General features: G+C 43.0%; 1 protein-coding gene across 2 annotated transcripts; it reads left to right on the top strand.

The window, feature by feature from the left end:
• The first annotated feature begins 39,590 nt into the window (after nt 1–39,590).
• Nucleotides 39,591–126,365, top strand: RYK (receptor like tyrosine kinase). 2 transcript variants are annotated; one of them, XM_075269049.1, is made up of 16 exons: nt 39,591–39,967; nt 70,734–70,855; nt 75,180–75,279; nt 77,080–77,214; nt 79,130–79,189; nt 79,838–79,982; nt 80,859–80,959; nt 84,280–84,333; nt 87,037–87,162; nt 92,053–92,139; nt 101,905–101,974; nt 108,011–108,143; nt 117,264–117,373; nt 117,880–118,039; nt 122,719–122,855; nt 123,878–126,365. In XM_075269049.1, the coding sequence occupies exons 1-16, from the start codon at nt 39,616–39,618 to the stop codon at nt 123,987–123,989; spliced, it is 2,004 nt and encodes a 667-aa protein (XP_075125150.1). In that variant the 5' UTR covers nt 39,591–39,615; the 3' UTR covers nt 123,990–126,365. The 2 variants fall into 2 exon arrangements, with proteins under 2 accessions (XP_075125150.1, XP_075125151.1); XM_075269050.1 differs by lacking the exon at nt 84,280–84,333.
• The last annotated feature ends 17,814 nt before the right edge of the window (nt 126,366–144,179 follow it).

Raw genomic sequence — 144,179 nt, 5'->3', positions numbered from 1 at the left:
CTGCAACTAAAACCTGCATTTCTGCAACATGGAGCCTTAGGCTGAGGCCTCATGTTGCAGAAACACAGCATTTTGTGTTGCAGATTTTGCTGTGGTTTTTTGAGCCAAAGCCAAGAGTGTCTACAAAAGGAATGGGAAATATATAGAAGCTCTTATACTTCTACCTTCTGCTAAATCCACTTCTGGCTTTGGCTCAAAAAACTGCAACAAAATCTGCAACAAAAAAGCAACATTTCCACAACGTGGGGCCTTAGCCTAAAGCTGGGGCCCCATATTGCCCCACAGTGTTTTGGCTGCGACAGAAATGCTGCGGCAAAAACCGCTGCATATTACATTACCTGGAAAGTGGATGGGATTCTGGAAAATTCAATGCACACATGGCAGAAAAAAACTTGCAGTGGAAAAGCATGTCCATTATATAGGACCTGCAGATGCACTGGCGTTTTCCATAGAGGAATAATAGGGACAGAAAAATTCTGCAGAAAAAACGCAATGTGTTTCCACTGTGGTCTTTTCTGCAACGTTTTTAGGCTGTGGCTCACTATTGGGGGGCCTTAACCTAAATGTGTGACTGTTTCAAGCCATATAGCAATCCAACCCAGAATATAAATCCTTGTATTTCTGCATGTCACCATGATAGGAAGGCTGTGCAGCATGTCTCTGTACCATGGCATGCCATGTGAGTTATAAATGGGTCTGTGTACCTGGCATTTAGAAGGAGACATGCTGGGCATACGCTTAATGGTTGCACAACACATGTAAGGAGAAGTTCTGTGCTGGTGTCACAATCACATCATTCCTTCTTCCTCTTCTCGTTCCAGCTCAGGATTCTTTGCATATAAACAGTAAACAGTTCTCTCTTCCCCTCACATACTTCACATACTTGTGGCTTTTTTTTTTTTTCTTTTACTCTTCCCAGAATTCAAGAAAGTCCAGATATTCCTTGTCGCTTCTTTGGACCAATCTCTACTATTCTTTCCCATAACCTCAATGACCTTGAAAGTTTCTGACCAAGGGAAGCAATGTCCTATATCTTCTTTTATCTGACATTCCAGTGTTGGAAAAATGAGTAGAATATCTCTTGTCCTGTTGTTAGACTGTGACCCTTCATACACTTGGGAGAAAGTCGCCTCATCTGCCCTGCTGTAAGCGTAACCTCTCCGATACTCCCACCAGTAGACACGATGGTAGAATGTGCTCCAAGATAAAGGGCTATGGAGTCTGTCCCGCAGACAAGCTGGGATGGAAAAACACAGCCATGGGTTCAAAAGGGAAAAAAGTAGAAAGGATGGACTGATATTATACATCATCCTTTATACATTTCCTTCTGTTCTCCCAATGCAAGTGCATATATGCCCAAGGCTCCACGTTGCAGAAACGCCATGTTTTATTTAATCTCATCCCCACTTGCTTTTTCCAATAAGGCATCATGTTAATTTATCAGGGAAAATGCTGCATTTTCCTCCATAGTCATATGGAACAGGGGGCAAAGATGCAAAACTCTGCAGAAAAATAGTGCAAAAAGCAAGATTTTTCTGTGTTTTTTCATCTGCATTTTTTCCATAGTGTTTTTTTTAGCTGTAATTCGCTATATCTGGTGTTTGCGTATGATATTAATTAAGTTTGCAAGCTGCACAAAGATTCCTCCAAGCATCTCGCAGCTGACACGACTAGATAGGGGCAATAAATTCTCATCCACCGAGTGCAGAAACCACAACCACTGCCATCATATTTATAGATTCTACTACCAGTCACACACGGTATGGAGTTACAGGGCTCCAGAGTCGCAGCTAAGTATATTGAATAAGCTGCTATAAATGGTTAGATAACAGATAGAAGAATGACCCATTACTTTACCTTCCAAAACTTCTGTACAATACCCTCCAAAACCCTGTACAATACAATACACAGCACGGTAGGCCAGTTGTGATAGTTGGCTTCCTTATCACAACAGAGTTGTAGCCATACACATTTAATAGCGTTTTCAACTAACAGTTTTTCTCCTCAATCTCCTCATACATATGCAAACTCAATTGGATGTCTTCAGAATGGGACAAGAGAAGTCAGGTATTGACAGATTCCCGATGACATAGCAATCCCATTGGCTTTCGTTTAGCTCCATTTACAGGGATCAATGTGAATATGTGATCACTAGTACGATTGTTCGGCACCTACAGCTTCACCATCAGGAACCTATCCTTGCGTTGCCAACTATAGGTACATTTTAGGGCCACATAAAATATGTGATCACCCAAGAAACAAGGGATTTAAGACTCTGTCATATTTACAACCAACCTACCCTGTACACCCCCCCCCCCACAAAAAATCAAACATATTCTGTAATAATATTAAATTACAATTATATAAGGCATTATACATAACATCAAATTTTCAGGAAGAGTGTCTGGAGGACCCCACTCCACCATACTATACAGTGCACAGACACCTTTGCCCCTGTCCACATTCCCCGGACCCAAGGGCACCCAAATAAACAATAACTGTTTTACTGTAGCTCCTGCACCGCCGAAACCACCTCCAGTAGGTCCAACTCCAGGTGCACAATGAACAGCTAGGATTTAATATTTCTCACTCCAAGAATGCCTTATGTATTACTCCAACTGTGTTCCTCCAAGGACTCTTCTCCTTCCCCTTCAATTCAACGCCTAAAACAATCCAAACCAGCCAGGCCAAGTATTAGCAAAATGAAACGCCCAAACCTTGGCCCCTAAACTAAACTGCCATGTCACTTCCAACTTCTCAGCCTAATACTTGCTCCCACACCCCTCCCATCAGGTACTTCTCGGCACTATCCCTATCCCATTCTAGAGTCTGACTAGCTTACCAGTGGATCCTCTTTAACATAATAATGGGCCAGTAGAAGGCACCCATATTTGTAGGGTACTATGGTCTATTTCCTAGGAGTTGTTAGAGGGTGAGCCCTGAGAATAATTTTATCTGGTGGACCCATGGAACCTAAGTCGGATACTATTTGGGGGAGAACTACTATTCCTAGTCTCTATATAACCAGTCAGTAATGCTGATCTGTGTGTTCCAGGACAGATACATGGGGGACCTCATGAAGAACAGCACCTTGTGCACCAATCCTAATACTGTGAGCGCTGGTGGCATATGCGCAAGAATAATGACTCTTAATAATTTTGGCAGGTTCCAGGCAGCATTGAAATCTATACTAGTCAGACACTGAAGTATATTTCTACTATAACTCACCAGTTTTCTGTCCTTGAGCCATAGTAAATTTATGAAGCAGAGACATCCCATCCCAGCCCATCTTGTTCCCCATCTTGCTCCATCCACTTTTATTAAAAGTGGCAACCATGTCACAAAAAGGACAATGTGGTGCATTAGTAATATTATGTCATGAATGTCCACCATTAGAGAACACAAACATCTCACCTTAATCCTATACATTGGTAGATATACAACAGTATACAGGTATTGCGATACTCATTACATTGCTTATTCTCTCCGTGGAAGAATTCCACCATATTTGGCAGTCTTGATGAACTAATACGGTATGATGAAATACTATGTACTATATGTTATGTCTAGGTATATAATTGAAATACTTCTACTAGTTCTTCAGAAGATGTAATTACGTAGTGACTTGGTCTGTCCACATTCCCTTAATACTTTCTTTGTAATAGTCTGTAGAATGACTCACATAATCTACAGCTGGAATGAAGATATCGGCAGACATTAGAGATATCTGACTCAAGGTGACGAGGGAGGTTCCAATGTTGTACCTCATAACCCCAAACTATTATACCGGTGACTTCATGAGCCATCGTATGATCTAACTTGAGAATGACCCACATTCTTTTGGAAAGCTTTACTCACCTGCTTATGTAATATAGCATGATATGAAGTAGCGGCATTGTCATCTCCACAACTATGGAAGGTTTCTGTATCACTGTCATTATGAAAAGAGGTCGCCATTAAAATGCACAAAACAGGTTGTGCTGGATTATAGGAGAAATGTAACATCTTATAAAGTATCTGATAATAAGAAGGTTGCAATAATTTTCCATATACTGTAGAAAAATGATATGTGGTGTGCAAGCGTGCCAAAAATCGAGAAAATGACTGTTCACTGAAATTTGATTGTACTGGTCTACAATGGGGGGGGGATTTATTATTCCATCTATATTGTCTTTCCAGCATAGATGGGTGATAATTTCGCCCAGATTTACTACTGTGGATACGACTAGGCCCTGGGCCAGAATTTTTCAACACCATTTTGGCGCATCTTTGGCACAGTGTGGCCCATCTCATGTGCAAAATGGCGCATCTAGTTTGCAAAAAATGTTTCAATATGTTAAACATGTAGGTGGGGGGGTTTTAGAAAAAGATTTGTGGTTTACATATAACAAAAATTCACCAAAATAGTGTTGAAAAATTATAAATCAAAGCAAGCCCGCTAAATGATGATATGAAAGTGCAAGGGTGCAACAGAGTTATCATCCAACATCAGCCACTGTGATAAATCTGGTGTATTTTCCGTTTGCACTGTCTAGCCAGCACCGTACCTCCCATGAGGCGACCTGAAGCGACCACTTCAGGTGGCGCTATGTCAGGGCCCCAGGGAGAGCGGCATTTTTGCTTACCTAAGCCAGTCCAGGACAAGCTGCCCTGGACTGGCTTAGCACCGAGTGGTGGATTGGGGAGGCCGCTGGCGCCGTATAGGGCAGGTTCACCCCTGTTTCTAGCTATTGGTAAATCTAGGCCACTGTGTGCCAAAGCGGATTATGTGCTAAAATGTTGATGGATTTTTATGCCACCAATAGATGGTGTATGCTTAGATGCTCCATATTTATTATCCAATATCAGTCACTGTGATAAATCTGGCACATTTATTAGATACTATTAGTAAATGTGCCCTATTGTATGTACAATTTTGAGTAGATTAAAGGAGGTTTTTCCACTTTGGTCAATACTTATATATTAGAACTGTTACTCAAAAACAAAGTTATTCAGAGGGGAAGAACTTTGCAACAAGTATCCTATTTCAGCACCACCAAAGGTGAAATGAAGCATTACACTGTTCCAGTTAAAATCGATGAACTGTACATGCAATGCATAGAAAGGTCAGGTCCTCCAGAGCAACTGCCTGCAACTTTACTCCTTTGTATGGTGGTAGGTATCAGGGGCTCTTGCTAACCTGCAGATTTTCTGAGTATTGGCTGTACTGTACAGAATAAAGAACTTGAAGTGTCTGGCTGTGACCAGTTGCTGTGGACTGCTTAAAATGTTACTGGCTCAGAAGTTCCAGAAGAAGCAGCTGACTTAAAGGAAATGAATTCAGTCCAAGCTGCTATCACTCATCTACGAGGGTTCAGCCAATGTCAGAGGTATAACTATGGTAAAGGCTTGGCGAGGCTGCGGATACACGCTAAGTGCTGTGATAGATGGCAGGTGGGAGGAAATGTATACAGATTGTGCATAGAAGAACATGGGCCTGGGTGTTAGGTCTCTCCAACTTTATTTTGTCTGCAGATTCATTACTTGGCCTGAGTACTTTACATCTTATTGAGCATTTATCAGCCCCCACTAATCTCCATTAATTTTTGCAATGTACCTTGAACCATTGCAACATTTGTTACTTCAGGATATTGAAGTGTTGGTTGGTTCATTCTTGAGCATAAATACCAGGGTACCAAACACAGTGGCAGCTATGGTGCCCAGAATTGTGCTTTATCCCGATGCTAGGATGTCATAGTGGGCATAATGATATCTCTATATTATATTTGTACTGTACAGGGCAGTACGATGGCTCAGTGGTTAATACTGTAGCCTTACAGCGCCAGAGTCCTGGGTGGGTTCAAATTTGACTATGGACAACATCAGCAAGGAGATTGTATGTTCTCCCTGTGTTTATGTGGGTTTCCTTCTAAAGACATTATTATATCTATACGGTGACATCAGTGTATGCATTATCCAAGTACCATGATGTCACTGTGTACATTATCCCTGTACTGTGACATCACTGTGTTCATTATCCCTGTACTATGACATCACTGTGTGTATTATCTCTGTACTGTGACATCACTGTGTGTATTATCCCTGTACTGTGACATCACTGTGTGCATTATCCCTGTACTGTGACATCACTGTGTTCATTATCCCTGTACTGTGACATCACTGTGTGTATTATCCTGTACTGTGACATCACTGTGTGTATTATCCCTGTACTGTGACATCACTGTGTTCATTATCCCTGTACTGTGACATCACTGTGTGTATTATCCTGTACTGTGACATCACTGTGTGTATTATCCCTGTACTGTGACATCACTGTGTGTATTATCCTGTACTGTGACATCACTGTGTGTATTATCCCTGTACTGTGACATCACTGGGTGCATTATCCATGTACTGTGACATCACTGTGTGCATTATCCCTGTACTGTGACATCACTGTGTGTATTATCCTGTACTGTGACATCACTGTCTGTATTATCCCTGTACTGTGACATCACTGTGTATATTATCCCTGTACTGTGACATCACTGTGTGTATTATCCCTGTACTGTGACATCACTGTGTGTATTATCCCTGTACTGTTGACATCACTGTGTGCATTATCCCTGTACTGTGACATCACTGTGTACATTAGCCCTGTACTGTGACATCACTGTGTGCATTATCCCTGTACTGTGACATCACTGTGTGTATTATCCCTGTACTGTGACATCACTGTGTGTATTATCCCTGTACTGTTGACATCACTGTGTGCATTATCCCTGTACTGTGACATCACTGTGTACATTAGCCCTGTACGGTGACATCACTGTGTGCATTATCCCTGTACTGTGACATCACTGTGTGTATTATCCCCGTACTGTGACATCACTGTGTGTATTATCTCTGTACTGTGACATCACTGTGTGTATTATCCCTGTACTGTGACATCACTGTGTGTATTATCCCTGTACTGTGACATCACTGTCTGCATTATCCCTGTACTGTGACCTCACTGTGTGTATTATCTCTGTACTGTGACATCACTGTGTGCATTATCCCTGTACTGTGACATCACTGTGTGCATTATCCCTGTACTGTGACATCACTGTGTGTATTATCTCTGTACTGTGACATCACTGTGTACATTATCCCTGTACTGTGACATCACTGTGTACATTACCCTGTACTGTGACATCACTGTGTGTACTGTACAATGTCTAAATAACACTACAATACACCTTAACCCAATCAAAAGAGCCATATTGATGCCTACATAGCAATGTTATATAGTGCTCCAACAATACTTACAGTGACCAGGTAACAGCAGTATATAATACCCCATACACTATCTTATAAAAACTAACAAAACTTATATATTATAGATCCCCTTATGGATTGTTGAATCTCTAAACATCATTGCTCTGAAAAGTAGCCCCAAATTTCTTCCAGCTAAAAACTAATTTTTTCCAGATGCCTGTAAATAAATTGGCCACATCCCAGGAATTCAGACCATGAGCATCTCAGCAATGTTTCGATTGACAGTTGACCTAATTCTGCTTGCATGACTCCAGTTTCTGTGCAGGACGTAGAGCCAGAGGTTAGTCATCACTATAACCTGTCAAGTTAATATCAGGCTATTTTTACTCCCCGAGTGGGACAAATCACATTCTGTACTGGGGTACATATGTCTGCTTAGGAGAGAAATGCCTTGAAGTTTTGTAACACTGAAGGATCCATCTCCTTTGCACAAACAGAAGGCCCAAATTACCAATATATGTGTCAGATAAGAACTGCTTGAAACAGCCTTACTTCTAATGTGACCAAGATGCAATGTGGTTATATAACTTAAATAAGATGTCCAATAATATCTATGGAGTTTATTCCTCCTATTTGAGGACCAACATTTCCATAGAAGGTAAGATGTACCAGTATATGTGATGGGCCATGAGTATGTGAGCCTGGTGGGCCATGAGTACAGACTTCAATGCAGCAACCTGTTGGAGGGAACCTAGAGGCTGAAAATAGTAGTACATATAGGGAGGCATGTTGACTCAATGAAATCCTCCAGCTCTCCTCCCAGGCTGGTGCAGAACTGAGAGGGCCTGCAGAGTACCTCGTAAGTCAGGTGGGGGTTGGAGTGCCCAAGATGTTGACACAGGAGATTCAAGAGACTTGTGGTTGCAAGGAAGGGATCACCCAAAAAGGAGAAAGATGGATAGATAATGGATAAAGATGCAGTAAAGCAACCAACAGATTCCAGGTAATGGAGGTTCAGTTCTTATAACAGAGAGAATGGGTGAGTTTGGTGGATAGCTTGTACTTGGATCTGTCTCTGTCCCATTATAAGTGCCAGCCTCTCTACATTCTCTGTCCAGGGTGCTCTTTGAGTCCCATAGAGTGGCAATGTCAATGCTCTAAGGCATGTGGCTATCACCAGAGCTTCTTTTTTCAGCTGAAGACAGCTTAGTATCCCCTGAGTCAGGGCTGCAGCCCAGTTGTCATATTCTCAGTATCAACTCTGCTCCAATACAAATTTCCTGGAAGTTGGAAGAAGACTGTCTCTTCCCAATTTCCAGAACTTACTGGCTGGACTGGCCAATTGCTCAGTTTCTCCCCATTCACATGGACCCATCGATTAAAGGGGCAAGACACCAGATACCTGTAAAACTATGTACATAACGGAATAAGATAAGGCCAATGCATAACAAGCTGTGTAACCTAAGTTTAGCAGGGTCCACTTGGTACTTGTATAGAGTCCACTAGGAACTTGTATAGGGTCCACTTGGTACTTATATAGGGTCCACTTGGTACTTGTACAGGGTCCACTAGGAACTTGTATAGGGTCCACTTGGTACTTATATAGGGTCCACTTGGTACTTATATAGGGTCCACTTGGTACTTGTACAGGGTCCACTAGGAACTTGTATAGGGTCCACTTAGTACTTGTATAGGGTCCACTTGGTACTTGTATAGTGTTATTTGCTTTGCAGAGAACTTCTATTACATACTTTTAACACTGCTATGCATCAAGATAAGAGTCCTCCACTGTTCAGAATGAGGCAATAAACCAATTATCAAGCTTCTCCCCCCTCCCCTCACCATAGACTTCTGTGTGTGACCTGAATACTATTACAAACTCTATATGAACAAGGTTTTTGAAGATAATTAGATGCAAAGCAGCCATCTAAGTGGAGAAGGAGACAGATTTCTTCAATAAGCTATATTACAACGTTTCTTATATTCATCTGCACTATTCAATGAGAAGTTGTTTATAATTGTTGATTGGCCTTAAGGATGGGTTTACACATTCAGGTTTTTGGATGCAAATTTTGAAGCCTTCGCCAGGAATAGATTGAAAAATTAAAAATACCATCTGTCCCTTATGTTTTCTTTCACTTTATAATCCACACTTTTGGCTTTAAAATTTACATAATATTCACACAATGTAGGCTCAATATTCATCAGGGAAAATCCAACATGAACCCATCCAGCATGGCCGATCTGTACAAGAATAAAGTCTTCCGTTAGCCACCTGTGAACTACCACATCTACATGTCTGGTTCACAGCTATTCAGCAGCCGAAATGGCAAAATTTTCCATTTTAGGTGACAAAAATCTAATTCTGTATACATTTAATAGGTGAAGGAAGGAATAGGGGAAAATGCAGCAAAAACTCTTAGGCTCAACCCCACGTTGCGTACACGCAGCTTTTTATTGCAGATTTTTTTGAGGATTTTTGTGCCAAAACCAGAAGTGGAATAAGCAGAAGGTAGAAGTACAGTCCTATGAAAAAGTTTGGGCGCCCCTATTAATCTTAATCATTTTTAGTTCTAAATATTTTGGTGTTTGCAACAGCCATTTCAGTTTGATATATCTAATAACTGATGGACACAGTAATATTTCAGGATTGAAATGAGGTTTATTGTACTAACAGAAAATGTGCAATATGCATTAAACCAAAATTTGACCGGTGCAAAAGTATGGGCACCTCAACAGAAAAGTGACATTAATATTTAGTAGATCCTCCTTTTGCAAAGATAACAGCCTCTAGTCGCTTCCTGTAGCTTTTAATCAGTTCCTGGATCCTGGATGAAGGGATTTTGGACCATTCCTCTTTACAAAACAATTCAAGTTCAGTTAAGTTTGATGGTCGCCGAGCATGGACAGCCCACTCTCAAATGATCTGAAAACAAAGATTGTTCAACATAGTTGTTCAGGGGAAGGATACAAAAAGTTGTCTCAGAGATTTAACCTGTCAGTTTCCACTGTGAGGAACATAGTAAGGAAATGGAAGACCACAGGGACAGTTCTTGTTAAGCCCAGAAGTGGCAGGCCAAGAAAAATATCAGAAAGGCAGAGAAGAAGAATGGTGAGAACAGTCAAGGACAATCCACAGACCACCTCCAAAGAGCTGCAGCATCATCTTGCTGCAGATGGTGTCACTGTGCATCGGTCAACAATACAGCGCACTTTGCACAAGGAGAAGCTGTATGGGAGAGTGATGAGAAAGAAGCCGTTTCTGCAAGCACGCCACAAACAGAGTCGCCTGAGGTATGCAAAAGCACATTTGGACAAGCCAGCTTCATTTTGGAAGAAGGTCCTGTGGACTGATGAAACAAAGATTGAGTTGTTTGGTCAAAAAAAAAAAGGCGTTATGCATGGTGTCCAAAAAAAACAGCATTCCAAGAAAAACACTTGCTACCCACTGTAAAATTTGGTGGAGGTTCCACCATGCTTTGGGGCTGTGTGGCCAATGCCGGCACCGGGAATCTTGTTAAAGTTGAGGGTCGCATGGATTCCACTCAGTATCAGCAGATTCTTGAGAATAATGTTCAAGAATCAGTGACGAAGTTGAAGTTACGCCATGGATGGATTTCAGCAAGACAATGGTCCAAAACACCGCTCCAAATCGACTCAGGCATTCATGCAGAGGAACAATTACAATGTTCTGGAATGGCCATCCCAGTCCCCAGACCTGAATATCATTGAACATCTGTGGGATGATTTGAAGCGGGCTGTCCATGCTCGGCGACCATCAAACTTAACTGAACTTGAATTGTTTTTTAAGAGGAATGGTCCAAAATACCTTCATCCAGGATCCAGGAACTGATTAAAAGCTACAGGAAGCGACTAGAGGCTGTTATCTTTGCAAAAGGAGGATCTACTAAATATTAATGTCACTTTTCTGTTGAGGTGCCCATACTTTTGCACCGGTCAAATTTTGGTTTAATGCATATTGCACATTTTCTGTTAGTACAATAAACCTCATTTCAATCCTGAAATATTACTGTGTCCATCAGTTATTAGATATATCAAACTGAAATGGCTGCTGCAAACACCAAAATATTTAGAACTAAAAATGATTAAGATTAATAAGGGTGCCCAAACTTTTTCATAGGACTGTATAAAGACTTCCTATATATCTCCTATTCCTTTTGTAGACCTTAATGGTTTTGGCTCAAAAAACGCAACAAAATCTGCAACAAAAAAAGGTGAGTTTATGCAACGTGGGGCCTCAGCCTAACATTATATTTTTGCTGCTTTTTTTCTGCAGAGTTATCAGCTATGTTTCATACATGAAGCCTTAGCCTCACCTATCTTTAGAATCCCCGCACCTAGTAGAAGTTTTATATAATCTGTTTCAGATTTTAGGATTAGGAATTACGTAATTTCAAATTTTGAAACCAACAAAAATCCTGAATGATGGTTTCACTGATGTATAGACACAGCATTACATGGCTGCCAATGGAGTCATTGTATGTAAAAGAGATCATTAATAGATTACCAGAATTAATCCAGAGGAATCTCTCTCATTACCTGTCAGACACACGTATCTTCTGGATTTGATGGATTGTCCTCTCCCTCGCATACGATTAGTAAGTTATTGTTATGATTAATGATACCAAACATTCCTCGGATATTTCCTGCACTTCCAGCACCATTAATAACACCATAATCACCCGCTTTGCTGGATTGCATTGACCTGGATTGCTATGTTATTCAGCTTGGAGGAATGGATCTTTCACTGGACTGGCCGCTATGAGAAAGGTGCTGATTCCAGGCCCAGGTATTTCTGCATTGGGCTGGGCTCTGCTTTATTAGGCTGGCCTGGGACATTGTTAAAATACAACACATTCCTTTACTGGATTCTTTTATTGCTTCTGCAAACATGATAGCAGAGCAAGTATGTTAACCTATTCACATAGCCCTGCTATTCCAGGAGGCCCCCAGACAAGGCTTTGTGGAGGCCACTGGGTAAAGCACAGTGTGGGGGCCCTGCGCCTATTCTTTTTAGAAGGAAGGGCAGGAAAAATAGTTACAGAAAGGAATGTAAATCAACAGATAACAGAGCTGTAATAGACAAAAAAACTAATAAACCATAAAATACAATATAAAAAACATAATAAATGCTAAGTAATGCCATAATTATAATACCGTAAGTAATAAATAATCTTTATAATATCACCATAGAGAGATTATGTAATACCACTACTCAATATCAAAGAAGAAAAATGACCAGCATCACAGGGGAAACATAAAAAATCCAGTTGTAATCAATCCATATAAAATGATTTGTATAGCATTGGGTAGGAGCAGTTATCTGGCAACATGTTGGTCAGCTGGTTATTGACTTGGGACAATGTCAGGCACTGTGTAGAAAACCAATGCATCCTATCCTATCCTATCCTATCCTATCCTACTAATACTATAACAAAAATGGCTGAACTGATTTGAATGAAATTTGGCACATAGATTGTAACCTAATTATTATTATTGTTTATTTATATAGCACCCTTATTTCCATAGTGATATACATTATTATATTAATTCCATGGTGCTGTACATTATTACATTATTTCTATAGTGCTGTACATTATTATATTAATTCCATGGTGCTTTACATTTGAGGGTTTACATACAGTACACAAAATATACAGACATATATACTAACAATGACCAACTGGGACAGTGGGATAGAGGGCCCTGCCCGCGAGGGCTTACAGTCTATGAGGGAGAGGGGTAGAGACAGAAGTTGAGGGTAGAGACTGTACAGATGGTGGTGTGGTGACAGTAGTGTTATTGGGGGTTGTAGGCCTTCATGAATAGATGAGTCTTCAGAACCTTCCTGAAGTCTCTGATTGTGGGGGTCAGTCAATAATAAGAGAAGTAGGAAGCTAGCGAGGACAAAGTCACAAAACAGAATCAAAATAGCCAGCAAACCTGTGTGGGTGATGACCTGTATATAGGAAGTCCAGAATCTGCCCCAGACTCGATTGGTAGACAGGCTGTCAATCACTCAGGTAAGGCTAAGATTAACTATTAGATGGACAGAGGGAAACAAGATGCAGAATATGGATGTGGTGGAAATTCAATTACAGAGAATTGGTAATAGAGCAGTGTTCACACAGAGCAACAAAAAGCTCTAAGCAACGTATCAAACTGAACACGCCTCCTGCGCCGCAGCATGAGAGCGGAGGATGCGCAGAGACCCGAATAGGGAGAGAATTTACAATGTGACTAAGATTCCTGTCTGCCAGCTTGGTACTATGACTTGCTATTAACAAGACTTCTCTAAGGGTAGTAACCTGGGGAATCCCTGTGGGAAAGTCCACAATCCTTTACAGGAGTTAAGGGTGAAGAACGCTGCTCCCTGTTTAGCCCTAAGCCAAATCTGTCGGCTCCGCATCTTGTCGATCATGTTACAGTAACAGGCCATCAAATGTATCTCAGTAAAATTTGAGGCTTATGGAGGTACAGTAGGGCTCTATAGTCTTCTATGTGTATGCGTCCTAAAATATGTAGGTAAAGCAGGGTAACTGAATATGGAGAGGGACATTTTCCTAATGTGATAGGTGTATAGCCACACATTAAGTCTTACTCAGCCACCAGTCAATAGGAACTCAGTGATATAAAAGTATATATAAATACCATTACGATTATGTAGGACCGGAGGTGTTACACCTTCATTGCTTTCACAATCCAAATGAAAAAAGTGGAAAGCTGCCGTGTACTTTACTGCTCCACTTGCATGCCGTTGCTCATCACTGGTGCATTCCGGAGGTGTGGGAAAATTTCATGTAAAGCACATTTAACAAGCTTGGGCGTATATCCCAAGTAACCTGGAATCCAAGCAGTTACAAGGATTGGGAGGAGGCTACTCCCGTATACCTTATGTAATAAGGCACGACTTGGAATCAGCGAATGTCCTCTTATGTCATGAGATCTTTGTTACTTCACCATCCCCAGCTGTGAACTTTTAACATGCGGCCTCTCCCTGGCATCCCAATTATTACCTCTAAATTGTAGGTGTCCATTTATTAATGTCTTTATAGTGAATGGTCCATTCCAGTAATATTATGACACCATCTCATTTGCATAGGTCAATAGAATTAATATGGGTTCATATCATTGTGTAACTCTGTCACAAATACTTGTCATAGTCTTCTGCATGCTAAAAGTTCAAGATCTTGTTATGGGTGAATAAAGTATGGTTATTATAATACTGCAGCTTGATAATACGGATATAAGGACACTTGTGGACTTGTAAATTAGTAAAGAAGTTGTCCAAGATATCAGGGTATATTATGGGTTATCCTCAGGATAGGCCATAAATATCTGATTGTAGGGGCTGAGGGGTATGGAGCCACTTTTTGCACCATTTTGATACTGAATTGGCGCTAGGTTCACATTGGTACAAGACAACGTTAACCATTCCACTTAGAATATGCAGAAACCCAGCGGACCCCATTATAACTGAATTATTCTGAATTTTACTATGAGGCATGTCAGGATGTGGATACCATCTTTTCAAGGAGGCAGATAAGGGGTACCTCTTCTAATATACCATGAACAAAGTGTTTAAGTGAAGATCTCAGTAAAGGGACTAAGTCCTGGTAAGAAGTTTCTTTTATCAAATGTCCACTGATAACATAACCAGAATGTGATACTAGTTCTACTTCTTGTATTTATCTTCCTTTACTAAATGTTCTTCAGAACCCAAGACGCCTGGCACGATGAACTTGTGTGCTCACCATTTAGTAGCATAATTCATGTGCATAGAAACTGGCTAGTTCTTGTGCTACCCTTCAATATCCCAATTATGGTCATTTGTAATATATCATGTCAGAGCAACACGCCTCTGTCTCCAATTTTAGGTTTCTATACCCTACGCACCTTTTAAATTGACATTCTTTGTAAAATCTCTGCTGAATCAGTCTTGGTAACCCAAGATGGAATGTCAAGTTACAGGTTAAAGAGAATCTGTGACCAGGTTTGGTGCCCCTAAACCAACAACAAGTCCTTGTGCTGATGGGATTTGGGACCCCATATTACATGATCCCAGTCACACCTGTGGCTTAGTTCAGTAGACATGTTAAATTGTAATCTGCTGCAGATGAGTTATTAATAGGGTTGAGCCGATCTTGACTTTTCAGGATCGATTTTAAAATCCGATTTCCGATCATTTTTCATTCAAACCCAATCTCGACCATAATGCAAGTCAATGGGATTTTTTTATTAATCGGAGATCAGATTTTAAAAGCAATCCTATTCACTATACAGCATGGAATCTAACAATTGTTAGAATCCACGCTGTGTAGTGAATCACTAAAGTAGCCAGAGGATTTTTTTTTAATCCTCTGGCTACTTAGTCCCCCCTGGTGTCCACTTACCTCCAGAGATGGCTGGTCCGGTGCCCGGTGCCTTCCTTCTTCTTTGCCTCGCTGCCGCTGCACGCTGCTCTTCTCGCTTTGCTGCCCCCTCCCTGCCAGGTTAGGAGAGTGTGAGCGGGTTAGGAGAGTATGGGCGGGTACTGGGAGGGGAGATGTCACGTCTCCCCGCCCTGTACCTGCCCACACTCTCCTAAGCCACAAGCCCCGCCTACCTAGCACTTTAAACACTAACCTTGGAGGCGGGGCAGTGAGGCAAAAAGAAGGAGGGCACCGGAGCAGCCATCTCTAGAGGTAAGTAGCTGCTAGAGATGTTTAGTTTAGCCTCCCATTCGAATGAATGGAGGCAGCCGGCGCACAGGGGGTTAAGGCTGTGTGCCGGCTGCTTCCATTCATTCCTATGGAACTGCAGCGGAGCCTTCACACTGAGTATACAGCGTATACTCAGTGTGAAGGCTAAGCAAAGCATTGTGGGAAAAGATCACCGATCTCGATCCCACATAAAAAGATCGTGTTCGGAATTCCGATGGCGATCGTGAAATTTTCTCGATCACCGATCGGAATCCGATCTTTTCCGAACACGATTGCTCAACCCTAGTTATGACTTATCTTCAACTGAAGATGAAGATGAGTTTAGGACACCTACATAAGGACATGATGCTGGTTTAGGGACCCCAAACCTAGGAACAGGATGCCTTTTAAGTATCAAATTACATGCTGCCCATAGAATGGAGAGTGAGGAGGAGGAACGTAGTGAAAGCGAAGCTAATAGTAAGTTTTATATTCTACCTCTTGCGCCTTATTAATATTGTTCTTGTAATCTCCTACTTGTTGCAGTTTCTCAGTGAGTGACAGAGTTAGGGAGCAGAAGCTCCTGTTTTGTCCAGTATCTGCCTATGGGAGATATCATAGCAACACACAACAGCTTATTATATGAATGTGCTTAGTAAGGTTGTTAAAGATTTTCGTTCATTTCAGCTGGCCCCATGCTAGAGGGCATGTACGCTTGACGGCTTGTATCGCAAGCATGCCTTACTTTAAAAATGTTATTGTTCACGTTGACAAATGATGCCTACAGCGACTCAAAGCTGACTATAATGTAGTGGCTATATGTGTATTGTGCATAGGAGTACCTTGACCTAACTTATCTCTTTAGTCAACATAGCTGGAGGTGTCCAGTCCAAGGACCGCGTTTTACTCCTAGAACACTATGTGCAGTATTTGACCTTCCGCCACCAGCCTTATTATACTGCTAACAGTGTTAGCTATGTGTGGTATTTATCTTCTGTTCCTGTATTTAGACTTTATGCATTGCTTTGTGGATCTTGGCTTGTCTTATTCCATTTTCCAATTTAATATTATTATTATTTTCTTAGGTTTCTCAAAGTCTCTTCTTTCTTGGGTTATGGAACAATGAAAGGTATTACCTGAGTTCATGCTTGAAACTTATGAAGGAAATATCAGATCATAAACACGATGAATTCCTGAACTTTCCTGTTCTCCGAGGCTAAGTCACACACCAGGGGACCATGTTATCTGTGCCATAAGCAGGGTTCATACAAGCATCGGTGTCCGACAGCTAGTGTCCGATGCCAATGTCCGCTGAAGATTTTAGAATCGGACACTAGCTTTGTCCCTTTGCAATTTGCATGATTTTAAATGTAGTGTCCGTGGGTGTCCTTAAGTGTGCATTTACCAAGGTATCCGATTTTTCAAGCAAAATCCTACATGCACTCAGAACGGCACATGGTGGGTGCAGGACCCTATTACAGAACATGCATTTTGCCCAGAGAGTCATGTTATACCTTTCTCTAGCTCTCTAACTTATGACTGAGCTAGAGTTTTGCCCAATGTCGGTGCACACTTTAACTTGTGTAAATATATGCATGCAGTACATTGTGCATTTCCTCACCATATGCTTTTGGTAACCAAAGTTCATTGTAAGGAATTTGTATGTTATCCTTGTATTTGCGTGGGCTTCCTATGAGCACTTCCTACAATCATAAAGTGTAATGCTAGGTCAATTGGCTTCCTATGAAAACAAGCCCCGGACTACCTGTGTGTGTCTCATATAATCCTTGAAATTGTGAGCCCCACTGGGGCAGGAACTGAGAATCGGGATTGCGGTATATGTCAGTGCTATTGATAATACACTGCTTTGGACATTCGTTGTACATAAACACCAGTTGTGCCAATTCTTCATGGCACATGGAATATGAAGCCATCTGGAGGCTTGTATACAGAGGTGGGTTCTAAGGATTTGCATGTTACAAGGGCAGTAAGGATAATAAACTAGTTGCAGGCGTTTTACAGCACTTTTCGGGGAACCGCATGTATCGCTATCATTTGGAAGAAGAGGTTTTGCTCATAAACTAAGAAGTTACAACTTTGACTCGAGAAGCAGAAACTGTTGCGAGCTGCAGGGAGGCAAATCCCTGTATAATGAACCCACAGAGAAAGCTGGAACTTATTTTCCAGTCATCTGGCTGCTCAATTTTTTCTCTTCCTGTCTTATTTCATTTTCTTAGAATTTCCTCTCTCCCATTACAGTCCCCCTCGCCTCCCGCCTCGCTCATATTTGGGATTACACAGTGAAAACATTTGAGGGTTTCCACGGCAATGATTTAAAAACTTCCAAGGCTTATATAACCAAATGGCAAGAAACAGAAGGGACTGGATAGGAGAGAGCGATACCTTAGGATGGAGCGAGGGCTGCAGAAAGGGGAAAACCGAGGGAAGATATGGAAGATTTGAGAACGTATTCCCCTACGTAAAAAAACATTAAAAAAAAAATTAGCAATATATGTTCTAAATTGGAATCAGTATGGTTGTGGTTTCAGTAGCCAGCTGAGGATGGTCATGCGCCTTTAAGAGCTGTCGGATGAAATTCGCGCTCTTTCAGCTGACGGCTATGACTCCCAACCCACCCAATTCCATAACACGTAAACACTCAGCTCGCCCAAGTGTGCTTGTGTTCTCATTGGAAAAAATGTGTTTTAAGACACAACTTATCTCCCTTTAGAACAAAAGCATTGGGCATGTGGAAATCTAACATGTCAACCCTCTGTTGCCACAACTTCTGCCTATGGTTAACAGTCGAGCACCTACATACACACATAGATGTTTGCCAACTTCATTGAGATCTATATGACCAATATAGAAATGTCTGCCCCATGTGTGGATTAATAATCCCTCTGTAAATAAATATTCAGAGTGTGAATATACGTTAATAATCCCCTTGTGACCTGTATTTGAGGCCATATCCCAGTAAACCAGTGGTGATGGCCGGTAGAAGTACGTGTGATTACTATGGCCACATCTTTGCATGAATAATGAAGATCCAACTGCCCCATTCTTAGTGAGGTCGGTATAGGGTAAGGAACAAAGAAGTGTATTTGGCCCACAGAACTTAGGGTACAAGTGAGTTGCCCCTATCACTTGCACAGAATCCATGTAATGGTGGCTCCACATCTTCTTCTGCCACACTCATTTCTCTGACAACTATTGCTACCAATCCATTAGTAGCATAGGCAGAGGAGATACCGTAAGGGAACCCTTCTGGTGCCAGACCACAACCCACGACAGTTGAGAAATACAGGATGTCAGTACAATTTATTGCGGAGCTTAATACATGCAATTCTGTTAGTGCCATTGGCAGACCTGTGCCAAGTGTGCCAAGGCTGGAGCCAAAGCCTACCATTACCTTGTTAATAGCATGAGGTTGAGCAACCCAATAAAACATACATTTCAGGGCCAAAAGCAAACCACAAATATTGTCAGGCATACCAGCCATTCTGGAAAATATCATAGAAACCTTTGTTTATCCCTAGATCTGCTACCGGGGATGGAGCTACAGTTCAACATCTTAGAAATTTGGAGGGAAAAATCCTACAGGAACAGTGTTGAAGTTTTTCTATTTTTGATATGTATGGATATTGTGGAAGCACCAGAAAAAATGTACAGAGATCACGTCACTTTTACTTAAAAGGACTATTTAAATTCTAGGACCTCATGCGCATAGTGGTATTTTGGACATGGTATGTCCTTAAAGATTTCTATGGACCAATACTATACCATTTGCATGTCTTAGATCATGGCATGTTCCATCACATCATACCGGTATTAGTATAAATAGACTTGACAGGTTGGTCAGGGCTCGTTCACACCTGCGTTCTGCTCTCCGTACTGCAGGTTTCCGTTTCCTGCATAAAACAGAGGCAGGAGACGGAAACCTGCAGGAGTCTTTCTTACCCATTCATTTGAATGGGTGAGAAAGCTGTCCGGCTGTGAGCGGCAGTGAGCGTTTTATGCTCTCCGCCGTGAAACCGGGTTTTATAATCCGGACACAGTGTCGGACATGCAGTACGCTGTATCCGGATTAAAAAAACCGGTTTCGCGGCGGAGAGCATAAAACGCTCACCGCCACTCACGGCCAGACCCGGTCTGTGGTTTCCGTCTTCTGGCATGCAGAAGACGGAAACCATAGAACGGAGACCCCGAACGCAGGTGTGAACCTAGCGTTAGAAGGGCCAGCTCTGTCCTGGGGAGCCCCCTGGACCCAGTGCAGGTGGAGGGTGACAGAAGGACACTGTCCGTGGTGAGCTCCATGCTGGAAAACCACTCCCATCCCATGTATGAGACCATGAAAGCACTGGGCAGTACTGTCAGTGACCGACTGCTTCACCCCAAGTGTGAGAAGGAACGCTATTGGAAGTCCTTCCTCCCAACCGCGGTCAGGCTGTATAATCAACATCAGGCTAAGCGAAGATCACTGTGCACAGAGAACTAAATGATCCTGAGTCTTCTTTTCTTCCTAGTGCTGTGACTCCTAGTATATTTTCTATCTGCTATGAGCTTGTATGTGTTTCTTTCTTGTAACATATTACTGTATTATCCATTCCATGCTGCTCTAACACACTGAATTTCCCCAAGGTGGGACTATTAAAGGATTATCTTATCTTATTACAGTACCATAATGGAGCACCATACAATGGCACATAGTATGTAGAGTCTATGTACAAATTATGGCCTCTGCAAAAACTTACCACCATTGACCCTGACTTCCACCCCTTTCACTTAGACATTGGAATGCCTAAAATTCCAGATTTTTTGACAACTATGGTTAAAAATTTAGTATATGACTTTGTTCTCCGCTGGATTTCTAGACATCTGCTACCAATGTAAAGGGTTTTCCTCTTCCACAGGATATGCCATAAATATCTTAAGCTGTACTGAATATTTGCACCACTTCAGAAGGAGAGGTCACCATGTTCAGTTCTCACTAACATTTATATGGGGGGAGGGGGGGGGGTAGAAAAAAGATGAGTAAACATATTTGGATGTTTTCAGAACTCCAACAGAAGGGAATGGAAAGAGCTGTATAGGCATGGCCACCTCTGACCCCCTTACTTGAGATAGTAGCGGATCTCAGGGCTAGGGTGCATATTTATAAAACATATATTGTATGCCTTAGGGTTTTGTCATAAATATCTGATATAGGAAAACCCTTCAAAGCAGTGGCGTAACTACCGCGGAGGCAGCTGCCACAGGGCCCGGGACATTAGGGGGCCCAGTGACACCCGCTACCGCTGCGTTTTTTTCTTTTTTCTTAATAGTCCGTTACCGGCTGGAGTCCAGCCGGTAACTGGCCCTATTTACTTACCGATCCTGGCTGGGCCGGGATCGGTAAGTGACACCGCGGGCCCCGCAAAGACTATCATTATACTCGGGGGTCTTTGCAGACCCCCGAGTATAATGATCGGAGGCCTGGGAGAGGTAAGAAACATAAAAAACTGTGTTACTTACCTCTCCAGGCAGGCTTCAGCCTAGTTGTCTGACTTCTCTGACATCACATGAACCCGGCCTGCTTCCCAGGTCATGTGACGTCCGACGTCATTGAAGAAGGACAACGGCGGAGTCCGACAGCGTAGGAGCCGGGGGACAGGTAAATAACAGTAGTTTTTTATGTTTTTATTCCCCCGGGTCTCCGATTATTGTACTCTGGGGTCTGAAAAGAATCACTGAGCTGCAGAATTTGTGAAAGGATCATCTCTCTTCTCTTGTAGCACCATCAGGATCCAAGATGCCAGACCCCTAATCAGAATACTTCCTAGTAATATTGTCATAATCCTGGTTTAATAAATTTCATTGCATATTCTTGCAATAGAAGAGCAACCTAAATCTACATGGACCCGTCCAGGATTACATCTGGGATCTCATGTGGAAAATCTTCGGCATAACAGAGTAACATTGAAGTCAGTGAGATTCTGAATATAGTAATGTACGCCATGCAGAATTTATTGCACATATTTTGACTTGCCAAGTGGATTTGTAAATCTGCAGTATTTTGATTTTATGTTGTGGATCCATTGCAGATTTTATACAGATATTTTACATTGACTTCATTGTAATCCACATGCACATATCTACAATGAAACCTGCATGAGATCCATACATACAAGTTCAACAATTGACACTAAAATCTACAAGGTAATGTTGATTTGCTGCACAGAATTCCATGCATATGTCTGCAGATTTTGACAAGGCCATGGTGGGCCCTGTGCAAATGTTTCATAAGTTCACCCCCCTTCACCACCATTTAGAAATACCTGACCTACCTGCACAAATGATAATGCCCCCTGAATGACCCTCATGTAGTATAATGCCCCTCAGTGGCCCCATACAATATCATGTCCTCAGTTGCCCATCACACTGTCAAACTATCCCCATTGCCGTGGCCCCTCATACACCCCCCTCCATGGCCCAAACATATTATATTATAATGTCATCTTCCAGTTGCCCCCACATTTTAATGTCCCCCTCCAGGTTGATCCCGCAGTTTTATGTCCGCCATCCAGGTTGCCCCAACAGTATTATGTTCCCCTCCAGTTGCCCCCATTGTATATATCAAAGAAAATAAAAAACCTTAATACTCATCATTCCCCGTTCCCCTGTTCACTCCTGTTTCTGGTCCTGGAGTTGCAAAGGAGCAACAGACACAATGTAAGTGACATCAACGCTTCACACCTCCGGCTCCAAGGACGCTAGGAGCAGATGCAGCGACCAGATGGTGAACATGGAGCCGATGAGTTGGGGACAGTGGGACATCAAATACTTGACTGTCCCACGGTGGACCCTGCAACCATAGGACCCGGTATTGGTCCTATGGTAAAAGCAACCCTGGATTTTGAACAGATTTTCTACACTGGCATCTTGAACATGTGTATATAACCTCAAGAATGACATGCTAGAGACTTCTGGTGACTATCTATATACAAAGACAGTAGTAGATGTTAAGAATGATGAAGGTCAGAAAGGTTGGGTAGACCAGCAGCGACACTTTAGGACTCCATGAACACAACCGTACTGTTGCCGTATATTATTCGCAATTGTGGATCTGTAATTACGAAAAATATATGAACCCATTCATTTCTGTGGTCCGAGACATACAATGAGCTGCAAAAGGTTCTATTCCTGTCTGTTTTTGCATCTTGGTGCAAAAGTGTATGGGTCAGTAAAAAAACATGGAGGGCTCATGGATGCTGCACACGGGGCCCAACATGTGCAATGGCTTCCCCTGTTTATTTACATCATGTGAATAGCGTCCTTTCATCATGGGATAGATTTATTTTTCAGTTGCAGATGTTGCCTGGAATGTAAATATAAAGTTCTTTGCCTTTTGTTACTTCCATTGAAATCCATTTCCCCTAAATGTATCAGTCATTTGACGTGTAAAGATATTTAGCCCGGATGAAACGCTTCCCACCTGCACTTCACATGATATCGTCTTACATAATTATACGGCTATTTTTAGTTGTTTATTGCCTTTATTAACTCTTGTAAGTAGTCGGTATTCTTCTGAGCACTCTTAGCTGTACAGCTAAAATATTCCCCTTGGTGCAAGAAGCAAATGGAGAGATCAACTAGTATAATACTGCCCTCTAGTGGAGTGTAGGAAAACAGCAAAGATTGCTAATAGTGCTTTATCCACATGGCAGCTTCCAGTCAATATTTTGGATCACTATTTGTAAACCAAAACCTAAATATGGAATGGGAGCAAATGTTTCCATTATACTTCTCTGTTCCACTCCTGATTTTGGCTGACATGTACTGATCCAAAACACTGACCAAAAGACTGCTATCTGAACATGTCCTTAAACGGGTTGTCCAGGATAAACTGAGAAATAATCCCTAAACTAACCCCCCCCCCCCCCGCCTAACTTCTAATTTACATCAATTAAAAAAAAAAGTATACTTAACCATCTCCCTGGAACAGTCATGTGACCACCCTATTCCAAGGACACTTTCTGATAATCTGGTGAGGTTCTGTTTCACCGCTTCCGAAACGGAACTCTTCCCTCCCCCCATCAATACTTACCAAGCCATCCTGTGTCTGTGGAACGGCTCCTCCCCTCTTCCTGTCTGATAGTAGTGGGCGGAATAGGTTAGCTAGGGAGAAGGGGGGAGTGTGAGAGGGGCTAGTAATGGGGGAGATCGCTAGTCTTAGGGTATGTTCACATGGAGGAAAAGGTCACGGAAAACTTTTCTGCCTTGTGAACATTCCACGTGGCTAGCCACGGCGGGATGCCAATGCAGCATCAGCATTCCGTCATGGTGTTCCGCTCCTCATTAGGCCCGAATAAATGGACCTAAACAGCAGCGTGTCTTGAGCCGCGGATACAGTGGTTGAATCAGCTGCGGAATCCATAGCAAGATAGGTCATGTTGCTTCTTTTTTCCCGCTACTAGCTAGTGGAGAAAAAAAGGGAGCGGCTCCCATTGAAGTCAATGGGAGCCATTTTTGCAGGCGGAATTTTAGGCAGATTCTGCGTCAAAATCCGCCAGCAAAAAACTCCATGTGAACTAGCCCTTTCCCTTCTTTCACATCTGTGTTTGTATTCCGTTTGGGGAAGTCCGCATGGGACTCCCCGAACGGCATACCAAATGCATTTGCAAGCGCTGTGCAGTAAAAGCACATGGACCCCATAGACTATAATGGGGTCCGTGGGCTTGCTGCGAGAACTCTGCACGAATCATTCTGTGTGGAGGTCTGGCGGCAAGCACACGGACCTCATTATAGTCTAGGGGAATCTGTGTGCTTTTACTGCACAGCATTTGCAATTGCGTTTGGTATTCCATTCGGGGGGTCCCCATGCAGACTCCCCCGAACGGAATACTAAAACAGATGTGAACCAACCCTTGGAGAGACAGGGAGAGTTTTGTAACAGAGTGAGAGAGGAGGGGAGCTGAGTGAGGGGGAGTTCATGTAGCAGCTAGACAGGAAGCTACACCAAGTAAACAAAGGCAAGACGATGCAGCAGCAACCAGAGACACCAAGAGATCACTCCAAACAGTGCTAAAGGTATATGGGTGTACTTATTAACCCAATACTCGCAATAACAGATCTTTCTTTAAAAAATATATATATATATTTTCTGCCCGGAAAACCCCTTTAACTTACACCTACTATTTCTGAAATGTTGTGATAAGACTAATTATTACCTATCTAAGCACACGTAAGCATTATGTAGGTTGTTATAATAAGTGGTATAAAGCAAGTCTATTAGGTCTAAAATGTCCACCAAACCAATAAAAGTGCCATATAGGGGCATTTAAAGGGATCCTATCATTAAAACACAATTTTTTCTGCCTACCATGTAGGACTAGCCTTAAGAAAGGCTAATTTTCTACCTTTAGATGTCTTCTCTGCGCTGCCGTTCCGTAGAATTCCTGGTTTTCGTCGGTATGCAAATGAGTTCTCTCATAGCACTGGAGCGGGCCTCAGTACTCAAACAGCACTGGGGGCATCCCCAGTGCTGCGAGAGAACTCTCCAGCGACGCCTCCATCTTCTTCAGGAACGTCCTCTTCACGTGACGTTCTTGAAGAAGGTGGAGGCGTCGCTGGAGAGTTCTCTCACAGCATTGGGGACGCCCACAGTGCTGTTTGAGCGCTGGGGCCCGCCTCCAGTGCTATGAGAGAACTCATTTGCATACCGACGAAAACCAGGAATTCTACGGAACGGCAGCGCAGAGAAGACATCTAAAGGTAGGAGAAGAATATGACTAGCTACGACTAAGAGAGGATCCCTCTCGAAATGCGTCAGCTAAAAACCAGTCACACTACCTGGCGTTATACCATCTTTGCTATACCATTTTGTGTCTATGATCGAAGCTGTATTTTTAAATTTTTTGTGAAAATAGAAGAATTTTAACGAGAAAGGGTTCGCTGGACTCCAACCTTTTATTGTATACCGTTGATGTGTTATCACGCTCCTAGCCAGAGGAACTTACCTGGATAGTCCGTGCAGCAATCCCCCCTTACGAAAGTGAGTGTTCCTAACTTAAAAAAAAATCACCAAGCCTTAAAGGGGTTTCACATAAAACAAGTTGCAGACTCTTCTGCTGCTCAGACCCCACTGCCCAGGAGAATGGTGGACTCTTGTTAGTTCTGAATGGAGCCATGGTCAGCCGGACTAAAACATCTCCATTCATTTCAATAGGAGCACTGGAGAGAGCCCAAAGATGTCTGGGACCTCTGCTGATGGAATTGCAGAGGAAAGTAGAGGCGAGATAGGTCTTATGTACGTGTCCACATTTTGTGGAAGTCTGAGGTCCGTGACAATCATGGACTGCATTTGGACACATTTCTTTTTAATGGGCGTATGGAGACCTCCATTCATATTCTCTTTTGGTCTGTAGACCATGGAGCTGCCATCCTGAATCCCATGCAGTGGCGTGAGGGAGACCATTGCCAGATCATTGATCTCTGCAAACAGTATGTAAGCAGGAATCTCCAACCTGGATTTTTCATTGTCCTATGATTTTAAGGACCTTTAATAAAGATGATCCTACAAGACCCCATCTCATGATCAGAAGCTCCTAAACCTACAAGGACATGAAGACTCCAAACACTACTGGATCCACATCAGGCCAGGGAGAACCTACGTTTATCTACTCCATTCTAGCATCTACCAACTCTGGACAGATTGTGCAAGAAGGAACTGTGTAAATCTAAGGGTTTCTCCTCTATGGACACTGCACACTGTCACTTCCATCCTGTATATAAAAAATACACTGGTTTGATTCTTCAAACACATTAACCTTAAATGCTCTATGTAGATAGAAAATATATTATTGCTACACCTCGTGCACTTCTGTACCCAACCATTTTTTGCTATGGGTTGTACCCCATAATATCTATGTCTGCCCCTGGTCAACTGCAAGTCTTACAACTGAAATCTACAAGATTATACAGTACATCTATAGTGTAATCACAGGGTGCAGAGTAATAGACAATTCTGGGCCCCAGATCCTGAGAGGGCCCTATAACACATTAAATATACAACTATCCTAAATGAGGGATCTCATTACAGATTTGGCATTGTGGCCCAGGAGCCGATCACTGATTGAAGAGACTGACACACTCACAAGTGCTACGTCCTCTTATCTGAGGGTGATGGTATAGCTTCCCTGAGGGCACATCATAGCTGTTGGAGGCCTCCTTGACCCTGATGGTCATTGGAGTGCCCATGATGATTGTGCTGAAATAGGTCTCAGGACACAGGGTGTGTAGGTGGGGGTAAGGTGATTGATGTAACTCCCTTTGACAGTCGGAATCTCTTATTGGTGCAGGCTTCCACTTTTACTAGTGTGCAATATTCTCTCTCATATACTCTCTACAAATTCCCAATTGTAGGTTGAAGATCATCAAGGTTTCCCTGTCTGTCCTGGGCCTGCATAGATTACACTTGACATATACAACTGTGCAAACAGGCTTATGTATTTAAAAAAAAAAAAGAAGAAGCTGTTTTTTTGGTGTTTCCATTGGGGCACTGAAAGTGTAGTTGTAGAGGCTAGAAAGGCTAAAGGACCCTTGGGGACATCATCACAAAAAATCCACAGATTCTTCCTCAGGAGCATTCTGTAGTGTGTTCTCCAAATTCCTGCAGCATAAACCTCCTGACTTTTGGTGCATTTGCTGTTGACCATCTTTCAATTTCTCATTGCAAAGCTTGAAATCTGCAAGTAAAAACCCACAGTAAAAGTAGGGCTATGTTCACATTTGTGTTGGAGACTTCATTGGCACAGTACACACTAGAAACTGATGAAGGAAGAAGTCCTCCGGCGGCTTCAGTTCAAAAAGTACAGACTCTCTGCGCACCCGATTATGATCTCTGTGTAACTGCTGTGTTAGTGGTACGCCTCGCCGTTGTTTGGGTGTCTCAACTGATCCGAACAAGAAAGAGGTGACACCAGTGTGAACCTAGTGTAAGAGATAAATAGCAAAATAATATATAGTAATAGAATACAAGTAAGGCAACATGCATGCATCACTAGGCCATGATGGATTGGCACAGACATCACATGGATGACATCTGTGTGCCGCCCATGTGTCCACAGCCCCATTCATTAACCACATGAGGACCTCCGTACGTAAATTTACGGCCTCATGTGCTGGTACCTAAAGACCGGACTATTGCCGAAATACGTCCGGCCTTTAGGTACCTTTCTGGCGGGGGGAGGGGTGCGGGGGGGGGGGCAGGGGTTAGGTGTTACTAACACCTAACCCCTTCCTCCATAACGTCCAGTCGGAACTGAGTCCGACTGGACGTGTTAACCCTTTCGATCGGCCGTCAAACATCACGGCGCGATCAAAAGGGATCCGCCGACAGGTTAACCCGATCGGCACCCCCCGCGGCGAGATCGGGGGGTGCCGATGTCAGTACAAGGTAGTCTGGGGTCTGGCCAGTGACCCCAGACTACCGGAGCCCCACATACCTGGTGATCCTGCCAGGCGGTGGAGGAAGTGAGCGATGTGTCTCACTTCCTCTGCAGCTTACAGGACACGAGCAGGCTCATGTCCTGCTCGTGTCCTGTCTGCTACTGTGCTGAATCAGCTGATGCTTTCATCAAAGCATCAACTGATTCAAGTTGTCCTAAAGGGACACATGAAAAAGTAAAAAAAAAGTTTAAAAAAAAAAAAAAAAGTGTATGAAAAAAGTAATAAAGTTCTAAAGTCCAAAAATCCCTTTTTTCTATACAAAATGAATTATATAAAAAAAAAGCACTAAAAAATTAAAAAAAGCAATGCATATTTGGTATCGCCACGTCCGTAACAACCTGTACAATAAAACTGAAATAATATTTAATGTACACGGTGAACGTCGGAAAAAAAAAAAACGGAAAAAACTCGCCGGAAATAATGATTTTTTGCCATCTCATCCTACAAAATATGCTATAAAAAGTGATCAAAAAGTCATATTCACCCCACAACAGTGCCAATAAAAAGCGCACATTTTCCCGCAAAAAATAAGCCCTCAACCAACACTGTCAACCGAAAAATAAAAATGTTACGTCTCTCAGAAGATGGCGATGCAAAAAACATTGATTTATGTCCCCATATGTGTTTTTGTTCTGCAGACTTAGTATCGCATAAAAAAATAACATAAATGAGGTATCGCCGTAACCGTACCGACCCGCAGAATAAAGGTCACATGTTACTTATACTGTACGCTGCATGGCGAAAAATTTAAAATGTAAAACTCAATGCAGGATTGATTTTTTTTTTTTAAATCCAGCAAGAAAGAGTTAATAAAATGTAATCAGTAAGTTGTAGGCACCCAAAGATGGTGTCATTACAAAATGCATCTCATCCTGCAAACAACAAGCCCTTATATGGCCATGTCACCAGAAAAATAAAGAAAATATAGCCTCTACCAATGTGAAGGCAAAACCCCCAAAAAATCGCCAAATTATTAGAACACAACTGGCTGCGGCAGGTAGGGAATATATAAGCTGTGCGAGCGAATATCAGGGGACACCCCAGATTTACAGCTTATGAGCGAAAAAACACCAGAAGTGACCCCCAAAGTGACCCCCAGAGTGACTCCCCCAATCATAGGAGCTACTGGGACATAGTAGGGAATTTGGTGTCTGCAATGTTCTCCGCACTGCTTATATATTCCCTCTTCGCCATCCGCTGTGCAGTCAAGTCTGGGATACTAATACTCACTACACCCCCTGATAAATTCTTTGAGGGGTGCAGTTTTCAAAATGGGGTCACTCCTTTGGGGAATCCACTTTTCTGGTACCTTACAGGCTCTACAGACATGACATGGCGTCCAGATACCAAACATCAAAATCTGTACTCCAAAAGCCGCATCGCGCTCTTTCGCTTCTGTGCCCTGCTGTGCGCCCAAACTGCAGTTTATGCCACATGTATGACATATGTATGACACTGGTGTACCCGTTATATCGGACGTAATGTCATATGTGGGAATAAACTGATATTAGGGCACAGCTGGACGCAAAAAGGAAGAAGGGTTATTGGGTTTTTGGAGCACAGACGGTTTGGTTTTTGGATGCCATGACACTTTTGTAGAGCTGAAACGCCAGTAAAGTGGAATCCCCTGATATGAGACCTTATTTTGGAAACTACACCCCTGAAGGATTTCTCCAGGGGTACAGAGAGCATTTTTAACCCCCAAGTGTTGCTATAACTTATTATCCATAAATGAATACGAAGCTGATTGTGAGAGGTGAAAATGACAATTTTTCCAGGAATACGTCATTTCAGTGCGTAATATGTTGTGCCCGACTTGTATCAGAGATGAACGCTCTAAAAGCTGTTGTGCCCGGGATACCCGCTTACCAGTTTTTGGAGTGTCTCTGCTGACATAAGTTGGGCACAACATATCGGGCACTAAAATGGCGAATCTCTGGAAATTTTTCATTTTTAACTTCTCATTATCAGCTGTGATTTCATTTCTGGAAACTAAATAAATGCAACACTCAAGGGTGAAAAATGCTCACTACACCACTTGATAAATCCCATGAGTGGGCTAGTGTCCAAAATGGGGTGACATGTCTTCGGATTCCACTTTATTGGCAATTCAGGGGCTTTGCAAAAGTGGCATGGTGTCCTAAAACCAAACTGTGCTCCAAAAACCAAAATAGCGCTCCTTCCCTTCTGTGCCCGGCTGTGCCCAAACAGCCATTTATACCCACATATGGCATTAAGTCCATTATCCGGGGTACACCAGTGTCATACATGTGGGCATACACCGCTATTTGGGTACCCAGCAGGGCGCAGATGTGAAGGAGCGATATGTGCTTTTGGAGTGCAGATTTATATTCTTTGTTTTTGGACACCACGTCACATTTGCAGAGGCCCTAAAATTGTCCCTACAAAATGGGATCACTTCTTGGTGAATTCCAGTTTACTGTCACCTGTGTAGTTTCTAAAATGGGGTCACAATGGGGGGTTTCCATTGTATTGATACTTTAGGGGCTCAGCTAATGCGACATGGCACCTGAGAACTATTCCAGCCACATCTGCTTTCTAAAAGCCAAATAACGCTCTTTCCATTCTGAGCCCCACCATGTACCCATACAGCAGATTATGGCCACATATGGGGTATTGCCGTGTTAAGAAGAAATTGTGTAACAAACTCTGTTTTTTTTTTTTAATTCTTCAGCTACTTGCAAAATTAAAAATATGGCGCTAAATGGACGATTAATTGGAAAAAAAAGTAATTTTTCATTTTTACGTCTCATTGTTAATAAAATCTGTGAATCAGCTGTGAGGCCAAAATGCTCACCAAACCCCTAGATAAATTCTATGAGGGGTGTAGTTTCCAAAATGGGGTCACTTTTAGGGGGTTTCCACTTTATTGATACACTAGGGGCTCTGCAAATGCGACATGGCACCTGAAAAATATTCCAGCAAAATCTGCCCTTCAAAAGCCAAATAGCGCTCTTTCCATTCTGAGCCCCGCCATGTTCCCATACAGTAGATTATGACCACATATGGGGCATTTCTGTGTTCAGGAGAAATTGTGTAACGAACTTTAGGGAGCTTTTTTTCCTTTATCCTCTTGTGAAAATGAAAAATTTGGGGCTAAATTGACAGTTTGTTGGAAAAAAAGTAAATTTTCATTTTCATGTCCCAATGTTAATAAAATCTGTGAAACAGCTGTAGGGTCAAAATGCTCACTCTACCCTTTGATATGTTCTGTGGGGGGTGTAGTTTCCAAAATGGGGTCACTTTTAGGGGGTTTCCACTGTGTTGGTTCTCTAGGGGCTCTGCAAATGCGACATGGCACCTAAAAATTATTCCAGCAAAATCTGCCATCCAAAAGCAAAATAGCGCTCCTTCCATTCTGAGCCCCGCCATGTTCCCATACAGCAGAATATGGCCACATATGGGGTATTGCTGTGTTCAGGATAAATTGTTTAACAAACTTTGGGGGGCTTTTACTCCTTTAACCCCTTGTGAAAATGAAAACTTTGGGGATAAAGTGACATTTTAGTAATTTTTCTTTTACACATTCCAATGTTAGTAAAATCTGTGAAACAACTGTACGGTCTAAATGCTCACTATACCCCTTGATGAATTCCGTGAGGGGTGTAGATTCTAAAATGGGGTCACTTTTGGGGGGTTTCCATTGTTTTGGTACGCTAAGGGCTCTGCAAATGTGACATGGTGCCTGAAAATTATTCCAGCAAAATATGCTGTTCAAACACCCAGTGTCACTCCTTCCCTTTCGTGCACTGCCGTGTGCCCAAAAATCAGTTTACACCCACATGTGGGGTATTTCTGTGCACGGGAGAAATTGCATAACAAAATGTGAGATGCATTTTCTCCTTTAACCCTTTGTGAATGTGTTAATTTTAGGTCTAAATGAATGTATTAGTGAAAAAAAATGAAATGTCTAAATTTGACCTCCATATTATTTTTATTCTTATGAAATGCTTAAAGGGTTAACAAACATCCCAAATGCTGTTTTGAATAATTTGAGGGGTGTAGTTTTGAAAATGGGGTGATTTATGGGGGTTTCTATTATATAGGCCTTTATAATTCCTTTCAGAACTGAAGTGTTCCCTAAAAAATTAGTTTGAGGAATTTTCTTGTAAATCTGGAAAATCGCTGTTACACTTGTAAGCCTTGTAACATCCAAAATGAATTAAAAGACGATCAAAAGATGATGCCGATATAAAGCAGAGATATGGGAGATAATATTTATTCATGTATTTGGATGGTATGACTATCTGCCTGAAAAGCAGAGAATTTCACATTTTGAAAATTGCAATTTTTTCCAAATTTCCATCAAATTTGCTATTTTTTTTTTATAAATAAATACAAAAATATTGATTAGTGTTTACCACTAACATGAAGTATAATGTGTTACGAAAAAACAATTTCAAAATCACTTGTGTAAGTTAAAGCGTCTCAAAGTTATTGCCATTTAAAGTGACACATGTCAGTTTTGAAAAAAGAGGCCCGGTCCTTAATGTACTTCTGGGCCTGGTCCTTAACCGGTTAAGGTCAGTGAGTCCTGATCTTTGCTCACATCTCATGGGCACATTCACAGCACCCGTGAATATACTGTACATTGTCTTGTGTATGGGCCATAGAGCTGATGGGTCAGTGCGCTAGCCATGAAAACCACAAGTCATGTGCATGAGGCCTCAGAGAAATATATAGATAAATAATAAATACTAACAAAATACAAATAATAGAAATAAATAATAAATAATAAAATTTTCTTTGCGCTACTGGTTTGAGGCATCAAATGTGTATTAGTTTTGTTCGCTCACATCACTCACTGTTGATTTGCCGCTGCTCAGTTGTGGCCGCTAACCCACTGCTATCATGCACTGTGTGGCCCCAGTCCTAGGCCTTATTCACACATCCGATTTTTCCCATTCACAGACCGGACAGACTCCTACTTATTTTTGTGTGATAAACGGATCACTTTTTTTTTTTTTGTAATTTAATGTAGTTTTCTATTTCTCTGGTTTCCATGTACAGTCTGATCTTCATATACCTATAGGCTATAATGGTGCTCCGTAGTCCACAAATGGTTCATTGGTCTGTGGAGATAAAAAGGACATCTGAATACGGCCAAGGAAATGAATGGTGACGTAGTCCAAGATTATCATGGGTATCACTAAAAGCGGATGTGTGAATAAAGTCTTACCAACTGTGGTAATCCCAACAAAACAGGAAGGAGTAAAACTTAGATCATCATAGCTTCGGATCCTGTACTGTATAAAGTATGAACACAATCTTGTGCTGTCTTGATCTATGACCTGGACAGAGCTGGTGTCTGTTTGCCTGTCACCCTGACCTTTGCTTGTTTATAGATGGCTAATGTGATGTCCGCTGTGACCTGGCCTGTCCCTGACCACATTCTTTTACAGAAAGCCTGCTTTACACACTAACCTACATATTGATCACACCACTTTTGTGGCGTAGTTCACACCTATATTGTGGTACAGCTGTAGGGGAAAAAAATAAAATTTTTCCCAATGCTCAACATTTTGGATATTCACACTGGAATATGGACATGCTCTGCATTGGTCTAACTGTTATCTGAACCTACTTTCACACTAGCATTGTAATGTCCATTGCTCTGATCTGTCAGAGGATCAGAACAACGTACATTAAAACTGCAAGAACGATGGACATAAATGGAAGACTTTCTCCTTGTATCCATCACTAGTGAGCGTAGTGGTAAAATAAAAACAGAAGGTCCCTTCTGTCGGCTGTCTGCTTTTTGTTAAACAGATCAAAAAGTGCAGCATGCGCCAAGTGTGCCCTTTAATAATCTGCCAGGCAGGCCCACTCCATTGAAGTCTATGGGAGCAACGCTGTTCTCTTTTTATAACATGGCTGCACACATGTGAATAGGTCTTAAATCTTTAACATTACAACGTACCCTTTTAAGTGCACATAATATAATTGTGTTGCTGTTGAAATTCAATAAATGGTTTATTGGCAGAATTACTTCTGCTTGCCACTAGATGGTGCTGATAGGTAAATTGAGAGAGGCAGCCATTGTCTAAAGCCACAAACAACTATTGGATTTGTCATATCTTCTACATGATGAGGAGCAGGGCTGGAATTCAGAGGGGCTGAAAATAGACGGAGTTTTGTTTATATTTCTCTGTGGCCTATTTATCTGTAGTCTCGGCAGTGTCGTACTGGCCCCTGCACACAGTATAATGTTCCATAGCAGCCCCTGCACACAGTATAATGTCCCATAACAGCCCCTGCTCACAGTATAATGTCCCATATCGTCCCTACACACTGTATAATGTCACATAGCAGCCCCTCCACACGGTATTATGTCCCATCATGGCCCCTACGGTGTTCGTTGCAAATATTGCAAAAATTTTGGGTTTTGCAGAACCCGAAACTTTTGGGGTACACCACTCATGAACTATTATTATACTCTGGGTAGAACCTCAGAGTATAATGCTCAAAGGTCCAGTGGAGGTGAAAAACCAGGGTTACTCATCTCTCTGGCGCGACTCCCTGCTGTTTTCGGTCCTCTTCAATGACATCACAGATGTGGTGTCACTGCAGAGGCTGTCCAGGAATTGAAGTAACCCATGTAGTAGACGGGGATGTGAAAAATTAATTTTAAAAAAAGCATACTCACCTTTCGCTGACGCTCTATTGCCTGCTGCCAGAGCCTTCTTGCCAGGAGTCTTGCAACTCTTGTGACTGCTGAGACCTGAGGCAGAGGATTCGCCCTGTACAGCTGATGGGGCATGGTGTCAGCCCTTTACCAATTACACCTGGACAATCCCTTTAATATCCCTCCCTAAGGGCTAGTTCACATGGCAAAAACCTTTTCTGCCATGTAACGGCATCCCGCTTCCGATTAGGCCCGAATGAATGGGCCTAATGAGCTGCGGAGGAAGATAGGGCGTCACTTCTTTTACTCGCTAGCTGAAAAAAAAAAAGCGAGGGACTCTCATTGAAATGAATGGGAGTCATTTTTACAGGCGGATTTCGAGGCGGTTTCCGCGTCAAAATCCGCCTGCAAAAAACTCTATGTGAACATACCCTAATGCCCCACACTTTAATGCCCTCCCTGCAGTATATTAGCCCCCATCACTGCCCCCACACAATATAATGGCCCCATCACTGGTCGCCATACAGTATGGGGGTAATGGCACTGGATTAGCTATATACAGAACCTGAGACTAACACCTGTAGCACAAAGAGACTAAACTGGGTTTTAATCTGCACAACGTCAGTTACTGCTATGGCTTCATCTGCAAAATTCAACCTGCTGCGACTCATGCAGACCTACTGCAGCAAAAAACATCTCATTTTGGGTAGTTTTTGCTGTGTCAGCTATAACATGCTAATGTATTTTCCCAATGGAAATTCAGCAGTGACTTCTTACCTAAGGTGGATAGGATTTAGTTTTAAAAGTATTTATTGAATGGAAACATACATCATTAGAAGAGTACATCACAATATAGAGTGGTGCTGAGAACAAAAGAGAATAGAAAATAGTGTAACAGAGAATCATCACAAAAGTAGTCTTTATATTCCAGCAGAGATGTCAGTGTATGTGATGAATTACCTATTGAATATACTGATAAAATATCTGATTAAAAACACTACAATTCAATTATAAAGAGAGGCCACAGAGAAAAGAAACAAAACAAGCAACACACACTTAAAGGGGTTTTCTGGCAAAAAAATGGTTTTTTTTTTGCTTTTTTTTTCTCTGTTAATGCTAGTAATGGGTTAATAAATGCACCCATATACCTTTACCTGTGTTTTGAGTGATTTCTGGTGTATCCAGGAGCTCCAAGTATTTCCTGCATTTGTTTACCTGGTTCAGCTTACTGCTATGTAACTTCCACACTAACCCCTCTCACCTTACTCTCTCCCTCCAATACACCCCTGCCTGACTTTCTAGCTATCCCACCCACTACTAGCCTAACCCTTGACCCCATTATATACTTACCTTCCAGGCTTCTTCCTGCAGGACGGCCCCTCCTTCTTTACTGATTCTGCATGCGCGCGTTCTTCTCCCAGCGCTGCTCTGTTCTTTACATCGATGATCCTACTGCGCATGCTGATCTCCGCGGCCACCTTCACTTCCCTTTCAACCTTCGAGGAGGCTTTATGCGTCCCATATCATGCCGCTGATGGTGAACAGTGTCAGGACATCACTGACAGCAACATGTTGTGAAATGCACGGGACCTGCCGGAGGGCTGAAGAGGAAGCGGAGGCGGTCATGAGTAGGATCGGGGATCAGTAAGTAAGGTTGCCGGGCTGCAGCAGGAGTATTTGTTAGAAATGAGCGAGTAGTATTTGATCGAGTAGGTATTTGATCGAATACTACAGTATTCAAAATACTCGTACTCGGTCAAATACCACGCGGTAAACGCAGTAAAAATTCAATTCCCCTCTCACCTTCCCTAGCGCTTTTTTTTACTCCAATAACTATGCAGGGGAGGTGGGACAGGAGCTAGGACAACATAGGCATAATGTTAGGACTGAATACATCTGAACTATAAAAAACAAAAAACTGCAGTCTGCAGTAGTTGATACCTTTTTTAATGGCTAACTAATAATGATGACAGATTACAACGTTTCGAAGCTCTGGGCTTCTACTTCCGGTATATCCAGTAGCGTAACTACCACCCTAGCAGCAGAGGCAGCTGCCACAGGGCCCGGGACATTAGGGGCCCGGTGACAGCCATGTCAAAAGTTCGCCATGGGGCCCCGCCTTTCCTAGTTACGCCACTGGGTATATCTAAAAACAATTTATAAAGGCTGCATATTTATGTACAAACGGACACTCAGGAATAGAATTCTAGGAGGGAGAGTGGAAGAAGGTTATTGGTTATTGTTACATACAAATAAACAATTCATCAGTTTGCAATGTTCTTATCAGTTCAGAGAGTGTCTTTATGGTTGTCTCAGTTCAGTGATTTCTGTAGGATGCCATGTGACAGATTCATCCCTTCTTGCAATGTTTGAAGCAGGGTCATAAACTTGTACTCATAAATCTGTCTCTCTTTCCTTGATTTAAAATTCCCTCTTAAAACCAAAATTTTCATGCCATTGGAAATATTATGATCTTCATTGCTGAAATGTTTTTTTTTTTTTTGTTAATTTTTCCCTATCAGTATGTCTTTTTTGGAATATGGGATGGAAATCCATGCAAGCACGGGGAGAACATACAAACTCCTTGCAGATGGTTTTATGCCCTTGGTGGGATTTGAACACCAGGACTCCAGCTCTGCAGGGCTAACCACTGAGCCACCGTGTGGCCCCCCCATTGCTGAAATGTTTTGACACAGGAAGGTCCATTCTTTGTTCTCTAATTGTATGACGATGTGAGTTCATCTGCATTCTAAGCTTCTGACCAGCCTCTCCAACATACAGATTTTCAGTGGAACATTTGGTGCATAATATTAGATACACTACATTAGGTGTGTTACAGGTGAATTTACCTGGGATTTTATATTCCCTGTTGGAATTTGGTATTTTTATCTTGTCGGTGGTCAGTATATGAGGGCAGGTTTTGCACCTTTTCTGTTTCTGTTAGTTGGAGGTGACAGTGACGCTAGGTTCACACTAGCGTTCGGGTCTCCGTTCTGTGGTTTCCGTCTTCCGCATGCAAGAAGACGGAAACCTGTCAGACCGGGTCCAGCCATGAGCGGCGGTGAGCGTTTTATGCTCTCCGCCGCGAAACCGTTTTTTTTTCAAATCGGACAGAGTACTGCATGTCCGACTCTGTGTCCGATTTTAAAAAAACGGTTTTGCGGCAGACAGCATAAAACGCTCACCGCCGCTCACGGCCGGACATCTTTCAAACCCATTCAAATGGGAATGAGATGCAGGATGGAGTGTGTGTGTGTGTCTGTCTGTGTTTGTCATACTGGGGGCAGAGATGGAGGGGGGACATGAAACTGGGGGCAGATGAAAGGGGATATGAAACTGGAGGAGAAATGGAGGGGAAGGGGGGGAAACCGGTGGCAGAGATGGAGGAGGGGACATGAAACTGGGGGAAGAGATAGAGGGGGGACAAATTGGGGGCAAATGAAAGGGGATAAGAAACTGAGGGAGAAATGAAGGGGGGGGGGGTGATGAAACCGGGGGCAGACATGGAGGAGGGGACATGAAATGGAGCAGATGAAGGGGGCACTTAAACTGGGGGACATTAAACTGGGGACAACTGGAGGGGGCATTAAAGGGGCTCTATCAGCAAAATTTTATTTTGCTGATAGAGCCCCTTTAAACCATGGGAGTAGCTGGAGGGGGACCTGTCTGCCTCTAGTTGCCCCCAGTGTAATGTCCCCCTCCAGCTACCCCTACGGTTGAATGTCTGCTTCTAGCTGCTCGAGTTTAATGTCACCCTCCAGTAGCCCCCCGTTTAACGTCTCACTTAATCTGCCATTAATTTATTGTCCCCCTCCAACTACCCCCATTGCTGATGTCCCTTCCAGATGCTCAGGTTTCATGTTTAAACTGGGACACCAGGAGAGGGCCCTAATACTGTGGGGCAGTTGGAAGGGAACACTACAATGTGGGGACATATAATGTACGGGTGACTGTAGGAGGATTATACTGTGTCGGGGGACATGAAAAGTGAATGGGCGGAGTCAACATAAAGTGGGCGGAGCTAAACTTACAGCGCCACACATTTTGTCCCTCTTTCTGTTGTTCAAACGTTGGGCGGTATGATCCATCTATCTATCTACCTATCTATCTATCTATCTATCTATCTATCTATCTATCTACCTATCTATCTATCTATCTATCTATCTATCTATCAGTGGGAGTAGCTTTATATATACTGTGTATATATATATATATATATATATATATATATATATATATATATATAATATGTATGTATCTATCTATAAAGATATATATAGAAATACATCTATCAATCAATCTATATGCTAAATATGTATATATGTATAGAAAATAAGAGGAGCTATATAATATACAAATAAATGCAACGTACAATATTGATTATATCTTTTCTTGTCAATAAAGATTCTTTGGGGAAAAAAAAAGAACAGACACTACGATAAATCCATCCTAAAGAGGGCGCATCGGAGCTGCAAAAGAGAACGGTGGCCCGGAAGAGGCAAAACAGTATGTTTAGAGCAGAGTGAGGAGACACCGCGCATGCGTCTAGTGGATTGTATCCTCCGTGAGGGAGACCGTGCGCGCCAGGGTCGTGTATCGTGTCCGCGGTGCGGTGTTATCATCGGCAGGACATACAGCGAGTACAGGGATGGTCCGGGGCGCCCCTACCTCTCAGCACGGCCTGTGAGAGCCATGCTGCCCGGGGCCCCGGACCCCCCGGGGTGGAGGAGGAGATGGGGGAGGCAGCCGGGCCCCGGGCTGTTGTGTCCGTCCCTGCTGGTTCTGCTTCTAGTTCTCCTTGGAGTCAGTGAGTGTCAGCCAGGGCCTGGAAGCACCGGAGAGCCCGGTCTGAACGTGTATATGAGCGAGGAGGAGGTGCGGCGGCTTATCGGTGAGTGTGGCCGGGCGGGGGATGGTGACCTGCAGCAGCGGCCATTGTCCTGACACTAGTGGGGGCTCCAGTCTGTGTCCTGCGCTGCACATCATGGGACTGGCTGGCTTCTCTGTGTTGTCTGTGCTTGGTTACATTGTAATGTCATACAATGGATGTTTTGTTGCAACTTCTGTTCAATGCAAAACTTATATTGATTTCTATGGTGAGAGAATGGATGTGACTAGTTGTGTTGCCGTCTGGATGTGACTAGTTGTGTTGCCGTCTTCTATCTTTCCACTTAATGGATGATTGCTGATACTGGATGACCGAAGTGTCCTTTCGCTGGAGAAGTAGATGGGCCATGTCTTGTGTTTGGCTGTGACATTTCTATAGGGTGCTGGTATTTTCGGGGTGTTGTAGACTCATTGTCCCCAATCTGTGGCTATTGCAGAGCTACAATTTTTACCTTGCTGGAAGTTGTAGTACAGCGACGTCTGGGGAGCCACAGGTTTGGGATCACTGCTGTAGAGCGATTGGACTGGACAAATGGAAACTCTCTGTGCTAGTTGATGGGTTAGAATGGGCCCTGGCCTGGATTTACATGTCTTATCCATATGGGGCACAAGGACACTATAGAAGAGGTTCACATCTGACATTGGAAAGGGTAACTTTTCGTTTGGCGGACAGTCAGTCTACAGCAAAATAATGCAGTGGAAGAAAACAAAGCAAAAACTTTATTTTTTTTCTTCTTCACGGTTATGCTTGTATTGTTGCCTTCCCCTGTCGGTCTGTGGGTAAACACTGTTTTCCATATAAAATTGAGGCCCTGTTCACATTTGCGTTTAGGGAATTTGCTTGGGGACCCCTGAATGGAAACATATCCACCTAAAAAAGTGGTTATCTCTGGAAACCCGCAAACCCCATAGACTATAATGGGGTCCATGTGGTTTGTGCACGAAACATGTGGAGAGAAAAATGCTGCAAGCGGGTTTCCTTAGGTAACCACTTTTTGCGGAGTCCTGGAACGGAAACCCGAAATCAGATGTGAATAGGGTCTAACATGCTTTTTTGTAAGTGCTGCATTTTCCACATTTGTTTTTCTGCACTATTGGGATGAGAGTGTTATATGCAGCAGATCTCTTCGCCATATTCCTGCCACATGTGGCCTAAGGCCCAGTTCACATCTCTAACCCAAAGCAATCTCAATACTAGATAAAAAACAAAGATACCCGCAAAAACTCAAAGCACCAACTAAGTATCAATGTATAAATAACACAAAAAATTCTTTTGATTTTAAATCTAAATTTATTGTTACAAAAATGTTTTTAATTGTAAAAAATATTGGTATAAGGAAAACACAAACACATAAAAACATTTAAAAACACACAACAAGAGTGGAGGTCGCACTGGACTGAGCAGCTCCAGCAGGTGTATAATCTGCTAGTGGTGTAGGGGATGAGAACAGCCACAATTAATGTGTGTATAGAGAGGCTCAGTATTTTGTATCTATAAATGTAAATAGGCTCCTATTGCCCACAATATCACAAGATCAGGGCACTTAATTGAGAAAATATATCTGTAGCATTGCAAAGATCATACCCACTTCACCACTATATAGTAAGAGCATATAAGGTAACAGAACCAATGTAAAGTTACACACACATGCCAGTATTACATAAGCCAACCTACATAGGACAAAATGTGAAGCATATACATAAATCACTGCTCACCAGTTGCGACCTCCACTCTGAGCCCCAACGGACCGTTTCGCCCCTGCTTCTTCAGTTCACATCTCTGCTCGGGGATTACATTCCCCACTCCACTTGAAAAACACAGAACGAAAAGTCCTGCAAGCAGCACTTTTCTCTCTGTATTTTTCACGTGGAAACCACATGGACCCCATTCTAGTGTATGGGGTCTGTGGGTTTCCCAGGTAACCACTTCTTAATGCATATAGGTTTTCGTTCCAGGGGTCCCAAACCAGACTCTCCGAACGGAAACCCAAATGCAGATGTGAACCCGAGCCTAAGCCTTATATTGGTTTCACATTGACTCCAGTGAGCTGTGATTTTTTTTCCATTTTACTGTGTATTTTGGTGCTTTTTGTGCTCTGCCTTTCTTTTCAGTGGGACTTTGTGCCGTAGTTCATATAGAACAGAATCCCGCACCGCAGACAAAGGCTGTATATCAGTAACCTACAGACTAGCTTGGATGGGTCTATATACTGTGTGTGCATGTGGCAGATCAGAATTCTAAACTACAGCAAATATCCAAGACTCGCCCTCTGGTTTCTGCCACGGATTCTGCAATTGATTTTTCTGACTCTAAAATGTAAGGCTGGAATTATATAAGAGGTTTTTTGAGCCAAAGCCAGAAGTGGATCTGGCAGGAAGGAGAAGTACAAGGCTGGGTTTCCACTGCCATCAGAAGCTCTGTATGGCGTCTGTCGTCAGCTTTATGGAAGAATAGAAGAACTCGCAGCTCTATTCTTCTCAGTAAAGCCACAGACAATGGAGTAACCCCTTTATAAGTCGCTGGGTGCCATTGGTTTCTGGCATGTGACAAATCCGGCACTACAGTGATTTCATTATATCATGACAGTCTAAATTCTTCGATACAATAACTGTCTGCCTGACTTCTGTTGGACCACTAGCTATAACAATTCCCTCCCCTGTACACATGCATGCTCGGCTCAACCGAACAGTGCCTATATATTGAACCAGTTCAGATATGAAGCCACTACTGGACTCCTCTGCCCCTCAGACCTGCCGGCAAGTGAAATCCAACAGTCCGAGTCTTATCTTCCCTGATATCTGAAGTTTTGTCTTTTTTGGGGGGTCCCCACTGATCACTTTAAGGGTCCCGGCAGGGTTGGGGAGTCAGTAAGCCAAACCAATGACTTCAATGGCAGACAGCTATGGTCAGTCAGTAGCTGTAACCATCCTCTAATTCATGAGAAAGCCCGTCACTAAAATGTAACAAGCTGTACATCTCATTAATGATACAGTATTGATATTGGCATGGATCTGTTGTATATCTGATGCTAATATTCTGTCATTAATTATAGTAAAGATGACAGATCAGGTTGTACCTGGCCCACTTGGAAAGAAGTGGCGGGGATGAGACGTGCCATCCTGCACCAAATCAGGGCACATTTTTGGTCACTTTCTAGGAAAAGCTGGCTTAGTAAATCTGGACCTCTGGAATGGAAGGAGTCATGGCAATATGCATTAAGATTTGGTAAATTTGTGTGTCACCAATCTGGACCATGGTGTCCTCCTGTCTTCTTTCTCTAAAACAAGTGTCAGTTGTTGTAAGGAGACCTCATCTACCTTCATGTATGTTTTCTGAGGCATTGACGAAATAAGGTTGGCTCATGTGATTGTCTACTTGGTGCTGGAGAATAAAGCCCCTCAGAGGGCTCTGGTCACAGTTTGTCTATTACACAGGGTAAAGAATTAATGGGAGCTTTATAAGAAGACTTGGGAATATTACACCGCTTAGATCGGAGACATCTCCCCTGCCCCGAGAAGGCTCCAGACAACCATTTAAAAACCGTCCCTGAGTACTCTCTTGGGTTATAGACCAGCAATACATTGGATTATTTGCTGGTATATAAACTTTCTCTCAGCACTGTCCCCCATCCAGAACACATGGACACTCAGCCAAGTATGCATGTGTATAGGGGAAGCCAAGAAGAATAGCTGATGGCTAAATCAACATTGTATGACTGACAACCATCTGTATATTGGGCTATTAATTTGGGGTCCGGAGCTTGGTAACATAGACCCCACATGTGACCCTGAATTCAGCGTCATCTTTTTCCTAGCTGTGGCTTGTCACCTAAGCAGTCATTGGTTTCTCAGATTTTCTTTTGGCTTCTGAGATTGATGGGAGCTTTGCAGCTTTTCAGGAGGTTTATGGGAGGATAATTCGGCTGTTTACAGTGACGCCCCGGAGGGCTAGGACAGGTCCTTATGTCATCCTCACATGGGAGTTTATATCCTCTAGCCCGGTCATGTCTGCACAGGGTCATTTATAGCTCTGTAAACACATATGTTAGTGAGATATGTGTGCTTTACATATGGTTATATATTGGCGAGAGCTGCCGATCATATGTAAGGCAATGACTGTGTGGGTAGGTAATAACAAATGGAGCAAAGCTCATCCTGCTATCCACACATAACATTGCTTGTATCCTAAAATGCAGTCCATAATTAAAGGGAAATTGTCAATAGCTTCATCCTGCCCTGACCCAGGCTTCAGTACACCACAGCTCCATTAATAACCGTGACCTAAGTCAGTCCCATAGAAGTAAAAGACGTGGCTGAACATGTGCACCGCACCACTCCATCCACATGGGGCACCACCAGGGCTGTGGAGTCTGAAAGAGGTTACCCACTCAGGCTTCACAGGAAAACCATTCATTTTTAATTATAGTAATATAATATTGTAGAAATTATTGGATATATAGTTTGTGACCTAAATACTATCATACGAATGAATTCCCTTGGTAATTAATTTGGCGGGTCTTTATTGCTTCTGGCTGCCATTTATGAAGGAGTCTGGGTCAGGCTGTGGAAACAGAGGAGTTGGTGGGGACTTCAGTGGTTTAGATGGCTGAACGTTGTGGACATTCAGGTCTAAATGATGTTTGGCCCTGATATTGGGTGATGTGGTCTCAGTCAGGACTTGTACACACTAGCACAGAGTCAGTATGGCGGTGTATAAATCATTTTATGGAAAAATACTGGCATGTGTATGACAGCCGATAAAACTAGCCACAGTTACAGGGTTATAGTAAGCTTATACGTGTCCATGGAAGCCTTAATACAACTACTAGAAGATATAGCTGTAGTGCAATGCCCTGTGAGTGTCGCAGGTCCTGTTCCAGTTAATGGTCCCCGTACATGTTCCTTCCTAAGCGTGGGATGGTTTTCTTGTTGTCCTGCTCAGTTGTATCTCTCTATGCCATTATTGGATTGGATAAGCGTGTATTCATATGGTGCAGTCCAAGAAACACAGTCCGCAAGCCAGTCACATTTCTCAAATTGTCCATGACCTTTTAAATGAAACTTACTGCATGACACTGAGTTCCAATGGATGGAGCTCCTGAATGGTTTGGTGTCAGTGCATTATATTAGACCGTGAGAGTCCCTCAGATGGCTGTCATCGGTCTGAAATGTGGATAGCACCCCGACAGTGTTTCTTGGATTGAACAAGGCCGTGTGAATGGACCCTAAAGCCTGTCTCGGGACCCCAACTTCAAGAATCCTAGTTTTGTATATCCCATGGGACTACTGTCTAGTAAAGTAGTAATCTATTGAGTACGGGACTGTTGGCCCACTTGGAGGTTGGCACTTTGACTATCATAGATGACTATGTAGCTTGAGGTTCCAGGACTTTTCAAAGTGTTTGATCTGGGAAAAACACCTAGGGTATATGAAGCATGCCTAAGGGGATAGGCTGAACCACCCCTTCAATGGGTCTTCTCTCCCCCTATTAGGGGGCGTTCACACAAGTAATGCGGCGCTGATTCTGGCACAATAAGTCACGTAAGAATCATCACTGCAAAATAGAATCCCATTGAGTATAATAGGTTCCGTTTAACGCGCATATAACACATTGAACTCAATGGGATTCTGTTTTGCAGCACTGAGTCTTACACAAATTATCGTGCAAGAATCAGCGCTGCGTTACTCTGTGTGAATGCCCCCTTACTTAAATAGGAGCAGAGATGCTTCTGGGAAGGGGCTGGATCATCTGACAAGTGATTCTGGAGTTGCATCCTGTGGGTAGGATATCAGTGTATGAAACCTACCTGAAAACCCATGCTAAAGCAGAAAAGTGCTAAGCATGCTATTCTCCAGACTGTCTGCATACTGTAGCAACAAACAATGATATCCTATCACTTACATGGCAAAATTCCTTTAAGGTTTAACTTCACTAAAGCAACAGGACTCTGCCCAAATTGTGAGAAATGACATAGACCCTACTTTATAGTTGGCACTATACTTTCAGGGTTAAAATGTTCTCTTGGCATTCCCCATCCTGGAGACGGCCAAATGGTGACGTGTTTGCTGATCATTCCTATACACCACTGCAGCTAGTGCATGTCTGCCATGCAAACCCAACACATCCCAATACAGGAGTCTTACATTGTGCAGTTTGGAATTTGGCAGTGAATAATGCTACCCACCACACAGAATAATGCTACCCTGCCTGTTTCTTAGTGAATCAGACATATAGTTTATTGTATTGATATATTACTCTCTTTAATCGCATTGGTTATTCTTCAGTGCAGCTCTATTGGGTGTCACATTTGCTGTGACATTTTGGGAATATTTCTTTGTTGAACATGGTGAAAAAGTGTCGGTTTTACGTCATCAAATATGACAACCAACGTGGCCATACTTGTCATGCATGGTTGCAAAAATATACCCACAGTAACAAAAGTGAATACGGCTTTTGATTTTTAAGTGGCTATCTAGTAGTAGTTCCTTTACCACGTCATGTAGCGGCACTTGTGGGTGACCATAGTGGATGTGAACCCTATAGGATAGCACTAGATAAATCCACAGGATGAATGCATTTGTTATATAGGCTGTATATTGTTTTGTGTTTGTGTTGCACTCCAGTAATTCCCGCCGTGTTGCCGGGACTTGTAGTCTCCTGACATCTCTCCACTTCTAAGTTGCTTTATGGGATTTGCACTGCTGGAGCATCTTCTCCTATATATACCGCTTGCCATGGGAAAAATAGCTTATTTGCTTTTCTCACTTCGATATCACATCTGTGTGTGAAACTTGTGCTGGCCAGTAAGTTAGTCCCAATGGGTGTATGAGCTGGGAAGATCTGGCCGGAGTATAGAAGAGCTCCGTCTATGGATCCTGTTCATTCTCTCACTGCGATAGTGATGGATGGGGCGTCTTGTGATGCTCACAAATGGACTTAGTCAGATTAGGCCGTTTTGGGTGCTTCTCTTTGCAGCAGAAACTGTTTAGTGTTCATTGCTTGCTATGAGGACTTCTCCAGCGTCTGTCTGGACCAGGCCATACACATCAGATGGATGTTGGCTGAACCCTCGGTTTTCCCTGGAATTCATTCGGCTGACCATCTAATGTCTATGGGAGTGTCCCATTGCCAACTCTCCCTTGTAGGCAGATGTTTGGGAAATATGGATTTTTACTATGCCCGAATCCTTGCTCTCAAGGGAGGTAAGCTGCCACTATTGGCTTATTCCTCTCTCCTTTGAGAACCACCTGCATGCTTAGCTGAGCTAGGAGTGCATGTCTATAGGGGCTGTCAGCTGATGGACATGAGACTGTACAGTCCCTCGTGACTGCTTTTAGGGGCCATCTTTGTTTTGGGGCATGAGATAGCATGTATGTGGTTCTATGAATTTAGTAAGCCCCCTTGTACCTCTATTTGTGACTTATTTCAGCTCTGCCCAATATATAAGGCTTAAGGGTGGTTCTTAGACAACAAGTGACTATCATTGGTACCATCTGTTTCTGACTCTAGATCACTATTGCACATTGGCGCGCCTGCCAGTAAGGGACTGTCGCAGATATGTGGTAGACTTAGAGACACCAGTTTTCTGGGTAAGTTATAGAAAATTTGGCTGACAGTAGCGTCCACATCCTGGCCTGCCTGGATTCCCATGCTGCATTGCCCACTGTGTAAAAACAAAAAAAAAAAAGCCCCAAAAAACTGATGAGTACAGAAGTTGAGTTGTGCCATTGTGTGCCAAATTGAGGTGCTTTTTGGCCACGTTCTAGGCATAGCCCTTGTAATAAATCTGGGCCTGTATGTGTCCAGCATGTCGGGCACAGGGTCACCCGTCTCCTTTCTGGCAGGTCTGAAGTCGCTCGTCTCTTCTGACATAATTGACTTGTAAGATTTATGAAGCTGCTTTGTAAACAATAAAGGAGAAGAATCGCCTTCAGATGCCTCCAGGCGCTGCGGAGAGGAAGGAGATTTGTTTCTTTAGGTGAGGTTATACATGTAGTAGGTTTTGCAGGGCAGCGCTTCACGAGCTGACTCACCCGTACAGTAATTGCTGGCATGTGGGCCGCAGCCATTGTGAAACTACAATTCCCAGCATGCCTGTTGGTCCTACAGGTTACTGACCGCCATCTAACACAGATCAGATGTGCCTCGGCTTGATCTGGACTACTTGGCATAGCCGGAGGCAGTGAAACTGAAATCGGTAACCCGAGCCCTTTACTGGCAGCTTTCATTGGGAAATATTTAATCCCGGTTTTCCTTCAATGTAATGTTTTAGCCGCTCTCAATGAGGACAAAAGAGTTCCCTTCCACAATGATCTGTGTAGAGAAAGGAGAGACAAGTGATGGGACTGCTCGCTGCCATACAGTCCCTCCATATCCTGTAGCAATGCAGGATTGTGTATAGACTAATCCTTGTCTGGGTCACTTCTGTCCAGAGCATCTGCCGGATCTATTACAGGCCGTGCATCACTTAATAGTAGTGAGTGGCCATACCAGATTTATAGAGACCTCACTAGTGATTCAGCATTATGTCCTATGCTACATTAGGTGCAGGTTTCCCATCCCTGAACGGTCCTATTTTGAGGAAAGGGAACTGTCATTGGGGTGACCATTGACCTATGTGAGTAACAGATGTCTCTTAGCCATAGCTGTCCTCCAGTGCAGCAGAAATAACACACCGAGAATGTCAGACACAAGTTAGTTGTGAAACTGGCGTCTATTACTTAGAAATGTCTGGCCACTTGGACGGTGTACCTGCACCGAGCAGTCACTGGACTGTCATGGACATCACTATCAAGGGAGCAAGCTTAGCAACTGCTATGGGCACAGCCATAAGAGGGCCTGCGACGTATTTCCACTTTCCCATTGTTCTTGCTCTGTGACTTCATTGTACTTTTTTTTTTCCCTGTGCTATGATGTCACTGTGTTCATGGTGACCTTTCTTGTGTGACTTGTACTTTGCTATCATGTTGTGTGTTATCCCTTTACTCTGAGGTCACGTGTGCTCTGTCCCTCGGCAGTGACATCATTGGCCGTGCACTATCCCTATACGTTTACATCCCTGTGTGCATGCTACCTTGTGTAGTGACACCCCTGCGTACTAGAAGAGTATAAAAGTGGCTGAAGGTAGTCATGGAGGTCCCGGTGACTAGTGACTTAGTATGTCTGTGTGCGGGCACTGTGACGTTTTCAGGACAGAGTTTCTGTATTACACAACGGTTAGCTGTACATTTTGATGTCGAGGTTCTTCACCTGCTCATTATCTCATGTATATCTAGCTTTAGGTTTAGAATTGGTCACTTGTCCATATGGATAGTAGTCCCAAAAAGTTAAAGGGATTTTCGCCCCCAGATTGACTTTTTTATATATATATATATATATATATATTAGGTTATCATTAGGTGATCTGTGACAGGCCGACATCGGGACCCCACACAGATCAGCCCTTCCAGCCTCATCATGGATGCTGCAAGCTTCTAGTGCAGTGCCGCTGCTATCCTGCATTACTCCTATTACTTGAATAGGAGCGGCACACCTTGTCCACTATTGGCTTTCGGCATTTGGAGATGACTTTGACGGCTAGTGTGTGCAGGTCCGGGTGTCAGGCCCCTACAGATCTTGGGGACAGGTCATCGGTAAGTCAATCAATTTAGGGAGCTGGAAAATCCATTTAACAAACTGAGCTCTGCCACATCTGTATGTAGTTGTATGTCTTCCCATGCCACACCTTGTGCTTTATCCCATGGGATCGGTTACACAAGCTTCCTCTATACCCCCACTATATACATTGCTGCACACCCCGGCTCCCGAGGGACGCGGGCTCCCATGTTACTAATGTCATTACTCCAGCCTCTTTCTCTCTTTTTTTTGTACCAAGTGTGATTTGGAACACTTTCCAGCTCAATGTCTGATGTTTGTGTGCCAAGTTCACAATAAAACTCAAAGAGCAATGAAACCTCCCTGAAAAATCTGGTTAACCACAAGGCCCGAGTAGACGGCATTTTTCCTGCAGCACATTGCTCCGTGTTGACTAACATGTGTTGTACGCAGCGTGCAGAGCCGTTCACTGTGTGCTCATCTGTACAGACCCTGTGACATTACTTCACCTAGCAATGTGAACACAGGCTTTATTTCATTTCCTTCAGTGTAACCTGTCACAGTCCTATCTCCAGATGTGTATCCATATCCCTCAGTGCCTTCCTGATGTGGATGAGGCTAGGAACGTGGCAAATGGCTCACTACAGCCTGAAGAAATGTTGCACTTGGTAATAAGAGAGCGGCCTGGCAATGTGTTATTATCTGCATGCCATGTGTAGCCAGATTTTCTCTGCTTACATGGGCCTTAGTATGGATCCCACTTCCTTTGCTGCTCTAAGAGCCTTCTGCAATTCTTTCATGGCTTTCTTAGATTTCACCACAGGAATGTGTGTCTAAGGGGTTAACTCGCAAACAAATTTTACTTAAAATGTAAAAACAGATGATTTACAGAGAGTCTGTCACCAGGGCGGAGCCTATTAAACCAGCAACGCAGTTAGATAGGCCAGGTCCACCTAAATAGAACTCATTTTGTCCTCTGAAAAGTCATGCCTCCCCCAATCTGCATGAAATATGAGGAGAGAACTCCTACAAGCAGCACCTTTCTCGCCACGTTTTTCGTGTGGAAACCATACGGACCCCTTTATAGTCTATAGGGTTTGCGGGTTTCCGTAGGTAACTTTTTTTTTTTTTTTTTTTTTCTTTCAGGGGGTCACCAAGCGGACTCCTCGAATGCAGATGTGAACCGGGCCTGAGCTATTAGTTTTTTTTTTAATGATATGCAAAGGAGTAGACTGGGGCACTGAGGGGGGCTCTGTTGCTCCAATCTGCTGTACTCCATGCTGCTCTACTACACCCTCCTTTACAGGCCAGGGAGCTATGCGAAAATTTTGCGTTGCCCTCTTGTTCACACTGGCATGTTAGTACAATGTGGGGCATAGCAGTTTGGAGCGATGGGGTTGCCCTCAGTGCTTCAGACTGCTCATTTGTATAATGGGAAATACATGAATATCTCGGCATTGGAGCCATAAATTGTCATGGGAAAAATGTTATATTGAGACAAACCTGACCTGTCTAACTTTGTTACTGGTTTAACCTGCTTGATCCTGGTGACAGACTCCCTTTTAAAGGGGCTTTCAAGGATTATAATAGTGATGATATCTTAGGATAGGTCATCAAAATCAGATCTGTGGGGGTCCAACACCCAGCATTCCCACCAGTCGTGTCTTTAATATGGCAGTAGCATTTGGATCAGTACCACCTCCACTACAATGCTACTTGCAATGATCTATTATGTCATGGTGTGGAAGAGTGTTAACGTGTTATCCATAGTATTGGTGAGGATCAGACTGGCGGTGAGTGGTGGTCAGGCTGATGAACGCACTACTCCATTCATTAATGGATGCTCCAGAAGTAGCTGAGCACTCTACTTCAGCTATCTCCAGAACTTGATAAGATGGCTGTACCCCTCCCTTGAAAGGCTGATGACCTATCTATCAAATTCAGATAGACAACACCTCCACCGATCCGCGTTTCAGAGCAGCAGCACTTAGGTGTATACCTCTTCTACTCCCATTGGTCCAGTGACGTCATGTTAGTCACAGCTTCTGTTTGCAATTCAGTCCCATTCAAGTGAATATGGCTGAGCTGCAATATCCAGCTGTACAGTGGTATTTAGTGAAGAGGCTGCCTTTGTTCAATGGGTGATCAATGCTGATCAATGGGGTGCCCGATGTTGGAATAGGATTGGTCATCAGTGGGGTGCCCGATGTTGGAGTCCAAGGTTAAGTCAAATTAACAGAATCCTGGAAAACCTCTTAAGGCCAGGGCCCCACAGGTCGGAAACACCGCGGGAAAAACTGCAGCATTTTACAGTAATTGCAAAGTGGATGGGATTCTTGCGAATCCCATACCCACTTTGCGGTAAAAAACTGCAGCGGAGATATGTTGTGATTTTCAAAACTGCCGCTGTTTTGGAAATCGCAGCATGTCGGTTATATCTACGAAAACGCCGGCGGCGTAACAAAAACAGTTTTCTTCCATGAACGTTCTGTTTAAAGCGCTGCAGGAAGAACCGCGATGGGTTCCCGCCACTGTATTTCCCGGAGCTCTTTAGCGCTGTGTATCGCCCCGTGGGGCCTTAGGCTGGGGCCTCATGTTGCAGAAAAGCTGTTTTTTGAATGGATTAAACATAAGGGAGAAGAACTTCAGGCCAGGTCCCTGTGTAAACTCTGCCATTTGGCCCTGAGTAAATCTCAGCATGTCAATTATACCTACAGAAATGCTAGTGTTTCCATGTAGGTATAATAGGGACAGAAAGCCTGAACACTTTGTGAAAAGTTCTGTGGAAAAACATGATGCATTTCTGCTGCGGTCTCTCCTGCTGCGGTCTTTTCCACTACGTGGGGCTTTCGCTTTTCTTTTATAACCACACCTGGGTTTGGCTCAAAAAAACCACAACAAATTCTGCAACAGAAAAAACAGCTTTTCCATAATGTGGGGCTTTAGTCTAAAGGTAGGTTTTCCATTTTTGGCATTCCAAATGATCTTCATAGAGTTTGGTACACTTTTTTTTTTTTTTTTTTTTTATTTGGAAGAATAACGTGATAACGTGGTGGTTTCGTAACCTACTGCTACGGATGAGCCGTTTTCTCTCCTGCACCTTTCCATTTTGCAACAACAGGCACCGTCATACTCCTTCACCTATTTCATTGCTGCATGTTATATATGGACATAGCTAAAGTTTATGCTGCCGTTACCAAAAAGTGTAGGTAAGGTGCCTGCATCTGCTTGTCTGAAGAAGGGAATCTACATGTCAGCCAAATAAGTGCAGGTTTAAAGGGGTGTTCCCAGGGGTGTCAGCTATCCTTATAATAGATCGCTCCAAATAGCTCATCTGGATATTGACTAAAACAGTGATGGCTCTGTAATGGGATGGGAATACTATGCTGGGATCTGGTGGCATGGTTTAGTAGACAGGACAGGGCACACAGACTGCAAACTGGAGTAAGATGTGTCAGATTCATGAATTCCCTTGATTTTTTTTTTTTTTTTATACTAAATTTTTTTTTCCTGGATATGGCTCTGACCTGCTTCTTCCTCATCCTCCTGTATGTAGAGGGGTGTTTATGAAGGCCGTATTGTTACTGTCTTATATGTATCACCGTCCATGACACATGGTGTACAGTGTTGGCCAAAAGTATTGGCCCCCCTGCAATTCTGTCAGATAATACTCATTTTCTTCCAGAAAATGATTGCAAGCACAAACTCTTTGGTATTAACTTCATTTAATTTGTCCAATGGAAAACCACAAAAAGAATTGTCAAAAAGCCAGATTGGATATATTTCCACACCAAACATAAAAAAGAGGGTGGACAAAAGTATTGGCACTGTTTGAAAAATCATGTGATGCTTCTCTAATTTGTGTAATTAACAGCACCTGTTACGTACCTGAGGCACCTAACAGGTGGTGGCAATAACTAAATCACACTTGCAGCCAGTTGAAATGGATTAAAGTTGACTCAACCTCTGTCCTGTGTCCTTGTGTGTACCACATTGAGCATGGAGAAAAGAAAGAAGACCAAAGAACTGTCTGAGGACTTGAGAAGCAAAATTGTGACGAAGCATGAGCAATCTCAAGGCTACAAGTCCATCTCCAAAGACCTGAATGTTCCTGTGTCTACTGTGCGTAGTGTCATCAAGAAGTTTAAAGCCCATGGCACTGTGGCTAACCTCCCTAGATGTGGACGGAAAAGAAAAATTGCCGAGAGATTTCAACGCAAGATTGTGCGGATGGTGGATAAAGAACCTCGACTAACATCCAAAAAAGTTCAAGCTGCCCTGCAGTCCGAGGGTACAACAGTGTCAACCCGTACTATCTATCAGCGTCTGAATGAAAAGGGACTGTATGGTAGGAGACGCAGGAAGACCCCACTTCTTACCCAGAGACATAAAAAAGCCAGGCTGGAGTTTGCCAAAACTTACCTGAGAGAGCCAAAAACGTTTTGGAAGAATGTTCTCTGGTCAGATGAGACAAAAGTAGAGCTTTTTGGGAAAAGGCATCAACATCGAGTTTACAGGAAAAAAAAAGAGGCCTTCAAAGAAAAGAACACGGTCCCTACAGTCAAACATGGCGGAGGTTCCCTGATGTTTTGGGGTTGCTTCGCTGCCTTTGGCACTGGACTGCTTGACTGTGTGCATGGCATTATGAAGTCTGAAGACTACCAACAAATTTTGCAGCATAATGTAGGGCCCAGTGTGAGAAAGCTGGGTCTCCCTCAGAGGTCATGGGTCTTCCAGCAGGACAATGACCCAAAACACACTTCAAAAAGCACTAGAAAATGGTTTGAGAGAAAGCACTGGAGACTTGTAAAGTGGCAGCAATGAGTCCAGACCTGAATCCCATAGAACACCTGTGGGGGAGGAGAGATCTCTTGATGGCAGTTTGGAGAAGGCCCCCTTCACATCTCAGGGACCTGGAGCAGTTTGCCAAAGAAGAATGGTCTAAAATTCCAGCAGAGCCTTGTAAGAAACTCATTGATAGTTACCAGAAGCGGTTGTTCAGTTATTTTGTCTAAAGGTTGTGCTACCAAGTATTAGGCTGAGGGCGCCAATACTTTTGTCCGGCCCATTTTTGGAGTTTTGTGTAAAATGATCAATGATTTGACTTTTGGCCAACACTGTATATATGAAGTGTATCCGGGCATGTCTGCAGTTGTAATGTTTTCTATCAAAGACTGAACTGTAGTGACTATTGGCAGCCTGACAAGAGCCGGACTGAAAACCTCCTGAATAGGAGACATATGACACTTGGCGATATATTCCTCATCACATTGCTGCTTTCTAGTTGTGGCACGTCCCCTAGCTTTGTGTGCTGTAGACTTCTAGTATCAATTTTATCGTTTTTTTTTCTGTTACTGCAATAAAAATAAGTTTTAAAAAGAATCTGCTAAAAAAAAAATGTAACTTTAGTTTTTTTAGGTGTTTTTTGTGTATTGTGTAAGTAGACTGGAACACTCGTGGGAACCTAGTGTAAGTCAGGAGGGGTACTGTGTCATTATGGAGAGTAGGGCCTTGGGCTTATTAGTCCATACATTCCCTGCTAAGAATTCTGGGTAAGCAATATGCAAATAAGACCTAAATGGCAGAAAAGAGGAATGAGCTCCAGCACCAACTTTTGGTTGACAGTTCTTCCATAAGGAAGAGGGTTCCATATACAGATAGCTATGTCCTCTTTTTGGAGGATTCTTCTGGCTTGGCTGTTATTCCCTCATTATTCCTTGCATTAGTCTATAGGGCAGTACCTCGGGGGTGCTGGGGCTCATTTCTCTTTTCCACCGATGAGGTCTTATTTGCTTATTTCTTATACTGTAAACTATATAGACCTTTATATGTGCGGCCAAATAGTGTCATAAAAGGATGATTTCACTTCATAGGTTTATTAAAGGGATTGTCTCAAAAAAGAACCCCGATTCATGTTCCCTGTTATAAGTATATGGACCTTTATAAAGGGAGACTCCACACCCAGGACTCTCCTCTAGAACAGTAGGTTACTTTTCTCTTTCTGGGCTTGAGCCATCCTTGTCTCAAGATGACCATATACAGTACCTTAGATGACTGTGTACTGACCATGTAAAGTGTATGGGGGGGGGGGGGGGGTCTCCTGACGCTCCCCTATTGGAAGGTAGATGTCCGTTTCCCTATCCTTTTGTTGTGCAGTGAGCCGCCTCCATTGGTTGTGCGCCAGTAGCGTCCAATCCTCCCGTATTCCATGTACAGTTGTCTTCATGTGCAAAATGGTTTAGAGCCTTATAGCACTGGGGTCCTGGGTTCGAATCCCACCTGGACACCCTTTGTATGTTCACCCCTGGTTTGTGAGGGTGTTTTATCACACTCCAAAAACATGGGTAGGCTTTGCATCAAGTCCTGGTACGGTAAGTAAAGCGCGAGATAAAGAGAATGAGACCTAAAACTCTGTAGTATTCCACGTCCCGGACCTGATTGTGGAGCCGTACAATAAGGACTCTGTCTATAATTGTGGGCACTATTAATGTGAACCATACTTGTGCGCCGGCCGCGATGCGCTCTGATTCGCTGTCTGCAGGCGACTTTTCAGTGAATCATTTAATAGCAATTTCATCGCTTCCTGCTCAGCAGAAACATTTGTGAAATGCCTTGGACTACAACGCTGAAATCCGAGAGGAGGATCGCTTTCTATACACACTAGGGCTCCGGCCCTCATCTTTCAGTCGGCACATGTTTCTGGGGTTAAGGGGAGGGGGGGTCACTGCCTATTTTCTGACATATGAGCTATTTTGTTTAAATATAGGATCATTCAGGACAGAGAAGAAATCTGGTTTGGCTTTCTGAGGCTGTAAAAAGAGGAAGGATGGTTTTGTATCCTCCAGTTTTCAGCGCGTCCATCAATGGTTTTATGTTCTACAGTTCAGCCTTGCCACAACTTTTTTTTACTGTTTTACCCATTAGTTAAAGAGAACCTCTCACCAGATTTGGAGCCCCTGTCCTTATGGTGCTGGGGTTTACGGATAAGTTCACACGGGGTTTTTTGGATCGGAACCTGAGGCTGAGGCCGCCTCAGGTTCTGATCCAAAAACCGATTTGCCACGACTGAAAGCCAATGCGTTGCACCGGCATCCTATCGCGTACTCTGCTCCAGATTAAGCCCAATGAATGGGCCTAGTCCGGAGGAGGGAGTGTCTTCAGGCCGAATCACGAGGCGACTCCACCTGAAGAATGAGCACCTCACTACTTTTTTCGGGAGCTGGAAGAAACGTCTCCCGGAAAAAAAAGACCTTAGTGGCTCTCATTGATTTCAATGGGAGCCGCCTTTTTGGTCAGGGTTTTGAGGCGATTATAGTCTCACAACCCTGACAAAAAAAAAACTCAGTGAGAACTTGCGCTAAGGCTCTAAATTTGTGATTCCTGTGTTGTGTCGCCATTGAACGTTTTATTTTTGCTGGAGATGACTCTTCAGTTGAATCTCCTGCCATATGCAAAGTTGAAGCTAAGAGGAATGGGTGCTTTGCAAATTATAGCTTTCCGGTGAGCAAAGAAACTGTTCACTGGCACCAGGTTTTTAGGATTGTTGATGTCTCTCCATCTACATAGTCATCCTTACTCCATCAGTGGTGATGTTGAGGTCTTTTGCCACCATCTTACAGCCTTTGTTGGAGCCATCTTTTTGTTTCCCACCAAGCTGTAGACCTGAACTTTTTTCAGGCTCCTGTGAGCTCCATCCGCTCTAAGTATCACCGTATTGAAGTCCAAATGAATTAAGTTGGTGTATAAGCTAATTTAGAGAAACACACACGTATTGTGTATATAGTGGGTTTTGCTGTAATGGTGGGGAAAAGGTAGTTTAAATACATTGTATAGACAAAGAACAGGTTGGACTAGTAAAATTAGCATAACGTGATTGACTGCAAAGTTGTCACCTAGTTCTGGCACATGGCTATTGCATAGGGAACAATAGAGGAAGCCGTATCCCCTTATAGTTTCCAAGGGGAAAGGGGTGGGCTATTTGGACTAAACAAAGGAGAGTGTGAAAATGGAGGATACACAGGTTGACCTCCTCCACATTCCCCAAACTGTTGTTAGCCACCTTATGGACTAAATGGGATCCTGGGATGGTCACACACATTAGATGAATGGTGTCCAAGCCAATCTACATCGGAAGGACCCAACTATCTTTTGTTCGCACCTCTTAAGGGATATAAGCCACCCCCAGCTGCTTATTCAAGTCTCCCTAGTCAGAACACTTCCATGATGTGATGAGTGGTGATCTATGTATATATTGGGGTGGGGCGAAGGTAGACTAGAGAGAGCTTTCACTTAGGCTATAGATGTTACTTCAAGGGCACTCGGTCACATAATAATAATGGTTTGTGATCCTTTTAAAACTCTTAGCTTTCCATAAGTTGTCATCTTGGAAAGTTTTTTGGAAGCGTAGTAAATAGGATTAGTAACTGGCTGGAGTCTCCCCCTGACCATGCTACGTGGTGGGGTGTTTGTAACTGAGAAGCCTCGGCCTAGCGGGCACACTTGCGCTTGCCTCTTGTACGTGGGGGGCCTTACAGAGGGCCTGGCTTTGAAGGAACATGGTGTGTTGACTTTCCTGCCTTGGGCACTTTCCTTTTGTCTCCAGATGATCTTTAAGATCACACATGCTCTGTGTTTTGCAATGCATGGATCTTATTACGAGCTGACTACAGGGAAGGTAAGCTTCCAGCCATGTTTCCCTTTGTGTATGGCTGCTTATGTTTTTCATGCAGTGCTGGGCAACTAAATGAGCGTGCAACAGTCTTCTGTTACATTGTGGAAAACTTGTATACCTTGTACAGAACTACCAAAGGCCCTCCGATAAAAGGGCAGAAACACTCAAGAAATGGCTCGGGCTCTGCTCACATTTACATTGGCTATTTCCATTCACCTGCCCTGTAGTAGAAGCGAAGCAACATGGAGACTGGACTAAATATCACCTCATGCCTTGCTATTTATATTTTACCACATTGACTGTAGTTTTATTCACTCTCTTCATAATGGAGGGAAAGTTATCTAAGATTTGTGGCATTTTTTTTTTTTTTTTCCTAAAGAGCTGGCCCTCTTATCTGTGTGGGATTTGTCTTTCGGACACGGATTTACTGTAGCTCTTTATTTTATCTCTCTAGGCCTCCGTCCCACACATTGAGGAATTCTCTCTAATCACACGTGTCACTATATATCACATGGGAACATATAATAGGTGCTAGGTCATCGAAAAGGTTCTCGTCCAGTTTTTGTAAAATATGGGTTTGCCCAGCGATAAAACAATAGCTGGAGACACTGAGTCTGAATGCCAATGTTGTGGCCTAAAAAAAAAATCAATAAAAAAAAATCGAGAGGGCGCCCCACCTTACAATATCCAGGTTTCAGTGCTCTTATTTTGTATAATCTGTACAGAGATACTCAAGTACTTTGATGTAAAATAATGTCATTTTTCTGCTGACATGAGCCTCTCTAGAGAAAAGGCCTTGTGACCTGCGGTGTTGCGAAACTGCGGAGCGATGTAGTGTCTCAGCACAGATTATATTCTTTGCCCATGATCTCAACTATCTGATTTTAAAGGGATCCTATTTTTAAAACACAATTTTTTTTCTGCCTACCACATAGGAATAGCTTTAGGAAAAGGCTGCTCTTCTCCTACCGTTAGATGTCTTCTCCGCACCGCTGTTCCGTAGAAATCCCGGTTTTCGTCGGTATGCAAATGAGTTCTCTCGCAGCACTGGGGGTGGGTCCCAGCACTCAAACAGCACTGGGGCCGTCCCCAATGCTGCGAGAGAACTCTCCAGCGCCGCCTCTATCTTCTTCTGGAAAGGAGTCTTCACGCGTCGTCTTCCAGCGATGGGGGTGAAACTTCTAGGCCCCAGGCAGAACTGACCGCACATGCCCACAGACCACAAGAAAATGCCCGCTTACTTACTGTGTAAGCGGCCATTTTTCTTGTGGCCGTGGGCATGTGCAGTCGGCTCTGCCCACATTGTGGAAACGCAGCTGTTTTGTTGTCATTTATTGAGCAAAAACCAGGGGTGGATTGAGCAGAAGGGAGAAGTATAAGAACTTCCTAGATATTTCCCACTCCTTTTGTGGCCACTCTTGGCTCAAAAAACCGCAACAAAATCAGCTGCGTTTCTGCAATGTAGGGCCTCAGCCTTAAAGGGATTTTCTGATCTTTTAGTTATGGGTTCCCAAACTGTCCTGTGTAAGTAGGGAACTCTGCTCTGTCTTATGAGCTGGGCTGGAGTCTCATTCAAGTCAGTAGGGCTGGCTCCAGTTCCCTGCACAAGCAGTAGTGTTGGATGGCGCCTTGCAGGGATAGCTCTGCGTCCCAGAGTTTGCACCTACAGTAGTAACTTCTACTTTTTGATAGATCTTGCATTGGGCATATTGAGAGTCCTCAGTAGTTGATACCTTTTTCAATGACTAACAAAAAATGATGATAGATTGCAAACTTTCGGGACTGCTCAGGTCTCTTTACAACAACTAGACACCACCTCACTAATCAAAGGGATCATAAAACTCAGAACCTTCCTGTGTGTTTGCATGTACTGCTTTCCATCAGTTGTGCACCAAACACTGTATTTCTGTTTCAATGTGCTTGCCTTCATATATCGTGTCATACCATGCCTGATGAAGGGACCTAGGCGTCACAAGAGCTTGCAATCTGGCATCATTTTTTGTTAGCCTTTAAAAAAAGGTATCAGCTACTGCGGACTCTCAATCTTTACATTTCATATCCACTGGCTAGTACGGTACAAAGATCTATTCCTCCTTATATTTTCTATCTATTCAGTTATAAGACTTGTCATCCGACATATAAATGACTCAAACCGATCCTATTGGACTCGATTGAATATAATGGAGAGTTCAATAGATGCAAACGTAGTCTTACATAGAAGTTTTTTTTTTTTTTTCCTTATACACCCAAAAAAAAAAAAAAAAACAAAACTTCAACTGCATTTAATTTTTTTTGGATTGTAGCACTTCTCTCAGTATTTCATAGGTCTATAAATCACCCAGCAAACAGCGTGTCACAGGATTGCTCTTCAGATTGCCATCAGTAGTGCGGCCGACTCCATCTGGAAACCTGTAAAATAAACTGTCAGAATCTCTGAAATGTCTTTGTTTAGAAATAACTGAGAGGGGATTTTGTGGTTTCCGGTAATAAAATGCGCTTGGGGTTTTTAATATATATATATATATATATATATATATATATATATATATATATATATATATATTAGTCAGGCAGCTGATCCCATGGTGTGGCTGCTGTGTAACGTGCGGGGGTATTAGCGGAGCCTTTTGTTAAATTCTAGTTTGGTTGCTACAATTCAATGTACCCGGGATTCTCAGCCAGGTGCGCGTGCTTGTGGGCATGGAGTGGTGAGATGCGTGTGCTTGTGGGTATGGAGTAGTGAGATGCATGTGCTTGTGGGCATGGAGTGGTGCGCGTGCTTGTAGGCGTGGAGTGGTGAGGTGAGGTGCGCGTGTTTTTCCCTAATCTGCTGCTTCATTTACACAGAGGGTCTAGCACATCCTACTTCCCATTGGACCCTCCCAAGCGAGGTATCCCCAATCCTTTGGATAAGGGGTGATTTCTTGTTCTTGACTTACTCCTATACACTAGATGTTGCAAAATGCAACAAAATCCGCTGTGGAAAAACACAGCAAACCTTTCCTAATATAAGTCTGAGGGAAAGCCACTTTTTCACAATTAAAGTTAACATGATGTGTTTTGCGGAATGCGCACATTTCTGAAATTCCTGCTTTTTCCACAGTGTCTTTCTCTGCGGTGCGGAGATGAGACTAAATGAAATCTCATTTACTTTGCTGTGACCAAGTGATTTTGGCCTTAAAAGGGTTTTCTAGGATTCCGATATTGATGACTTATCCTTCGCTACTTTCATCAGCTGCTACTGGCATGGCACAGCTTTTTTTTTTCTTATGGTAGAGTTGGAAGGGACCTCAAGGGCCATCGGGTCCAACCCCCTGCGAGTGCAGGTTTTCCTAAATCATCCCAGCTGTATGTTTATCCAGATTCCGCTTGAAGATTTCCATTGATGGAGCGCCCACCACCTCCCGTGGCAGCCTATTCCACTCTCTCACTACCCTCACTGTCAGAAAGTTTTTCCTAATGTCTAATCTGTATCTCTTTCCCTTTAGTTTCATCCCATTGCTTCTTGTACTTCCTTGTGCTAATGAGAATAGGGTAGATCCCTCTGCACTGTGACTACCTTTCAGATATTTGTAGACTGCTATTAAATCTCCCCTCAGCCTTCTCTTCTGCAAACTAAACAATCCCAGTTCTTTTAGCCGCTCCTCATAGGACATGGTTTGCAGACCTTCCACCATTTTGGTTGCTCTTCTCTGGACTTGCTCCAGTATATCGATGTCTTTCTTGAATTGAGGCGCCCAGAACTGTACACAGTATTCCAGGTGTGGTCTGACCAGGGACCCTATCATTAAAATGCAATTTGTTTTTCTACCTACCATGTAGGAATAGCCTTAAGAAAGGCTCTTCTTCTCCCACCTTTAGATGTCTTCTCCGTGCCACCATTTGATAGAAATCCAGGTTTTCTTCATTATGCAAATGAGTTCTCTCACATCACTGGAGGCGGGTCCCAGCACTCAAACTGCACGGGGGGGCGTTCCCAATGCTGTGAGAGATCTCCAGCGCCACCTCCATCTTTGTCTGGAATAGCCTCTCCCCGTGTCTTCTTCCGGCGCTGGGGTCAGAACTTCTATGCATGCACAGTCGGATCTGCCATCGGGCCTCAGGCAGAGCTGATTGCACATGCCCACGGCCATTTTTTTTTTTTTTTTTGTCGGCTCTGTCCCAGGCCCGACGGCAGAGCCGACTGTGCATGCGTAGAAGTAGAAGACTGCACTGGAAGAAGACACAGCGAGGCCATTTCAGACAAAGATGGAGGTGGTGCTGGAGAGTTCTCTTGCAGCATTGACCGCCCCCAGTGCTGCGAGAGAACTAATTTGCATACCGAAGAAAACCCGAATTTCTACGGAACGGCGGCGCAGAGAAGAATAAACTTTCTTAAGGCTATTCCTACATGGTAGGCAGAAAAAATGGCATTTTAATGATAGGATCCCTTTAATGCTCTCCTCTGTACTCTGGACTTGGTCTGTGTTCATACTTGATGCATTTGTCTTTTACTTTAATATTAATACGATGACTAGCTTTTAGTGACGGTCAGCGATCTATGAAGGAGTCAGTGGTTTGGCCTACACACCCCACAGCTCTGCCAGTAACCTGTTATAGATGTGGGGGCGTCACTGGATCCGACCTCTGCCCTGTACCCCGACATCTGCACTCGCTTTATTCACCTCCAGTCAGACTTTTGTCATTCGGATATAGACAGCGGTCCCCAGAATAGTAAATCTAATGTTATCCATCCTTCTCCGGCTCCATCTATCTGCCATCTTTTCGCTCAGTCTCCTGGCACATACATTACATTTTTAAGCTGAGGTGATATTTGTTCCCTGGGCCAGGCATAATGTACGTAGGAAAGTATTTGTGAGGCGGGTGAGATCTTCCATCTGTCTGTTACATGTAATATTACCCAGCTAACCTGGACATGGGGCGCCATCTACTCTACTGGGGTTAGAAAAGTCCTTAGAAAATTTTCTTAAATATGGCTGAATGTCTAATGGAGAAGTGTAACCATGGGCTTACTGTATACATAGGATGGGTAGGAGGACATATTCAATGTTTGCTCTGGTCTGAACCTGACCACACAAGTTACAGTCCTGTCACTTGACCTGAAGGTCAAACAGCAAGAATAGCCCAGTGTTGATATTTCGGGTGACATATGCAGGGTCAATTGGCTAGGTCACTTCTGACTGTAGCAGATCCTTTATCTGGGACCCTGTGTGATGTCCTCAGACTGTGAGTCACATAGGGATAGTACATTTACATCTTAGTACCCTGACAAGGCATCTTTCATCCTCCAGAATTTTGACCTCCTTGACAAGTCATCGGCCTCTGTCTAGTTCACCTATCATGGGGTAAACCTGGCGATTGTGTCCCTTAGACTGTGGCCCGCGGCCTATATGACTTGTCGCCTGCATACTAATGCACATTCCCATCCTAATCTAGCGTTGGCATCGATGGCTGTAACCTTATGGAGAAAATCACGTTGTTGGAAAACGCTTGTGCTTGAGGAAATGAGAGAGGGCTGTAGGAAGGAATTAATGTGCGCCACATGTCAACTTTATCTGACAACCTGTTTTCCAGTGGACATTGACAGAGGCCAAACCTGCCGGGTGGGAGAGATGTGGTCATGGGGGCTTCATCAAAACCAAATGCTTGAGCAATGCAGTCAGCGTAATGTGTGTTCTCCACCTCAGGCTGATCTCTTTGGTGGCGTCTAGACATAAAGAATACACCAAACCTCTTATTCAGTGTCATGTTTGTTCGGTTAGGCTGGAAATGAGGAGCTTTCCCATGTTTTACATGAACTCTTACCCTCCGCTCTATCGGATGTTTGCCTAAGAAATAATGTCCGCTGTAGGGACAGGACATAAGCTATAGCTGGGCCTCATCCTAGCTCATAATCTACACGGTATAGCCCAGTAATGTGGCAGATTTGCTTTCTATTCGAATATATGGTCTGTAATTCTGTGCAGTTCAGGCTACTTCTATGGCACAGCCATAGTTTACTGAGGAAATTGAGTGACCGCTATGTATTCTGCCCCTATTGAATCTTCCAGAGCACTCCCTCTAGTGGTGGCTGCCGACAGCAAGAATTTATGTAACCCAAATGTTATAGAGTATCTGCGCCTCCCCTGACTTGCTTTAGTAGATGCTTACAATTGCTTTGATTCAGAAACCTTCTTTTCCCCGTCTATTTATTCCTCCTGAATATTTTATAGGTAAGCTGGTTGTTACCGTTCACCCTTGTCAAAAGGTGGTGTCCCTATTTTGTCCCTACATTGCCTGCGCTTATGGGGCAATGTCTGTGACCGTGTGTAGGGAGGAGCAATACAATGCAGGGACTTCTGAAGATCACATGATGGGCCACGTCAAACCAGGTGGGTTAGGGTCAGATTTAGGATGGTGAAATTTACATATTGCATCTTGCGCCGCTCTGGAAGAAAAAATGCCATGGTGGTGGTTGTGTTGGTGATGACGCCCGTTTGGGCAGAGTCTCACACCGTACACCTTACTGGAGTCACGTGAAGTGGAGGAGGGTGTTTAGTAGGGCTGCGCAATTATTCGAAAAACAACCAAAACGGACTATCAATCCGGATACCTGATGTGGTTTAGTGGAAGTTATTTCAGCTCAGATATTACAGTATTCACAATCTTTAATCGCAGTTTTGTTCAGGCCAAAGTATCTGAACTGGAACGGCTATTTATATTGTGGTGTCTCTACAGACCCCAGGGGAGATGAGCAAATGTAATAAAAATAGTGTTACTCACCTCATTGGCTCCAGCGCTGGTGGTCTCCTGAATGACATCAGGCGCCGCTGTGATTGGGCCTCAGCAGTCACATGGTATTGTGATACATAGATGTAAGCAGTGCCAGCGCTCCGGGGAGGTGAGTTACTCTGTTTATATGTCGATCACCTCCCCCTCCCCAACGCATACTCATACTGTAAAAGGGACGTGGGTTTTACAAAGGGCTTGGCTTAATCGGCATTAATCATAATCAAGGTAAAATGTCCAATTAATCCCGATTTTTATTTGATTCCTAATCGCCAAGGCCTAGTATTTGGTGACAAGCTGTAGGACGTCACTGCTGTGATTTTGGGACAATACTGGCTGCTTGGTGTTTGCTGCCTGCACCTTCTTCTTCAGCAAGGAAGACAGATGGTTTATTACGAAAACTATTAAACAGCCCTCAGAATACAGTGTACTTGTAGTCACTGCCGCCAGTGTGAACAGGGTCTGGCTTTGCTCGGAGCGGTTTTCTCCCCATGGGGGTGAGTGGCTTGTCTGGTATTCCTGACCTGATATAACTTGTCTGGAGAATCACTTGGCTCCATGTGGAGGAGGACTTTCTTCTCTTCCCGTGCACATGACTCCCTCAGCGTCAGCCTGTTTATGTCGTACTACGAGGGCCTGTGTGATTTTCCATTTTGTTGTCTTCGCTGTTGCCTCTGTGTAGTTACTCATGTTGTCTCTGCTTTAGTCATCCTGGGATTACTTTTATGGCACGGCTTGGCTAAAGTTTATTTTGATGCATCATAGGGCAGATTCACAGGAGGTCTCTTGCTATAGGGACACTTCTTAGGGAAAGGCAACCAGACATTAACCCTTGACAAGAAAAAAATTAAGGATGTTATTTCCATCTTTGTAATTTTTTAATGTAGATTGTGAGCCCCATATAGGGATCGCAATGTATATATTTTTTTTTTTTCCCCTTTGTAGAAAGGGAGAAAATCCACGCAAACACTCCTTGCAGATGTTGTTCCTGGTGGGATTCGAACCTAGGACTCTAGCGCTGCAAGGCTGCAGTGCTAACCACTGAGCCACCATATTGTCCCCATCTTTGTAATTTATGGGGAATACTCACAGGATGTGACTTAAATGTCTGATAGATTCGGGTCCTCCCTATGTTACCTGTGGAGTCCTGTAACCCCCTCCAAGCAGCCACATCCAAGTTGTCATTGAATGGAAAAGTAGATATTTCGGAAACAGCCAAGCGATTTCCATTAACTTCTGTGTGAGCTATGGAAACGGCGTAGGTCCATAACCCTGACCAGCTGTACATTAAAGGGGTTACCTCTAAATATGTCACATTATATAGTATGAGCCAAAGCTATGTGGATACATATACACATCTTTAGATCCTTCTCAGACTCCCCTTATACTCCTAACTGGTTCCAAGTGAAATCCTAGGAGCCAAGGAGGAAGCCGAGGACGACACAGGGGTCAGACTATTAACTGTTCATCCCTTGTTGACCTCTGCTAATCCAAACACTTCTTTCCCAGGCCAAGCCATGTAATCCCCATTGTCCCAACACTATAAATCTAGAATAACAGCGCTGCTGCTGCTGCCCATGTGAGCAGGAAATTGGAACGTACGCCGATCAGGAATGTAGTCGCCCCGGTGGGCCGCACATATGAAAGGCCTGACTTCCTGCAATGAAACCAATCTCATTTGGGTCAATTCAGGAAACCGGTTTCAGCCTAATCTATTCAACACGTTCTTCTCTGGATGAATCTAATTTGTTTAGTCGGGTCGGTAATGAAAAGCACGCGCTTGTCTCCTTGTTCTTCCGGATATCTATTCTCACATCACACAAGAACGGCTGCAACAACCATTAGATTAGGATGACTGAATCCTATGGCTTGTATAGAGGAAAGGATTGAATCAGTGCAGTTACTTGTAGTCTTGAGTTTTCAGCTAATCGGCAGGGTGCGCCGTCTATCCTAATATGTTCGCACGTGGTGATACACTTTGGATTTCTATACTACAGAATTGCATTTATAGTAGTGGCACAATGGATAGAAGATGTCACCAGTAGGATGTGGTATTGATACACAGAGAGCTTAGCTGTGTCCAGCCACAATGGTGATCTAAAACCTTGTTCGTAGAGATGAGCGAACACTGTTCGGATCAGCCGTTCTGAACAGCACGCTCCCATAGAAATGAATGGAAGAACCTGGCACGGCGACCGGCCGCCGGCAAAGTGTACGTGCCAGGTGCTTCCATTCATTTCTATGGGAGCGTGCTGTTCGGAATGGCTGATCCGAACAGTGTTCGCTCATCTCTACTTGTTCATACTGGACACCTTACTAATTCACATGTTGTAGTCTGTAGCCACACATAATAATAAATGCCACTCAATGACCGCACAGACGCTCGGCAGCATTTTTCAGTGCAAAATCCACCTGAAGTGGGTGACTTACTGTGGTCGACGCACAGATTTCTCGCCAGTCCCCTTTGGTTTTCAGTCTTTGTTTTGCAGAGGTTGAAATCCACAGATAAGCCTGCTGAGAAGCGGATGTCTGTAGTGGTCATGGACGTAAGATTAAAGGGGTGATCTACCTTTAAAGCGTCCTTAAAAAGGACTTTATTAGCAGATTTATGGGTTATGAGCTAAAGATAGTCCTGAATAGCCTTTAAAAAGGTGCTGCTATTAGTGTGTAAAAAGACACCCCCACCCCGTTGTTGTTGTTGGTGTGTGTGTGTGTGTGTGTGTGTGTGTGTGTGTGTTTTGTTTTTTTTTTGTTTTGTTTTATTACCTTGGTAATCAATATGTAAATTAGCTGGGTTGTGCACGGTGCACCCCTTAGCGTCATAGCCTTTGCACGCCCACCGCGGCCTCCAAGCCTCCTCCCCCCCCCCCCCCCCCCCCTGCTTATTCACATCGGTTTCTATGAAAAGCTATTGAAAGCATGCATGCGCGTGTGGAGTAGCGCTCCCTCCGGTGCGCTACTGCGCATGATCCAGCTCGCAATGGTCTCTATGGGAAAATGGCGCTGGAGCGTGCGTAATAGCAGGCCGGAGGGAGCGCTACTCCGCATGCGCGTGCTACCAATAGAAACCACCGTGAATAAGCAGGAGGAAGAGGGTTTGGAGGCAGTGCACCATCCAGCTAGGTTACATATCAACTACCAAGATAATAATAATAATTAATAATAAAAAAAGGGGGTCTTTTTACACACTAATAGCAGCACCTAATGGCCTTTTAAAAGCTATTCAGGCATATCTTTAGCTCATAACCCATAAATCTGCTGATAGAGCCCCCTTAAAAGGGCTGTCCAGCCAGAGTAAGTGATTCCCCTATCCACAGGAATGGGGGTAACTTGCTGATCACTGGGTGTTCCCTTCCCATGAACCCCACAGATCTCAAGAGCTGGTGTGTTTTGCACCCCACTTTTGAATGGAGCTGCAGGTCGGACTGTCTAAGGCATCCGAGCAAGCACGCAGCTATCTTTGCCAGGCTCCATTCAATTGACAAGAACGGCCTGCGATGTCTGACCAGCTGCTCTGTTCACAACTGAGGTGCAAATCCTGTGAATATGGGGTAAGTTGGATGGATGGACAAGCCCCCTTTAAGGGAAGTCATTCATGTTAGATCTTGGCTTTGTTTACATGTTGGGCCTGTCGATGGTGGTGCTTATGAGTACGGCAGCTATGTCCCATTCAAGTCACACCACTGATGTACCCACAACCGCCGCCATCAAGAATAGTGAGAGCTGGTCTGCAGGGATTCTGACATTCAGACCCTTGCAACTCTAAAGTTGCCAGCCTGCTTTATCAATGAGACTTAGTTTTGAGAGGTTAGACCGTCCCTTTATAAGCAGATGCTACTGAAGTAACCCCGGGCCAGTGACCTGCAGATCTCATGTGTATAGTCATTCCTTCTGAATCCGCCATATACATGCCCACTGTCTACTACAGGATGGGTGGAGTGCTAGTACTGTCTCCTGGTACTAGACGTAGCGGCCGCCTCACCGCTGTGGCTTGTATACTGGGCTATAGGATTTCATGAGGTGACAAGTCAGATGAAGCAGGTTCCCCAGGCACATGTGTCCGCCATGTAACAAACACGAGCTGATAAAGCTTTGTGGGCAAACATGGGATTTAATAGCTGCCGGGCACCCTGCCAGGTTAACCCTTGTGTGTGAGGTGTTTTGCTGGCCGTCGGTATTCCTTTCATCTATGCAGCTTTGTATGGACGTGTTTATTATGACTGCGGCGCTTTTCTTCTAAGGTATGCACCGCTCGCCCTATACCTGCTTTCTTCTCTCTGGGATTTTTATTATTTTAAGTTATTGAGCACGCCGTGTAACTTTACAGCAAATGAAATGGGGAAACCTGTCACAATGAAAACGTAGTCTGATCTGCAGGCAGCATCTTATAGACCAGATTGGATATTGATTCAGTATAACCTGTCATTATTGATGGAAGTCTCTGCTCATTGCCTTAGGAGTCCAGGGGGTGACGGCCTTCACCGTATCCGTGTGCCTAGAGAGAGGACTGTCATAAGTAAAAGCGCCCACAGTACTCCTCAGCATAGAAAAACCCCCTATAAATAAGTTATATAGTGTTACAGGGAAACTCTCTGTATTGTAATATGCTAACTGCAAGTCATACATTCTACAGGACAGGATCCCGATTAATAACATTTCTTCCCAATCATCCGTTTTCTCAGGATATGATATAGTGTTACTGAAGGCGATCTCGAGTGCCCCATAGAAGTGATTAGAGTGGCGGCCATGTGCGAGTACCACGGCACCACTTACATGTAACACAGGACACTTGCGGGGATCCCGTTCTCTATAAGGCTGTGGACCCGAGCGATCAGACACTTACCCTGTAAATGGGGTGTTATAGTCTAAAGGGGAGAAACCTCTTCAAAGGAAATCTATAGGTCCCAAATTCCTCACAAACCAGTATCCGTGCCATGTAGGATGGCAGACACAAACCTTTTTCGCCATACACGGCAGCGATAATCCTCTTGTTATGGATCTGTTATCCTACAAGTGCACTGGGGGCGGAGGCTAGTCTGCCACGTGGCTGCTTTCCTATAGACTTGGTGCCCAATTGATCGACCGTTCCCGATTCATTTTCTCACAATCCCATTGACTCCTCATAGCCGGTCCTATTTCTTTTGGGGTTTCTGATATTTTTGGTGTTAGGGCTGTTCTCACTGCCAGTATACCGAATCCCAAAGCTCTGTATATACAGATTTGGTAATGGTGGCTCTTGTGATGAGGCTTAACATATCGGATTTTATAGGGAATGGTATACAGTACAATCCAGCAACTGTTTCGGTGTCCCAATTTTTCTATCCACTTTATATACTGAATTCTATATAGACATGTACAATATCAGAGCAAGGAGTGGGCGCTCAGCACGGCCTGACACAGGGTTATCCACCTCCTTGGGGTCAGGAAAAGCAGTGGTATCTGTATAAAGTCACTTCACAAATTTGACAGCGTGGAAAGATAGTAGAGAGCCTGAGTGAAGGAGAAGAAAAATCTCCTAAAGCCTTGTGTGGATTAGTGGCGATCCCAAACACCCGACCAAGTTGTGTCACTATGTCCATTGTGTGTCCATAATTGTATATATTTGTATGTAATATAGACTTCGCCGGTGCTTGGCCATAGCGCGGCTCCTATAAGATGTACAAGTGTGACGTATATTCTACTTTTGTGCTTTGGTGTATAAATACTAAATCTCTACTTTTTTCTTCTGTTGTTTAGGATTGGACGCAGAACTTTATTATGTCAGGAACGATATTATCAATCACTATGCCCTGTCCTTTAACCTGCTCCTTCCCACGGAGACCAGCAGCCTCCACTTCAGCTGGCACTCGAAATCTAAGGTACGTCGTATCAGTCCTCACATTAGATCACAGTCCTACATGTTATATCCTTTGATGGTGAGATCAGCCACAAGTGTCCGATAACTTCTTATCTCCTTGTCTTGGAACGTCTCAGCTTTCTTGTGTAAGAGAATCAGGAAAGTTCACTGTCAGCCAACAAGGTTTTAGCCATCGCGAACAAATGTCTTTGGCTGGCCTTATACACAAGCTGCTCCACTTAGTACTTGGCCTTTATAAATGTACGTTTTGTTTTCGATACTCAGGAAGTCTTCAGTGACAAGTGGTAGCCAAACTTACCCAGGAACAGAGACCTAGTGCACGAAAGAGAGCTCAAGAACTTTATCAGACATTTGTCCCTTAAATGGTCACTTATTTTAATAGGCTTGTGCTCATATGATCCATCAAATGAAAATCGCTTTCCCTAAAATGATCTTTTTGTGTTGGCTTTTAGGTGTCTCCCTTCTCTGTAACTTGCTGTGTTCTGCCTATTGCCAAGACAAGTCTGTCTCTAGCAGCGGAGGCTTGAGACGGATTACAGATGGGGATTACCGATCACAAGCACTGCACTTTCTCTCCTCCTGTGTCAGCTCTCCCATCTTCAGAGTATATGGCGTGGCCTCTAATAATAAAGGGGTAGGGGCCACACGGTGGCTCAGTGGTTAGCACTGCAGCCTTGCAGCGCTGGAGTCCTGGTGTTCAAATCCCGCCATGGGCAAAAAACCATCTGCAAGGAGTTTGTATGTTCTCCCCGTGTTTGCATGGATTTCCATCCCATATTCCAAAAAAAGACATACTGATAGGGAAAAATGTACATTGTGAGCTCTATGTGGGGCTCACAATCTACATTTAAGAAAAATAAATAAAAAAAAATAAAAATAAAGGGGTTTTCTGCACTAAAAATACTGATGACCTATCCAGATTGGCATTGTTCAGATGTCTCAGCTGCTTGACACTTAAAGGGATTCTACCACTAAAACTTTTTTTTTTTCTTTTTTTTTTTGTGGATAAGACGTTGGAATAGCCTTTTAGAAAGGCTATTCGTCTCTTACCTTTAGACGTGGTGTCCGCTGCGCCGTTCCTTAGAAATACCGGTTTTACCGGTATGCAAATGAGTCCTCTTGCAGCGATGGGGGCGGGCCCCTGCGCTCAAACAGCGATGGGGGCGTCCCCACTGCTGCCAGAGAAGTGTCTCCAGCGACGCCTCCTTCTTCATCTGCAGCATCATCTTCAACGTCTTCTTCCGGCGCAGGCTCGTAACTTCCAGGCCTCAGACCTTGAGCAGACTGCACAGGCCACGGGAAAATGGCCGCTAACAATACTGTGCAAGCGTCCCTTTTCCCGTGGCCTGCACAGTCTGCTCTGCCCGAGGCCTAGAAGTTACAAGCCTGCGCCGGAAGAAGACGTTGAAGATGGCGCTGCGGACAAAGGAGAAGGCGTCGCTGGAGACTCTTCTCTGGCAGCGCTGGGGACGCCCCCATCGCTGCAAGGGAACTCATTTGGATACCAGTAAAAACTGGTATTTCTAAGGAACGGCACAGCGGAGACCACGTCTAAAGGTAAGAGATGAATAGCCTTTCTAAAGGCTATTCCGATGTCTTATCCACAAAAAAAAGGTTTTTAATGGTAGAATCCCTTTAAACAAAAAGTGGAACAGGAAACTGACAGCTCTGTTCTGTGTAGTGGCCAGATCAGGTACTGCAGGTCAGCTTACATTCATATGAATATCTGCTATGCTGTGATGACTCAGGTCTGCCACTAAGTTGTCTATTTTCTGCACCATTCTTTGTGTATCAAGTGCTGAGAACAGCTGTGTGATGAAGGTAATGAGTGTCAGATTCCCCCCTCAAATAGATAATTAATATTTAATATATTAGCCCAGAAAACTCCTCTAACTCTTTCCACCGCCACCTCCAACCCCGACACAGTATGCCGGCTCTGTCTGCAACCACCACTATCCTGTCTGTCCTAGACATACAGGGCATGTTGTACTGGAACTACTACTACTGCTGGTCATAGCATCTTATATGTAGAGACTGAGAGATCTTATAGCAAATCTGTGCTCACAGTTTTGCTTAGATGTATATGTGCAAAAAATACTATGAATGCAAGTACAAATGTCAGTAACAAGGAAATGTGTATTTTTTCCTTAAATGTATTTGTTTAGGGCATTGGCACCTACTACTTTATTTGCTCTCCTTTTGTGCTGCTATGTATAAGTGACCAAATGGGAGTAAAAATCTGGTGACGTGCCAGACTCTCTCATCTCTGCTCTAGCCTTCCATCCACCTAGAGCAGAATAGGGTGACCTCACTGAGTCGGGGAGGGTCTGCCTGGGGACATGGGGAGCAGACCGATGTGGGTTTCCTTATGCTGGCTTAATAGGAAGTGTAATATAAAGGGTTGACAGTCACAGCTACAAGTGACCAATGTATACAATGTGGGTAGTGACAGGAGGAATAGGTAGACTGCCAGATTTGTTGTTGGACAGATAGTAGGGCTTTGTAGCTGTTTTTTGATAATGCGTATTGCATGAGATGCAGAATTGGTTCCATATTTACGTTGTTTGACCATGGCCTTCAGCCATTTGTGGAGGAGTTTGAGTCGAGCTGTGGAAAAATTGGAGTCCTAGTCTGTGTTTTGGCCTACCTGGTTGATGGGGAGACTTATTAGCAGTATTTGACTTGCTTTATCATCCCTTATATAGACCATCTTCCTCTATAAAAAGGGCTCATCGGGTATGGTCACATGGCGTGAATGGAATTGAGGCGGACCTCTACCTTTAATTCCTCTTTCATTCACCCCCTGGCTACGCTCCGATGAATGGGGCGAGTTGGCGGAGCAGCTCACGCAACGGGTCTGCAGCTTATTTTTTCAGTGTGCCGCTTTGATCACTGAGTACAATGGGAGACAGAATCGGGGTGGAATTTGGCGCTGATTGTAAAGCAGAATCGGTGCCAAATTCCGTTGTGTGGAGGAGCCCTTAATTTTTTTTTTTTTTCTTGGTTTCACAATTTCTCAAGTTTTTGTTTCTTTTGTTCATCCTGTTCCTTAGACAGAATTGCATTGCCCGGCAGGTCTAGACAGCTCTGCTTTTTTAAGCTATTGAGATGCAGCCTCCGTCCTTCCAGACTCCGCTCCTGTGTCGGGGTATACATCTTGTGGTAACATTTCCAGAATCAAATTCTTACCTATTGAGGGGCTTGTTGTGACAGCTGATACTTTTGTGCTATGAGGTTTCATCTCTCTCACAGCATTGCCTTTATCTGGCCCCAATATTATTAGAACTACTTGTGTGACAGGAGCCTGGCGCACCTTGTAATGTAGTCTACCAATGTATTATACAGCATCTCAGGCTTAGTCAGGGAGAATCTTTTTTTTTTTTATTGGACTCATTTCCTAATATTTTCTCCATGATGGGGGTTACAGGGGCTTTCCATCCAGGCAACTCCTGCCCATATGTCCTGTTACACTTTGTTCACATTTGTGCCTAGTTATTTGTTGATCTGGTCCATTGGAGGATCAGAACAACGGACACTCAGTCCGCTAAAACAGCAGACACTATAATGGGATCTGCTGGGAATCCTTTCTTTAAAACTGAAACCGCTGGACACAAAGTTGGACTTGCAGCACTTTTTTTTGTCCAGTGATTTTTAGTTCACGGCCACTGTGACAGTCTCCAAACTGAGACTCTGTGCGGACATGAACCTAACATTAAGCCAATTATAATACCGTAATGTGCCCATGAGCCAACTACACTTACATAGACTTCCGGAGTGATAAAAGTATGGCTGCCTTCATTCAAAAATACCACCACCCCTGTGCACAGGTTTTATGCATGTATTGCGAAAAAAAGCTTCATTTATTTCAATGGAGATGAGCTGGCAATACCAGACACAACCCATGGACAGGTAAGGGGCTGTTTTTTCATAGAAAGTAGCCATGTTTTTCTTCTCTTTTTCCTCTGTGTACAGTCTAAGTTGCCTGATGACAAAGCGCTGCCAACGTCCCTCCATCTATTAGTGATCTAGTTAGGAGCCACATTGGGATGGGCCTGTGCCGGGGCACATACAAAGCTTTTTTGCAGGTTTTGTGCTCCGCTGTTGTAATATAAATGGGCAGAGTAAATGGTGAAACCTCTAAGGGCTCCGCACACAACTGCATTAGAAATAGATTATGGGCTGGTCCTCTCAAAGATCTGGTCATATGGAGAGGTATTGCTGTAACCGTAATGTCCTCTCTGTATAGAACTAAATTGCTGTGATACAATGTAGCCTTTTGTGTCTGTTTTTTTTTTTCTTCTGATTTCTTGTAATTTCTTCATTAGGTTGGGTACAAACTTGGATTTCATGTGGACAATCCTTTGGCCATGGACATACCACAGACCAATATTTCATTGCAGGGAGAGGTGCCTTCCTCCTTGTCAGGTAAATTGTCTTCTCAAAAATTGTTCCTGCTTTTTCCATAGACAGTGACTGGAAATTGTGCTCAGTAATGATCTCCACATGCGCTGGGGGAAAGACCCTCAGACACTCTTATTCAGCACAGCAGCAGCACCCAGTGGACAAAATGGGTCATTACATTTGGTGTTTTTAAAGTATTTTTCTGAGCTTTGTTAAAGGGCTTGTCCAGGGAGCTAAACTTATCTGACTTTCTGGCAGTTTCTTCATGCTGGACCGGTGGTTCTGACCCTGCGTCACATGATCAGACCTAGCCCCCGACCCTGGGTCTCTCTTACCCCTCCCTCCTCTCCTGATTTCACAGGTATTACCTGTCCTATGGTGACTGGCTGTGTTATAGGGGGGTGGAGTGACCTGGGGGGTCGTGAACGTATTCTGTTCACATAATAATGGGTTGGAGCCAGGTCTGAACCCCAGGTCCAGCATGAAGAGACATTTGGTAGATTTTACCCCTGCACAATCCCTTTAGTGACCTCGCTAACCTAGGCCTCTGCAGATCAGCCACATGATGTCATGTTCGTGGGTTACATGAACGGTTCACAGCTTATTCCCATTCAAGTGGTGGGGCTAAGCTGCGACAGTAAGCCCAGTCTCTGTAAAATATACAGCGACGTCCTTAGTTTTCTGTGTACAGGCCGCAGTGCTCACCTGATCCCTGGGGTCTCTTCAGACAGCTGGTCAGTAGTTGTTGAACCCCCTGACTAACTTCAGTTAAGGATCGTTCAGCCATAGTAGGCCTGGAAAACACTTCCCATCATCAGGTAGAAATACAATTTGTTTCTTTACTGTAATGCATTAATATAGTGACTTTCATCCCTACGTCATGATTTTCTATGATCTTGTAGAGAATATTAGGTATATTCGTATCTGCCTAATACAATGCACTATGAGAAGATCACATCACTATGGGTAGAACTGTATTAGCTGCAACATTTTCTAGTGCTATTAATGGTGAAAGGTTTGCAGGCAAATACAATGTTATGCCCTGTCTACAGGATAAGTAATAATGTGTAGTCTGGTTGGGACACACTTGCAGAAGCGCCCTTGCTGGTTTCTGTGGGACTGCTATGTGCCGTACACGGCGGTCTCCTGCAGTCCTACGGAAATTAATGGAGCAGCAAACGCCCCTTTGCAGCAGTCATCCTTTTCAGTAGGAAGTACAAGGGTCCGCCATTCTCCTGACCAATGGTAGTGCCAGGGTTCAGGGTGAAAGAAAGTGAAGTGGAGAGATCAGACCCAAGACTAGATGCCGTCGTGGGCAGCAATCGAACCGGGCTATTTTTTGATACCAAACCGCTGGTCCATAAGGATCTGTTAGTTTAGTGCCAAAAATTGGAGAGCTTTACTTATTTGCCTAGCGGCCACTGGGTGGCATTACGATTTGGCCCCTAGGCAACTGCTGGCTTTTCTTTTTTTTTTTTTTTGATTTGTTATTGGGGTGTCCGAAGTCTGCAAAGACGGGTAAACAGTGGTGTATAAAGCAGCTACAAGTCCTCCATGTTCCTTACCTATAGATGTGCTTTCTGTGTTATGGCGTCTCCTTACATTCACTACTCAGGTTTATTATGTTCCACTGTATTGCCCAGTATAAATCCACGTAGGTGCGGCCTTCACACAATGCCAGGCCTATATTTCATTCAGCTTGTGTGTTTCTAGCCATGTCTTCATTGACAGAATGTGCGCCCCGGGTCACATCTTAAGGCGGTGAGTGCTCGCAGCCCCGTCACTACTGACATTAACAGTCTCTGCATTTGTTTTCCTTGGCAGTGTTCAGAGTTGATCTTTTCTGCTCTGGGAAAATGGACATGGAGGTCATGCTTGTCATGCAGCTCAACATAACCATCAGCTCTGCCAAAAACATCACAGTCCTTAACTTCAAGCGGAGGAAAATGTGCTACAGAAGTAAGTACGATCCTATGGGGATCTGTGGGGTGTCACTCACTGTCTGAGCTGCGGGAACTTAATATAGATTTGGTTTCTCTTGTGCCTCCTTTGCTGTAAGTGGTGGGATTTCCACCTATAGAAGATGTCAATAAATTCCTTCCGATCCTGCTAAAACCTGACCACACTCCATTAATAATAATAATACATTTTATTTATATAGCGCTAACATATTCCGCAGCGCTGTACAATTTGTAGGGTTCAAATACAGACAGAAAGATATATAACAAAGAAAGTCATTTCACACAATGGGACTGAGGGCCCTGCTCACAAGAGCTTACAATCTATGAGGTAGAGGGGGTGACACAAGAGGTAGCAGGGGCGGCATTGCTTATGCAGAGGTCAGACACTTTTGTAATAGAGGTGACTGTCATTACATGAACATAAGACTTTATGAGCCGTCACTAGTAGTGTCCTGTAACATGTGGATGGAGCTTGGACCTATAAAGTTATCCTGAAATGGCATCATATCATTTGGGGAAATGTGAGAGCGGGGACAGAGGAGGGTTAAATTTTGGGGATTCTAATTATATCATGGAAGGATTTACATTAGAAATTGTGATTGTGAAAAGATGCGTCTTTAGGGTGCATTCACACTGAGTAAACGCTAGCTTATTCTGAACGTAAAACACGTTCAGAATAAGCGGCGTATAAAGCAGCTCCATTCATTTCTATGGGAGCCGGCATATGAGCGCTCCCCATAGAAATGAATGGGCTGCTTCTTTCACTCCGAGCAGTCCCATTGAAGTGAATGGGGAGTGCCGGCGTGTACGCTCCGGCATGAGCAGAGTTTGCCGTACACGCCGGCACTCCCCATTCACTTCAATGGGACTGCTCGGAGTGAAAGAAGCAGCCCATTCATTTCTATGGGGAGTGCTCGTATGCCGGCTCCCATAGAAATGAATGGAGCTGCTTTATACGCCGCTTATTCTGAACGTGTTTTACGTTCAGAATAAGCTAGCGTTTACTCAGTGTGAATGCACCCTTAGTTTGCGCTTGAAGCTTTAGAAATTGGGAGTTAATCTGATTGTCTGGGGTAGAGCATTCCAGAGAAGTGGTGCAACTCGGGAGAAGTCTTGTATACGAGAGCATTCCTCACTTTTATTACACCTTTTGAAAAATATTGACACAAAGGTACTGATAAATTTTGAGTGTTCTGGGGCCTGTTCATACAGTTTCTTTAATTTTTGCTTCTACCCATGTATAACCTAACATGACAGCGGGAGACCTATAGATTGGAGTTGTTTAGCCTGTCCCTTTTTGCCTCTCTTCCCTCCTGAATCTGACTGTAGACAGATTTTTTTTTGTAGTGGATTATAGCAGCCTAAGCATAACCTGGAATTTGATATAAAATCCCTGGATTTCAGAGTCCAGGGGGCGCTCTCACTCCTTGATTGGCTGCCTTGGCAATCTCACCTGGTAGGACCACCCAACTCCTATGTTCATAGGTTTAAGGATTTAGATTGAGCTATACTTGCAAAAAATTGTCCTAAATTAAAAAAGAAAAAGTGATTTCTGTATATTATGAGGTTATCGGTGGGAGGTTCCCTTATGTATAACTGACACCCGTCACCTCTCAGGTACCTCCTCTTGTATGTGACTATTGCTTGTCCCTTGAAGTGGATCTGACTGCATCTTCCCAGCATGCTTCTTTTAGTCAGTGTACACATCTCGGGTGGGATTTCTCAGGCCTTGTACAACAGTTTTCTGCTGTACGAGGCATGAAAAAGTTGCAAATTTTTGTGCAAAAATTTTATTTTTTTGGATAACCTTTTGCGGCACCCTCACCACTTCAGTGGTGCAGTACTGTGCTTCATACTGAAAATATGGCAACATGCTCAGCTATATGTGATAACCTGTTTACTTCTTTCCACAGAGATAGAGCCAGAAGTGAAACCGCCAATATCTCTAGACAGAAACAGCACAAGAATTCACTGTAAGTTCTCACCCGGAATGACAGCCCTTTGTATTGTCCTCCACAATATACACTCTTGTCCCATCTGAAATTGGGGCTGGGGTTACACATCTGTATGAAGGATGGTACAAGTTGCAGAGGTAACTGCATCACTCCTTGTAGACATTGTTACTTATTACAGGACCTGTGCAGGACTTGCCAGGTTTTGTGCAGTTCTATCTATAACTTTGTCACCCAGCGTGCAGATGTGGCTCTCCGAGTGTCACAGAGTACGTCTAGAGGGTGCTTAAGGGGCCAATATACATCAGATGTAAAACATTAAAAATACTTGGTAAGATTTAGGGCTGATATATAAGACCACATGATGGCACAGCCAAGCTGTATTCTAGCATCTGTTACATCCTACTATACATCTTTATGCCTTACAGTATCTAGAGCTTTTCTCTGTCGTATTTCATATGCAAAGTTAAAGTGTAGTGTAGTGTGTCATATTTTAGTAGTCTCCCCTAATAGGAGTAGTTATAGGACAGGTACTGCTATACTGACACACTATGCGCTGGCACATGGAGTCTACCCATGGGGGGGCACAGTGATTCCACCTGGCATGGATACGATGGGTTGCTATCTGTTCTTCCTTCCTTCTGATGCATGTATACCTCTTTATTTCAGTTGACCCTGTAAATGTAGCCCCTACCACCTCCACCCGCGTCTTCTACATCAGCGTCGGAGTCTGCTGCGCAGTTATTTTCTTGGTGGCCATTATTCTGGCTGTGCTGCACCTTCACAGTATGAAGAGAGTGGAGCTGGATGACAGGTAAGCCTTCATCCTCTAGGTGGTGCCACCGACTGTAAAATCTGTTCTAAAGATTGTGACTTGACCGCTTTTGGTAAACCCCTAGTAAAATTTATGGTGCTTTAATCCTGTGCTAGGAATTGTCCGGGCGTCTGTCCAACAATTGATAAACCACAGCAACTATAGAAAGGGAACAATGTCAACAAAATCCTGCTAACGTTAGGTTGTAAAGATAAGAAAGTCTTCATATTTACTCTCCGTAATCTTATACAGGGAACATTGTCATCTTCTCCATTTACCCATCTTTCTGTAGTAATAAGTAAAACCGCCTGTTTTTGAAGCCCCCACCCCTTCCAGGATCAGCTTCTCTGTATTACTGCTATGGTATAAAGTGGACGGAAAGGGCCAAAATACTTTAGTAAATTATATTATCAAGTGTATTAATGATACAGATCCTGACCCAAAAAAAATCTAAAGTTGTTTGATGTTCAGGTGAAGGAAACAAACTTTTTCTATATTCTTCCCTACACCAATGTGTCCGTGTGTATAACTATGACTCCTGTCTTATCTGAGCGGTTTTGTTGATAGGCCATACACAAAGCAGATGTGTTTTCAGTAGGAGAGGGGGGAGAGAGACAGATAGGAGGCAGGAAAAGGCTGGATAGTAATTCCTGATAATTCAGCTGGGTTGGTTGTGAAAGAAAAGGGTCTTTCTATAGGGCAGATGTTTGAGGAGCTTTCACTGTCTCCCCCTCCCCTCTCCATAGACTTTATATTGTACAGATTTAATAAGTGGAATAAGTGAAGAAACGGGTACTTTTCTTATATAAAGTAATTTTATCGTTTAGTTCTGCTTTATGTCTGAAGAACTGACCTTGTGTTGGTATTCTCTTTTAGCATGAGTGACAGCGGCAGCTCCCAGGGGCTCTCTCAGCCTTCGACCCAGACAACGCAGTACCTACGGGCAGACACCCCCAACAACGCAACACCCGTCACCAGTAAGAGTTCATGAACTGTCTTCTATCCAGTCTGAGCTGTCCTTCATAGTATCTTCAGTCATGTAGGGGACCTTCTTGCATGTGTATGTAGTTGATGCAGGTCTTCTGAAATGCCCCTTTAGTAGCCACAACCGTTTTACTGCAAACTTTGTTTACTCTGTGATACATATATAGTAAGCAGAAGGAGGATTTATCGCTTCTGACATGTCTGTTTTAGTAAATACTCATATTTCCCATATTTTGAAGGCGCTGTTCAGGGAGTTGCAATTGACTTTCCTGGTTGGCTACAACATCCTGGTCTTGTGATCTCAAAAGGCTAGTTCACACGGGGCAAGTTGGCAGCGGATTTTGACGTGGAATCTGCCTCAAAATCCGCTGCTCCCATTGACTTCAATGGGAGGCGTTCGCTTCTTTTTTCCACTAGCTAGTAGCGGAAAAAAGAAGGGAGCTGCCCTATCTTGCCGCGGATTCTGCAGCTGATCAGCCACAGCACTTTCGGCGTGAGGCTCCTGCCCACTCATTTTGGCCTAATTCACCGCGGAATGCCACGACGGGATGCCAGTGCACTGGAGCTGCGACAGAATGTGTACACGCGCAACTCCGTGTCAACTAGCCCAAAGGTAATTAACCTGTGAGTTTGGGGATGGAGGGAGGGGTCGGAGCACTGCTTCCAGTCACGTGACCCAAAGTTTGTGACATGACCAGAACCCCCTGCATCACCATCCTCCTAGATCCAGGTAAGTTAATTCCCACTCCCTGGACAACCCCTTTAACAATTCTGGATCATCTTTGGACTCTCAATCTATTTTATTGTGATGTTCCTCTGTTGTTCCTCCTAGAAATTTATATCGACAACTGGATGTAACATCCCCCACCTGTCAACATGGTTTTATCCCTGCAGTGTCTGACACTGTTCATATTGGGTGGGCTGTGTCAGAGTCTACAGACGCACCTTCCACTGGTAACACCCAGTCGTCATAAACTTTTAAGAGGAATAACCGAGAAATGGCTCAGTATAGCGTTATTGGAAAAAATGCTCCAGTATTGTCACTTCTCAAGGAATGTAGGTATTTACTCAGACCAATATGTCAGGACTGGTAACTTATCCTCTTTAGACTTTAGTTTTTATTTTCACCTCCTTGTAGACATTTGCTCTTCCATTTTATCATCCATCTTTCTTGTTTGGACAAAATGGCATCGATTTATATTGGCATCTAGATTTAAACGGGACAAGTCATTGGGTCCCCAAACTGCCAACCTGTTGTCCAAGAAGGTGACAAGGTTCACAGTGGTGCCATGCTTTTTTGGATGACCTGCCACAGCTGTCTCTTAGCAGTTTCCCCTCCTAGCTTGTCTGATGTCCCACATGGGGAATTGCAGACCGCAGCCTGCACATATACAGTGTGCAGATGAAGCCGAGCCCCTGGCACTTTGCTACCTTGTGCATGTAGAGGATGTGGATGGTGATGGCATGTCCGGCCTGTGGGACATCAGTCAAGGAGGGAGACAGTCCGGTGTGACCTCATACAGACATGGGAATACTGCATTCAGAGCTTGTCTGCGTGATGCAGAAGGGCATCAATGGAAACCTGTCACCTACCTGGTCAGAAAGGCATCCCCTCTCTCCATTCTCACTAGCATCACCTAAACGTTGTTCTGGTCCGTCAGGACCATAAAAGCGTATAGATGGAATGGAAAAAAGAAAAAGCAGATTACTTTAGTATGTGGTGTCTTGGGGGTATGTTCACACAATTTTTTGAGGTGAACTCCGCATCCCAATTCTCCCATTCGTTTCAATGGGAGTCGTAGCAGAAATTTTCCTCTAAAGGCTCATTCACATCTGCGCCCGGTCTCCGTTCTGCAGGTTTCCGTTTCCTGCAAAAGCAGGGGCAGGAGATGGAAACCTGCCGGCATGTTTCAATCCCATTCATTTGAATGGGCTGGAAAAGTCTCCGGCCATAAGCGCCGGTGAGCGTTTTATGCGCTCCGCGGCAAAACCGGTTTTTTTTTTTTTTTTGGTTTTTTTTTTTTAACCGGGCAGTCGGACATGCAGTACTCTGTGTCCGGTTTAAAAAAAACCCGGTTTCGCCATGGAGCACATAAAATGCTCACTGGTGCACACGGCCGGACTCTGCATGACAGGTTTCCGTCTTCTGCATGCAGAAGATGGAAACCTGAAAACAGAGTTCAGGCGCTGGTGTGAACCCAGCGTCACTGATTTTTTTCAGGTAGAGGAATAAGTGTCATGACCAGTCCTTCAGGTGGATTCTGCCTTGCAAACTCCATTGAAATGAACGGGAGGTAGAAAAAAAAATGCTGCCAGTGTTTTGCAGAAACTGCTCCAATACTACTGTTTTGTGGATTTATTTATTTATTTATTTGCCTCAAATTCATTTCAATAGAGTTTGCAGGGCAGAATCCATGTGAAGGATTGGCCATAACTTTCATTCCTCTAGCTATAAAAAAGATGAGCTCGAAGGAAAAAATCTGCTGCCAACTCCAATTGAAATGAATGGCAGAGTTGGGAGGTGGTGTTTGAGGCAGTATCCTTAGTGTTAAGGGGATATTGTCACTCCTTAAGGAGAGACCACCATATAGGTGTGTGGAGACTTATTAAGCCTTTAGCACTCCACTTCGCAAAGGACCATGGGAAGAATATGCAAATCTGTCTTCCATGATGTAATTAGGAAGTCAGCTGCTGCTGCCTCAGTGTTGCAAACCATTAGAGGGCGCTCACTGGAATGTGCAAGCCTGTCTTCCCTGATGTAGGTAGGAAGACAGAACTCCAGTGAAATAACCCAATAAAGGCTGCTCCCTTTCGCATCATGCTCGACCTTCCAAGAGGCCTTTGTTTTGCAATGACGCTGGGATTATTACCTCTCACCTCTACCAGGTTATAGTCCTCTCTACATCGAGCTGATGAGATGCAAGTACATCGAAACGGCCGTCCTCGATTGAGAGAATATACCTGGTAATAATCCCAGCGTCATTGCAAAACAAAGGCCTCTTGGAAGGTCGAGCATGATGCGAAAGGGAGCAGCCTTTATTGGGTTATTTCACTGGAGTTCTGTCTTCCTAACTACATCAGGGAAGACAGGCTTGCACATTCCAGTGAGCGCCCTCTATTGGTTTGCAACACTGAGGCAGCAGCAGCTGACTTCCTAATTACATCATGGAAGACAGATTTGCATATTCTTCCCATGGTCGTATCCTTAGTGGTCAGTGGTGAATATTCCTAGGATGGCTAAGCAGTAATGATAATATCCCTTGTGGGCTAAGGTAGCTTGGAGGTTAATACGTTTTTGTCCCTGGTGGTTTAGACGCAACGGGAGAACACAGCACCAGCGGCGCAGGAACGGCGCGGAATTTAAACGGTAAGTATTTTACTTTCTGTTTTTAGCTGTTTTAGGCACCACAGGAAACTCTTTTCAAGATTAACCTATTAGATAACCAGAATAAAATAATCTGAATGTCTTTTTATCTGCTTAGTTGACCCTGTTGTTTTGTGTAAAAGAAATAATGAAATATGTGATTCTATATAATATGTGGTGTAATGACGCTGATAATATGCACTGGATACACACAACTAGCTTAGTTGCTCAAGCTCAGCACATCTTGTGGTGTGTTTTTTTTTGTTTTTATCATACGGTAATTGGTTTCCAATTGCTTAGAATGGTTTTCACCAGTAGATGGCAGTCTTGATCATCAAATTCTGTTCTAGTATTTCTCCTGCACATTCCATACATGTACTGATTCTAATGCTTTATACATATGTTAAATGTCTCACTTACAATGCACCCATTGTATTTCATGACAAATAACGGACGTCCCCTAACACACTCACACCCCTCTCTGTTCCCATGAGTGGGGTGTATGGATAGATTAAAGCATAGGAATAGGTTGGGAGAGGTTTAATTTCAATATTAGTTCTTGGTGTTTGCAGTGTTTTTAGATATCTATGGAATTTTAAGTATTCCCAAGCTTCAGACTCAGGGAGTGGTTTTTGAGCCATTTATATTGGACAAGTTTGATGTATGGCAGACATGAGGACACCGCCTTCTGTATATAGAAGGGGTTAACCCTCTGCAAGAGAGCGGTCATAGATAGATATATAATTTTATTTATTTACCCCTTATTTATCATTAGGAAAAGATGATCCCTGTTAGGAGTAACACGGGAAATGTGTCATGTATTCACTTGTAAAAGTATTCACCTGCAAATATGAGAAATCTCTGTAATGGCTGAACAAGAACATTTTGTGAGTGAGCTGAGCGACAGGCTATTGATAGATACATTGAAGGATAAATGGTTGTCCTATATTCCCCATGTTACTGGAGTGTTGGTGTGCATGAGTGACCACTGCCCTATTAACTTCTTCTATGGGACAGATGAAGCGCTGTACGCTATCTCCATCTGAAGTGGATAGAGTGGGGGTCTCACGTGTACACTAGCAAAGGTCGTGCGGGCCCCATATTATTGCTTTATCCTGGTATTAATTGATAAATATCTATATGTGTCTTTTTTTTTTTTTTTTTTGCAAAAACCAAAGGCATTAAAACCTGAATATTTACTGACCTTTTGGGAGGTTGTAAGATGTACGATCATTTGTTTCCTTCTTCTTTATTCTTGCTGACAGCATCTCCCCACACCTAGACAATAGTGATACATATACAGACATCTCAGTGATTGATCGGTGCTCATGTATGAGAACCTCTTCTGTTTTGTACAATATTACATGTGTCTGCAGTTTTTGGAGAAAGGATTACACAACACTCTTCTATAGAACATTTGCCGTATCCTATACTTGTATATGCATTTATAGCCAAAGGCCAAGTGTCTACTAGACAGTTCCCTCCTATTAAGTGCAGAGTAAACTCAATCTTGCTCTTAAGAAAGTAATCCAGAGAGTAATGTCACTTATGTGTGAGCTGTCACAGAGGAATGACTGAAATGTTGAGTGCCGGGCATCTTAATGGCCAAGAATCCTGTAAGCACACACAAGTTCACCTATGTCTTTGAGATCCCCTCTTAAGTTAAGAGTGTCTCATGATTTCTTCTGATCACCATACATATAAGATAGCTAAGTTACCAGATCTCCCCACACACGTGCATGCTTGGCTGACACTAGATTTACACCTTTGCTCGGGTTTCCATTCTTTGGGTCCACTTAGTGACCGGAAAAGTGGAAAACCAATCCACTGAAATGCCTTTACCCAAGACTATAGACTATAATGGGGTCTCCAGAAAAATGTGGAGAGAAGAGTCCTGTTGCTAGACACCTTGTTATCTCCCCAAAAACAAAAGGATCAGGAAGTTGAAATACAACAGTACAGTCCGCGTTTCCTTCATCAGGCCCCCATACATATTAGATCAGGGGTCAGCAACCTTTGGCAAACTACAACTCCCAGCAATTTGTCTTCTGTGGGAGCTCCAAGAACAGACAAGTGAGTGTCCGTGCAGGTAGCTGTGGTTTTGCAACAGCTGGAAAGCGAAAATGTTGCTTGAGGATCCCTATATAATATGGTCAGCCAATCCCATTGACATCTGTGAAAGAAACCGCGTTTGTTTCTTGAAAAGCTAGCTCTCGAGCATCCTAGTCACCATTACAGCTCATGCGGATGTAGTAATGGTCATACTAAACAGCGGAGGGGTTGTACAAGTCTGATAATGCTAAAACAAAGTTCCCAAACCTCTGCTAGGCATTATATGGCCGGTCATGTATAAAAGCCTATTGCATCTTTTCTCCTGCAGGCTGCATTATCACATCTGGTATTATGCACCAGTTTCCCATATACTGTCCTATTCATAGTAACAGCGGAAATTATGATAATATTTGTTCTCATATCAAATAGAACAAAAACACACAAACTGAAATGTAGAAGAAAAAATTATATATACATTTTTATGACCCCACATACAGGGCACAAGCAATAGGACATGTTCAGCTATATGATGATGACCAATCCTGAGAATGAGGGGACACGGCATACATAATTTTAATGATGATCTGAAATGTTTTTTTCAATAACCCTACAGGGTATTCATATTGCTTTTGCTTGACTCCATTGGCTCCTCAGGTTATCCAACGCTGCGGATCGAGAAGAATGACCTGAAAAGTGTCACCTTACAAGAGGCGAAGGCCAAGGTGAAGGACATCGCCATCTCCAGAGAGAGAGTGACACTGAAGGATGTCCTGCAGGAAGGTATGAGCGGAGTCTTATGGCTTGCTTTCTTCAGGGCTTCTTTTAGGTCAGATAATAGATTGCCTGACCTTCCCTTGGATGGGTTTAGAGAAATATTGGACAGTTTTATGACTATTGGACAGTTTTATTATAGGCATTCAGCTGGAAGCCTTCAGCTCGCACCAAGTACAATGACTGACTGCATGGTATAAAAAATAAATAAATAAAAATTGAGCGGAAGCTGCAGAATCTCATTACATGAACGGCAACTGATCTGAGCTCTCAACACCAGTCATGTGACTTGGGCAGCACTGCCGTTCTTGCGTCACATTTACTAGTCACATGGTCAGGACCCATCTTATGTCTGAAGGATGTCTGCGGTGATGTGTGGGAAATGAGCATGTCAGGTCTAGCACACAGTAGCCAAATCCACTCAGGCATGCAGGAATGAAGAGCGCTTGCCCTGTAATACAGGACTGGAGGTCAAAGTGCCATAACAGTGCAATGCATACTGGGAGTTGTAGTTTCAGCATGATGCTCCATGTAAATAAACAGCAGTGATGCAATGTGTTATCAGTGAGGGGAGAAGGGAATAAACTGCTGCCAGACTTCTCTGTCAGTGGCTTGTCTTCTGGAAGGACGAAGGTTTAAGCTTTTGGAATTCCAGGATCCCTGTTCCTTGCTTCCTCTTAAACATCTGCCCTTGTGAGAAACATCTTAAGCATTGTCAGCTGGCTCAGACATCTTGCAGCTAATGTTTTTAGAGTGGCCATCCCACCTATCGTACATCTTCAGAGGACCGACTGTTGGGACTCTACAGGTCAGCGGTTTCCCGGTCATTGGGTGCTGTGTTGCTTACTTACCATGCTTTTGGTGGCTGCAATTATGCACGGGTGTCCCAATCAAAACTATGGGAAACCTCTGGAAATAATAGCTGCAACGAAGTCTGGCATGCAAATAATATCAAGAGCTTGTGAGCTAAAGGAAGCAGTTGATCTGTCGAACTCCCAAATAGCCCTTCAGTTTTTAAAGGACCTTTAACCACGTCCTCCAAGTTGCTTCATTGGTTCTGGTATAATTGGAATTTTTTTCTATAGCTCCCCCATTCCTGAGAAATAAGTGCAGTTAGTTTTGGTACCTTTTTATGTTTTGTACTGTCAGGTGGGTGGTGTCGGACAGAGACAGACAGTAGGTTGTGATTATAAGCTCGGACGCTGTCCACCTCGGATTCCAGCTTTGAACCATACCTCTTGCCTGACACAGCCCATCTGACATTACACAAATAGCTAATCGGGTGCCAAAACTTACTGTATTGATTGCTCAGGAACGGTGGGGATCAGAGCAATTCCAGCTGTGCTGAAATGTGTAGAGCCACGCCTATTACCGGATCCTAAGGAGTGGAGATGGTTGAAACGTCCTCTTTAAAAGCTGAACAGCCCCTTTAATACATGTGACTGATGCTATAATTTACCAGTGGTCAAAAGATCATTTCTTCTTGTTTCATTGTGATCTTTTCACCTACGGCCGCCTTCACATTTCTCTGCCGCGCACATCATTCTGGAAGTTTATTAACATGGCTACTGAGCAACCTTTAGGATCAAACTCTCCATTGTTTTTGCTTATAACTCAGCTTATTACCATTTCCCCTTTCCATGTTTATGATCCTCAGAGGGAGCGAGTCAGATAGAAAAACAATTTCAGTTAATTAATGGCCGCCACGGGTCCTGCTCCATGTGCAGCGTCTGACAGATTCAGACAACACATGGAGATCTGATAAGATCGCTTCCTTGGTATAATTAGTCATATGAGGGAACGGTTTTATTTGGCAGCCAAGGACTGTGTTCTCATCATCATTAAGACATACAGGCTCCTCTGATACTGCCATTGTGTTATATTAATACCAGAATGTGCTTATTGGGGTCCCTACAGAGCATAAGGATGAAAGGAATAAGGTTCCTTGGTCCTAGTTAATGATCCTGGCAGGTGGCACATTTCCATGATACGCTGTCCCTTACCGATCAGGGTGGGCCATCAGTTTTAAAGCCCCTTTTAGAGAGTCTAGAGCCTAGAGAGGAGTCCTTCCGACCCGCAAGCCCGTCTTTCGCACTGAAATGTCATTGAAACAATAACTGATACCCAACGAACCAATTCTAGTCAGAGGTGTAGGTAGAAGCTCCTGGAGCCTACTGCAGGATCTCTAATGGGGCTCCTACCTATCTAGTGCTATTTAACTGATATATTTTATATGCCACAGGGACTGCTGGGGCCCCCTCTGAGTCTAGGGTCAGGTATCGACTGCTACTGCCGCCCCCCGAGTAGCGATGTCCCTGCTACCTGTCGTTCTATGATATTGACCTTCTTCTGGTCTTGCGATGGATGAAATGGTGCAGATATGGACATACCTTAACCCTTCTTCTTGGCTGGACATGTCCACATCTGTGTGTCCTGAGATGAGGGGCTTTTCATACAATGATTTTGTGATATTCTGCCATTAGATGTCTATCCTATCGTTGTCTGTGTGTGGCCACCTAGTGGTTGTATTGTGAATAGCAGTGTTTTGATACCTCATCACAGTATAGTATCCTATTCAGCCTGAATACGAACATGTCAAACGTGGAGCAGGGCAAACGTCCTGCAGACTTTACTTTGTGGGACAACCCCTCGAGCTCTCTAGTAACTGGAGTCGTCACCTCGTCCTCATTCCCCCTCATTCCCCCTCATTTGAGTTTTTATACAGATGTCCAGATCTATAGCAAATCTGTCCATTACCGAAATATCTAATGTGTTTTGTGGCCAGGAAACTGTAATAATGGTTCTATGGTCACTATAGTGGTCTTCTGTGGCTGCTGTCTGTCTCACTACTATCTTGGAGAGCTTGGCTCTAGCCTTCTTATCCTCCTATTGTCCCTTGTGATTTTGTCCTAAGCCCTTCCCGTCCCCTTGTATTCTTGTGTACATATCTTACCCCTGTGTGAGTCTTACCTATTTACAGAATTGTACCAGGTTTGTGGTCTTTTCTGCTATCTGTTTATTTTTGTCGTCAACCTCCTCAATTTCTATTACAAACCCCCTGATGTGACTCTAGCAGCGGTGTTGCGTTCTTGCACGTTGACGTCTGTCCTGCACGGCGTGCACACTATCCACGTAATAATGCAGTTTACTTTAACATCCATCGTTTATCAAGTTCGACGTCTGTAAGCAAGGCCGAGTCTCAGCTTGTTCTCAGGTAGCCTGCTTACGCATGAAGCGAAATGAAATGAATGTCATCCTAATGTTCTTCAGGTATTTTTATGTTACTGACTTTTCACCACAGCATTTCTGGCAAGGTTTAGGGGAAATTTAGCTTTAAGGCAATATGAGTTTGTGGTTATTTTATATGTGCAACTTTTATGGCCAGATGTTTAGTCACGATGTTTTCTTTCTGCTGTTTTTCTATCTGTTGTGATGGGGATTGTTATCATGGCATGCTTGTTTTAGTCAATTCCTACGAGACATTCTGAGGCATTTTTTCCTTAGAATTTTGCTTTGTGTCATTTCTTGGTTTCTCCTGGAAAGGCTTGACTATTATGACGTTTTGGTTGTACTTTTCTCATGCCAATGAGGTGTGTCCCTACAGTCTAATACTATCCAACCCGTGCTGATAGTCTTGGATACACCATATCTACAAAGCGAGAAGTAAATAATACTACTTAAAGGGGTATTCCCATCACGCTTGTTCACCAACCTTCAGGCTCTGTGCTCTCTTCAGTTCCTGGTTTTCTCGGCACATTGGTGGGCGGGGTTTCACTTGCTCTGCTATCCTCTATGTTTGCAGTTAGTAATGAGGGATTGCTTGTAAATGCATTACCACAGTATGAGGCTGGTGTAGCAGAGCTGGATTTGAGTCAGCTTGCATTACATACAGAGGTAACGGACTCCTTATCTCAGCCCTTATCAGCCAAATTCAATTAAAGCGGCTGATAAGTGGAAAAGCTGAAGATAGACAGCACAGTAATCCCGGAGCTCTCACCTCCCCCTCCCCTATATGAGGAGCTCCGTTGCTTGTCAGCCCTTCCCTCCCCGCCCTGAGAGCAGGGAGCTACATCACTTGGGAACTGAGCAGATAAGCTCAGTGGCCATAGAAACATAGTGTCAACAATGACGTGAATAAATTAAGATAGCGGCCAAACAAAGTAGTTTTGATAAAGCAATGTATTTAGGAAAAATCTTAAATCCACATAAACTAGCAGTATAGATAGGGTCCTTGTGATGGGACAACCCCTTTAACAACAAGAATTGGACAACTCATGGAGGCATCTGCGGAAGTTGTAACAAAAAAATAAAAGTTATGAGCTGGTGTCCACCACTGCTGACTGCCTATGACTTCTGAGTCTATTCACTGGCCATTGATTCAATCACCTGTGTCACCCGGCCTTGTCCTGCAGACACTGAAGCCACAGGTTGAACTCAGTGGTCACTAGCAATACAGGACTTCTGGTGGACACTGGAATGCTGGGGACAGGCGAATATGATGTTTGTTTGTTTACACTTCACTGGCTCCCTTTGAGTTGTCCAATTCCTGGACAACCCCTTTAAATTACAGCGGTATTCCGTTCGAAGAAGGTTTGGGGACTGTTTTATATACCTCTAGAAACCTGACAGTGTGCTGAATTCCCATTATGTACCCCGGGACAAGAAAAATTGATGCCGTTATAACAGTAACAGTCTCAGCCCACTGTCAGAAGGGCGTTCCTTACTGCCCACCATGATGCTAAGCTGCGAAGAACGCCCTTCTGACAGTGAAGAGATATCGCTATATAAAACTGCATGTGCCTGAGGACAAGTCCTCTTTAATTCTGACTATTTCTAGGTTTAGGTAATGAAACCTTTTCAGTGTACGTTTATGCTAACTATTTTTTTTTTGTTGTTCAGGGACATTTGGTCGAATATTCCACGGCATTTTGGTGGATGACAAGGATCCAAGCAAAGAAAAGCCCATGTTTGTAAAAACTGTGAAAGGTGAGTTGTTGGTTATCATACACTGTAAGATTTTCCAGCATACTGAAGGATTACCCGTATAGTCCCGTGTGCTCTCAGTATCCATTTACATTTCTAGAGGTATTACCATATTTATATCTATAATGGTTTCTATTATTTATACTCTGCAACACATGTATTATTCATAGGGCTGACAGTCAAGAAGAGAAGAGAATTACATTAAGATTTAGTGTACTTGGTAAAGTCAGTAAAAGAAGGAATTATACCAGAAGGGTTATGCCATGAAAAATATTTATCTTCTATTCACAGGATACATGATAAATATCTGATTGGTGGGGGCTGACCACAGAGACACCGATCGATCCTCAGAACGAGGGGGCCTTTCCCATCCTGCGCATTCAGCCTGATCATAGACTGAAATGTACGGGAGCACTTAGATTCAGCCAGTGGGAGTTCCAGAGATGGCCCTCGGCTGTCCACAGCTCTCCCATTGAAGTGAATAGGAGTGACCACCAGTCACACCTACATTCAGCCCGGCCTGTGGACAGGCTGAATGTGCAGCAGGGGAAAGCATCTTGCTTTGTGGCATAAGCTCCTATAATAAACTAAGGCTAGAAAGCAAGTCTTTGATAACTGCATGGGCACATCACCAGATATCCAGCAGCAGTCCTGGTCTAGGACCATTGATATAGCATATATCCACATATTTGTTATTGCTAGAATATATCTAAATAATACAAGCCAACAACCTGCTTAGTCTTCTACCGTCCTGTGTCTGCCGCTTTTATGCCGACATGCGTCATCATGGCTGCAGATTACAAAACAACTTGTGCTGTCTGATACAGCGGTCATGTTACGCCACTCCCCCCATACCCCCGTTCTCTAAAATGTACAGACAAAGTTGGGAAATAATAGAAGTTAGTAGTAGGGGAGGAGTTTCCATTCATGGCATGGCTGCCTAATGACAGTTCTCACAATAGCTCTGTACTTGGTGTGCAAACATACTACTTATGTCACTACAGGTATTACTTACTAATGCTGCATTGCATAGTTGGGTTTTAAGTCTGTGCAGAAAATTTAGGTCTACTATCCTTTTATTTCATTAAACCTTCTATGTATCTGCCTTGAGCACATTTTGTGAAAATGAAAATAGTACATAAAGCAGCAACTTTAACCAAGAACCAGAATTGCATTATTATTTTTTTATTTTTATTTTTTTTAATACCGAAATGCATGCATTTTTTTGTTAAATAATATTTTTGTAATTCTGCTTTATTAAAAGTCTAGCCATTTTCTGCAGCTTACATGTATGCACATACATTGCAAGCTGCTCTTGTACAGGATGGAATCTATCAGAGCGCTTAATCTGTAGCCCTTCTCTCTGCCCTCCTGAACACAGATCTTAGGCTCCGTTCCCAAGGAGTAACGCACCACATATTCAGACACGTATACACGTGTCAGAGTGTGAGCGCTCAAAACAGATCCCATTTACTTTGTGTGCCGGCTCACGGACGCTACACATTGAAATCAATGGGTTAAAAATCCTCCCTTCGATTTCAATGTGGCGCCGGCACACATTGGAGTGAATGGGATCTGTTTTGAGCGCTCACACTCTGACAAGTGTATACGTGTCTGAATGCGCGGCGCGTTACTCCGTGGGAACGGAGCCTTAGCTGACTTTGTTTCAGCCAAATAAAATAAACTGACTGACTTGACACAGAATCGGGATAATCGTACACATCAGGGAGAGTGTGTTCCTACATAGGCAGTATGGAGACTTACAAGTTATTCCTGCTCCGCTAGGGATTCTGGGTAAAAAATATGCAAATCTATTCTCCAGGATGTAATTAGGAGCACAGTGCACTCTGTACGCTGCCCTCTAGAGGGCAGCATCCTTATCATGCATGACTCAGTTAAAAAGTCTAATTAATCATGATGCATATTTAATTGCCAAATTAGTATTTCTATTCCAAAAGGAACAGATTCCCAGCTATGGACAGCGCTGTTTCGGCCTATTGGGCCTCCTCAGCATAGCGTAGGGATACTGATTTGGCAGAGTGAGAGACTATAGACCAGGGTCAGGGGATAATGATCCTGAATGGCACTTAGCAGCCTGCAATGTTTGAGAATTCATGCAGGATGCAAAAGACAAACAGAGCAAAATGTTTTAATAGAACTCATTTCGGAAAAATATTTTTGTTAAAAAGTGTGTGCGTTTCAGTGTAAATAATGTGGCACGTGTGTCCGTAGCAGTTCCGATATCTTCAGGATTTGACTACACCTGGTTAGTTTGTAGTCTGTGACCATAGAGACACACAGATCTGGGTAAGAGCTGCATACACTAAATGGTACGTGCTTTCTAATGAAGACTATTTGCTAAATTAACTATTTTCTATCCATTGTAGCAATAAACAGTATTGTATTTCTATGTAATGTATCCTTTGTTATGCAGGCAGCCATGATCTGACCAGCCCTGGTGTCACACAGAGAGGTTTTGATCACAAGGCTGTCGTGTCGTCTTTTGTCGTTCAGGTCTCTGCAGACATTCTAGTTAGAAGTTCAGCCAAAATGTTAGAAAAACTTTGTACAACTCTTGTCTTAAAAAGCCTGCTGAGTGCACGGGCTAATCCAACCTCTGTAAACATATAATTTACTTGAAAACAAGCCCGAGGCATCATTTTGTCCTGACATATATTTACTTTTCTTGGTTTCTTCACTTTGAATGAATAACTAAGAAGAAGAATACTCTACGCTTGTTTTGGCAGTGGGGACGGAGCCAATGTTTTCATTGCAGGAACTATGAAGAGCTGAAGGTCTCGGGCCTGGGATGTGTCAGTGTGGGAGCGTGACATGGATTTGCTTGGCATAGACCACTACAGAGCTGACAGAGACTTAAATGTCAGGAGCTATTTCTGTGGAGTTCACTTTTCTCAGATCAGGCTTTTAACCTGTACTCTCCTTTATCCAGCCATAAAATTGTCAGACTCGTAGCCTGTTACCGCTCTAACCACATTTCCCGCTTCATTTCTAAGGCGGTGTGCAGGAGCTTCCATCATATTTGACGGGAACAATAGCGCAGCTACCAGCAAAAAGAAAACTCCATACGGGACTCAGTTCACAGTGCAGAGCAGATATGAACAAAGCCGTTAGAGTGCGCACGTACTGTAATGCAAGGGGCTTGAGCACAATTTTGGTTTATGTAATGCAGCTTACTTGACAGTCCTTGGTATATATTCTTATACGCTATCAAATCCGGCAGAAACTTCTAGGCCATTCCCTAATTTCTTAATAGTTTCAGTCTGACTCTTGGCACTCCTTGGAGAACTGAAAACAAGCAAAGGGACGCAGCTCTCAGCACTTGGAACACGGACACCCACCAATCAAAATTTCTGTGATTGCACAATCTAGAAATAGGATTGGAGGGGCCCTGGCACCACCAAAACCATTTTAAAACCACTTATATGCTATAGGACCTGTTTGACACAAGAAAGGTATCTTCACTATGTCACGAAGTGCAATCTCACTGCTGACAAAATAAACTTTTACTCTCTATGTGAATGAGCTGTTAGGCACGCTCAGAAGGGAGCTACACGGTCACCGTCCATAGGGCATGTCAGTCTTGCTATTTTGGGGGCAGCACTTTTTGGGGGTTACAAAAGAAAATGCTCCAGAGGGTGTGGCCCCTGCCCCAAGTACACTGAAATATGGAAAAGCTGGATTTCTCTGCATCAAAGTTTCATGACACTGAAAAGGTATGTTCACTATGTCACTCACCAGCCCTAGGACCGCATATAAGTGGTGTCGAAGTTATTTAGGTGATGGCAGACGCCCTTTCAAAGGCTGCACAGAGCAGGTGATTTGCAGTTCTAGTGCAATACAATGTGTTGGATGCGAATCCAGCACTCCGACAGTCACATAGTGGAAATGTATGCACACAACTGATCTATTCAGAAGTGGGACTCCATGAACCCCTGGTTTTCATGGTAGTTGGAGTTTCAGGGGTTGAATTCCCAGTGATCGGACACTGAATTCTTATTTATTCAGTAAATAGGGGATAAGTGATGTTAGCTGGAAAACCCATTTAATGTTGGGGCGCTGTAGGTGTTGTAGGAGACCTATGGCAGTTCTTGTAACCACTCAATTTCTCCTGAGCCTTTCAGGATAACCCAGCTGAACTTTCCTGACACAATTTCAGCAACGAGCCCTTTGTACTTGGCACCAGCCTTAGAATTGTGAGGGAATTTACTTTGGGGCATTATTTGGTTTTTCAGAGTAGACTCCCCTTGAAGTTTCTGGTATATGAAAGCACAATAATTGTATACCTGTCTGTAGTATATATGTTACTTCTATATGTTTGATTTTGGACCTGGTTCACAAACACACCACTCCATATATCACTGGGCTCATTCAGTTATCTCCTAGCATGAATTGCTGATATAATCTTCAGGTTATCTCTAGTCTGTTCCTTGCACATCTTACTTAAATCATTCCTTATTGGACAACGCCAGGAGATAATATGTTTGTGTCATGCAGAAGCCTGGCAGGTAATAAAGAGGATTTTCGTAATATACAGACAGCGCTGCGAGGCAGGATTTCTATAGATTATCCCCTGTTATGCAGGTACTGTACTCGAGTGAGTCTTCTCTAATCTTACTATTAAGGGTGAACTTCCAGCTGTCAGTATTGGTGGCGTCTATAAGATGTTGAACTTCACGCTTGTTGTTTCGGTTTCTGGTGGCTTTTTATAGTCCTTTCCTAATGTGTAACCTAGATGTAACCGCTTGTCTTTCGGGATATGACTCTGAAATTTTATTGAAGACTTAGATGCTGTCCTATACGTCAAGTTATTTGTATATCCTTTGTGTGGATTCCCTGCCAGGACTATGGAAGGCCCCATGTGCACAACCATAATTTGTTTTCCTGTATTCGCTTTTCAGACCCCAAAAACGCATTGAGTTTTTACAGATCAGGAGACAATCAGAAGACTATGGAGCAGGTCCTTTTCCAGTCTGTGTTTGCAGCACAGGCTCACAAATAGGAGGGTATGGGATCTGTAATTGCGGGTGATATTCTGAGGCAATGCAGACAGTAAAATCCACCACAGTCATGTACCTATTTCCTAAGACAGTGTGTAACTTGCTCAACATACAAGGCAAATTGGTGCCCCGTGTTCTGCTGTAGTATACGAGGGGAGACCCAAAAGTTTCCAGAATGAGGCTGCTGCGCGCGCAGTTTTCGTAGTACGCGATTCTGCAGCTAGTTATTTGTTTAACACGCCTTCTCGGTCAGTGTGCCAAGCGGCGTTGATGCGTAAGGTTTCGTCTACCCGCAGTGAATTTTCTTGCAAGAGCTGTTTTGTCCAGCCGTCGCTTGTCAAGTGAAGACAATGGTTATTTGTTTTTTTTCGATGCAAAAGGGATTCTGCACTTGGAATTCATTCCAACAGGTCAGACCGTCAACCAGGTTTTCTACTTGGGGGTTCTCAAGAGATTGTGTAACAGTGTGCGGCGAAAAAGGACCGAAATGTGACAGTCTGGTGATTGGTTTTTCCACCACGACAATGCCCCAGCCCACACCGCCATCTCTGTGACCACTTTCATGTCAAGAAACGACATGGCTGTCTTGCCCCACCCACCGTATTCACCCAATATGGCTACCAGTGACTGTTTTTTTATTTTTATTCCCACAATTGAAGAGGAACCTCAAGGGGAAGCGTTTCGCGGACGTGGAGGAGGTGAAGAGGAAAACGACGGAGGCGCTTGCACATATCAAAGTAGATGAGTTTAAATTTTTTTTCGAACAATGACAGACGAGATTTGACAAGTGTATTGCCGCTAAAGGAGAGGACTTTGAAGGCGATTGAAGGAATTTTGTACAAACAAATAAATACGCTTCAAAAACAACTTTTCTGGAAACTTTTGGGTCCCCCCTCGTAGGTATGATAAAAGTAGGACATGTGTGTCAGAGGACTTGACATCTGTACTTTAGTGAATTAGCAATTCTGGAGCATTTTCATTATTATTATAAGTTGTTTGTTGTCCCATTCCTCTATCGTTCCTCCTAGACACTTATGAATAAATTGACAACTGGGTGTTACTGTTCTCCTTGTCTAAGGGGTGTGTCCCTACGCCAGCTGGCACGGTCAACATTGATTGGACAGTGTCATATTCTGTAGGGACGCACCCTCGGCCGGTACCGCTCACTTGTCAGTTTCTAAGAGGAATAATGGAGGAACAGAACAGTGCAGAGTTCTAAGAAAAGATTGGAATTGTTATATATTATATAAGGATTATCTTATATCCAATTACATACTGAATCATATGATGTATCCTCTGTAAGATATCCTTTAGCGAGCGTTAAGAATAAGAGCGTCCCATCCCTTTACAGTTACAGGTCGAACAACTGCAGCTTGTCCTATAAGAACCCTTTCTCTCCGGCGCCCCCTACAGCTCAGACTTGGACCTCGCACATAAAAACATTTTTGTCCTTTTGACTTCTTGGTGTTCCAGTTTTCAGCCTCATGTCTTATTATTGTGTGCCCCTTTGAAGATTGTCTTTCCGTTCCTTTGTTGCCCACTGGAGCCCTGTGTTACAGATTAGCAGATAGGTACATTGGTATTTTTGGGGTTTTTTTTGTTATATATAAGGACCCTTTGTCTAATCATGAGAACTTCATTGCATGATCTTTTTTTTTCATATCAGTCCCTGTTTAATTCTCATACTCAGAAAACGTTGCTTTTTTAAAAAAAAAAGTTGAAGAGAAATGTGAATTTATAGCGCATTGTGCCGTTTCAGAATGGCAGCTCTGCTTGTGCGGAGAAAAAGAAGGAAATAATATTGATAAGAACATACAATACGGATGCTGGAACTGTACACTCTGATAAGATTTGTGTTTCCTCATGCAATCTCGCAGAATGTCAGTCCGCCGCTGCAGAATCCAACAAAAATAAATCTCGCCATTTCACTCCTCCTGCAAGGAAACAATGGGAAGGCAAAGTGTTGGAGGTGACAGATTTTTGCTTATCAATAATGTTTCAGTGGAAGGAAGGCAGCAGACTGAAGTATGGGGAGTGGGAACCAGGATAAATAAAGCGCTTCCCGCTTTCCCCTCTGCTGCTTTGTATTAGCATTTGCAGCCGTTAGACAGAGCGTGCCCTAAGAGAATAACATTTGTAGTATGCTTACCTAGAAAATCATCCTCTCCTGTCTTCATTCATTCTTGGTCCTGCATGACATTGTAACAGACATATCATGCTTTGTACGCCACTCTTGATGCCCCCTGTACCAGCAGATGGCACTCTTAATTCATGAGGAGGTTGCACTTCATCATGATTTAGGTGCATCTTCCTGGCGTCCTTGAGCCTAGGCACAAATGCACATCAACTCCTTGCGTGGCATAGATGTTACTGTCCATTTACGTGGCACAAGTGGTTGCTATCTTGCACTTACTTTTGGAAGAAAGAACTCCATATGTCTGTTTTAGTTGCAAGTGGCACTAAAGCTCACAAATTGAAGATTTGCAACATTTTTACCCCCTTGAAAGCAGTGTTGTAACGTAATGATTCCCTTTCCCACTCTCCCCCCCTGTCTGAATAAAGTCCTTCTTGCCATTCATTAAACTTCCCCATAGGTGGATCTTTTACAGTGGACAACTACATTTTTTATTACCATTTTTAGGTCTGATATTTTGTGCTGGTTCGTGATGAGCGAGTAGTATTTGATCGAATACCTCGCCGGCATAGGAATGCTTGTAATCGGCCGAACACCAAGGGGGTTAATCGCATTGAATATTCGAAGCCTTTAACCCCTTGGTGTTCGGCCGATTACACGCATTCCTATGCCGGCGAGATATTTGATCCGAATACTACTCTCTCATCACTAGTGCTGATGCATCTTTTAGAGGGGTCATGTGGGGAGATACAAAGTTGTCATAGTGTCTTCATTGCACTAGATAAGCAGCCTTACTCATATAGATGAAGCTCCCCCCCCCCCCCATATGTCCCAATTATTACTTTGCACAGTGCAGGAAAGGTCTGTGCACTCAGTCCATTCTGCTGCTGCTAAAGCTTTATTTTACGTCAGACTCTGCTCTATTCCTGTTGTTTGTACATGGAGTAAAGCAGGGTTGGCCGTGTGACAGTCGTGTCGCCAACAGAGGAGGCTTAGCAGAGCGTCTTCTGGCACCCCATAAATCTATCAGGGTTCTGGCTACTCTGTATGAGTAAGCCCGCTTATCTAGTGCAGTGAATGCACTCCCACAACTCCTTTTTAATATATGTTTTTTAGCTTCTCTCTTGCACAACTCCAGGTCTCGTGCATATGGTTCTACCAGCCTATGTCCAATCCTAGTATGTCTGTCGTTTCTACTATATGAGAACTGGACTAGGGCTGCATATTCTGGCAGCACAGTTATCTCGCTTTACTACATTACAGCTAATAATGGGCTCCCAATGGCATTTGGTCACCTTTAGAGGAATCTGGTCGTGTTGAAACTGTAGGCAGCATGTTATTGGGAGGGGGCAGCTGAGCAGATTGATGAATTGCTTTGCAGGAGAAACTCCTCTGCTCATTCTGGCCTTAGGAGTCCAGTAGTTGGTCGTATTAGACTTTGACATCCTTACTTGTAGAAGCATGTATATGGAGCTAATGCCAGTCACTGAGGAGGTCTGCCCACTGGACTCCTGTCATAGTCCTGGAGGACCCCTTAAATGAAGTCTGTTGGGTGACAGATGTAGCACTGAGCATGGTTTCCTTATATTATCCAGATGTGAACATGGCCAAGAGCCTGTAGAGTACTCTGATTGTGATCGTGAGGGTCTTGGGAGTGGTCTTCTGTAAAATAAAAAAGAACAAGTTTAACCACTTTCATGTAGGTAATGAGAACATAAAATAATCCCTGCGCAGGAACCATTTTTCATTCCTTCACCAAACAGCATTAAATAAACCTGGATTATGGGTACAAATTCTGTCACGTCCCCGTGTTATGCTCTCTTTAGACTTGCTTAAGTGACTCCAAATTTTGCTTGCACAGTCTTGTACAATCCTTTCAAGATTAGATCAAAGTGAAACGTCTGTCCTCCAAATAGTTGTATTTTTAAAGGGATCCTATTTTTCAAACACATTTTTTTTCCTGAGTAACACATTGGAATAGCCTTAAGGAAGGCTATTCTTCTCCTACCTTTCGTTGTCTTCTCTGCACTGCCGTTCCATAGGAATCTGTCTGTATGCAAATTAGTTCTTTCGCTGCACTGGGGGCGTCCCCAATGCTGCAAGAGAACTCTCTCCAGCACTGCCTCCATCTTCAGCAACGTCCTCTTCATCCTCTTCTTCCGGTGCAGGTTTCAGACTTCTAGACCATGGGCAGAGCAGACTGTGCATGCCCACAGGCCACGAGAAAATGGCCACTTACAATACTATGTATTGAAAGGAAATGTAATGAAAGGAGGAGAATCTCTTCTTTCATATGACACCAGATCCACAGTTCTGCTTTATAATGCCTAAGTGATTGACGTGACCCTCCTCCAGCCTCATCAGTATTATACATGTATTCCCTGTAAGCGGTCAGAAGCAGTGAGGATTTTGGCTGCCAGTAACAGAGGAAAGAATACTTAGGGGGCTGAAACTGGATTTCAACACAAGATTTCATGAAAGAGAACCAAAATTTTACGTATATAAGAAAATTTTAAAGCTGTGTGAAAATGTAAGTTTGAAACAGATGAGTGAATTTAATGTGTTTTTGTGTGCCCTACCTTATCTTACCTTATCTCATGTAATTCTTTTCTTTAGATCAAGCATCTGAAGCTCAGATTACAATGATGCTGACAGAGAGCTGCAAGTTGAGGGGTTTGCACCACAGGTAAGTTCCTGTATTCTGAGTTTCTTCTATTTTAATCAGTATTACTTATAGCTTCGACTTGGACCTCTCCACTACGTTTCTCCCTTATAGCTAATTTGTAGTTCATTCCCTGTTGATAGGGAAGGTCCTGTCCATAGATACCATCCAAAAGCAGTACATTTTCACAGTCAGTGGAGGAGGGGATTCTGTCCTCTCTTCGTTTAGAGAATGGAGATGGGAGAGGCTGATTCTCCTTACAACCCATCTGCATCTGCAAACCAGTTGGCAATGGGGCACTTCATTGCATCTGTTTGTGCTATACCTTTGGAATGTCAATGTATAATATTGTATACAGCCACACACATGTAGTCTATCACAGTGATTTTCAACCAGTGTGCCGCGGCACACTAGTGTGCCGTGACACATGGTCGGGTGTGCCGCGGGGAAAGTTCCCCAGACGCATGCCAAGATTGGCACGGGAGACCTATTTTGCTGGCACAGCAGCCAGTCCCCGTGTAAATGTAGACGGAGCGTCCCTTCACTGCTCTGCTAGCTAGAGCTGAGGTGTAGGACACGCCCCCTTCTCTCCCTGCCACCAATCAGAGGTGAGCCTCTCACTGCACAGGATAAGGGCTCCTTGGACCTGCTGCTACATGTGAGGAGGAGCTCCTGCCGTCTGCAGCCCTGAATAGGAGAGGAGGAGAGGAAGCTGAACAAAGTGAAAGTAAAAGAAAACACCAGGTTAGTAACTATTCTCATTAATGTCAGGCATTTGGGGTTATTACTTTAGTTTTAGTAACTCCATGTGCCTCACATTAATAGCAATTAACCCCATCATGTCCCTCATATTAACTCCTGTGTGGCTCACATAAGAGTTAATAACATGTGTGACATATGGGGGTACTATATAATGAAGATATTTACTTAATTATCACCTCCATATGTCTCACATATCAGTATCCCTTATGTAAAGCACACAGGGGGTTAATGTGAGGGACAGGATGGGGTTCACTGCTATTAATATGAGGCACATTGAGTTGTAACCTGTAATATACATGACCAGACTTTTTATACACAACTGTGGATAAGAGTACAGACCTATACATTTCTAAGGACCCATATATACAGCCATTCTTTTTGTGGCTGTGTATCTGGGCCAAATTGAAGAGCTGAAAATTATGGAGCAGGTCCTATATCTGTCCTATACCTACCCTATATCTGTCCTATACATACCCTATATCTGTCTGCATTTGTGGCCCTGTCAATTAATTTTTAATGTTTATATCAGTGAAAACCACATGCGTGCCACTTGTATGCAGAAGGCGTAAGGCTGAGGCCCCACGTTGCATAAACGCAGCGTTTTTGTTGCAGATTTTGCGGCAGTTTATTTCAACCAAAGAATCAACCATTTAGAATCTATATTATTAACTATATGTATAATATGTACTGTTTTAGTGTCATTTTGTGCCATTTTGGTTGGTGGTGTGCCCCGGGATTTTTTAAGTGTAAAAAGTGTGCCGCGGCTCAAAAAAGGTTGAAAATCACTGGTCTATCACAGCTTAAAGGGCTTTCCTCATCTCAGGATTTCAGCCGCCCTCCTGTCTCCTCTCCACTCATGCATGGTTCTCCTTGTTGTATACAGCACAGTTAGCTCTGTGGATTTACATACACCGGTGACAAACAAATGTAACCCTTACCAGAGCTCAAAACTGAAGGCTATATGCAGTGAGATTTAGAGAAGAGAATATAGCTTACCTGAAGCCGGCACTGACCCATTATTCTGACCGGTAGCAGGTCAGTAACCTATACAACCAGATTTCTTTGTATCTGGAAAACAGAGCAAGATAGATAAAGCAATGTATTAGGTAAAACAAGTCTTAATATGATCCTTCAGATGAGAATTTCCCTTTTAGTTTTTGGGAGTTTGGGGGGATTTTTTTTTGCAAATTTCTTAAGTTTTCTAAGGCTGGTGAGACTGTACGGTATAAATATATACCCATTCGCTCATAATATGATGTATCTCTGAACTGTAGCATTCTCTGGGGTGGCTGCCCTGTGTGTGCGGTCACTTTACTCCCAGCCTTATGGCGGTGGCTGTGGTGGTTGTTGAGCCACATCTACCACATTAGATTGGAGGTATTCAGGGAAATCTCTATACAACCTTCTGACCTGTAACGTATTGTGTAAGCAGTTCTTTGGTTTTGGATAGTCGGTAAACTAGCGATCATGTGTGTCTGGTGTATAGTGGATGATCTTTATTCCTTGAAATTCCCACCCACACAGTCATTGAGTCTGATATGGTTTCAGAGAAATGAGGTTTATTGTAGATCAGCTGTCATGCACACCGGCAAGGTCCTCATGGTTTATGTCAAAACGAAAGCAAAGTGCAGGTTTTGTTGGGAAAAAAACAAAACGGCACATTCTTAGTGTGCCTCAAATATCAGCAGATTCTTCTAAGGAGGTTTGCGCAGATCACAATCACAATATTTTAATGTTTTTCATGTTCTCCATTGACTTCATAGTCGCACTGCTCACCAGAACAGGAGTCTTAAGCCCCTTCGACTTTCTCAGTACGTGACCCTGAATGGGGCGGTGGTCACACATGTAGCATGCTACTCTATACAGTTTGTATGGGGCTGACTGAAACCATTGAGCACATACATGACCACCACTCAACTCAAACTTCCCTTCATTCTGGTTGTGTGGAGAGGGAATGGGGGTTCAGCAGCCTACATAATAGTGATCTGTGGGACCCCAAGAAAGCAGACCTTAGAGCGATCCCACCTTAGATTTATTGGTGGGATCGCTCGTTTTAGAGAGACTGTCCACTGTTAAGCTAGGAATTTCACAGTTTATCTAAAAGTAGTCTACCTAAATGATTTAATCTTGTCATTATCGTTTGTTATATGTGATATAGCCCAGAGCTGTATTCGTAGTTCTGCAAGTAAATCTTGCTGTGATGAATTGGTTTCCAGGACGGTTGTTCACTACACCACTCCGCTATCTGTGGTGCTGCCATTAAAAGGATTGCATTCTGCCTGACCACCACTACTTTTTAAGAAAAGGGGGCAGCGCCCCTGTACTTCTAATTGGTGGGGTTGTGACCTCTGAGACCCTCCACCGATCTGCAGTTTATCAGCCTTCCTGTGGATAGGGAAAAAGTTGCTTGGATAGGAAAATCCCTTAAACTGTTTAAGACCCGTTCGTGTAGATAATAGCTGACATGTAGAGGTCCATATGTTTGCTTCCATTCAGGGGGTTTGGGGGTCTTGACGCAGGCAGATTTTTAGTGTTCACAAACAGTAACACACAAGCATAATCTCCTCTTTGTGTCAGGGAAGAAACATAAGCTGATACATGTTTGGATCTGCTCAGAGCATAGACTTCTGGAATTGAGGGAGGATTAAGAACTGAAAATATGAAGAGCCTGTATAAATAGTGTGCTACCGCCATACGGCCCCACTACGTGTACTGATCAGTCCAGAGCCCATGCCTTCCAAGGACAGATCTGTCAACATTCTGGTTAGTAGGATTTCCTCCATCTGCACTACCCCATGCAGTTTATAATGAACTGCTAACCTACCTGCATTATACAGTAGTGAGATCATGGAAGTCATTAGTTACTTAATCCAGGGAATTATGGTAATCCCTAATGTAAATCATGACGGTGTGATAACCCACCAGAAGTGATGGTCACTCGCTTACAGCACCACAAAGCTAAATTCTGTTCTCGCTTATATAGAAGGCCTCCATCTTGTATCATTGTCTTAATCTTGAAGGGTTGAATGCTCATTCTACTTCTCCATAGACATAAATGTGTTCTCAATAGGGAAAAGGGTGTAAGTGTCCTTCGCTTCAACAGGATAATACACATGTGCCAGGAGCCACCCCAACCCTCCTCTAAAAAAATGTAGGAGCCCTCAGCTAGGCTGAGCTTGCCAGGCTTGTGATCATAAAACTCGGTAGCATAAGGAAATGCTTGTGATTTTAGTTCCCCCGAACATGGCCCTCAAGCCATTTACAAGAACAAAGTGTCTGGCATGTTGAAATCCAACATGGTTTGAGATCTTTTCAGATCTGGTGGTCTGGAGCATAGGGACAACTGGATTTGTCAAAATTGGCAGGTTCAGCCAACGTTTGTCTAATTTTTATGACCACCACTCTGCTGTACTACAGTAAACAGTGACACAAACTATTTTACAGTGTAATCTGGAGTATTAGGGCTAGTTCACACATAGTTATTAGGTCTGGATTTTGATGTGGGAAGTTGCGTCAAAATCCGGTCCAAAATACGCCTGCCGTGGCTAGCCACGGTTATCACACCTTTCCGCTCCGGGCTAGGCCCAAATGAATGGGCCTAGTCCAGAGGGATTGTCTTGACGCGGTTTCCGCTGTGGAATCTGTGTCAGGATAGGGCAGGTTGCTTCTTAACCGCTCGCAGAAAAAGGAAATGACTGGCATCCATTGAATTCAATGGGAGCAGTTTTTTGACGCAGATCCCACATCAAAATCCGTACCAAATAACTACGTGTGAACTAGCCCTTACCTAGTAAACTGATGTGGATGACCAAAATTGTGCCAAATCTTTGGTATGTGTACCTATTTGCATCAGTGTTGCACCATTCCCCTTTGTTGCGGTCTTGCTCATCCCCACCCACCCCTCCATATTAACGAAAGTGATCAGACTGTGAAAGAGACAAGTTGAGTTCTTTGAAAAAAATTTCATAATTCGTGCTAGGAATCTGGCATGTTATATAGGAAATCCATAAAAACTGCCAATTCCAGGACAAAGCGATATTATTCCTTTCATTTTGCAGTACTTACAGTGTACACCACTTCTCCCCAGCTATGGTAATCTTGTAACTATCCCTGGTCTGCCTGCACGTTCACCTATTTCTGAGTAATGGGATAGAGACGTGATCTACAGATCGCTGGTAGTAGTAACACGCGTGTGCATGTCCTGATACAGAGAGCAGGCCTGTGTTTACTCTGCATTATACACTTGGACACTTCCACTCTTCTACTATTCCTCCGCGCTGTGTTATTCAGGCACGTGGAGTATTTTTTAGTAGCCGCAGGCAGCTCCACATTGTCGGCACATATTTCAAAATCACTTTTCTGTAGCGAGGAGATATTAAATAGTGATTTGATTGTTTTACTCACTTGTGCCCTGTGGGGAGAGGTTTAATGTCAGTGTTCCTGGCTTAGAAGTTGAAGGAACGCCAGTTTCTCTTTCCCTGCTGGAGTGTACATGTTGCAATGCTGTGTACAGCTGCAGATGTTGTAACGCCGAGCGCTGCCTTCATAGGTTACAGGCGGACTGCCTCGGCACTTGGTGGGAAAATCCTAGATGTCTCTATGACTAAGGACTTGCGTGTAGATCAGGTTAGCAGATATGGATGTCCTTCAGAATGATAATCTTACTGGGTGATATGTGGCATTGAAGTAGTTTATTCCTAGCCACACACCAGCTATGGGCTGAAGCCATTCTGCTTTATTTGGAGGAAATTGTCCACTTGGGATTTGCACGGTTTCTTAACTTAAAATAAGTCATAGGAAGCCCTTTTTAATAAGAAATGAGTGTTTTGGGGTTCCCCTTGTATGGATAGGAAATAAGTGGGAACAGGGGGAAAAACCCTTTCATGGAAAGCTGTTTAAAACAGTATTTAAGGGGTTTTCTGTGCACCCGGCACCCCCTCCGATCAGCTGGCACTGTAGCTATACAGCTCTGTCATGTTTATACAGTGTTACTATAATGGTAGCGGAGCTGCAGCGATCAGGAATGGCTGCTATGCTGTAGACAGAGCTGTAGGTTTCTGACTCTGGCTACTATATAGTTCTGGTGGCTGAAAGGAGCTTTTTGTGCACGGAGGACGCGGCATATAGCCACTTATATTCCTATGTGTGGACTGGGTTCATCTCTGACATCTTTGATAATCTAAAGAGCTATTGCTTGTCGTATCTCAGTCTATGTTTGTCCCATGGCTTTTATCTGCAGCAGGATGATCTCACTTTTAGTATATGATAACTTTTTTTTTTTTCTTCTTTCACCCCCAGGAATCTTCTCCCTATTGGTCATGTCTGTATAGAGGACGGGGAAAAACCAATGGTGCTGCTGCCTTTTATGAACTGGGGGAATCTGAAGCTGTTCTTGCGGCAGTGTAAGCTGGTGGAGGCCAACAATCCACAGGTAAGCACACTACTGACTGACACGCACAGCACTACTGCCGAACTGGTGCACATGATCTATAGCATCTAAAGAGCACAATTCTATAAAAACCTTTCCTCCTTTCAACACTTAAATCCTATCTTGCGAATGGAGAATACATTTTTTTTTTTTAAATCTCGAATACAGGAATCACAAGTGGCAAATAATGATGGAGTGGTGGTGCCCATGCCCAATTCAGTTCTGTGGGATTGGCAGAGATCACTACTCCCAGACTTCTCATAGAAGTTAATGGAGAACTGGCCAACCACACACACCACTGCCCTATTTTCTTTGGACACAATTGGTCCCTGTTCATGTGAAAGCAGAGGTTGCCCTCCTGATCTTCACACTCTTTCCTCTTTATCCTATGGATAGTGGTTAAGTGTTAGAAGTGGGAAAATCACAATGACAGTGAGATAGTAAATCTGCCTTGTGGTACTGCAGTATTGAGGCTGGTGGTCAGACGGAGGAAATGCTAGGTATACTTGCTTGGTGTTCGATCCTGTGGATACTGTCATGGTGTTATAAATGCTCTTTAAAGAGGATTTCCTATGTTGTAAAGTGATCAATTTAAGATTGTGTGGGTCTGTTCTATGGGGAACCTCAAGTGAAGACTCCTTACTACAGCTCAAGTGAATGGAGATGGCTGCTGAGAGCACCCTGGGGAAAAAACTGTGAATGGTACACAGCGCTGGGTTACATCTTTTCCCATGGGGGTCCTAGAGACTAGACTCCTACTGGTTATAAAGTGATGGCTTATCCTAAGGACATCACTTAATAAGATAGGAGTAACCCTTTAATGTGCGTGCTCCAGGTAAGGTATGCTAAACAAGCTATCTGGTAGCGGTGACGAACTCATCCAGTAGAGGCCTCTGCACTGGGAACAAATACACTTTATATATTAGCTACATCATGTTCAGTTCTAGGAACCGCTGAAGTCTTATTTTGTGAAGGGAATGTCATATGTCCAATACAAAGTGCAAACAAACAGGGCGTTTCCTGTGCATTGTCCACTATTGCTATGTGGTCCTTGTAGGTAAACATCACCAATAAGTGCAGGAAATGGAGACTTTCCTGTGCTTTAGTGTAAATTCACCTGCTTTAGTATTGAGCCCTGATGGCCAGTAATATCCCATGTGAGAAAGGGAATGTACTGTATTACTGTGCAGGATGATCATATCCAGCTACTGGCTTATTCAGGAGGCTCCATTGTATCCCACTACACAGTCACTATTCTCTCTGCGTGTTTTGCAATGGTGTGGTCACACTTCTTATATCTTAGAAAGGACCACATCTTATCTTTGTATTTGCTTATCTTTTGCCTTCATTTTAACTCCATCTTGTCTCTTTGCTGACTTATCTGCTATAGAAATGATGTTCTTTCATAGGGCTGCCACATTGGAGGTGCCTACACTGTCTTTATAGACATTGCAGCAATTTTTGGCAGCTGCAATAATTGTAAATTCAATATGATAGATTAGTCTGCAGAAGGTGAGGGAGTGCTATCCCTTCTACAGACAAGGGTATAATCCTTCCCCAGTGACCAGGAAAGTAGCTTATTCTATCTCCTCTCTGCTCCTACCAGTAGACTACAGCTTTCAGTAATTCACCCACCCTGTATTGATGAGATGGCTCTGCTCATACTGCCCCAGACTATTCAGTAGATCTGAGCAGTGAGCCACAGGAAATGTCAGTCTGAATAATTTGACAGCATATTAAAATTATTTTTCATCAGGATATTGTAAGACAACCTAGATTTATATAGTATCAGTTTATGACCATGTCGATGAATAATTACGACTGTGACGCGGTTTTCAGTACACTTTCAGAATCCACTTGCCTCCCTTTCTTGAGGATGAGCCGCTTCTTCTACATGTTTTACTTCTTTCCGTGAAAAGCAATAGGTTATCGTGTCGTGCACAGGAAAGCGGCAGCCTCGGTCATGTATTAGTAAGTTCAGTGGCGTGCCTGAGCAGGAATTTATAGTGTATGGATCTCTCTCTGGGAAGCCGAACAGGTTTTCTCCCTGTGGGCCTTCTCCTTTATTTGTATGACAGATATTCCCAGATTATGAAACTGTAAATGTTACTAAACCATTTCCATGACTTAACCCTTACAGAAAGTGTCAGCCCATAGATTATATTGTGTGATTCATTATCAGCGCCTTCCAACGTGGGCGCTATCAGCACATGCAGCCAGATACAGTAGTGGCACTATGACCTGTGCAGAATATGAAAGTGGACCCGATACAGTTTGTTGGGTATTTTCACTCTGTCCCCTCACTGTACAATCTGGCATTAAATGATCATTTGCAACATATGTAGAAGGCCGAACAAGTGGTAAGCCCCCCTGTTAGATCTGATACACATACAGCAGCTTAATACATGTGTGGTCTTTATAAGAGGTTGTCCCATCAGGACATTGGTGCATATGTGGATGTCAGAGCAGAGATCCTCTAATACTACATTAGCACCCACAGCAAAGGAAGCAATTAACCAAAAAGGATTACCTGGGGGGAAATTGTTGACTTACAGATTCAGGGGCTTGTCTATGATGAACATAAAGTGGAAAAAGAGAGCAGGTTTCCATATTTATGGTGGATTTCACCTAGCGCAGTGAAACAGGTAAAATCCACAGGAGAATCCAAATTTCAGGGCAAGCAAATACATTTCTGCTAATTTGGATTTTGACACAAAGTGAATTACACTAAGGGTTTGCAGCATGCTTTTTTTCTGCCAGGGTGAATGGGGTTTTCTAAAACCTCTATCCTTTTACTTTTGTTTGTTGTTAGGGTTGAGCCGATCTTGAGATTTCAGGATCGTTTTTAAAACCCCTCTACCCAACTACTCGCTACTCCCCATCCTTGACCTGTTTCTCCTCCATCACTGATGGAAAAACTCTCCTCCCTAATCTCCAAATCCCACCTCACCTCCTGCGCACTTGACCCGATCCAGTCACATCTCATCCCCAAGCTCACTGAAGTCATTACTCCAGCCCTAACCCATCTCTTCAACCTATCGCTAGCCAATGGATCCTTCCCGTCTGCCTTCAAACACGCCACTGTCACACCTATACTTAAGAAACCGTCCCTCGACCCGTCCTCCCCAGCCGACTATCGTCACTGCTCCCTTACGCCTCAAAACTACTTGAGCAACACATCCACTCCGAACTCTCCTCCTATCTCTCATCCAACCTGCTCTTTGACAGACTTCAGTCAGGCTTCAGACCCCGGCACTCCACTGAAACTGCCCTAACAAAAGTCACTAATGACCTGCTAACCGCCAAAGCCAAGCGCCACTACTCTGTCCTCCTCCTCCTCCTCCTCCTCCTCTGCCTTTGACACAGTTGACCACTCCTTCCTGTTAGAAATTCTCTCATCCCTTGGTATCTCAGACTTGGCCCTTTCCTGGATCTCCTCATACCTCACCGACCGCACATTCAGCGTCTCCCACTCGCACACCACCTACTCACCGCGCCCTCTCTCTCTGTAAGTGTCTCCCAAGGCTCTGTCCTAGGACCCCTCCTGTTCTCAATCTACACCCTTGGTCTGGGCCAACTCATAGAATCTCATCGTTTCCAGTACCACTGCTATGCCGATGACACCCAAATATACATCTCTGGACCAGACATTACCTCCCTGCTGGCCAGAGTTCCAGATTGTTTAGCGGCCGTAGCCTCCTTCCTCTCCTCCCGCTTTCTCAAACTCGACATAGAGAAAACGGAGTTCATCATTTTCACCCCATCCCGTATGGCCCCACCACCTGACCCATCTATCAAAGTTAACGAAACCACAATTACCCCTGTCCCACAGGCCCGATGCCTTGGGGTAACCCTGGACTCTGAATATGTGACTTGAAGGATAGGTCAAACCTGAACACCTCCTGTCACCTCCAGCTCAAGAACATTAATCGAATCTGCTCCTACCTCACCCCTGAAACTACCAAGGTGCTCATCCAGGCCCTCATAATCTCCCGCTTAGAATACTGCAACACCCTTCTCCATGGACTCCCAGCAAACACCCTCGATTTCTCCCGTGCATCCCCCATACTCTGGAACTCCTTACCAAGACACATAAGACTGACCCCCACAATCACAGACTTCAAGAAGGCCCTGAAGACTCACCTATTCAGGAAGGCCTACAACCTCCAATAACCCTATCACCGCACCACCATCTGTACAGTCTCCCCCTCTCCTTCTGTCTCTACCCCCCTTCCCTCATAGATTGTAAGCCCTCGCGGGCAGGGCCCTCTACCCCACTGTGTCAGCCGATCACTGTTAGTATTAAATCTACCTGTATATTTTGTGTACTGTATGTAAACCCCCCAAATGTAAAGCACCATGGAATTAATGGTGCTATATAAATAAACAATAATAATAATAAAATCCGATTTTCGATCCTTTTCCAGCCAAACCTGATTGTGAAATTTGCTTGATCGCCAATAGGGATCCGATCTTTCCCGATCACTCAACCCTAGTTGCTTTATGTGTATGGAGTAGGGTTGAACCAATTTTGAGACTTCAGGATCGTTTTTAAAATCTGATTTTCAATCATTTTCCAACTGATCCCGATTGTGATCATGGAATCTGCTCATTCGGGATCTGATCTTTCCCGACTGCTCAACCCTATTTGTTGTACTAAGAATAGGCCATAAAAACCTAAATCCTGGACCTCTTTAATACATGTGCCTTCTTTTTGCCACTGTTCATTTGCTTCCCAATTTCCTCAGTTTTTTTATGAAATTAGTGTCTAAGACTTTTTGTACACTGAGTATAGTGTCTTATCCTGCATGCATACAACACACTCAGCCATGGAACTCTGTTCAGGCTAGTAAATACTGTATGACAAACCTATGGACCGCATCTCCAGAACGGGACTCTTAGCGGTATAGTATCTAGGAGTCCTGGTCTGCCACCGACATACTGTCCCGTAGTGATTGCAGTACAGACAGGCAACCCTAGATGACTATACTGCTAGGAGTCCCTCTCCTGGGATTCTGTTTGGCCAACACATGGACCGATTTTCACGGCTGAAACACAGTTGTATGAATATGCGGTAAGACTCTCGTGCTCCTAACTGCTGCGTCCAGCGATGAAGAACAGTTGGAGATAATACATCGGAGAGGATGGAATGGAGGCCCCCCGGTATTTCAAGTATGTACCCTGCATTTATGGTGAAATTTCTCATGTGAACAGGCGTGTCTCTTTAAGATTGATGGCAATGTTCATACCTTCAACATGTACGTAAATACTTTCCACAGATCCGTAACTGCTGTGGGTCAGCTTACATCCACTACAAAGAAGTGCTGAGCCGTCGCCAGCTAAACAAACCTCACTATCTCGAACATGTAAACCTTAGAACGGCATGTACATGTCAATAGACTGAAGTTTTACAGGGCAGAGGACCATTTTGTACCTGATAAGTGGATTTTTATGTAGTTGCAGAGGAGGATGGGTATGCTGAGTATCGTTGGGCACCACAGTCAGGTCAAGCCTTTATTGGCATATAAGCCCCACGCTCTGAGGACTGTTCTGTCCTACATATTCATCGTAGTCCTGGCACTTCTTGCTGAGTCTCGAGCTGTTCTTTGTGACCGCCGTCCATTGGCTCCTACAGTATAAGAGCACTTTACACCTGATGGAGCAGCCCGACATACAGTACTTCACTTTTCTCTTGACATTCATACTGGTGCACCTCACATTTTTTACTTTTTTTTTTTTTTTTTTTTAGATGGATTCTAGCTTTGAAATATATTCTGTATGCCACACAGCGATGTACATTGACTAATGTATATGCAGTTATCTTTACATCAACTCTGTTAACATTGCGCTGAAGAATGTAAACCATTGAACGCATTTATTCCGACATCTTACAATAACAGCAGCTCTTCTAGAAACATTAGGAAGATGTGGGCGATGATAGTCGGTGGTGTCTATTATACATGTCTGGGAAGGCGACTCTTGGGTCCAGTTTAAGCTATTTAGGTGTTCCTGTAACACTTCAGTATCCTAATGGATGTCGGCGATGACACGCAAAAGTCTAAAGTGTCAGACTTCACCCCTCGCACTTTTTGCTGACTTGCTTCCAGTGCCCTGTTCTGTCCAAAACAGGGAGGATCCCCAAGTTGACCCTTGGTTATCTTGAAAAGCTGCAGAGTTGCCAGCTTACAGAGGAAAATGTGAACGTGAGGATATGAGCTCCAGTCTCGGGAGATACCACAGGAATGTGTGCATATTTTCATTAGGATAATGTTCTTCAGCTTTGCCGTATTGCTCCGGCTGGGTCATTCATGGAACGTTGACAATCGTTTCTGATAATGGTATGCATTGCCATCGGAAAGTTGGATTCTGAAGGAGCCTGTAACCTCATGAAGAAGAATACTGGGGGTTTACTTTACAACCTAACCATTGTCCGTCTGCCAGACTTTGCCCATGCACCATGCAAACAATGCCCCTTGAACAGTCTCGGTAGGTGACGTGTTCTAAGACACGGCCCGAGTATAAGTTCAGTATTTTGCTTCTTGCATACCTTTTACCTTCTTTTACAGTCCCCCAAGGTGAAAAGAATATTCTTGTTTGGCAAGTCAATCACAGTGATGGATTTTCTGAAGCGCGGCCCTGTAATGTGTTACTTGCATTACTTTGTCAGGTCATCAGTGCATGTGAAGTCTTGACAAGCATGGATACATTTTGGCTGAAACTTTTTTACCTCTTTAGAAGAGTTTATTGGCAGAGACACCTTCTTCCCATTAATTTGGCTCATGAAGTGCCAAATGGGATACTGAAAACTAGCTTACTTTCTATGACCTTTTTTACGTTCAGCTTTCGTTGCAGATCCGAGTGCATTAAAAGCTGTCGTGGGTGGGTTCGGACATGGCAGAGTCTTTCTGCCACGGCTCTTACTACAATTGTGCTACTTGTAGCCTGCCATTATTGCAAAAAGCAGGGCTGTGGAGTCACTAGGCCAAATCGCCAACTCAGACTATGGTTCCACAACCTGCTGCTCCGACTCCTTCATAAATCACTGACCGCTCCTCTGGGTCACGAAAAAACTAGAGATTGAATTACAAAGAAAGTAAATATACAGCGTTATACAACATTGATCGTATAATGGAATTATACACCTAAAACTGATCCCAAACTCCACCGCTCTGGCAAAAGGCTTGAAATAGGCACAAAAAAACCCAATAAATCTACAACAATTCTGCCACTTCTGATAGTGGTTTGACCATCTGCCTCGGATTGACGTTGCGAAACTTATCTGTATGATGTGGCCTTGCTGGGTAACAATGCAACTTTAATTGGGCCTGACACTATCCATTGTTGCCCCTACCGAACAAGGCACTGATGGGAGGCAGAGATCGAATCAGGACACGGAAAACTAAGCCTCCTGCTTTATTTTTACAGTGGATTTGGAAGCTATTTCAACTGCAGAACCATGAGTATCTCTGCCGCCTATCCCAAGTCATCTGGGTCTAATTGGTTAGTAAAAAACCAAATGGACCAAAATTAAAGAGAAATTTAAGGCAGAAGTCCACCTCCAATTCCACTTCCATTTCTGCTTTGTGAACATCCTGTAAATCTTCTTGGAGATATCTTGATATTACAGAAGACATGGTTCCCATCATCTAATCTGTATAGCTGTGCGGTTGTTCAGTTTGCTTCCCCGATACTCTATAATAACAATGTCTTCTCTGCTCTCACCTCCGCTGTCATGAAAACATTCTTACTAGTGCGGACAAGTTGCTGTATAGTTTCTTGGCTGTTTGATGTGCATGGCATATGAAGTCTGTGCGCTCGCAGATTCCTCACCACCGCTCACAGGGAACATAGTCATTTAGTCAGAAAGTAAGAAATTCCCCCTACACCCATATGACACACCTGCACGTCATACCCGGATAGGTCTGTGCAGACAGGATATGGGCACTGTGGCCCTATATTTTCTTTCATTTTTATTTTATTTTTATCTTATGGGAAGGTTTCCATCCCTAGCGGATTTTCTGAAAAACTTTGTTCTCTGTACAACTTTAAAGAAACACTGAAGCCTGGAAATGTGCAAAACCTATATATCCCAGCACTTCCTTTCTTCATTCCTCCTCTTCTCTTGGTCCTATTTTGTCTCCTATTACAAGTAAGGGCAGGCTCCATTTTACAGGTTTCCATGTACTTCCCTTGAAACTGAACAGGAGACGTTAAAAAAAAAAATATATATATATATATATATATATATATATATATATATATATATATATATATATATATATATATATATATAACGCAAAGTCAGACACGCAGGGCTTTGTGTCTGGTTAAAAAAAAAACAAAAAAAAAAAAAACCCAGTTTCGCCACGGAGAGGACAAAACGCTCACAGGTGTTCACGGCCGGACACTGTCTGCCAGGTTTCCGAAGATGGAAATCTGAAAGCGGAGACTGGGGCGCAGACGGTTCTCTAAACCGTAGAGAAATTTTTAGACATCATTCATGGTTCCCTCCTTGGTGTCCTGTGGCTGTAAGACAACTGGCTGGAACTAGAGCCTCCACCTTCTACCCTGTCTGCAGTAGGACAATACATTGTGAAGCTTCACTCGTTCAGTAGGCTACAAGGCAAAAATGGAACAGACCAGCAGGAAATTATCCCCCTGGGATTTCACAAACTCAGGATCATGTAGAAAATGCTGCTATTACTATGAATATTAATGTTACTTGTTTGCTTTTACTGTTCATCTCTAGTGTTCCTTTGGACCCTGATGGTCTTGGACCATTAGTTTCCCCTGAGTGAAGCAAACCTGTGTGGGATGTCTCCATCTTCTTCTTCACTTCTACTGCATTGCTTTTTATCACTTCGTCAAGTAGTTTACACCAAACCTTCATGTAATATTTCCCCAAAATGGGGCTGATTACCCAGCAGGCCAGCGTGGCAGTACTTTACAGTCAGTATTATGATCTGGGATACACACTAGGTACTTGCATGAAAAATGAGTACGTTAGACACTCTGTGGGGTGAGCATAGAGCACAGTATGTGGTTGTCTGGTCTTCATTCAATTACACAGAGGTCTTTTAACCCTTTGACATTTCCACTTGTTTTGTTTTTTTTCTCCCTTAGGCTATATCCCAGCAAGATCTTGTACACATGGCGATTCAGATAGCCTGCGGGATGAGTTACTTGGCCAGGCGAGAAGTTATCCACAAAGACCTTGCTGCTAGAAATTGTGTGTAAGTAGCTCACTTCTCAGTCATGACTTCAATGATTATATGTGTATCAGTAATGGGGTTAGAATACATGGCATTACTCACAAAGTGCATTGTAGAAGTATCTGGCAGACGCTTATTCCACTCTACTTATCCAGTGTGCAGATGTCAGCTATTCCTCCCTACTAAAGATGAGCGAATATGATTCGAAACGGAATGAATGGACGCAGCCAGCATGCAGGGGGTTAAGCAACCGGCGCCAGCATGCAGAGGGTTAAGCGTCCGGCGCTGGCTATGTCTATTCATTCCTATGGGAGCCTGCTATTCGAAACTGCCGTTGCGAATAGTATTTGCTCATCTCTACTCCCTACTGCCACCATACATCTATCTAAGATGTATGGCAACTTTTTAGACCCTGTTCACACTAGCATAGTGTAAATACAAGTACTCTTTTTTTGTAATGGAAATATAGTTTATTACAAACCCTTCTACTCACACTGGTTGTTTTTTTGTTTTTGTTTTTATTTTAGGATTGATGAGTCCCTCCAGGTAAAGATTACGGATAACGCTCTATCACGAGACCTTTTCCCCATGGATTACCATTGTCTTGGTGACAATGAGAACCGACCGGTACGCTGGATGTCTCTTGAGAGTCTGGTAAACAAGGAGTTCTCCAGTGCTGGTGATGTGGTGAGTTCTTATTTGTTTCCTATACATTTATAGTTAAAGTGAGAGGTAATTTCTATGGGCATTTGAAAAGATCCAAGACGGTTTGTACCTCCTCTCATTGGCTCAGACAGGCCATTGCTGGGCCCAGTTTTTGATCAAGCAGGAATCTCCTGTGTGTGTGTAAGGGGCCTAAGAAGATAGTGGGGACCTGGGTTAAGTAGGGACAGCAGGGAATTGCTGAAGAATATGACTTAAATGTTTTCTTTTTTTTTCTTCAAGGCACTGTGCCAATTGGCTAATGGCAAGTTTTCATTTTATTTTAATTTTTTTTTAGGTGGGAGGTCTATGACCAGCAGCAATATCAATGTATAGAATCTCCCATAAAAATTAAAAAAATTAAAAGTTGTAAATCCCTCCTTTCCCTAGAATAGACACAAAAGTAGAAAATGACTGTGAAACACATTCACATTAGGTATCCCTGTGTCTGACAGTGCCCGGTCTACTGAATATAGGGGATCTGCAGTGCTCCTGTTCCGTCGGGAAGGGGTTAATAGGAGCACTGCAGATACCCTATGTAGCCAGGCTGAATTCCAAGAGGGGGAAAAAAAATAGTCCTCAAGCTCAGGGAAGGGGCAGACAGACAACCAAAACACCCCCTCCCCTTTCCCAGCAACTACTGCACCCAAAAACTCCGACCATTTTAATTTTTGAAATTTTCCAGTAGCTGCTGCATTTCCCCCCTAGGCTTACACTCAAGTCAATAAGTTTTCCCAGTTTTTGTGGTAAAATTAGGGGCCTCGGCTTATATTCAGGTCAGCCTATACTCGTGTATATACGGTAAGTATTAAGTGAAAATAAAAGCAGTGGCTGGAGCGCAGCTAAGTATTGTATTAGGTGCGGTCATAGGCTGGAATACAACTTAATATTGTAGTAGACTGGAGTAGATCTATGTATTAGGAGTAGCGCTAAGCATTGTAGAAGATGTTGATGTATGACATAAGCCATTTCTGGTTACTTACGGCCATGGATGTGACAACAATGAATGAGTCTTCTCCGCTCAGATTGCCTTTGTACTGAACAATCTGACTCATGGCTTGGAAGTTTTTTCACCAGGTATATATTCTAAAGCAGTTTTCCATGTTCTTATGCAGTAGATGTCTAAACACAAAGTAGTTGCCCCCACAGGTTAACGTTGCTATTAAAGTGGTGGCTAGATGGTTATTAGTCTACATAATATGTATTTTGAGGGCTGCAGTCCTTTTGTGGGGCCTATTCCATATAATATACATGGCGGCATCATGGCGTTATTGGATCACTGGACCATTGCTAGTTACAGGCTAGTTTCAGGAGACAATGTGTAGCTCAGGGCTCACTAAAGCCATAACCTGCAGATATAGGCTATGACCAGGTTTCATCATATGCATTCATTTGCATATAAATCCAAAACTGATCCCAAGCTATAGGATTCCCTATTCCTTCTTGCTTGGATCCATTACAGTTTCTGGATGTGGACTGAAAAAATGTCTAAAATTGTTGGCAGAGTGCCTTATTATTAATATATATATATATATATATATATATATATATATATATATATATATATATATATACATATATACCAAACAGGTTCTCCTTGTACAAGATATTCGTGTATGGAAACCTAAATCTATAGGTAGAGATGCCAGTGCCCAACATGGACATGCACTTGGGACGGCATCATCCGGCTTGTTGCTTAGACTTCTGTAATAGATGGAGTACAGTTCCCGTCACTTACACGTACATTGGGGCTTGTATCGTACGGCTGCTCATTCTTTCCACACTTGGAAGTGTTTATTTCATGAAAGCTGGAATTACAACAAAGGCTTCTGTGCGTGGAAGATGTTTCATTCACCTCGTGCACTGTTCAGAGAACGAAGATGGAAACATGAGTAAATATTTGGGGGGGGTGTTCAGGCACAGAGCAAAGCACGTGGTTGTCTATTTAATGTGGGGCACTGAGCCCCAATGGCGTACATCTGGTAGGTGCTGTCATTCTGGGTACTTTAGTGTTTTGTTTATCCAGTTTCTCCACTCGAAAGATAGAACCCAAGCCGTTGCATAGTTGTCCTATACATCATGAAGTGTTACTGCTCACTTGGCTAACATGCCCTACTTTGCGTCAACACTAAAAAGGCTTTGGAATTGTTGAGTGAATTTGGATAAACAAAACCCCGGGACCTCTTTAAGTGTCCTTCTTAGTGGGATGACCCTACTCTAGCTGGCAGTATGGGCACAGATTGGGCAATGCCAGTGCTCGCTCCATTGTCTAGAAAACTGATGTGGCCGAAAATTGCAGGGGCTTTCTGGGAATTACAGAGAGAGAGAGCTAACATCCTGTGTAAAATGTCATAGGTGCTGCTGTTGATATTGGACTTGGCTTTTAAGGGTCAACGCTAATCCTGGCAGGTTATCTGTGACGCCTGCTATTATAGTTATGGCATGGGTAGAGCTCATATGCCCACATTATCACTATGACTTACTGTTACAGGCACTTTTGTAATAGTACACTGCAGGGTGGGAAGGGGTTAACTTAAAGGGGTATTCCCATCACGCTTGTTCAGCAGCCTGCAGGCTCTGTGCTCTCTTCACTTCCTGGTTTTCTCAGCACATTGGTGGGCGGAGTTTCACTTACTCTGCTATGTTTGCAGTCAGTAATGAGGGATTGGTTGCAAATGTGTTACCACAGTATGAAGCTGATGTAGCAGGGCTGGATTTGAGTCAGTTTGTAATGCATACAGAGATAACGGACTCCCTATCTCAGCCCTTATCGGCCAAATTCAATTAAACCGACTGATAAGTGGAAGAGCAGGAGATAAGAGCTCAGAAATGCTGGAGCTCTCACCTCCCCCCTCCCCTATCTGAGGAGCTCCGTTACTTGTTAGACATACACAGCTCAGAGCTGCTCCCAGCACTCAGCCCCTCCCTCCCCCCTGAAAGCAGGCAGCTAGTCACTTGGGGACTGAGCAGATAAGCCCAGTGGTCATGGAAAAGCAGTGTCAACAGTGAAGTGAATAAATTAAGATAGCGTCCAAACAAAGCAGTTTTGATAAAGCAATGTATTTAGGAAATGTCTTATAGCCACATAAACTAGCAGTATAGATAGGATCCCTGTTATGGGACACCCCTGTAATATATAAATAGAAGAATAGATCATTTAACAATTGTTGCATCACCACAGGACGGTGGTGTGTGTGTATATATATGTATGTGTGTGTGTATATGTGTGTGTATATGTGTGTATGTATATATATATATATATATATATATATATATATATATATATATATATATATATATATACACACTAATAATAATGTTATAATTTTATTTTATTTTTTAATATAGAGATACATTTACCGCAGATTGGGATGGGGTTTCTGTCGACACCTACTCTAACGTTCCTGTCCCTTTCGTTTCGTTATCTCACTGTAAATGTATCCCACTCAGGACATGGCTGAACCAGTCCCACATCTAGTATTACATGGGGTTACTCACTGGGCTGCTGATGCTTCTGGTTTCACTCTCCACCTACACAGAGCAGCTCAGTAATAAGTCATCGCCCTTGCGTAAGCCGCCCATGGCCTTGTTGCCAGGAGCGTAAAGGGAAATGCCATGCCTGAGTTCTCTATGGTACATGTGACAGCATTGTCTGCACCCTACATCTTGTCTGTACCGTTTACAATGGTCTTTTTTGCATTGTCACTTTTTATACAGATTGTTACATTGTTTTATTCTATAACTAATCTGACTCCCATTATATCAATTATGAAAACCAACATTGCTTATCAGTGTCCTCGACTTCACAAATGTCCCAAGTGCCCGGGACATTCCACAAGATCTGTGTGTTTTTAAGAGTTGTGAAATCATAGACTTCCTTCTATTGAAGAAACCTTTGAGAGTCTTGTTCCCAGCACAGAGTAGTAAGTGACCTAGTACAGAGAGTCATTCTTATTTGTCACCACCACTTTTCTATGGCTCAGTCCCTACAGACTTGTCTATATTGTTCCACAAACAAGCTTTATGTCTTATCTTTCACAATTGTTTGGTGGGGCCAAGGATATCGCAAAGGGCATAAACTCGAGTCACTATTGTAGTACTGCCATATCAAGACCGATAACGTAATGCTGCAAACTGGCAGTCTAACCTCAAAGGGTTTATATTACTTTTGGTTATTCCTTTAGTCAGTCCATTCACGCATATTTTTACATTTTTTAAAATTGGTAGCGATGTCTGTGGCTGGCTATGCGGTGATGGATGCCTTGTGTGAGATTTACTGACAACTTACACATCTGTATGCAACACTTGTGCTCGATCAGTCAGTGGTATTGGTGTCTCTTATCACCTTAGTCAGTGGTGATCCAGCAATGTCTCGCTCCTACCGAGTAGTTCTTCTCTGTTAAGGTGAAATCGCACAGACTGTTTTGGCTGAGTTCAGATGGGGTTTTTTGGTCCAGAATTTGACGCAGAGGCCGCCTCGTATTCCGGACCAAAAAATGGGTAGCCGTGACTGGATGCCTTTGCAGTACACCAGCATCTAGTTGGGGTACTCCGCGCCGGATTAGGCCCAAATGAATGGTCCTAGTCCTTGCTTTTGCATTAACTATATATTTTGTGAATGCCGAGTCCTAACCCACCATGTGTGGCATTTTTCTTGCTTGCAGTGGGCATTTGGAGTAACACTATGGGAGCTGATGACTTTGGGACAGACCCCTTATGTTGATATTGACCCATTTGAGATGGCTGCTTACCTAAAGGATGGCTACAGAATAGCTCAGCCTATCAACTGCCCTGATGAACTGTAAGTATGGCTGCTATAGCATGTACATGTGTATAAAGTAGATATATTGACCTTCTTCATTGGTGTGACAATATTGCCCTAGTCCTGCACAACTTGACAATGTTGTGTTACACAACCAATAACCTGCTAGACTAAATTGTCTATAGAATTATTTATTAGTGTTAAGGGAATAGTATTGGTCTAATACCTCGCTGCCATAGGAATGCGTGTAAGCGGACGAACACCAAGGGGTTAAGCGCAGTGAACATTTGCCGGCTGCTTACACGCATTCCTATGGGAGTGAGGTATTCGACAAATACTATTCGCTCAACACTATTATTTATACCTATAGTTCTACTTGATATGAGGTATCGATAATCCATGTTTTAGTACTTTTATTCCAAAGGGGTTGTCACCAAAAAGGGGCCTTCTTTGGGAGAAAGTCTCCTGCCCATCCATGCATTACCTGGTCTGCCATTGGTTTCATGTTTTGTTTGGCCTTCCCAAATGTGCTCTGGTGCTGCCCATCCCTATTTCTATTAAAGCTATGTTCTTGTCACCACCCCTTTAATCTGTTCCTTATGGTGCGCCTATTAGACCTAACCTTCGCATTGCAATGGTATTCTCCAGGCCCCATGCACACAGATGAATCTGAGACAATAAATCTGGGTTGTACTCTGGCTACATTTTTCGTCTTGAACCCAGTCAGGCCGTTGGGCTTCTCTTACATAATAGTGATCTATGATACTAGGAGTCCTTGCCTCCTCACGTCTCTATATACAGTAGAGGACAGTGAAGCTGTACACCAGCTGGGACTCCCAAGCCTCATAGATCACTATGATGTAATAAGTCCTGGTCTCCTGACTATGTACAAACCAGATGTTCCAGCATGGATTCCCCTGTGTGTACGGGGCCTAGAAAGTTACCAAACTTGTACTTGCACCAATCCCTTCATTTAGAATATTTCTTCACAAGACAGAGCAGATTTCTTCCCCGTTGACCCTGTGTCAGGGTTACTCACCTCTCTACTTACTGCTCTGTAGGTTTGCAGTCATGGCGTGCTGTTGGGCTCTGGACCCAGAAGAACGGCCCAAGTTCCAGCAACTGGTACAGTGTCTGACTGAATTCCACTCTGCGCTCGGAGCGTACGTGTGAGCAGAAACGATTACACATCCGGATTAACACTGCATGGACTGTATAGCGCTCACAGCACAGTGCCTTAGGATACTATGTTAATCTTAATTTTTTGTAACTTTTTTTGTAAAATACTTTTATATCAAGTATTTTATAGCTATTAGATCTTGGTTCTGTGGAGCTGGGTGGATTGAACACTACACAGAAGAACACACCTTCATCCGGTCTCTGGTACAAGACACTAAGTTGTTTCTACAAAGGACGCTCGATGCCATGAAGACATTTTGTATTTTATAAATATTGGACATTTTTATTTTATTTTAAGCCTTCCCCTTTTGTTACTCTTTTTTTAATATATAGGACTTTTTTTTTTTTTTTTAAAATTGATGTGTTTGGACGTCTTTAAGATGCATTGTTCCTTTGTAAAAGGGTAAAAACCTAAGTTATAACACTAGACGATGTTTTCTTACGTACGCTTTTGTTGACTTTCTGATGCATCCGTTCACTTTGTATATAAAAGATAACTGTTTTCTATGTCGCTCACACTACATCAATTTTACGGTACACGCATACATCTATTTACTGTTTTTAATGGTTTTTTACTCTACTTTGCGGTCACTTGTCTTTTATAGCTTCAGAATGCATTGTGTACATTTGGTTTGACAACTTTTCGTGGAGCTATAGCCTTGTATTTTCATTTATGACTTAAGCTTAAGAAGACTGAACCTCTCAAGACAGCTAGAATTATTGTCATGGAATAGTAGGTGGACCAGTAGGTGAACCAAACACTCTTGTTGAGTCCAAGGCGTCAAGGGAAAATATGGGGTTTGGCTATGAATGAAAAAAATGACCAGTCGCCTATGTCAGTCTGGTAAGATCACCCTTGTATCACACGTCCTCATACCTGAACCTAAACCTAAAAATAAATTGAAGGCATCATCGCTGCCAGATCGATCATTGTTTATGTCAGCTATGCCATCTATGAGCTGGTTTAGATTTCCCCTGTAGGCACATGGCCAGAGGAAGGGTATACCTTGTCATCAATGAGGTACATCCATTATCGATTTGGGTTATAGCTAGAGATGAGCGAGTAGTGTTCGATCGAATACCTCCCCGCCATATGTATGCGTGTAAGCAGCCAAACACCAAGGGGTTGCACGCGTTGAATATTCAATGCACTTATCCCCTTGGTCTTTGTACATTGTGTGTCTGTACACTGAGGAGTCTAACCAAATTGCCTAGAATGATGCCAGATAATGTCCTACCTATTCTTTGCATTTGATAAACAGTAAGATTACTATATGTTTTTATTTTTTCTTCCCCAAAAAAGTGTGAAATTGGAAAGTCTCATTCATCGTTAATAAACTGAAACTGAGCTGCAAAACCAGACACAGCCCATGAACAAAAGTGCCACTTACCTCCTTTATCTAAGGTGTTGCAGGAGGGTCTTTATCCCTTAACTATCACAAATGGAAAAATTAAAGGAGTTTAAGGCTAAAAATATTGATAACCATCTCAAGGATGGGTCATCAATATCAGATTAGTGACGGTCTGAGACCTGGCACCCCTACTGATCAGCTGTTCTTAGCAGTAGATATTCAGAGAATGGAGGAGGAAGCAGACAGGCCTGTTCTCTATGTTGTGGCTAAGCTGAATCACTGCAGTTTAGCTTCTGTTCAAGTGACTGAGAGGTGACCTGCAGTACCTGGTCTGGCCACTACACATAACAGAGCTGTCTGCTACCTGCTCCATTGTCTATGTATCAGTGGTATTGATGACCTAAAGATAGGTTATCAATGCTTTTGACCCAATATACCACTTAACTGATACCAGTAAACCAAACCTTTCTGAGAAATGAGTGCATGAAATACGAGGACCAATGAGACCAAAGTGTAGGCCATAACTGGCTGTAATGGTTTAGCCTCTTCAGTAAGTGATGCTCGCCTTGTACAAAACAGTCTTATCTTCTTCACAGTATGTGACCCTAATAGTAGCACCATTATGATGTGGCAGGACCAGGACTTCATTATTTCTTGTACTCCAGTTTGGTGGTTTAATACAAATCGTGTCCCATTTATGTTGTCAGGGGTGTGGTGCAGTCAGTAAGCTTTCTATACATCACCTTACTACACGGGGTGCAGCATTTCAGCCCAAACTCTGGGGGAATCTGAAAGTACGAAGCTTCCCTTTATATGACTCTCATTATTATCCACTCTTGGGTTTGGCAGCAAAACTGCAGTGTGAACAGGACTAAAGGCAGTTAAATCTTCTGGTCGGATGTTGCATTGCGAAGTTGTCTCTGTCACTTACAAGTACTATAAAGTTATGGTTGTATTTAACAGGCGCATCTTCTAATGAAATGACAAAGAATTATCCAAATATATTTTTTTAATATGTCGTGAAATAAAAAAAAAATATATTTAACTTTGCCGTTGTATGTATATGTATACCGATTTACTATGATGTTTTATTTGTTATATATCTGTTCATTAAATCACTTGTTGGTCATTTCATCCCAGCGCTATTTTGCATATTGGAGGAGGGGTTCACTAAGACTGGTGTATTGTAGGTCGGTCTGTCTTGTTGTCCCCTGTGTCGGTGAAGACCAGATAGAAGCTTCATCATGTATTGGCACATCCTTGAAGAGTCCGTGCCTCTTAAAGTCTATGCCAGCATTCCTAGGATGAATTTCTGTTGCCGTCTATGCCACAATAGTGGTGTCGATGATATTGGATCTGTTATGGCAGGTGGCCCAACCAACTCCCTCCATCCCCTTTGAGAAAACATCACTTGCAACTATTTTAGCCATGTGTGGTGTTAAAAACTTGCAAAACATTGGTCTGCAACTTTTTTTTTTATACCAAAAACAAAGTGTCAACGATAACTAGTGAAGCCATCTATTTAATAATGCCGTGTGGTCAGTATAAAAACCCATACATTTCACTGGGTTTTTAAAGCCAACCATCAATGTCTGTATGCAGCCTCTCCGCCGTGAAACAATTTCTTTTGTTTTTTGCACAGACGCAAAGTCGGAAATGCAGGACCATGTGTCCACGCAAAAAATAGCGTTTTCCCTTTTATACATATGGTCTCTTAGCTTATTTAGGAGAATATAGAGAAGCATGTTCCTGCAAGCATACTGAGATGGTACTGTCTCTAGCTGCATTTGTGATGCTGTGTTAACCACTTCCGGACCGCTCATAGACTATAAACGTCCCGATAGTGGTTGCCTAGTTCTGACAGGATGTACCGGTACGTCCAGTCAGAACACAGTAGCTGCACGGAGATAGTCCAGCTGCTGAAGCTCTGAGCCAGCTGTAACTTCAGCCGGAGCTCCCAGAGAGATGGCATGGAAGGTTTATTCCCTTCCCTGCCATCTCGATCGTTGTGTATACACAGCTATGGGCGCTGCCATGATGCGGCTGCCCTCTGATCCGGTGGTCACGTGATCCACCAGGAGCAGCGTCTTGCAAGAGCTGCTGGGTCCTACAGGATCCAGATCAGCTCTGTATACAGCGTGCAGGAGGCTGTATTCCTCCTGCAACTGAGGCTAAATGTACTAGCCTCAGTTGTAGGGGAAATTTAGCCTCCAGTACAAAAAAAAAAAAGTGATCAGATGTCCCCAAAGGTCTCTTATTACCTTATGGGGACACAATCTGAAAAAAATAAAGTTTTAAAAAAAAAATGTAAATAAAATAATTTTTAAAAAATAATAATGCGCTAATAAAATGCTGTTATTAAAGGTTATTGCCCCACCCCCGACGACACCATACAAAATAAAAATTACCGTAACAGAGGAAAAACTATTAAGTTTTTTAGTGACACTTTGTGTTATTAAGTAAAAATAAATAAATTGAAAACCAGACACAATTTCCCTCCTATCTTGTTTATATTTTCTCGGATATAAGAAAAAAATTAAAACACATTTGAAAATAAAAACAAAAAAAATAAAATAAAAATAAAGCCGTATGTGTCCCCGAAAAAAGACGCAAAAATTAGTTGACTGAGACATACGAGAAAAATGTTACAGCCCTCAAAACCGCACATACAAAATAAACCTAAAATGTGTCTGGTCCTGGACCACAAATTGGCCCGGTACTGAAGTGGTTAACTTCTCATAGGAATGATATCAAAGTACAGAGGGAGAAAAAATGGAAATCTAAAAATGAAGATGGCTTCTGATCAGAAACTGAGAAGAACCTGCATTGCATAAAGTAAGCACAGTCTGCATAAAACAAGAGCTTAAAAAAAATTCCTTTTGTGGCTGCTTTTTTTAAATTTTTTTTTTTTTTTTTTAATTTCCTTTTCACGTACTTAGTAATATACTGGGTAAAACACATCGATGGGTAATGTCTATGGGTTTTTTTGCACCTACATTTTTGTTTTTGAAATTTTCAATTATTTCTAAGGGTAAAGCAAACAGTAAAGGCAAAATCTAGTTAACAAACTGCAGAAAAGAGCCCTGGTACAGAGCAATATTGCCTTGTTAACCCCTTAAGGACCAGGCCATTTTTTGGTTTCGCATTTTCGTTTTTCCCTCCTCACATTTCAAGAGCCATAACTTTTTCATTTTTCAGTTCACAGAGTCACATGATAGCTTATTGTTTGCGGGACAAATTGTACTTTAATGGCACCATTCAATATGCTGTGCAATGTACTGTGAAGCTGGAAAAAAATTCAGAATGAGGTGCAATTGGAGAAAAAATGCATTTGCGCCATTTTCTTATGGGTTTAATTTTTACAGCGTTCACTGTTTGGTACAAATGACATGTTACCTGTGTTCTACGTGTCAGTACGAACGCGGTGATACCAAATTTATATAGTATTTGAAATGTTTTGATACTTTTAAAAAAATGATAAACTTTGCAAAATAGAAAAAAAAATTTGTGTCATCATGTTCTAACACCTGTAACTTTTTCATATTTCCATGTATGGAGCTGGTTGTGGTGTCTTTTTATGCGGGACAGGATGACGTTTCTATTGATACCATTTGGGGAAAGATCTGATGGTTTGATCACTTTTTTTATTCAATTTTTTATAGGAGGCAAAGTGTTGAAAAAAACGCTTTTTGGCTGTTTTTATTTTTTTTGCCGCTATGCCGTTCGCAGTACGGGATAAATGTTTTAATATTCTAATAGTTCGGGCATTTTGGAGCGCGGGGATACCTAATATGTTTATGTTTAATGTTCTTTAATTACTTTTATAGCTAATCTAGGGAAAGGGGGGTGATTTGAACTTTTATATTTTTTTTATTTTTTTAATACTTTTAAAAACTTTTATTTTTCTTCTGTTACATTTATGATCAGACCCCTTAGGGACCTTGAAACCTAGGGGGTCTGATCGCTCATACTATTCACTGCAATACTACAGTATTGCAGTGAATAGGAAAATCGCAGCACTTCTATTAGACGATGCCTCTGGCATCGTCTAATAGATCTAGTGCAGAGACAAGCCTGGAAGCCTTCAATAGGCTTCCGGCTGTCATAGCAACCGATCACCGCCCTCATGTGACGTTCAGGAGGGTGGTGATCGGCAAAACATGGCGGCGCCCATGCCGCCGGCGCCGTTTACACACTGCGGTCACGTTTGACCGCAGTGTGTAAAGGGTTAACAGCAGCGATCGGCTCGGGCACCGACCGCTGCTGTTAGTGGCAGGTCCTGGCTGTATGATACAGCCGGCATCTGCCGTGTATGGAGCGAGCTCAGCGTGTGAGCTCGCTCCATACATCCCCATGCGACCCATGACGTACAGTTACGTCAAGGGTCGCTAAGGGGTTAAATTGGTGGAGTAAAGCTTATATAAAGAGAGATTCTGTGCTTCCAGATTATTCTGTGAACTGGTCTCAGGAAAAATAAAATCTACCGTATATACTCGAGTATAAGCCGAATTTTTAAGCACTGTTTTTGTGCTTGACTCTGCTTATACTCGAGTCCAGCAAAAAAAAAAAAAAAAAGATTTTATTTTATTATTTATTTTTTTTTTTGGGGGGGGTTGGTCTATTACCAGCAGCAATATCAATGTATAGAATCTCCCATTAAATAGTGGGGGGGGGGGGGACTTTAAAAATAAATAAATAAAAGTTCTAAATCCCTCCTTTCCCTAGAAAACATATAAAATTAGAAAATTACTGTGAGACACATACACATTAGGTATCCCTGTGTCTGACAGTGCCCGGTCTACTGAATATAGGGGATCTGCAGTGCTCCTGTTCCGTCAGGAAGGGGTTAATAGGAGCACTGCAGATCCCCTATATACAGCCAGACTGAATTCCAAGTGGAGGAAAACAAACTCAGTCCTCAAGCTCAGGGAAGGAGCAGACAGACAGACAACCAAAACACCCCTTCCCCAGCACCCAGCAACTACTGCACCCAAAAACTCCGACCATTTTAATTTTTGAAATTCTCCAGTAGCTGCTGCATTCCCCCCCCCCCCCCCCTCGACTTATACTCGAGTCAATAAGTTTTCCCAGGTTTTTTTGTGGTAAAATTAGGGGGTCAGCTTATATTCGGGTCGGCTTATACTCGAGTATATACAGTAATTTTCTTTTCTGTTGAGAGTCAAGTGTACCTAGGTGTGTTAGCAGGAATATGTAAGGCAGCTGTAGTATTCACATTTTGTTTAGTGGGTTTTTTTTTTTTTTTTTTTTTTTTATTAATCAAGAAAACAGTGAGACCGCCGTGCCCACTGTATTTAAAAAAAAAAAAAAAAAAAAAAAAGGAAATGTGTTCTGGGAAACCGCTGATCTCCACTGATCTAAATTTGATGCCCTATGTACCTCAAAAACAAAAAAGAAAGGATATCAGCATAAAACATTGTACTGACCTACAGCAGACCTCTTCTATTTTCTGTTCGGGGTTTTCCATAGAAGTATGTGGGCGTTACATCACAGCGGAGCTCACTGAGCAATGAGATTTCTGTAACTCCATACAACCAAATGGAGATGAATAAAGCGGCATAGAACAGTGAGCTTTGCTCTTTACATAATTCCTATTCACTGTTATGGGGATTAAGCTGGCTTGTGTAGGTCTGGTCACAGTTATGGCCTGGTTTTAGCTGGCATGGAGACTGGGCAACCGAAGGATTGAGGATTTAGTCCTGACCCACCAAACATTGTTCCATATTTCGCCGAGTGCCATATAAAACCAGGCCTACTGAAACTAGTGTAAAACATCACGTCATACTCCTATCACCTCCCTAATATCCAGGATTATGCCAGAATATTTCATTTGTAAGGGACACAACAGATTTATTGAAGAGGCTTGAGGACGTCCACATCGATGGTTTGTGTTTACTTGCTTGAGTTGATGTGGAGGTTCTCTACTCGTCTATCTCCCATCATTTTGGGTTAAGCACTGAGAGTCGTATTTAAGCACTAGGGGTGGTCATTTACGACCTCTCAATGAATTTGTGTTGCGGCTGCTCGAGTTCACCCTCACTCGGAATTATTTCATCTTCAATGGACATGTCTTCCACCAGCTCCGATGTTGTGCAATGGGGAGTCCTTGTGCACCGGCCTATCCGAACCTTTTTCTGGGCTGGTGGGAGCACTCCCTTGATCCGGGTGAGGGAGAATTCAGCTGGATGGCTAGGATCCACATATGGGCTCGCTACATAGATGACTTTTTGTCATCTGGGAGGGGTGTGATGCCCAATTTGGTCATCTGGTAGTGAGGCTCAATGAGGATGATGTGGGTAACCCATCCAACTACTTTTCTGGACCTTAATATTTCTGATAACGGAAATCCTGGATTTCCGTTATTTCGCCTGGCTGAGGAACCCAGTGAATTGCGCACTTGAAAAAGGATTCTGGATAATCCGAAACGCGTTGTGCCTACTGTTTTTTATCTCTATTAAAATCCTTCCTTTCCAACCAAGCGAGTCCTTGGCTATTACTTTTCCTACGACCTCTGGAGCACGGATCCCTGACCCCTGATACTTCTATATTACAACCTTTGACGTCCTTGATACCTATTGCATCAGGATTTTGAATTGCTTGCGTTGCTTATCCAGTGATTTGTCGTACCTATATGTCCTGGTCACCTGAATCACGGTAAGTCCTGTTTTTTGTTGTTACTTTATTGCCAGTCCACTGTGCTTGGATTGTGGCTTGTGACTTATCACCATTTTTCATGCATTTATATTAGTTGCATACAGGTTGGTTTTATTTGTGTTGTGTTTTTTGTTTGTTTTTTTTCAATCTTGGGATTTTTTATATATATGTATAATTAAAGGTTAAGGTTTTGTTTGTTTTTTAATCAAGAAAACAGTGAGTCCGCAGTGCCCACTATATTAAAAATAAATAAATAAATAAAAAATAATAAAGGGAAATGTGTTCTGGGAAACCGCTGATCTCCACTGATCTAAAATTGATGCCCTATGTACCTCAAGAACAAAAAAAGACCGGAGATCAGCATAAAAAAATTGTACTGACCTGAAGCAGACCTCTTCTATTTTCTGTTCTGGGTTTTCCATAGAAGTATGTGGGCGTTACATCACAGCGGAGCTCACTGAGCAATGAGATTTCTGTAACTCCATACAACTGAAGGGAAATGAATAAAGCGGCATAGAACAGAGAGCTTTGCTGTTTACATCATTCCTATTCACTTTTATGGGGGTTAAGCTGGCTTGTGTAGGTCTGGTCACGGTTATGGCCTGGTTTTAGCTGGCATGGAGACAGGGCAACCGAAGGATTGAGGATTTAGTCCTGACCCACACACCCTTGTTCCATCTTTCACCCAGTGCCAGGTAAAACCTATCGCCTCATACAAAATATCCAAGTTGCATATAGCAACAATTCTAAATCGCAAAAGAAAAATGGGAACAGCAGCCAAATGTTAGATAAAAATATAGTAATATAAAGTTTATTACATCTATTAATTCATAATCACAAAATCAATAATAAAGACAAACCGGCAAGATGAAATAAGCCACAAACTGCACAGAAAACAGTTCTACAATACAGGAAGACCAATTAGTCAATCAAAAAATGACTCTTCAAACCAGTGTCGCTGCCTGCTGGACAGCATCCATTTCTAGGGCAGAACATAGTGTTAGCTGGTAAAAAGGTTAACACAACAACCCCCAGCCCCCAGTTATTACCCTAACACCCACCACCTGCAGGGGAGCCGGGAAGAGTCTCAGATATTATCCAGTACTTGCCTTCGAGTGACGGTGTGGGATTATAAAGGTATGGATGCCCCAAAACCATGGGCCTTCACAGCCTGATAATGCTGGACTGAGGATGCTTTGCTGTATCTGAATAGTTATGAAAAAATTAGAGGATCCATGTAGGGTAGTTTATTATTTAAAAAAATTGAGTCCACCTTATTTCTTAGCCATATGCGTTAGAGCAGCTGCACCCTAGCATTACCAGGATGGGAAGGCCCATGTTTTTTGGGTGTTGCCAGCCTAATAATTCCAGCCTGCAGTTGCCCCAGTACATGACCATCACTAGGTAGTTGGGTGCTGGATCATACCCTGTTCTTCCCGGTGCCCCTTGTGGCTGTCAATAAGGTAGTAGTAAAGTATTTAAGAGAAAAACGGAGGTGTTCACTTTGATCATATATTACACTTTGTGTATCAGTGCCTCACGTTCTTGTTTCCCCTGACCTGGTTCTGCTTACACATCTAAGGGTCTGTTATATAACACTGGACTATTCCTCTAAATATGTTTGGCTAGACTATAATATTCTTGCTGTTTGTTTTCCTTCTCTTATTATATAAGCATTTTTCATTTTTATTATGCATTGTGTTGTACTCGCAATGTGTCGCCATAATCAGATTTTTCACTCTTCACGTTTCCTGCCGCATACAGCCATAAAGCTGAGGAGGAAAGAGCTATTTACTATAGTGTGCACTGCCGTGTTGACATATTAATTTTCGGAGGAAGCATTTCATGTGAACAGCTGGCTTCCTGTTAGCTAACCATGCTTAAAGGCATTGAAGTCAGCGTTTAGGAGCTGCCTTTATAACTGAGAACTTTCAGGCTACTTGTTTAGAGCTCATTTGTATATTGACAGTGATATGTCAATGTCTTATTCGGGTGACCCCATATCTATCGGGGTTGGGTTCCAATGAAGAAGCAAAACATCCTCCAGGCTCATCTCCATAATATAGTAAGACATTAGTATTTTACGTAACATGTTAAGTGGGGACGAAGACTCATTACTAAAGATGGGCGAACCTCTGAAGAACCGTTTCTTCTTGTGTTCAGATAAAACAAAACCCCAGTTTGTTCCAAACTTATTCAGATAGAGCTGGACATGACATTATTATAGTCTAGTGGTTTCTGATAGCTGGAGGACGAGGGAAGGTGACGTGAATTTAAAAAACCTCTTACAAGACTGCTCAATGCGAAGAGGAGGTCCAAAAGAGGTAACAGAAGGTGAGTATACAGTGGCTTGCAAAAGTATAACAACTTTTCCACATTTTGTCACCTTACAAGCACAAACTTAAATGTGTTTTATTGACATTTTAAGTGATAACAACACAAGGTAGCAGATACTTGTGACGTGTAAGGAAAATGAAACAAGGTTTTTATAAATTTAATCAAATAAAAATCTGTGAAGTGTAAAAGTATTCAGCCCCCTGTACTCTGATACCCCTAAATAAAATCCAGTGCACACATTTGCCTTCAGAAGTTCAGTTGAGCATAATTTAGTCTAAGGCTGGTCTTACACGACTGTAGTAGTTTTTACGGTCCGCAATTTACAGTCATTAAAAAAAAAACCACATTCCGCAGACGACTGTGCTCAACCGCCAAGTGGATCCGCAAGCCTCCGTGTGCATCCATTTTTCTACGGATCCGCAAAAAAAACCCACACAACATGCCTAATAAAAAAAAAAAAATGTCACTGCATAGTTACAACCCATGCTCAATTCTTCTGTGTTGCTGACAGTTCAGTGATCCTGTTCTGCTCTTGTTCAGCGGTCTGGCGACTTCTGTGCACGATGGATCAATTTTCAGTGGACGCTCAGGTAAATAACTCTTTGATAATTGCTGATATCACCCCAGGCACCTTGGTTTAGTCCCCATTTTTGTATGTCATTTTCAACCCATATGCCATAGCTTGTATTGATATGTTATGTATTTGCATGCATCCATACTAGCATGGGTGTATGTTTATGGTATCCAATGCTGTGTGTCACCTTATCATTCTTGCCCACACTATACACAGTTGCATCTATTGACATGTCACCCAATGTAGCCTACATGCCGTGCCAGTTGACTGTCCCTCAGACCACTGGAGTAATTTCTGATTTTTTTTTTTCCTCCTCAGATTCCTTGCAATCCTGGCTTCCAAGAAATTGAACGTTCGTGTGTGTAAAAAAACATTCAGGACTCGTCACTGGGTTTATCAAGTTTTTTATTAACAAAAAAACCAACATAGTAAAATACGATACTTTGTGAAATAACTGTTATAGAATATTATTAAAATATTAATTATTTAAAATATTTTTTAGTATAGATATAAACTTTTTACAACTTTTTTTACACGATAAGAACATTTTACAAGGTGAACAGTTCTTGGGTAAAGGAGCCTGTTATATGGCTACTGGATGCCCGAGTGTCAACTTGTTGCCTAACATACCATGTGTGTGGTAAGATATTTTTCTACTTTTCCAACATCGTGCTTCATTCACGTTCACGTTCAGGCCTGTGAAGTCAAAAGAATTAATGCAATTCCACCTGTAGTATATTGTACATTGATCCTTGAATTCAACACTATCCGATGTAACTGGTCGCCAATTTATTTCTGCAATACGTCCCCATAAATGAGGGGCGTTGTCCTGTCACATATACTTTCACTGTGTCCTGATGAGGGAAATCCCATAACCACTTTAGGCTGGGGTCCCACGGGCCGCGGCGTTTTAAAGTATCTGCAACGTGAATGGGATTCATGCGAATCCCATGCCCACTTTGTGTTTCAGTCTGCAGTGCGGACACGCTGCGATTTCCAAAGTCGACGCAGTTTTGGACATTTCAGCATGTCAATTATATCTATGAAATGCCTGCGGATTTCCCATAGATATAATGGTAACAGAAAGTCTGCAGAGGAAAACTCTGTGAACTGCCTGTTCAAAGCGCTGCTGCCATACGTTTTCGACGCATTTTTGTCCCACATCGCTTTTTGGCGCTGCATATCGTACCATGAGGCCTTAGCCTTACTGTGAACATTTCTTTTTATTCCATCAATTTTGGGCTATGTTTGGATCCACTATGTACAGCATTGTGCTGAAGGGGGTATTTTTCAGCAGCTGGGGCAGGAAGACTGGTCAGGGTTGAGTTTTTTTGGGGTTTTTTTCCCGTATGCATGGTATATGCCTTGTATAAGAGCCAGCCATCAGAATCCAGAGCCCAGGAATGCAATATTTATCTGACTACAGTCTATGGTAAACATCTAGTGCAATGTGTAGTCAATCAGTGATGTGCAGCCATAGAAACCTGAATGTTCCTTAACACAGCCTATAAACATATAAATTGTAAGATATAAACACATAAAGCGCACAGTATATATTTACTGTATGCATATTAGAACGCTAAAAAATATAAATCACCACCTACCAGCTGTAGAAGATAAGCTATGAAAAATTCTTACATATTATTAATGTCCTTCTTTACAGCAAATACTGAGGTCATCCAGCTTTCTCACACTCCCGAATTGCGAATCTGCCTATAGTTGCATAAAATGGTAAGTGAACCCCTTGGAGCGACCTGGATTTTTGCATTCACAAAATGTGGTGTTTGTTACTTTAGTCACGATCTAATAATCTAATAACACAAACCGTTGTAGTTGTTCATGTCTTTTATTGAGCACACATTGAGTAAACATTGCAGTGCATGGAGAAAAACTAAATGAACCCTTTAATAACCCCTAGAGCCCTGCTGAAATATTATTTGTATAATGTTAGGCAGGAAATTTGGACCATACCTTCCAGCAAGTGTTTTACTTAATACATTGCTATATCTATCTTGCATTGGTTGCCAGATATTACTGATGATGTCCCTGTTCTCAGCCACCTTTACTCTCTTCAATATGAAATATGAAAAAAAAACAAAAAAACTTTTTAAGTCTTCAGTAGGTGATACCTTTTTTAAACTCAGAATGAGAATTAATTCACATCGCCATACAATCAAACAACAGAGAACTAATCTTCCCTTGCCAAAACACTTCTGCCAGGAAGACCACAGCATCATCAATGGCATGAAAATCTTGATCTTAAAAGGGAACTTTAAATCAAGGAAACAGCGACTGATTTATGAGTACAAGGCCATGACCCTATTCCAGACGCTGGACAATGGAATTAACGTCTCACGTGGGTTTATGTCTTTTTATACAAATCATTAAGACAGCCATTAAGATAACCTGGGATCTGGCAATTGATTGTTTGTTGTTATAAGTATATAGTAATAAGCCTCTTCCCCCCCTCCCTCCTGTAATCCTATCCCTATGTGTCCTGTTGTACATAAATATGCAGCCTCTAGAAAGTGTTTTTAGATATATCTGAAGAAGGAGCTCAGAGGAAGCTTCGAAACGTCATATTCTGTCATCATTATGAGTTAGCCATTAAAAAAGGTATCACCTACTGAAGACTTAAAAAGTTTTTTTGTTTTTTTTCATATTTCATAACCACTGGCTAACACGGTACCAAAACAAACATTTTCCTTTTCTCTTCAATATGCTGATTGATGCTAATGGATCTGCCTGTGACTCTGGAAAGTGCACTGAGCTGTAGAGCTCTAGAACCAGTGGTGTAACTTCCGTGGTAGCAGCTGCCACAGGGCCCGGGACATTAGGCGCCCGGCGACAGCCGGTACCACTGCTGGTTTTTATTTCCTTAATTGGCTCCTTAATATCCCCACACCCTCAAAGGGCCCCATACCTTCCCTACCATAAGTAGAAGATGGGCAGTAGATGCAGGGCTGCAGATGCTTCTTGTAAAAGCTTCTGCACACAGGAGCTTCCTGTTCTGCCCCCCCCCCCCCTCCTCAGTATCGGAGTGTGAAGGGAGACATTCTGTGCGATGTATCTGCTCTCTTCACTGCTAGACAGAGCTGCACAGCCACATGTAAGTATATTTTTGGATAAAATATGTATAAATGTGTATGTGTTTACATTATGTGTCTTATATACTGTGTGAGTCCTGTATGTGTGTAGATAGGAGTGCGTATATGTTGTATATGAATGTATGTGTGTAAGTAGATGTGTATATGTGTAAGTATATACAGCATATCAATGTCTATCTATCTATCTATCTATCTATCTATCTATCTATCTATCTATCATTATCTATCTGTCTATTATCTATTGTCTATCTGTCTATCTAGTTATATCTATCTATCTATCTATTTATCATTATCTATCTGTCTATTATCTATTGTCTATCTATCTATCTATCTATCTATCTATCTATCTATCTATCTGTATTTGCTTCTATACATGTCTACCATTATACATACTAGAATTTTATTTTATAATGTGATGTTTAAGCCCGGTTCACATCTGCGTGCAGGTTTCCATTCGTGGAGTCTGCTTGAGACCCCCCAAACAGAAACCTATACTCATTAAAAAGCAGTTACTTTCAGGGTCTCCAATTATTATACTCTGGGGTCTGAAAAGTGTAGGACCCTGTACACATAGAGGCATCCTACTAATATTATAAATGTGAAAGTTTTTGTGTTTGGATGTTTGTGGGTTTGTGTGTTTGGATGTTTTTTCCCTAATCACACCTAAACTACTGAACGGATATGTGTGAAATTTTGCATATACTTACCTTGGGTCCCAGAATGAAAGATAGGCCACTTTATACATCCCTCTGCCGCTGGTCTACACGGCAAATTACGCTGATGTTCGGTCCGGTTTCTGCTTCAGGACCTGAGATGACGTCATCTCAGGTAAGCCAATTGGCTCCCGTTGCAGTGTGGGCGGAGCTATCGGCCTTGCAGCAATGTAAAGAACATGCTGTCAGGACTCCTAGGACTATAGAAATTTGACACACACATAGATAGGAACCTCGATTAACATAAAGGGTACTTTTTATCCTGGTAAATGACGTCACTACATGACTATTAAGCACGAATTTACACACACACTACTTTTGAGGACCTTTGATGACATCACAGACTCTTCAGCCATCCCATTGGATCATGCTACGTGGTGGGCAGAGCTATATAGGAGGTAGTCGGACACTGTGAAAGCATACACTGTATGTACTCTACACTCACCGGCCACTTTATTAGGTACACCTGTCCAACTGCTCGTAAACACTTAATTTCTAATCAGCCAATCACATGGCGGCAACTCAGTGCATTTAGGCATGTAGACATGGTCAAGACAATCTCCTGCAGTTCAAACCGAGCATCAGTATGGGGAAGAAAGGTGATTTGAGTGCCTTTGAACGTGGCATGGTTGTTGGTGCCAGAAGGGCTGGTCTGAGTATTTCAGAAACTGCTGATCTACTGGGATTTTCACGCACAACCATCTCTAGGGTTTACAGAGAATGGTCCGAAAAAGAAAAAACATCCAGTGAGCGGCAGTTCTGTGGGCGGAAATGCGTTGTTGATGCCAGAGGTCAGAGGAGAATGGCCAGACTGGTTCGAGCTGATAGAAAGGCAACAGTGACTCAAATAGCCACCCGTTACAACCAAGGTAGCCAGAAGAGCATCTCTGAACGCACAGTACGTCCAACTTTGAGGCAGATGGGCTACAGCAGCAGAAGACCACACCGGGTGCCACTCCTTTCAGCTAAGAACAGGAAACTGAGGCTACAATTTGCACAAGCTCATCGAAATTGGACAATTGAAGATTGGAAAAACGTTGCCTGGTCTGATGAGTCTCGATTTCTGCTGCGACATTCGGATGGTAGGGTCAGAATTTGGCGTCAACAACATGAAAGCATGGATCCATCCTGCCTTGTATCAACGGTTCAGGCTGGTGGTGGTGGTGTCATGGTGTGGGGAATATTTTCTTGGCACTCTTTGGGCCCCTTGGTACCAATTGAGCATCGTTGCAATGCCAAAGCCTACCTGAGTATTGTTGCTGACCATGTCCATCCCTTTATGACCACAATGTACCCAACATCTGATGGCTACTTTCAGCAGGATAATGCGCCATGTCATAAAGCTGGAATCATCTCAGACTGGTTTGTTGAACATGACAATGAGTTCACTGTACTCCAATGGCCTCCCAGTCACCAGATCTCAATCCAATAGAGCATCTTTGGGATGTGGTGGAACGAGAGATTCGCATCATGGATGTGCAGCCGACAAATCTGCGGCAACTGTGTGATGCCATCATGTCAATATGGACCAAAATCTCTGAGGAATGCTTCCAGCACCTTGTTGAATCTATGCTACGAAGAATTGAGGCAGTTCTGAAGGCAAAAGGGGGTCCAACCCGTTACTAGCATGGTGTACCTAATAAAGTGGCTGGTGAGTGTATATACCACTATATACTACTGTATACACTGTATGTACTCTATGTACCACTATATACTACTGTATACACTGCATGTACTCTATATACTACTGTATACACTGTATGTACTTTATAGACTACTATATACTACTGTATACACTGTATGTACTTTATAGACCACTATATACTACTGTATGTATTCTATCTACCACTATATACTGCTGTGTACACTGTGTGCACTATATTCCACTATATACTGCTGTATACACTGTGTGCACTATATTCCACTATATACTGCTGTATACACTGTATGTACACTATATACTACTGTATACAGTGTTAACATAGACACTGATAGGACACTCAGACAACACAACCCCTGTGCTCCATATTGCCCGATGTAGCTAAGCTGAAGCAGCATGGTAGCACATCTTGCTCTGCTCTGCATACGGATGTGCATACAGCTGGGGCTGCTGCGCATATCCAGAGATGTAGCAGAGCCGAGACGCAGGCGCATCACCACCAACCACATTTGCCTAATTATAAGCAGCTCATTGCCAACAACAACCCACAGACGAAGTCACGGGCAGAAGCTAGTATATGCATATGTCTCCTTAACAGGCAGACACAAACACACTTTACAAGGGTAATGGCTTCGTAGAGCATATGTGGATCATAATTACGGTAAATTAAATACCTTACTACCAAAGTTTCAGTGCTATATATACAACTAAACAAGAGGTGAGAAAATAAGCAAAACAGTTTGTAAAATAAATGGGAGAAAATAATTTTTCCATGGAGCTTGGAGGATCTCAAATGGTATGGCTAATGCTCAGCTTGTTGCTGGCTCCAAAGATGTGAAAAAGTTCTAGAGTTTTTGTAGTGATAAGTCCATGACTCATTGAAACATGCCCCCTGCCATGATAGCCCACTCCTCCCACTTCATAAGGTAGTGGATGAGTTGCACCTGGGAAAAATGGGGAATGCCGTGCTTAAGAAAACTGCAGGGGATCCTGTGAAACCCAGAAGATAATATTCCCATTCCTGACCACACCCAAACACTACTTGTATACACACACAAACAATAACCCAAAGTTTTTGGGCTTCACCACCCACAAATTGCTATTATACCGCACTGAATACTCTGATGGAGCCCAGGAATGGTGAGTATAACTCCTGGGTATACAACTGAGTATACATCTCCTCTGGGCCTCTGTCAGACCCCATAATATAATAGAAGTTCCAGAAATAAAACTGCCAGGTGAACCCAAGGCCACTTTAACTATAGGGCCAACGTTGCATCCCCACTGGATTTCAGAGTCCCTCTCACTGTTCTGGGTTACAAGCATTGATTTCAACTCTATTTGTGCCCTTCCTTAGGATACAGAGGTTGAATGCAATTATTCAGGTTTTGGCTAATGATATCTGCGGAAGAGAAACACAATGAGCGCTGAGCGGCAGACATCATTATATCCGGAGCCTGCAGGTCCAAGGGAAGAAGGTTAGGTAAGTTTTCTTTTGTGCGTGGTGGTTGAGGGGGCAGGGGAACTTATAAGGGGCTAGTTAACTTATATGGTGGGTCCCACAAAAAGTTTGCACAGGACCTCCCAATGTATTAAAATGGCCCTGGGTGAACCTCTTGAATTTTCACAAGCCAAATCTCTCAGTTTTCCCAACACTAGTCAGTACTTTGACTTGACCTTTTAACAACATATTTTTTTAATTCTTTAGTTTATTTATCCCTATGTTTTTGGTCGCTGTCTTGTATCACAGTCTCTTCAGCTGGGGGCCATGGACTGTCGCTCTTACATTCTCCTGGAAAATATTTGGATACACCTTAGAATTTGTTGTTCCGTCAATGAGTGCAAGGTGCCCAAGCCTGGAGGCAGCAGAACCAAACCATGATGTTTCCTCAACCACACGTCACTATTATGATGAGGTTTTGGTGTTGGAGTGCAGCATTTATTTTTTCCAAATATAGCAGTGTGAATTTGTGCTGCAAAGATCCTCTTTTTTTTTTATCTGCATTATAGAGCATCCAGGTGGTCTGGTCTTGGACAAACGTGAGATGGATCACAACATTTTGGACTGTAGTAACTTTCTTCATTGTTTGGTCTTTCGATGAACAGCATTCTTGTTTTCCTCATAGTTTGCACAATGACAGATGTTTTTGCAGTTTGTAGTCTTCGTTATGTCTTTTGTCATTTCTCATCTATTTTAGCATAACCTGCTGTATTTTAGAAATGATGTTCACAAGATGCCCCCTCCTAACAATTAGTCGAGTATAAGCCGAATTTTTCAGCACAATTTTTGTGCTGAAAATGCCCCCCTCGGCTTATACTTGAGTCAGTAAAAAAAAAATAAAAAAAAAATAAATTGTTTTTCTAGGAGGAAGGGGGGTCTATGACCAGCCGCAATATCAATGTATAGAATCTCCCATACAATAGTCGGGGGAAAAAAAGAAGCTTTAAAAAAAATAAAAGTTCTAAATCCCTCCTTTCCCTAGAATACATACAAAAGTAGAAAATTACTATGAAACACAAACACATCAGGTATCCCTGTGTCTGAAAGTGGCCTGTCTACTGAATATAGGGGATCTGCAGTGCTCCTGTTCCATCGGGAATGGGTTAATAGGAGCACTGCAGATCCCCTATATTCAGCCAGGCTGAATTCCAAGTGGGGGGCAGACAGACAACCAAAACACCCCCTCCCCTTTCCCAGCACCCAGCAACTACTGCACCCAAAAACTCTGACCATTTTAATTTCAGAAATTTTCCAGTAGCTGCTGCATTTCCCCCCTAGGCTTACACTCAAGTCAATAAGTTTTCCCAGTTTTTGTGGTAAAATTAGGGGCCTCGGCTTATATTCGGGTCCGCTTATATTCAAATATATACGGTAGATGTCTAACCATGGATTTATGTATACTTAGGTCTTTGGTAGCCTTTCCTAGCTTCATGCGTGTTATATTTAGAAGACCGCATCTTCTGTATTCTCCTGAAACTTCTTTTTGTCTAGGCATGGTTAACACTAACCAATATGTCTTAAGTATTACAGATTTGTAGATAACCAGGCGTTGTGTGCCTTTATTTAGTAGTATTAAAAATCCTGAATATTCTCCATTTGATTTGAAGGAAACCATGGAATGAGGTACATTTAGGTCTTTAGCCTTGCTTTTGTAACATTTTCAGCTTAGAGTCCCTTTAAAATATCTTTTTCTTCAATTTATTTTCTTTTAGGCATGGTTCACACCAATATTTCTTGAGTGCAACAGATATGTCATTAACCAAGCTTTCGGAATCCTTGAATGAGCACCTGTGAAACACACACTTGTAATATCTTCTCATATCTAAGTGCAGACATTTACTTAATTTTTCACACTGAATGTTCAATGCAATGTGCTTAATAAAAGAAATGAACAGTACAAATCTTACCAAATGAGAAACAATATAAAACATAGCTTGTAGAGGATTGGTTAAAGAAACCTAGAATTATGTGTTCGCAGCCCATGCTTTACAGCATGGCTCTTTAATATATACAAAAAAAAAGAATATCTAAACTGTTATACCTTAAAAAAAAAAAAAAAAAAAAAAATTGGTGTGAACCAGTAATAGACCAAGTGTGACCTGGGTTCCTGAGCATTAAGGTGTCACTAACTATACAACAAACTTGTATAAAGTGATAGGGCAGGTGAATGTAGGAAATGTTTTATTATGCCATAATTGTTTAAAATAGTTCTTTCTCCACTTATCAAACTCATTTCCTGCCACCCTTACCCCCCAAACTGATATTTAC

The sequence above is a fragment of the Leptodactylus fuscus genome, chromosome 3, assembly GCF_031893055.1.
Source record: "Leptodactylus fuscus isolate aLepFus1 chromosome 3, aLepFus1.hap2, whole genome shotgun sequence".
In the NCBI taxonomy this organism is placed as follows: Eukaryota; Metazoa; Chordata; class Amphibia; order Anura; family Leptodactylidae; genus Leptodactylus; species Leptodactylus fuscus.
Note: the sequence above shows the minus strand (reverse complement) of the source record. Positions and strands in the feature narration are given on the sequence as shown.

Coding starts and splice junctions, on each gene's coding strand:
- RYK (XM_075269049.1), top strand. CDS start 39,616: ATGCGTCTAGTGGATTGTATCCTCCGTGAGGGAGACCGTGCGCGCCAG. Junction 75,280..77,079: donor GGTGCCTTCCTCCTTGTCAG/GTAAATTGTCTT, acceptor TTTCCTTGGCAG/TGTTCAGAGTTGATCTTTTC. Junction 79,983..80,858: donor AGAGTGGAGCTGGATGACAG/GTAAGCCTTCAT, acceptor ATTCTCTTTTAG/CATGAGTGACAGCGGCAGCT.